The sequence below is a fragment of the Sardina pilchardus genome, chromosome 15 (genome assembly GCF_963854185.1).
Source record: "Sardina pilchardus chromosome 15, fSarPil1.1, whole genome shotgun sequence".
NCBI classification, from domain to species: Eukaryota; Metazoa; Chordata; class Actinopteri; order Clupeiformes; family Clupeidae; genus Sardina; species Sardina pilchardus.
Window position 1 is genome coordinate 17,270,921 of NC_085008.1, and position 143,150 is coordinate 17,414,070.

General features: G+C 43.7%; 7 protein-coding genes across 13 annotated transcripts in view; 1 reads left to right on the forward strand and 6 right to left on the reverse strand.

The window, feature by feature from the left end:
* The window catches only part of rnf220b (ring finger protein 220b), a 50,882-nt gene extending 41,146 nt beyond the window's left edge, over positions 1-9,736 (reverse strand). Inside the window, exon 1 of the mRNA XM_062556543.1 lies at positions 9,079-9,736. Coding sequence (XP_062412527.1) covers positions 9,079-9,736 — 658 coding nt within the window. The remainder of the gene's footprint in view (positions 1-9,078) is intronic.
* Positions 9,737-40,791: 31,055 nt separating this feature from the next.
* dmap1 (DNA methyltransferase 1 associated protein 1) lies at positions 40,792-46,073 on the reverse strand. Of its 2 annotated transcripts, none has more exons than XM_062555930.1 (11): positions 45,953-46,073; positions 45,251-45,361; positions 45,040-45,131; positions 44,531-44,726; positions 44,110-44,268; positions 43,738-43,905; positions 42,990-43,175; positions 42,607-42,678; positions 41,756-41,828; positions 41,222-41,505; positions 40,792-40,902 (listed from the first exon to the last, which is right to left on the reverse strand). In XM_062555930.1, exons 2-11 carry the CDS (start codon positions 45,341-45,343, stop codon positions 40,843-40,845), a joined length of 1,383 nt encoding a protein of 460 aa, XP_062411914.1. In that variant the 5' UTR covers positions 45,344-45,361; positions 45,953-46,073; the 3' UTR covers positions 40,792-40,842. The 2 variants fall into 2 exon arrangements, with proteins under 2 accessions (XP_062411914.1, XP_062411913.1); XM_062555929.1 differs by having other exon boundaries at positions 44,531-44,729.
* Positions 46,074-46,332: 259 nt separating this feature from the next.
* Positions 46,333-95,524, reverse strand: obscna (obscurin, cytoskeletal calmodulin and titin-interacting RhoGEF a). Its single transcript, XM_062556545.1, has 74 exons — positions 95,500-95,524; positions 93,075-93,341; positions 92,758-92,919; positions 92,393-92,497; positions 91,878-92,144; positions 91,259-91,528; positions 90,712-90,978; positions 90,028-90,291; positions 89,205-89,471; positions 88,763-89,032; positions 88,394-88,660; positions 87,772-88,038; positions 87,113-87,385; positions 86,684-86,947; positions 86,215-86,481; positions 85,713-85,979; positions 84,769-85,035; positions 84,333-84,599; positions 83,932-84,198; positions 83,143-83,409; positions 82,619-82,885; positions 82,219-82,485; positions 81,788-82,054; positions 81,427-81,693; positions 80,592-80,858; positions 79,905-80,174; positions 79,237-79,515; positions 78,793-79,050; positions 78,303-78,569; positions 76,488-76,754; positions 75,714-75,980; positions 74,485-74,751; positions 73,427-73,693; positions 72,903-73,169; positions 69,707-72,649; positions 69,194-69,275; positions 68,999-69,111; positions 68,417-68,523; positions 67,952-68,152; positions 67,560-67,645; positions 66,572-66,745; positions 65,790-65,949; positions 65,487-65,594; positions 64,956-65,120; positions 64,247-64,405; positions 63,724-63,901; positions 63,403-63,516; positions 62,749-62,916; positions 62,346-62,448; positions 61,961-62,090; positions 61,728-61,833; positions 59,456-59,570; positions 59,072-59,232; positions 58,866-58,978; positions 58,389-58,560; positions 58,040-58,130; positions 57,570-57,770; positions 57,369-57,429; positions 57,183-57,260; positions 56,858-57,030; positions 56,724-56,750; positions 56,425-56,577; positions 56,168-56,213; positions 56,008-56,085; positions 53,025-54,810; positions 52,677-52,850; positions 52,397-52,519; positions 51,652-51,825; positions 50,876-50,981; positions 50,200-50,439; positions 49,585-49,808; positions 48,890-48,965; positions 48,422-48,571; positions 46,333-47,278 (listed from the first exon to the last, which is right to left on the reverse strand). The coding sequence occupies exons 1-74, from the start codon at positions 95,522-95,524 to the stop codon at positions 47,095-47,097; spliced, it is 18,384 nt and encodes a 6,127-aa protein (XP_062412529.1). The 3' UTR covers positions 46,333-47,094.
* A 3,475-nt stretch (positions 95,525-98,999) lies between these two features.
* zgc:153738 (uncharacterized protein LOC558115 homolog) lies at positions 99,000-109,951 on the reverse strand. The gene is made up of 19 exons (XM_062555971.1): positions 109,817-109,951; positions 109,116-109,443; positions 108,846-108,965; positions 108,389-108,580; positions 108,025-108,096; positions 107,282-107,487; positions 106,939-107,023; positions 106,561-106,671; positions 106,339-106,414; positions 106,124-106,230; positions 105,816-105,902; positions 105,610-105,671; positions 105,384-105,466; positions 101,203-101,310; positions 100,711-100,910; positions 100,511-100,597; positions 100,244-100,421; positions 99,405-99,643; positions 99,000-99,212 (listed from the first exon to the last, which is right to left on the reverse strand). Exons 1-19 carry the CDS (start codon positions 109,825-109,827, stop codon positions 99,099-99,101), a joined length of 2,466 nt encoding a protein of 821 aa, XP_062411955.1. The 5' UTR covers positions 109,828-109,951; the 3' UTR covers positions 99,000-99,098.
* Positions 109,952-110,371: 420 nt separating this feature from the next.
* Positions 110,372-119,036, forward strand: alkal1 (ALK and LTK ligand 1). 3 transcript variants are annotated; one of them, XM_062556706.1, is made up of 6 exons: positions 110,372-110,466; positions 111,711-111,989; positions 114,414-114,467; positions 115,130-115,210; positions 117,214-117,287; positions 118,451-119,036. In XM_062556706.1, the coding sequence occupies exons 2-5, from the start codon at positions 111,722-111,724 to the stop codon at positions 117,276-117,278; spliced, it is 468 nt and encodes a 155-aa protein (XP_062412690.1). In that variant the 5' UTR covers positions 110,372-110,466; positions 111,711-111,721; the 3' UTR covers positions 117,279-117,287; positions 118,451-119,036. The 3 variants fall into 3 exon arrangements, with proteins under 3 accessions (XP_062412690.1, XP_062412689.1, XP_062412687.1); XM_062556705.1 differs by lacking the exon at positions 110,372-110,466 and adding an exon at positions 110,985-111,317; XM_062556703.1 differs by lacking the exon at positions 110,372-110,466 and having other exon boundaries at positions 111,562-111,989.
* Positions 119,037-129,349: 10,313 nt separating this feature from the next.
* On the reverse strand, positions 129,350-136,414 carry mindy4 (MINDY lysine 48 deubiquitinase 4). The gene is made up of 18 exons (XM_062556909.1): positions 136,156-136,414; positions 135,727-135,846; positions 135,379-135,578; positions 135,002-135,269; positions 134,637-134,899; positions 134,344-134,402; positions 133,914-134,026; positions 133,683-133,799; positions 133,317-133,405; positions 133,106-133,207; positions 132,921-132,984; positions 132,742-132,807; positions 132,523-132,590; positions 132,061-132,124; positions 131,717-131,878; positions 131,276-131,456; positions 130,486-130,570; positions 129,350-130,110 (listed from the first exon to the last, which is right to left on the reverse strand). Exons 1-18 carry the CDS (start codon positions 136,219-136,221, stop codon positions 130,062-130,064), a joined length of 2,136 nt encoding a protein of 711 aa, XP_062412893.1. The 5' UTR covers positions 136,222-136,414; the 3' UTR covers positions 129,350-130,061.
* A 1,062-nt stretch (positions 136,415-137,476) lies between these two features.
* nexn (nexilin (F actin binding protein)) overlaps positions 137,477-143,150 on the reverse strand; it is a 12,726-nt gene continuing 7,052 nt past the window's right edge. For 2 of the 4 annotated variants that reach the window (XM_062556841.1, XM_062556840.1), the window contains exons 8-15: positions 142,645-142,836; positions 142,025-142,216; positions 141,429-141,479; positions 139,956-140,153; positions 139,462-139,683; positions 139,038-139,226; positions 138,496-138,859; positions 137,477-138,250 (exon numbers count right to left, since the gene is read on the reverse strand). In XM_062556841.1, the coding sequence (XP_062412825.1) occupies positions 138,237-138,250; positions 138,496-138,859; positions 139,038-139,226; positions 139,462-139,683; positions 139,956-140,153; positions 141,429-141,479; positions 142,025-142,216; positions 142,645-142,836 (1,422 nt within the window). In that variant the 3' untranslated portion in view covers positions 137,477-138,236. The remainder of the gene's footprint in view (positions 138,251-138,495; positions 138,860-139,037; positions 139,227-139,461; positions 139,684-139,955; positions 140,154-141,428; positions 141,480-142,024; positions 142,217-142,644; positions 142,837-143,150) is intronic. The other 2 variants (XM_062556843.1, XM_062556842.1) reach the window with 1 other exon arrangement.

A 143,150-nucleotide genomic window follows, 5' to 3' on the forward strand; every position in this document is an offset into this window, starting at 1 on the left:
CGGGATTAGGGGTATTTTGTTTTCAAGCGTCAATTTACATCTAGAAGCTCAACCAAGTGCAGCCAAAGTTCCCTTTATAAAATTGTAGGGATCAATTGTATAAAAAACCTTTTGGAGAGGCCTGTTGCCTAATCTAACTGGATAAAGTAGGAAAAGCAGCTTCCAAGACCCCAAATCAGCTTTCTCTTGGCTGGCTGTGGAAGCCATTCTCCACTGTGAGAGCTTTGCTTAATGTTTCTGCTCCAACCCTAATCCTTATATGTACACACATAGAGACACACACTGTCTCACTTTTCTCTTTCTTATTCTGTCTTTCTGTTTCTCTCTATCTATCTACAGTATATCTCTATCTCTCTCTCTCTCTCTCTCACACACACACACACACACACACACACACACACAGTAGGCACATACACAACACACACATGCATTAATATGAACGCATGAATTTGCACACAAACACACAAGCTGGTGCACATTACCAGCACTGCCAGCTATATGGATTCTTATCCCCACTTGTTTTCTTCTACACCTGTCTCCTCACTCTGCCTCTCGGCTTGGTTTGTCAATCAGCCAGCGATGTGCCGGCGCCACAAACGCAAAACTGAGCCAAACAATCCAAACTTTTCCACAGAGAAGTTCACCCGCACGAGCCAGCCTTGATGTGTATAAAAACCTTCCACAAGAAGCATCCCTCCTCCACCCCCCTTTCCCCCCTGTCTGTCTCTCTATCCATCTCTCTCTCTTTCTCTCTCTCTCCCTCTCTCTCTCTGTCAGCTGAAACACTGTCAGTCATTATATTTTTTTTAGTGATGACTGGCCTCCTCTGATCCCCGCCGGCACACAGGCCTCTCTGTAGTGGCTTTCATGTCGCAGGCTCTCTCTCCTTTGTACCCGGGAGACGCTTTTTTGATGCCCCCCGCCACCGGCACCTCAAACACACCTGAACCGCTCCGCTCCGCGCACACACACGCACACACGCACGCACACACACACACACACACACCCACCCCACCTCATTCTAGGTGCGTCGGTTCCCTGTCCCGTCCCGCTCGCGTGCCGAGTGCCGGCCCCCGCACCATTGGCCAATTACACGGCGGCATAATGAGCCTCCCGCGCTGCGCTGCGCTCCTCCACAGCGCCTCTCTGCCTGCCTGCCTCTCTGCCTGCCTGCCGCTCTGGATGACACCTCCCCGCTCATTTGTCAACAAAGGCGACAGCTGGCATGGGGGCGATATTGAGCTGGAGGTGTCGTGCTCCCTCTCTCCCTCTCTCCCTCCCTCCCTCCCTCTCTCCATCCGCCTCATCAGGCGCCGTCTCTCTCTCTCTCTCTCTCTCTCTCTCTCCCTCCCTCTCTATGCTCTGCTCGTTATCACTGATGGCTTGTCTCTCAGGCTGAGAAAGTTTGGGGGGAGCGTCTCACTCCTGCCTCTTTGTCAGCTCGTCTTGCTCACCTGAACACTGGTCCCGCACACAGACACAGACACACAGACACTTGTCTGTAGGTTTTTTATGGCGTGTGCCATCGTTGGCATGTACTGAGATAAATTAAATGTGATTACTGTAAACGGACAGAGATGAGATGACGATAGGATTACAAGATGCTGCTCCTTTCATATCGTACCATATGATCAAAAGGACAAGCTGACAAATGGTACTTCACAAGGCGTCTTTGTACAGTGGGTACGGGTTGAGAATGCACCTTCTCCCGCGGGACTCCCGAAGAGATCCCGCAGTGCGTCAAGCCGATTTTTTTCGAGGCTAAGGCAATGTACCCAAACAACCACCAGGTGGCAGAAAGTTTCAACTGCATTTAATGATGAAGACCGCATATCCGTCAATAGTCGACTCCTTAATCTCACTGAATCATTAAAATGAAGGTGATGACTGGCGAAATTATTCAAACGACACTTCAATGAACCATTGTTGAAATGAATGAAAATGGTTATAGAAATCGCCTACAGCCAGTGTTATAAGAAATATATAAGTAATAGTTAAAGTCTTCTTCCGTATTAAACAGATAGCCTACGGGACGCTCTTTGTTCCGTAGGCTATTTTAAGGAACTACTCAATGCACACACACTGGGTAAACTGGCGCGCTACAAACATTAAAATGTCAAATCATATTTATTTCTCTTTGTCGCCATGATATTGGGGGAAACGCGGAGAGGCGAGATGGTCAGTCCTCGTATTTTTTCTTCGCGTTTCGTTATAAGAAATATATAAGTAATAGTTGAAGTCTTCTTCTGTATTAAACAGATAGCCTACGGGACGCTCTTTGTTCCGTATTTTAAGGAACTACTCAATGCACACACACTGGGTAAACTGGCGCGCTACAAACATTAAAATGTCAAATCATATGTATTTCTCTTTGTCGCCATGATATTGGGGGAAACGCGGAGAGGCGAGATGGTCAGTCCTCGTATTTTTTCTTCGCGTTTCGTTATAAGAAATATATAAGTAATAGTTAAAGTCTTCTTCTGTATTGAACAGATAGCCTACGGGACGCTCTTTGTTCCGTATTTTAAGGAACTACTCAATGCACACACACTGGGTAAACTGGCGCGCTACAAACATTAAAATGTCAAATCATATTTATTTCTTTGTCGCCATGGTAGGCCTATTGGGGGAAACGCGGAGAGGCGAGATGGTCAGTCCTCGTATTTTTTCTTCGCGTTTCGTCATAAGAATATATAAGTAATAGTTAAAGTCTTCTTCTGTATTCTCTGCCACATTCGACAACAGCATTCAAGTTCCTTCTCAGCACGATGACGTGACTTTGCTTGCTGTTGGCCCAGATTAGAACAACATGCTCGAATTCACCAACAGAGTCGCGGCAACGTTGGTAGATACCAGTGATGCGTGAAAAGTAGCCTAGTCTAACTTAGTCGTAGCGTCATTGAGCTATGCAAAATTGGTATCTCATATGCATGTAAAACAATAATATAGCCTATATTGCCTAATTATATATAGCCTATAATTGCTCAGAATTTGGGAAACATGCATTTAGTCTACCTTTTTTTTGTTCCGTGTCAGCATTCATCCAAAAATGTGGCTGTTTGACTCAACATTGAACATAATTAGCCTAGGATTTTCCTATACAAATTCTGTTTCAGCCGTTCCTCACATGAATGCCTTGAAGCTCTCCCAAGCATGAAATGCAGGCATAGAATATTATTAAGAAACTCTTTATTAACGTCTTCATCAATGGACCAAAAGTCCATTGCTCCGCGATTATAAATTGCAGCGAGATGAAACCTTTATTGCACGACGTGGGGAAGAGCAGACGTGGGGCTTTCCAACGAGCCACTAGGCCTATAAGTTGCGCAAGGACGCACATATTGCATGCTCATACCAATTGTAGGCTATATGCCTTGACAAGGGCGTAACTTTGGGTCTACCATTGGGGGGGTTAAACTTGCGGCATATTTATCAATGTATTTATTTATTTATTTAATAATTTTCTTGTGCAAAAGGTAACACGCTAATTTGCCGTTCCTTTATTAGAAATACATCATGATGATTTAGGCTAGGCTAAGCTGTTCACTTGACTGTTTGTGCCATAATGACACAGTAGTTAAATTCAGTGTGCTCACATGGACCGTCTTGTGTGTATAAAGTGCGCGCCTGCACTAGCCCTATGAGCCCTAAGCTGTTTTAAGGGCATTTTCAGTTAGAAGCATTTATCCTGGTCATTGTAAGTGCCATTCACACATGCTACATATTGGGGTTTTTTTTCAGCACAGTCTAGGCTACCCAGATCTATACATGTATTAATACTTGCATTGATTTGATTTAGATTTTTAAATAATACAAATTTAAAAAGCATACTATACACATTCTTACATTTTGACATGTATCTCACCACAGCAAGCTGACAGCTCGACATGACTTGCATGGTTGTGTAGGCCTGTCTTGCAATAAGAACCATATTGGGTATAGCCTACTTTGGGGCTGAGCAATTTACAGAAATACGTGGTGTGTGCCTTCCAGAAATAAATGGCAATTTTTATTTAGTGATGAGAAATTACTTTTTGACACTTTTTGTGCTGCATATTTGCTGATCTGAACAAATTTGGATGCAATATGAGTCTTGAATTGGATACCATACAGGAGTTTGTTAGGATCTCAAAACCGTATTATGAACGTGACTTGCCATAGAGAAACTGAAACACATGATAACATTGGATTATGAACATAGGCTATTATGCCACACAAAAACATGGGGTAAGTGGAGCTAAATGAAGTTATTATTTTGCTGTCACTTCGTCTGTTTTATGGCCTAGAAGGTTCTATTTGGTATCTGTGAATAGCTCTAGCTCTCCTCTTTCATCTGACATACGTGCCATATCTTTCCGATGGCGGGTTCACGTGTAATTCAAGCGAGAGTAGCCTACTGGATGCCTGGGTGAATGCAGAGCAAAGACTGTACATATGATATACTTTGATTTAACTTCATGATTTTATTTTAGTTTCATACTTGATCGTACAGACAAGTGTCTAGTCTCGTTGGAAAGCCCCGGTTCTGCTCTTTCGTGCAATATAGGTCTCATCTCGCTGTGACTAATTATCCCGGAGCAATGTAACAGAGAAGAATGGGTGTGTTTTTGACGCACTTTGCGTCCGTCGGGCTCATAGGGCTAGCCAGCCAACTCCAGTCAACAAATCATCAGCTAATTTAACAGCTAACTTAGCAATAGAATAGGGGTATACCTCCATTTGGTCAGGATTTTTCCTATTTTTGGTTGGTGTCAACCAACAATGAAAAAATGCTGTCTGGCTGCCTTTCAACGTCTTTTTAATCTTCCCACCTGAGTTGAGGGCTTTATCCAACCATTCATCCCAGCGACTGCGCAAAATAGCCTAGTAAACAAACTTTCGTTAGAGAACGCAGGTTGGGTAATACCAAGTAGTCGGTGGGCAGGGGGGTACATTTCAGAATATTTAAAAAAATGATACTATCTTGCTGGAAAATGAAATGAATAAAGAAAAGAAACGAAAGTTATTCATTCAGAATATTTTATAATTTGATAATAATTTTTTATTATTATTTTTTGATTTGATATTGGGGGGGTTATATTAGCTGGATCTGATTTTTGCGGGGGTCATAACCCCCCTAACCCCCCCGCAAATTACGCCTATGTGCCTTGATGACATTAAATTAAGAAATATTTCCTGATTTGGGAAACTTTTAGTTTATTTTTCTTTCCATAATACCATTCGATCTTGCTGGAAATTATCAGACTTGAGAAACACGCATTGCATCGGCAACTTCGCTGCTCAGTAGACGATTCTGCCACTTTCTGTAGAGGCCAGCAGTTCGAGATAAAAGCTGCAGATCATAGACAGAGAAAGCATATGCTCTGAGAACAGAACACAACTGCATGTCAAGTGTAGCCGAGGGTCTGTCTACGCAGAAACAACAAGTGCATTTCTACATGTTCGTGACAAAATGTGGGGGATAGAATCGCGTTTCAGTGGGAATGCTGCAACGTATGTCTTTTTCTTCTAAAGACAATTATGTACGATATAAATGACAATTTATTTTTTTTACCGACCCGACCAAACATGACCCGCATATCATTAAAAATATTTTTTCTTGACCCATAACCGCGGGTGACCGCGGGTGACCGCGGTCGCCCGCTCGATTTGGATCAGCCCGCGCATCACTGGTAGATACGGATGCCTGCTCTTCAGAGCCATCACCACAAAGGAGCACTAGAGCCTGGTGCAAAACCACCAACTGGGATGGATCGAAGGGCAAGCAAGCACTGCCACACAACGTCAAGACCTTTGTCAACACTAAGCAGAAAGTTTCCTACGATGGGGAGAAGTGGCCGCAAGGACTGCATCGATAAGATCAACGAATGCCTTCGCAAGCCCCGAAACCCTGGCGATACATTTTCTTTCCTTTAATTCAATAAAACATTGTTTATCTGAAGAACTTTTCCGAGGTTGTCTTGTCTACCAAATCCTAAACTTAAATAGAGTAAACATTTTATCTTATGAAAAAACTCTTAGGGGGAACAGTTAGGCAGCCCTTCCTCCATTATCGTAGTAGGACTATAGGCAATTTATTAGAGGGGTCAAAAAAAACTAATAAAGTAGGCTAGACTAAATGTGTCACTTTAGTGATTGGCTCTTTCAAATGCAAATTAGGTGGATGGGCTTTTGAATGGGCCTGCTGCAGGTGAGCGGACAAATCCTACGAATTTATTGTTTTTAGAAAGTGCCATTATCATTGCCATATTCTCTTAAAACATAGGCTATATATTTGAAAACGAGTTGATTAAAGGCTTCTAATGGTGTCTCTATAATATGATAAAAGCAGAGATTGAGATGTGTGTTTGGAACAGTTTTTCAAATCCCCCGGGGGTATTTAGACTCCAGGGTGTTAAGCACTCATTCACAACTGTCCCATCGCTAAATGCTCTCTTGTGTTGCGTGATCACACAAGTATACCTGTCGTAGTGTGCTTTTAATTTGATATGCCTAATTATTATCTCCGCCAAGGATATAGGATGAACAAAGTCTATGGATTTGCTATCCAGTAGCCTAATAATTAGGCTATGTGCCACGTCCGATTTCGCAAGTGGTGTAGGCTACATTTAAAAACAGACAGCCGCCTGTGAGATCCATTTCATGAAGAGCATTATTGTCTTGTGCGATCATTCCCCCTCCCCCACACTCGTCTAACCAGTTCACTACATTATAGCCTATAGCCTATGCGGCAATGAGGACGACACTTGAGCCCGACACTATGTCAATGTAAAAATGTGTGTGAGTGCGCGCTGAACCACGAATTAACATATTAACTTTTCTTTTCAGCAGACATCGCAAACATAAAAAGAATCTCAAAACAGGAAATCTTTCATTTCTTTTAATAAATCGATTCATTTTGTTTTGAGGGGTTCCGGATTGGTTCTTCGACTGGGTTTCGAACCCCGGTCGCTGGCGTACGATACCTATGCTTCAACCACATGCGCCACAACTAGATGTGAATTTCGAGAGGCTTTTTTCGGAATATGTAGGCCTACTTGAACGTCGCCGTAGCCTACTTGAACGTCGCCGGTTAAAATGAACAAGCCTCCGTTTTAAAATAGCTTAGGCCTACACATTTCTAAGTATTCCTAGCATGTAAATGTTGCCAAAATGTCCATCTTGTCCATCTCTTTCGTCTTCGCCTTGACGTTGACAATAATAGCCTATTCACGGAAATGCGGTCTTGTAACCGTAGCCTAATGAATTCATGAATTAATCTAAGGTTGCCTTTCGAGTAGCCTATTTCAGGTTGAATTGAAGGCTATTTCCTTCTGATAGGCCTATAGGTTTCTAAAACCATTTTCATTCATTTCAACAATGGTTTATTGAAACGTCATTTGATTAATTTCGCCAGTCATCACTTTCATTTTAAGGATATAGGATGAACAAAGTCTATGGATTTGCTATCCAGTAGCCTAGCCTAATAATTAGGCTATGTGCCACGTCCGATTTCGCAAGTGGTGTAGTAGGCTACATTTAAAAACAGACAGCCGCCTGTGAGATCCATTTCATGAAGAGCATTATTGTCTTGTGCGATCATTCCCCCTCCCCCACACTCGTCTAACCAGGTCACTACATTATAGCCTATATGCGGCACTGAGGACGACACGACACTTGAGCCCGACACTATGTCAATGTAAAAATGTGTGTGAGTGCGCGCTGAACCACGAATTAACATATTAACTTTTCTTTTCAGCAGACATCGCAAACATAAAAAGAATCTCAAAACAGGAAATCTTTCATTTCTTTTAATAAATCGATTCATTTTGTTTTGACGGGTTCCGGAAAGGTTCTTCGACTGGGTTTCGAACCCCGGTCGCTGGCGTACGATACCTATGCTTCAACCACATGCGCCACAACTGGATGTGAATTTCGAGAGGCTTTCTTCGGCATATGTACTTGAACGTCGCCGTAGCCTACTTGAACGTCGCCGGTTAAAATGAACAAGCCTCCGTTTTAAAATAGCTTAGGCCTACACATTTCTAAGTATTCCTAGCATGTAAATGTTGCCAAAATGTCCATCTTGTCCATCTCTTTCGTCTTCGCCTTGACGTTGACAATAATAGCCTATTCACGGAAATGCGGTCTTGTAACCGTAATGAATTCATGAATTAATCTAAGGTTGCCTTTCGAGTAGCCTATTTCAGGTTGAATTGAAGGAAATAGTCCTTCTGATAGGCCTATAGGTTTCTAAAACCATTTTCATTCATTTCAACAATGGTTTATTGAAACGTCGTTTGATTAATTTCGCCAATCACTTTCATTTTAATGATTAAATGAGACGGATATGCGGAGCATTTCTCTCCCTCTCCGTTGACCAAAACGTTGCTCTGGCATCTCTGCTGTACTGACTGAGTTATAGGCTACGTCGAGTGAGAGAGCTGTGAGGTAGGCTGTAAACATTCGAAAACTCGGGCGGTCTATGTTGCCCCCTTGCGGTTGCAGTTTTCCCGTTGCTTCGGGAGTCCCGATGTGCGGGAATGAAAGGAGCATTCTCAACCCGTACCATCTGTACTACTTACACACAGAGAGAGGACCCAACAACTATGAGAATGAACACACACACACTCCCAAACACACACACACACACACACACACACACACACACACACACACATGCAATATCTTGCCAATTGCACACGCTTGTCTCTCTCTTAGCCTTGGCCTATCAATTGTCAAAATATAACATATAAAACATCTGTGAATTAAAATATGGAAAGAGCCAGAAAGGGTCCCTCATTATAGATGATTATTGTAATGGCACTGTGGCTATATTCATACAATAGCTTATGAATGTCATGAAGTTTTTCAATGAAATAAAAAAACACTGTTTCACAACTCAAGAACCACTTTGGTAAATGTATGCTTATACTGTAATATGTAATATTTACTTTTGTAAATGTATGCTTATACTGTAATATGTAGTGTAAACTCTATGTTATATAACTCTAAGCTGCCACTCCCGATGAGATGTGAGCAGAGTCATGTAAGAGTGAATGGTGGTGAATGGCGTGCTTGAGTGGTGCAAGGGTGAACACTCACAGAGCTCTTTCCGCTCTTCTGGGCTGGACGAGGCCTCTCCGTCCGACAGCAGACCCGACATGGAGTACAGCTTCTTCCCAGCGTCCTCGGCAGGCTGCCGCGAGCCTGGTGAACACGAGGGCACGTGAGTGCCCACGGTGAAGTCGTACTCCTTACCCTCGACATCGGTGTAGCGCAGGTGGGGAGACGTCTCGGGCTCCAGGCAGGCCTTCAGCCTCTTGGCGGCGGGGGTAAAGGCAGAGTGGTAGGAGGCCCCGTCACGCTCCTCCGGCGGGGAAGAGAAGGGCCGGAAGGCGCCTACCCCACCGTGGTTGAGCATCCCCAGGGGGGAGCAGTCCAGGTTGGGAGGGGCGAACTGGGGGTGGAGGTGCAGAAGGGAGGCAGGGAAGTCTCGGCCGGGGAAGCCTCCCGGCATGGCCCCCTGCCGGTGGTGGTACATGGAGGTGAAGGTGTAGGCGCCTCCGCCGAAGGGCAGGTGCACGTCCTTCTCCATCGACACGGGCACTCCGAACGGCCGCGGAGGCTGGCATGGGATGGAGGCATCTCGGCCAGCCTCTGCCGTGGAGGCCAGGACCATAAGGGCAGGGGACGCCAGGGGGTTGGGCAGGTAAGAGGGGCTATCCATCTTGAAGGGGGCACGATGGAGGTCCATCTGGATGTGCTGGGCCCAGCTCTGTGAGCAGGGGAGAGAGGGAAATGGAGATGCCAGCGCCCGGCTCCAAGAATCAAGCTCAAACAAGCACATCCAGGGACACTGAGGTTATTTGGAGAACAAGAAGAAAAGGGGGAAAATTGTTAATTTATGTTGATTCTTAGTTTCAGGATTTGTGGTATAATGAATGTTAAAACTTAAACTGTTTTAGAAAATACGACTCAAATTGCTGATGTTTATGTATGCTTGAAAAGCACGGCCATGTGCAAAAACCTAATGTTTTCTTTCCAAAGTGTTGAAGATTTATGCAGATGTACTATGTCCACAGTGTTTTAAAAAATCACCAAATGGTGGGTTAATAGCCCAGTTTTAAAACCAACTATCTTTCATCTGAAAAAAAAAAAAAAACTAAATCCATATAATCATAAAAATATCTTTAAACGATTGAAAGGTGAAATAGTGGCAATCTCTTGTTCAAAACGGAAATTGGCCATGTGAAAGTCTTGCCCTCCGAAGGCATTTTATGTCAATTACGCGCACCAGTGGTCACCGATTCTGTAAGGGCTTTTGTAAGGGGTGTCGAGAGGTGAGAATCTATATTAGAGTACTTAACTGATTGCTAGTTGTTGTGAACAGACGTTTCTCGCATTATAATTCACAATTATGAATAGTTTATATGAAAATCTAAGAATTATATAATAAACTAGAAATAGACACAGGCAGCAAAAGACATGTTGTGAATTTGGCGCTTTCGTTTTCCAACCAACATAATATTCTATTAAATAAATGACGTATCTGCAATAAATTATTTAGGCAGGAAACAGAGTTCCAATATTTGCTATTTAATTTCAATCTAAACACACATAAAGACCCATACAAATTCACTCAGACCAAAACGAATTCAACAGAAAAGTGTTACTGTGGCTGAAAATTCAGTTTTCAAAAACATATCCAGTGATATTAAATTATAAGATATAATATGGAGCAATAAATTGTTATCATTGTTATATAATAGCAAATATATAGATCTCATCTTATTTGAAATGTGATTTTCTTATTTTTAGAGGAACTTCAATAGAGGTTTTAAGTGTCCTATGTCTTTTTTCTGCCATTCAGAAAATATATTCAGCATTGAGCTTTTCAGTTATCGCTACAAGTTTGTTGTCCCCAACATATTAGTTTGGCTATTAATAAACTAGTGTGCACGTTATCAGTTTCAGTCATGTAGTATTATCTATGATATTTCAGATATCAAACATATGTATATATATTTGTTTTTATTAAATGCTTGCTATGTAGAATGTAGTCATATTGTGTAGATAAATTGGAACAGAACAACTTCTAGAAATCACTGATAAACCATGCGCTCTCACAACATAAACTTCCATGGTAAAGAAACTAATTTATGTTCGTGCGTTTCAGCCACCTACAATGCAGTAGCTCGTTTGCCATAAATGTATCCACAACAACAAACAAATTATGCCAATTATGTCAAAATCTTACCCACGGGATGATGACAGGAGTCCCTCCAGATATTATAAACGTCTTCCGTCCCTTCTCAAAACGTACCAGTTGAGATTTGTTCGCGGGGGTCCGATACGTCGCGCGCAGAGTAAGTGATAGCGCTCACCTTTGATTTGAAATAAAAACGTATGAACCTTGCAAACATGAGGCTTCACTTGGGTCCTGCGCGAAGGAGCTGTGGCGAGGTGGGCTGACACGAGAAGTACTACCGCTCAACGTCGGTCCTCTCTGAGAATGACATTCTCTCTCGCTCTTCCTTCCTCCACCTTCGTCTTCGCTCTCTTTCCCATGGGAGCGTTCGAGCCGCCTTGTGAATAGTGAATTCATTATCTCCAACTGGGCTAGGCTAGCCTACATCTATACCAGAGTAAGATGTCGGAGATAATGGTATTGGTCATTTCATCTCCACACGTGCTAAATCTTCTTTCTTTCTTTTTCATGGAATTGACATGTGCCGGGGAGTCCCAGATTGGGAGAGATGAGAGATGACATTTTTTCTTTAGCTTGAAAATCCTAAATATGGTATCAAGAGTTTCACAAATATGTATTACTTTATGTATGGGAAAAGTATTGTCAAACTTGTGTCCCAGGGCTTTTGGTTCAAGTTAGGATAGCCTCCTCTAAACTTAGATCGTAAGGTTCCCATCCTGTTACGATGTGCAGTACCAGCGTCCACCTGCTGGATGAGACACACATTACACCTGTTGGTCCATTGGAACATCAGAGAATGACCAAAGGTAACAAAGGAGCATATTTTTTGCCCTCCAACAGCCATATATCTACAAGCGAGTATGTCTTACAGAAATGTAATCTCGTAAATGTCATCATTTTAAAATTATTGATATTAATATGAATATATTTTATATAGTCTATGTGTCATATTAAAATATTATGAAATATTTGTTACATTATTTAAGACCATACATGTTGCAGCGAGTCTTGCCTTTGTATGGAGGGTCTTTGACTTAGTTCTGTTGAGAACTGAGGAACATTTTATTTTACATATTCACATGATGTGTTCTACGCACTAAATGTATCATTTGACTGTTTGCCAGAAGGCTTTGGCCTTGCCGTAAGTTTTATACATTGTACAGTAATGATATTATGTACATCAGTGGAATAATGATAAATCCTAGACATCCCCATCATATGCCCCCCCCCCCCATAAAAGTAAAGAGCTCACTGTAAAACAACAGCCATTTTTTAATTATGCGTGTGCTGCCCTACATTTCAATATGACATTATCTGAATATTAAAAATATTCTTGATTTGTGGATATAATTATTTCTCCTCCCTAGAGCATTTTGAAATAATCTAATTGAAATAATTCCTTACTGCCTTGAACTAGTGAAGACACTGTTCATTGGTAATCTAATGTGACACTTCATTTCTGTTTAACTGACAAGCTTGAAGCATATGATGGCCATCTAAAGACAAGAATATTTGGGTATGCATGTATGTGAGTGAGTGTGTGTGTGTGTGAGAGAGAGAGAGAGAGAGAGAGAGAGAGAGAGAGAGAGAGAGAGAGGGAGGGGGGTTAAAAGCATGTGTTTTTCATTCTAATTGAGAAGGCAGTGATTCTCCTCTGAAATTGATCAGCAAATAAAAATCCACTTTACCGGACATCTTCTTTTCTGTAGAGTAGCCTAACACTGCTAATCTTTTCTGTATCCATGCAGAACCAGTTTGTGGGGAAGATTTTCTTCAAATCTATTTTCTGACTCAACAGATCAGCCATCTCAGTATACGTGAGTCGGCCAAACCAGTTCCTGTAAAAAAAACATTTGCATACTGTAACATTTAAAGTGCCTGATATTGCTTGCATTTCACCTCTTACCAAAATCTCACTGCACATACCAAGGTTAAGACGGGCCACTTCTGTGGTCTCTACTTACAGAATTATTTGACACCCCAAGGTACACGGACTGGTCAGCTTCCTAATTACAAGACTGCCAGTCCTTGTCTCTGCATGTGTGTATGTGTGTGTGTGTGTGTGTGTGTGTGTGTGTGTGCGCTTTTGTGTGATGCTGATTTGCTGTGATGTCCACGATATGTCAACCTCCATGCCCCACTCTGTCTGAATCATCTTCTGTTTGCATGACTTGACTTCATCACAGCCGTGGTATTTACGAATACACTTGTGCTCTTGTATGTGTTGCTATCTCAAAGTAAAGCTTAAAGGTTTCTGAACTTGGATACCTTGTGTATAGCGTGCTTTGGCTCTACAGTAAATTTAAGATCTACTCTCTTTATTCATAGTCAATGTAATGTATGCCCAGGACACCGCTAATTAAATAACAATTTAATATTAGCTAGCCAAGTGCTTACAAGGCTCATTATGATGCCAGACACTGTTAACTCACTCTTTTAACTTAGTGCCTGGATAATTGCGGGCTGGAGCTGAAACCTAAAGTAAGTAGTTGCAGGCTGGAAGGCACACTTTCAAATCAAAAGTTCCATTTCACACTAAGATTCATTTTCAAAGTGTAAAAACTTAATTACTTTGTATATAGTTGCAGAGTGATTAGACATAATTCAAGTTTAATTGCTGATCTTTTTGTTTTGGTAATGGAGTAATACGCAACAGTATATCCTCATGGTGAAACGGTTATTATCCTCATTTCACATTTCAGTTCAATAGCGTTAAATACCATAGATGATGTTATTATGTGATATTATGCTTGATTGGTGAAGTCTTAGTGCAAACAATAGTTTGTTTTTACTCTGTCAGGAAGAAGTTATATCCTCATTAACATTTGGGAGGGGGGGGGGGCGATTAACATGAGCCAGCCACTGAAGGTGAAAGAAGGTGATACAGTAGAGGAGAGGAGAAGATCTGTGAAACAGAGAGACTGAGAGGCAGACAGCTTAGCTCAGATTCTCTTTACCTTCCAAACACACACACACACACACACACATACACATGTGTGTCTGTGTCTGTGTAAGGGATTGTGTGAATGTGAGTGAGTCTGTGTGTATGTGTGTGTGTGTGTGTGTGTGTGTGTGTGTGTGTGTGTGTGTGTGTGTGTGTGTGTGTGTCATCTTACAGACCAGCCAGCTCGAATGTGACAAGTAATACAGAGAGGCGCATTAGGGTCTCCGTCATTGATCGCTTCCTCCCCGGAGTCCTGGCGCCTTCTCTGCGCATGCAAGGGGTTAAAGCCCCGCACAGCTGGGCCGCCCGACGTCCTGGTCCCCATCCCGGCCAGCCTCCCTGGTCCCTGCTGGTGTTTCACTTCAGCCCGGTCCTGTTTACACACTCACATCATTCACAAGCGCGCCAAGCCAGCCCCGCAAACCCAAACAGCCATTAAACTATCAACACCAAGCGTGCTGAGACCAAACCTGTGTGTGTGTGTCTACCCGCATGGTTAGCTAATGTTGTTTCAAAGCGACGTATGTAAACAAGGCGCTGCGTTTCTATGAGGCAAGGAGGGCAAGGATGCCAGGGGGGAGTATAGAAAACGGACGAATAAACAGCCGAAAGCAGAAGACATTCCCTTATATTTTCTCAACTCCTGTCCGCCTCCCTCCTCCCTCCCTCCCTCCGCAGACGGCAAAGTGGCTAACAGTGAGGAGTAATGACAGGCAGCACCCCCCTTCTCCTCCTCAGCCCACCCCTCTCCTCCAGTCTCCCCCTCCCTCCTTCCCTCTCTCCCTCCTTCACCCTGTCTCCCCAAGCCAGGAGGCTGACATTGACGTGACACTCTCAAAATAATTACCAACAAACGCACCGCTGACTGCAAACAGGCCTCTCCCCTCCATGCCGTGTCACCAGTGATTAGCCTGTACTCTGCCATGTCTATCATGGGGACAGGAAGGGGTGGGGGTGGGAAGGGGGTACTATGAAGGCCCTCAGGGCTGTGTGTGTTTTTGGTGGTGGGGGGTGGGGGTGGGGGGTGGAGAAAGGGTAATAGTGACAGTCTCCCTACAGTAAGGATATGCTCCTACAATAGCCAAACACACCGAGATGATCTTGGGACAACAACCTCGGATCTCTTTGACAATCATAACATGCTAGTCTAGCAGCCCTACAACTTAATTTACATACGTAGTCATTTACATGTAGACACTTTCATCCAAAGGACCTTGCCAGTGGGGTTCGCTGTAAGCATATGGCAGATGAAAAACATATACTGTACTGTATGCCAAGTGCCATGCTTCTAGAACTCTGCTTTCCTATATAACAGTATATTCGGATCCATGCAGTAAGATAATATTTTTAAGGAGGCTAGAACAAAAAACAGCTTTCCGATGTACAGTACAGTAGGGTGTGATTATAACATCAGAGTGAGTCCTTGCCTCTTGTCTATTCTTCCCTGTCCATCCTCTGGACGTCTTTCAAGTGTAGCTCTCTCCCCTTGACTTCTCTCTGGTCCCCTTCATATCCGCAGCTCCGTAAACGATCACCACTCTCCAGTTCTACTGGCCTGTTAACACATGTTGCCTTTGGGATAATGGTACGAGGGAGAAGATATTACCTCCCCTTACAATTACCGGCTAAGCGAATATTAAAATGTCTAGCTCCATCGTCCGCGTTACCTTGATTGGTATTTTAACCTTTGACTACAGCACAAAGCAGCCAGCTCTTGCAGCCAATATTGGAGGGCTGAAATCTAATTCTGGAATGATCCGGTGTAATGAGGAAGGTGGATAATATATGTATAAGAGATGTTCAGTTTGGGCAGAAAGCGGTCAGGGGAGCGCTCTCTCAGAGTGGAATAGTCACAGGGGGAAAGTGCGGCCAGTAGACTGCAATAGACTTCACTGACATAAAAATCTCAATCTATGCTATGGCTTCTCTTTGTACTCCCTCCAGGTCTAAATCTAATAACAGGAATCCTTATTATCTCTTTTTCTCTCTGTGTAAATGTGCCTTTGTGTAGTAGGCCATAACCATATGCCTCCAGTCAAAAGGCAAAGGTTGGAATAAGTAATGACCACAGCCAATAAAAAACATTCACAGTCCCCATCTTTTACAGGCAACTATCTCTTTGGCAAAATTACCTTACTCGCTGATACTCTCTCCTACTCCATTGGCCTCTTTTTTTCCCCTCATACACACACACACACACACACACATGCAGGGACGCATGCACGTGCACGCACACACACATACACACACACAAACACACACACACACACACACACACACACACACACACACACACACACACACACACACACACACACACACACACACACACACACACACACACACACACACACACACACACACACACACACACACACACACACACACACACACACACACACACACACACACACACACACACACTTGCGCGCTGAGGAGCCACGCCGTCCTGTCCTGTCCTGTCCACCACCTCCTCAGCCTCTTGTCAGGCTCCCTCTCGGCTCGCGCCAACTCATTTCCAGCCACTAATCAGTAGTGGAGTGCAGTGGAAGGCTCAGTTAGGTGTCAGCGCCCCTTCCCCGGGCCCTAATGGAAAGGCTCCCTCCATTTAGACAGGAACAGCATTACCGGGGGGGCTGTCACAGACCAGTGAGAATAGGAACAGCATTAGCCACCAACCACCGGCTTTCATACAACACTGCTCGCTAAACTAATGGGGCCCCTGTTTGAGTGTGTTGGAGGACATGGAGCACGAACGGGGGAGGGAGGGAGAGATAGAGGAGGAAGAGAGTGAGGAAGAAGAGCAGGAGGAGGAGGAAGAAGAGAATAATAAGTAAACGAGAGAAGAGAGATGGCGAGGAGAGAGAGAGAGAGAGGAAGAGTGGCCCATGACTGTGGGAGAATGGATAGAGAGCTGTTAAACGCTGCTTTTTGCTTGTGGTCTGTAGATGCCCATCACTAACAGACAGTGTAATCCGGCGGCAGCCAAGCAAGGCGCTAGACATATCTCCACGCGCAGAACAGATATGCCAATTCATTTAGAGGCCACAGATTTGACAAGCTAGGCTGCGTCGGCCCCGAGTTGGCCAACTCTCTCTCCCTCAACTCTCTGTCACTTCTCTGTACTTTCTGTTTCTCTCTGCTCCTGCCCCAACTTCAGCCCTCGGTTTCTCCCAGGAGAACTTTAAACCCACCCACATCAAATTGAAAAGACCAGCCAGCCACAAAGACTGAACTACAGAAGACCCCTCTAATATTTTATGTCTCGAGAGACACGGATTGAGGGGGGGAAAAGAGACAAAAACGAAAAAAAAATGTGGGTTTACTTGTAGGTACGAGGTGCACTGACTTCTAACAAGAGGAGAAGAAAGTGCGTTGGGGAAAAAAATAGATGTGGGGGTATTGGCGCCGTAACGCGCTGGCCGAGAAGCTTGACACTGTCTCTAATACAAGTGTTTAAATATTTGATGCGGTGGGATAAAGAGGACTCTCCTTTGAATGGAATTGAGTGTCTGGTGGAGAATCTATTACCGGGAGCCTGATGCGATTTGACGGCGGCAAAGCAGCCCCAATGTTATTCTTCAGTGGTTCCCCAATCCCCTTTCATTACTTCACTTAAATGTTTTTTTCGCCGTGCTTCAGTTCACGCTGATTACACCCTTTTTGGGGAGGCTCAGGGGAGGAGGAGGAGGAGGAGGAGGAGGAGGCGACGTGACAAGACATGGGGAGAGCCGAACAGAAGCCGCCGTCCAGGGGCCATCTCTGGCCAAGCCGATTGTGCCGGCTGATTCAATCACAGTCAGAGAAAAGGACGCATTGTGGTGTCCCAATAGTTTTATGTTCAGCGGTTCCTCTTTTGGTTGAGTGCAATGTTTGCACTCTCTCTCTCTCTCTCGCTGTTTCTTTCTCTCTCTGTGTGTTGTTGCCGCTGAAAGAATGTTTTTCGATCGCGGGGTCAAGGCGAGAGCAGCGCAGTTTGGAAGTTCGCCTTCACACCAGACTGGAGTCTCTGGGAGGGAGCGGCTGCCAAGGAGTCTGTTGTTTTAGCCTTTTCAGTCGCAAGAGTGGGCTCTGAATCATTCTCCCCGTGATGCTGGTCTCTGAGTGGCTAGAATGTCTGGTATCCCGCGGCTACTTGGCAAATATTTTTAGAGCTTGATGTGGTACTGCATGAAGTAGTATGGCGAGGGTAACCACGGTTTATTTCACCATACACATTTACCTCATAGATCATATACCATAGTTACATCACATGTTGTATATATGTCTGAAAGGGGTTGGCAGAGAGAGGTGAACTCTGAATATACAGTATACTTATTGTGAAGAGCCTGATGTGTTGTTTATACACATACAGCATATAATATACAATATTTACATCATGTTTACAATTGCATATACCCAAATGTGGTTTATCCAGAGTGAACATTATTGGCACTGAAATATGTAGTTGAAATAGAAATATGTTGTACATATGTCTGAGCTTCAACCATTAACACAATGATACTTGCACCAGATAACTATTCTCAGTGCCTATGTGTTGTATCTGTACTGTACACTATAAATAAATGTATTTATGGATACATGTATGTACAGTTTGTGCTAAGAGAGTATATGTGGATATGTATGCGCCAAGAAAGCTGAAAGTGATTGGTGCTGGATGTGTGCAGATTTACATACACCTGAACGTGTCCTGCCAGGAGAGGTGAACGTGATGGACGCTGGATGTGTGCTCCGGCATGCGCACACTGATGTGGCAGTTGTGTTGTTTGTTAGTGGTGACACCTTCCCTGTCACACTCCCATCCTCTCTCCGGCGTCTGTCCCAGCGCCAGGCGGAGGTCTCCCAGCCCTGGTTTGTGTGCTGCCGCGTCTCCAACAGATCAATAGGCTCTGCCACTTCCTTCCACAAACCAGGAAAAACAATTAAAAGCCATCGATCCTGCGCCTGGGCCTGCCATGAATATGCATGTCTCCTTGACCTTCAGATTGCATGTTCATGTGTGTCGGGGTGGCTCTTCAACATACCTATATCTATTAATGGCAAATATTTATTAATGGCCTATCTTTATGGACTACAAGCAATGACTTACAGATAGATTTGTCCTTCATCTCTCTAGTTCTGCAACTGCATTCTGGGCATCAGGAAAACTGCTTTCACATACAAATCTCATCTAAATATCCAGGAGAAACACACAATTTAACATAAAGTAATGGCACATTGGCATTAAATTTGCTTTTGTGTCATTGTGAAGACAATATAATCCTTGTGACAGCAAAGTGTGTGTGTATATATGTCAAAACTAAGCATAAATAGTGGCATACAGTACATATAACAGCCTGCTGTGCATTTATCGCCATGCAAGATGCAGGACACTGTCCGCAGAAAGCTTATGGTGGATGTGTGCATGTGCGTAGGTGTGTGTGTTTCCCTGCTGTCATTGTAAAGTGGCGTGTGAGGACTTTAGCTGGATGTCCTGCTTCATCGGACCACTGACCCAGATTTGCGGGCAGAAAATAAACTGTGCGAATTGTATCCAGTGCCCCCTACAACACGCGGCGTAATTGGCCCGGCCGCCCACGCACACACACTCCCACGGACACCTCCTCTGGTTATACATCCAGGGCCTCTCACACCTCTCCCGTCTGGATTGGTGTGTCTGGATTTAAATCTCACACCACTCGGAGGCATGGGGGGGGGGGGTGGTGTGTGTGTGTGTGTGTGTGTGTGTGTGTGTGTGTGTGTGTGTGTTGTGAGGGTGTGTGTGTTGTGAGGGGGTGGGTGGGTGGGTGGGTTGGATTGGGGCGGTGGGTCGCGGGTAGGAGGAGGGGAGGTAGACGGAACCTTTGGCATGTGCGTGGCTGCATCTCAGCTCTGATTTCCTCCCTAATGTGTCTCTCTTTACCGGGGACATCATTACGGAGCCCGGTGGCAGCAGGCAATCAGACAGCCCGAGCAGGGGACAGGCACGCCGCGCGGAGCAGAGCAGCCCAGAGCAGAGCGCTGGCAGAGGGGAGGGAGGTGAGGCAGGGAGATGAGTTGGGGGGGTAGGTGGGTGGGGATCGGAGGGTGGAGGTGGAGGTGGGGGCGCAGGCTGGAGGTGGACCTGATGGATGTGATGGAGTTAATCAGCACTGGCCTCCCGCAGCAGATCGCCCCGCTCATCCCACCCTAAACTGAGAGCTGCTCGAGTGCAGCCGTGGCACCCAGTGACACCCCTCCCTCCATCTTCCTCTCTCTCGCTCTCTCTCTCTCCCTCTTTCCCTCTTTCTCTCTTTCTGCCTGGAAGCATGTCTGTTAAACACATGACTTCTTTTTCTGTAGCCATTGTATGTGTCCATAGTTTTCCAGGAGCAAATAACATGCTCTTTGTCTTTTTTAGAAAAAAAAATAAAAATAACCGTGACTTTGGTGTGAATTAGATCAATCTGCGCCATTTTTTTTTTTTTTTTTTTTTAGTTTCCGAACTTGCCTCAGATGGGGCAGCATAGCTCAGGCTCTCCACGTCCTTCCCCTCCTCTCTCTCTCTCTCTCTCTCTCTCTCACCCGCGTGTCTCAAGGGAAATCTGCCTCCGGATGAAAGGGGGGGGGGGGGCTCGTTTTTAGCCGCGGACGAACGCTGCTCTTTTAAAGCCCCGCTCGGCTCCGCTCACAGGATGTTAAGTGGGAGCAGACGTCCCCCTGAGCTTCTTGGTCCTGCCTAATTACCGCCGCGGCGAGGACATCTACATGTGAGTGCCGCCGCACCGCACCGCGCCGCTGCCGCGCATTACCGCGCTTAGCCTGATGGACCCCGTGGCCACTGCCAGGCCCTGGCAAGGACGGCCATGTGCCACGTCACCCCGCATTAGCATACGCCGTGGTGCCCACAGGGCGTGCGTGCGCGTGTGTGTGTGTGTGTGTGTGTGTGTGTGTGTGTGTGTGCATTATGGAATGCCACACAGTGGGTCACAACGACAGCTGTCAGCCACCTTGTGCCTCTTGTCAAACTGACCTGCCGGGCTGCGCTCTTTAATGCATCAAGAACTCATTGGGAAACGAGTGCGAAAAAAAAAAAGTCTTTGTTTGTGATGTACAGTAGCGGCCACACAGAGACCCCTTAGTGACTGTGGGTCCTACAGGACTCAGATGAGGGAATGTGAGGACGGATGCATGTGGGGGTTGAATGTTGCTGTTTTTTTTTGCACCGGCATGTTCAAATATTTTCCTTTGCAAATGTTTGCCTTATTTTCTGTCTCCTGGGGAAAAGCTGGCCCTGGTACTGCTGTCAGGTGACCCTGATGGCTGCTTGGGGGAGATCCACAAAACAGCAATGCCTGAATATGCCAGACATATTCCTAGAAGACATCTCATCTCCTTCCCTCGCCCTCCTTCTCCTTCTCCCTCGCCCCGTCTCGTCTCACGTCTCCTCTCCTCTCTGTGTGTTTGTGTAAGCACATACAACACAACACGGTGTGGCATCCTTGACAAAAACAACAGTGACTTCTCCCTCCCTGGCAGCGTCGGCAGAGGTGCAAAGCAAGATGGACATCAAGGACATGGCAGGAAACTCTGGAGCCGGGGCCCTTCTCTGTCACATCCCAGCCTGGGTGAGTGAAGGCCGAGAGAAGCACGCAATGTGTGTGTGTGTGTGTGTGTGTGCGAGAGAGAGAGAGAGAGAAGAGGGGTTTGGAATGGGGGGGTTGAGAGGGCCGACATCTCCCCTGTCTAATTGGAAAGGAAATGAGCTGAGCGGGGGCAAGGATGAAGTCAGTCACACACACACACACACACACACACACACACACGCACACACGCACACACGCACACTCAGGCAGTGCATTATCCCTGCTTCCCAGGGACAGGGATGCCTGGCTGGCTTCACTTGTCCTCTCACTCTCTCCCGGCCGCTGATACGAATGTCAGGTCACCGCCAAGAGAGAAGCCACAACCATCACCCCACTACACACACACACACACAAAGTCACACACACACACACACGAAAACACACACACACACCTTCTCACTCTGGTTCAAACAGACGCTCCTTGCCACCACTGCCACCAAGCTGTCCATCTGATGCTGATTGGCTGCCGGAACCTTGTGGCAGGACGGCACGGCTGTCAGAGACTGGTCACAAGGCATTTACTTAGAGACTAGATTCCAATTAGCCTACGGAAAGGAAGGGTGTCACCGCCGAGAGAGAGAGAGAGAGAGAGAGAGAGGGAGAGGGAGAGAGAGAGAGCGAGTAGAGGACAGAGAGGACTTGGACAAGGTGAGAGGAGATGAGCACGTCTGAGCTTTGTCCAAACAGGCGGAGGGGTTTGGACAGTGAATTCTGATCCGAACACTTCCACCCCTCCGGTGAGCGTGCGCACATAGACACAGACAGACAGACAGACACACACACACAAGCAAACATAAACACATGTGCACACAAACTCAGAAAGACGGAGAATCGCCTTATTATCAGACCACAACAGCCAAATGACGGTGCAGATTTCCATGGAATGGAAGCCAGACAGATTTGCCTGAGGAGAAGGTGATGCCAATGAGATGCCAGTCTACAGCTACCGCCCATGGGAGAGATGAACAATTTATTGGCCCTTCAGTCTCCAGCTATTATCCCAGAATGTAATTACCGCTAGTGGTAGGTAGGTGGAAGATGTCATTTTTGGGTACATGATCAGCTCTCTCGTCTGCTCATCCACACTTCTATTTGGCCACCTCCACTTTCCCTGCCTTCTGCTCTCCTTGCTCTCCACCTCTCCCTCTCCTCCATGCTTCTCTCTATCCAACTCCCCTCTCCTCCATGCTCCTCACTATCCACCTCTCCTCTGTGCTTCTCTCTATCCACCTCTCTCTCTCCTCCATGCTCCTCTCTCTCCACCTCTCCCTCTCCTCCATGCTCCTCTCTATCCACCTCTCCCTCTCCTCCATGCTTCTCTCTATCCACCTCTCCCTCTCCTCCACTCTTCTATTTGACCATCTCTTCTATCCCTGCCTTCTCTTCTCCTTCCTATCCACCTCTCCCTCTCCTCCACGCTCCTCTCTATCCACTCCTCCTCCACCCTCCTCTCTCCCACCCTTCTTCCTCTCTCCATCCACTTCCCCTCTCCTCTGCTCATCTTTCTATCCCCCTCTTCTCTCCGTCCCTCTCCACCCTTTCCTCTCCCACTGCTCTGTGTCCACCTCCACAAATGTGCGTGCGCGGTGCCGGGGTGGAGCAGCTGGCGGCGTGTTTAACAGGTCGGAGAGATTGGCTGACAGCGGCGTGTCAGGGGACAGCGTCTGGCTGTGGCCCGGGTCACAACACATTTACTTAGTGACACACTTCTAATTAATAGCAACAACTGTGTCACCCCCATCACACAGATAGGGCCACGGCGGATGACCCCCTCCCGGAATTACAAACCCCCCACCCCACCCGACCCTCTGACCCCCCCCCCCACACACCTTTATCTTACAGCTCCCATCCCCCTCCCCTGTCTCTCCCCTCACCTTTTATGTGCTCACCCCTCACTCCTGTGGAGATGGCTGCGTCTGGCCCCTTGCAGATTGCCAAATACATCATGCTAGTCGACACCTGCTGAAGTACACGACACAGAGGAGCAGAGTTGGCCGTCCGTCTTTTGTGTACTGGATTCAGCGCATGAGGAAGAAAAAGAGAATTCTTCAGTGTTTACAATTTTCTGACATGTATCAATCTAATTATTATCTTCTTTTGAATAACTTATTTGAATTCAGACAGTGTAAGTAACAAAGCACAACAGCTGAATTATCAATTTTTTGATAAAGTCAATTTTTTTCTTTTCTTTTTATAAATATATGTCTTTTAGCTATGTTTTATTACATTCTAAATAATATAAGAAATAATGGATTGGAAACATGATAGAAAATAGGTTATAAAGAGTAACATATTTCACAAATACATTTTGCCACATTTCTCTTTCACATCACTGACCCAAAATGATATATAACATAAAGTAACAAAGACACAAGTAAAAAACTGAAACAATACATTTCAACAATTTCTACTCTACTTCACATAGTGGTAATTGGTCATGGATTACTATTTACACAGTGCTAAGAAGAGCGTATCTTAGCTTTTGAAACGCCTTCTGAATAAAATCTCTCTTTCTTCCTCTCTCGGGGTGAGTGAGGGGTTAATATGGTAGGTAGTTAACACAGGGGAGTAATACGGTGCCGAGCAATAAATACAAGGGCAGGGGGTCAAAGGTCATTCCAATTATGTCCTGTGCAGGAGCTGGTTAAGGTGATGTGATTCACCGCGTGTTGAGGAGGGGGGCTGCTCAGAGAGCTCTCTTAATGGACAGTAATTAAGACGTGCGTGGTTTGATATATTTAGCTTATTATATAGTCTATTATGGGAGGTCATCCTAGTGAATATTTGGGGATACCTGGACTGTAAAAAATCTGCATCACTGAAACAAGAGAAAGTGAATGCAGGTTTCATCAACACATTATAGATAGATTGTCTTTATTGTCCCAAAGGGACATTCATGTTTACACATGTAAGTTCCAGTATGTGTTCCACTGCAAAAACAGAAGGTAGGAAAAGGAAGTTAGACAAATTTCCCTCGTGTCAGAAAACGCGGGAATGTGGTGTGTCTGCGTGTCCATTTCCTGACACGACCACAGTGTTTGTTATCCTCGGTGGATTCCCTTTCAGCAAACTGCCCACTGTGACATGAGACTATCTTTCCACTCAGTTCACTCCACCCCACCCCCCACCACCACCACCACCAGCACCACCACCTTTGTAAAGAGCTCACAGAAGTGTCAGGGGAGCCTGTGGTTTCCAGTGTCTCACAATGGGACAGTGTCTCTCTGTTACTCCTCTCCTCTCTTCACTCCCTCTCCATCTCTGTCCCTGCGTCTCCCTCTCCACATGAAGTGGACCGTGACAGATACTCAGTCACAAACAAAGCGAAGGGAAGATTGCCCAACGTCTGGATCGATAGTGAATTAGCCAGTGCACTGGTTTCACAGTGCAGTGTTTTGGCAGATCGATCCCCTTGTAGCTCCAGGGTGGCAAGGGGTGTGTGTGTTTGTGTGTGTGTGTGTGTGTGTGTGTGTATGTGTGTGGGAGGGCAACATCAGCTGGGAAACGTAGGCAAGGGACAGGCGACTTCATGCCACCAGGAAATATACGCAGGATCAGAGCCATCCTGGTGGTGTGTGCCCTCCTCAAACTCTCACAACTCCCCACGCACACATGTACACTTACATGTACACTTACATGTACGTATACACACACACACACACACACACACACACACACACACACACACACACACACACACACACACACACACACACACACACACACACACACACACACACACACACACACACACACACACACACACACACACACACACACACACACACACACACACACACACCTGTGAGGAGAGTGTGATAGTGTGCTGTAGTTTATAGGCTTCCTTTCCCACTCTGGCGAGCCACAGGGGAGAGCCATACTCCCTCCATCTCCAGTGCCATAGGTGGGACTTGAGCTGAGCTGGGCGCCTCACTAAGCAATCCGCATTGTTCATCTCCACCTCTCATGATCCAGGGGGGCCCCCACAGGATTGGGAAGGGGAGCGATGCGTGTGTGTGAGAGAATGTGTGTGTGTGTGACGGTGGGTGTGATGATGGACGAGCGTGGAGGACTGATGGATTGGAGCGATCGCGGGCGGGACAACATGATGAACACCATGTTCGGACGGGCCCAGAGCCCAGGAGGCTCATCTCCTCTCAGGCATTTACCTTTCCCCAGTCCATTACACTGCACCGCACCGCGCCGCGCCACAACCATGGCTAGTTCCCCCCTCTCTCTCTACGCCGTCCCCATCACGCTCAGATACTTGGCTGCGCACATCACTAAACAAGTGACGAGGTGGTGGGGATATACTGTAAGGCGGGATAATGTTCCTCTCCGGGAGGGTCTCTGGAGTGACCCATACAGAGAGGATGAGTGCAAGCTGCATTATGCCATGGGTGACCACTCGGTCACTGTTTCCTGGTGACTGACAGCAGATGCATGTTGCAAAGTTGAGTCTGTTTCACTGAGTCATTGTTACTTCATTAAAAAAAAAAAAAAAGTTTGATAAAAGGCTTTAATTTCAACCGGAAATAAATAAAAGGTATTATTGTGTGGCTGAGCTGTGACAGATATGAATTTGGATCAGTGAAAGGCAGAAGACCTCTTCTATGAAGCATCACAGTGAAGTGATGAGACTCCAAAGTGAGTACATGCTTGTCATCTCATATTTCAGTCTTAGTTTGGTGTTACTTAATTATTTTTTTTTTCTTTCTGCCACATACTCTCTCTCACACACACACACTACATAGACACATACACACACACACACACACACACACACACACACACACACACACACACACACACACACACACACACACACACACACACACACACACACATGCATGGATGGGCACACATGCACATCGTTTCTTCAAAAGCATCTGTTCAATAGCCCCGGTGGTAAGATAAGCGGTGTTATCTGTGCAGGGGGGACTGCGTGATAATGGCTTTCACCAAATCCCCTGCGCTGTCACAGATTAAAATGCCCGACAGACACACATTAGGAATCTCCATTTTATCTTGCCTCTTTGTCTCCCTGCGCCATTAGATTTCTGAGCCAATCTATTGTCACACACCTGTCAGAGACACAAGGAGAAGTCAACTCCAATCTGATAGACCATTGTTTGCTCTCCCCTCCTTCAACCTCCGCTGCGATTTCACGTTCATGGTATTGATCGCCACTCGGTGCGCTTTTGCTTGTCACCTTGGCAAGAAATTAAATATATGTTTGTGTATTCCTCAGACGTCCTCCCCAACTAGCAGCCACCGGGATCGATCGCCAGCGTAGGATCGAAGTGCTAAAGAGGCCGCGAGTGCCATTGCTCGTTTTTTTTAAAGCATGCTTCCCACAGGAGGAGCATGACAGAACACCCTGGAGTGGCAGGTGCATGGAAACAAATCTTTGCTCTTTTTAATGTCTTTTTCTCTCAGGCAAACATAAAGGGGACCAGAGAGAGGGAGGTACAAGCTGGAGAACAGAGCAGCCGAAGAGGAAGACATGGGGATGATCCACATGCTTCTACACCTCAAGTGGGTTAATAACTATTATGTTTAAAAGCACTGCTGTGGCCTTTTTAAATAGAGTAATATTTTTTTCAATGTAAAAATATGGATACAATTGAAATTAGAATGTAATTAACTGAACAACGTTGACTGCAGTTTGTTGATATAACTCACTTATGATGTTTTGTATACCACGGAGGAGAGCTCTGATACCACTAAGGATATACAATCAGATCATTTAAAAAAAGGGCAATTTTATTCCTGACAGTCTTAAAGTGTACATGTATATGCCCTAAAATAGGGGGAAACAGACAATAACAAACAATTGTTCAATTTTGATGTGGTAGTTTTGAAAGTCTGAAACAACATAAACACTTTTTGTTGCAGTGAAACCGTTTCTCTTAATTCCCTAGTGGCATTCCTCGGCACAATCGTGTATCTTCTCATCATCCTCTCAACCATATTCCTTGACATATTGTCAATAGACAGCTGAGTGAATGAGTTTGTATTACACATAGCATTGCACAATAATTGATTCCACCCCCCCCCCCACAACCACCACCACCACCACCACCACACACACACACACACACACACACACACACACACACACACACACACACACACACACACACACACACACACACACACACACACACACACACACACACACACACACACACACACACACACACACACACACACACACACACACACACACGCACACCAAGCTAACAGACTCCGACTTGAGAGGGTCCGGGATTCCAATTTTTGCCCAGGTAATTGTGGCCGGGCCAGGAGCGGGCGAAGGCTGTGCGGCGCACGGCGATTCAGCTCTGCCGCCGCCTGACATCTGGCGTGAGTAAATTAGGAGGAAGATTGAATCTCCTCCAGCTGATTGGGGAGGTAAATGAGTCCTCATCTATGAGAGGGTCTGTCTATGGCGGACGCAGTAGGGTGGCAGCTGTGGCCTGCGGTTCTGACTCAGACACTCAGCTCCGCCAACTTTTTTTTTTTCGTGGTGGTGGTAGTGCTATGGGTATGTGTCTATCCATTATTGAGTCTCTAAGTATTAAGAACAGGCAAATTTGCATTTATTGTTTCATTTATTTATTTTCATTGATTGTTTATATTGTGTTGTATTATCCAACATACTCCGTCCCCACATATGAATGTTTTCTGTTAACATCCACCTACTACAACCGACTCTCAGCAGGGAAAACGCAACCACCACTCTGGTGAACAAATAAATTAACTTTACACTTCGAGGATGTGCTGGTAACAGACAAAACACACAGCCACTGAGCCTTAACCAGCACCATAGAGGACAAGAGGGATGATTTCAGGGCAGTGTGTGTGTGTGTGTGTGTGTGTGTGCGCGCGAGAGAGAGAGAGAGAGAGAGAGAGAGAGAGAAAGAGAGAGAGGGAGACAGAGAGAAAGAGATCTGTGGGGGAGGGGGACAGACGTGAGTGTCTCACCCATGCCTTACAGCCACGACTGTCATCTCGCCGTTATTATGAAGAGTGAACGTAACGCATTGCCGTATGAATAGGATTGTCGGCCTGATTGTGATGTATAGGTTTTCATTACTGTTCCCTGGCCTTTGCCATTCGCCATGTAGGAAATCCTATTTATCCCCTAATTTGAGAGCCCCTCAACCCTGTCTGATAGCAATCAAAGACTGTAATTGTGTCCTAGGCTGACAGAGGGAGAGGGGTAAGAAGAGAGCAAGGGAGAGTGAGAGCAAGAAAGAGAGAGGGGTAGAGAGAGAATAACATCTCCAACCAGACCATGCTCAAACCATTGTCCAACCACACAAAGAAAAATGGTATTGGGTGATAGTGTAGGTGTAGAGTGTAGGTGTTTAGATGGATAAATGTTTTTTGATAAATGTATTTTTTATTTTTTTTTTATTTTTTTAACTGTAAGCGATAGTATACATGTCTATTTCCTTAAGGGTCCAAGCAGAGATGTTGCTGAATCCCTACTGTTTTTGTGCTTGTTCTGATTCATGTTGACAAAAATGATTTGTCACAATGATTTTTGATTTGTCACTCTGTTTTAAAGATATGCATTAATCATATTTCAGGGTTTTGCCCATTATGGTTCTATTGACTATACCTTCTCATGTATAGGTCAAATCTTACCTAAACTTTTTTTGTTAAATTCCACATATCAGGGAGAGCTGCCACATATTAATATCTCAAGAACTGCTTGACATAGTGTGACATTTGGTACAGTTAGACCTGGCCTCATTCTATAACATTTCCAAGTGCAAATTGGCTCCCTCTTTAGAAATGGCCGTTAACTGGCAATAGAACTTCAGCTATCAATATACTGTATGCCAATGGCCATAACCACATGAAACTTAATAGATTAAGACATAATGACTTATACAGGCTACAGTATGTATCAAATATGACATAGATTGGCCATAAGGGGATTCTATGATATGCACATTTACATTTTGCCTCATAAAGAAACTACAGAAGGTGCACCAAAAATATGTTCTTGCTTCATTCCTTTTTGCATTACCACCCCAAATGTTCCCACCATTTTCCAAAAAACTAAAAAAAACTCTCTCCAAAGGTATCACTACCTCTTCATCCCCATCAGCAAAATTGGTTTACAACATCTAACACCATGTTATTAAAATGGCTTTCTCAAACTTTTGATTCATTACTTCTTTTCAAGATTACACGACAATAACATTTCAGGGTGGGGTCCATAATGATTCTACTGCCACTATTTTCTCAGATAAAGGTTCAATCATAAGCAAACTTGGTACACACAACCACCACTACACCCCATGGACATTGTGCTTGGACACCGATTATCACCACTAGTGGTTATATATTTTTTTCATTTAAAAAGCGTGATAACAGTCTTCTCTGTATCGTCCCTAATTCTGAGTGCTAATATCCACACCTAATTTTAAGTGGTGTTGACTCAATTATATTGATTTATGACACAATTTCAAACAAATTGCTTAATCATTTTCTTAATGACGGATATCTAGCCCTCAACCCCCGATATCACATTTCCTCCATGTCTAAATAGTTAACATGTTAACTCTTTTATTAGTTCCCTTGCAACAGTCTGTGATCAAGACAAACATGTTATGCATATTAAGCTCTATTGAATGCCCTGTGGTTCATATAGTGCCTTTCTAATTGACAATTTTATGAACAGCCTTCCAAAAGTAGACCTTTGCATTAAATGTTTGATTGCCCCAATATTAAACATCATTAACTCTGTTTGCCTTAATTAGAGGGTAATGAAGCTATCATAAAGCTTCTCAGCTTCTCAGTTCATGCTTGCCACTATATTTGTCCTCTGTTTAAATTGTAATAATGAGCAATGATGTCTGTGTTAAACCTGGAAAGGTCTTGAGAGGACAGTCTATATTATACCTCTTGAAACTGGAATTTGTCTCTTTTTTTGTGGGATACTGGCATGCATGCATCCTGAACAACTTTGACATATTTGTTTAGTTAATTATCACTTTAAAATCACATCACGAGGAAATCACAGACATGAAATGTTGGAGGAAAAATTACAGCCAATGTTATGAATGACTTAGAAATGACAAAGCACATTTCTCTTCTTGATTCGCTCTTGCTTTGAATAAAATGAATAATTAAAAAAAAAGCTATGAATTAAACATTTTCATCACACTTGGGAGCTGAATTGTAGAAATAACCCCCTCCCAAACTGCATCTGTGGCATCTTCAGCTAAGACTCAATCTTTCTTCGTCTCTCTCACTTACTCCCTCATCTGTAATTAACCCCACAGAGAAGCACTGCTGCTGTTAAGGCCATTGATTTTCCTGTGCTGGGAACCGGCCAGAATTACACCGGATGTCACCCTTAGTGTGGAATTAATACCCAGGCCTCAGGGGACATTTATCCACACCTGAAGGCTAGCTAAGGCAGTTAGCTAATTGTTAGTAGAATGATGCCTCAGCTGGCTTGGAAGTGGGCCCTTAGACTAGCCTGACGTTGTCATACTCAAAATTCTAGTGAGGTCTGATACTGATGATCTATTGGGCCGAGATTATGGGGCGTGTTTCAACCGAACCAGGAAAAAATGCCTTGACTCAATTGGATAGACCTACAACCAATCAGAGCATCATCTTTGTTGTAAACAAATTCAACCCAAGCTGTCTTTGGTGATGTGGTTGATTACGTTAATGTCATCATCAGTCCATCATCATATAAAGCCCGCCCTGACAATTTGATTGGTCCGAACAGCTCTGGTTCGAGCATAGTTGCGCCAACTATGCTCGTCAACGAAGCAATGCCAGACTGAACTTCCCAACCTCAAATGTTAAGGGCGGGTCTGAGTTCGGCTGGCACCCAGGCTACTATGTGTTGTTATTTACGTTTACAAAACCTCAAAAATAAATAACTTAATATGCCCGTATGTCCAAATTAGTCATCATATGAGGCAAATTGAACTAAAAGGACCCTGTGAAGCTATATCTCACAACCAATAATCCGAATGGCAACCTGGGACTCTCCAAAGATAAAGAGGAGTACAGCAATTAGCTCTGGACAATGGTATTCAATACCATCAAGGGTAGACTTTTTCAGGGTTCTACTTTGTCACTGTTCTACTTTATTCTTTTTCCCTGTGCTTCAATAGCAGGACACTATTCAGCACCGATCACATTTGGGAGAGCACCATTGCGCTCGGGTGGTTGGACACTTGAATGTGAATATCTGTTTCAAGTGAGCAAGGGCTGCATTGCATTGGGTCAAACCTGTTCATAGTGGCTTGCATGTCCGGGTGTGCACACACTACTATCTCTACCATGCCTTTTGGCCCCGGGGCGCACCCCTGTGATTTATTAGAGGCGATGTATAATTTTAATGCTGAGCTATGGCTCTCAGACAGGGAGGTTCTGCTTTTGTGCCCCATGCTATAAAACATGGAGACAGTTTAAATATGGATCTGCTGGGCTGAGACTGACCACACATTCATCTCCGCCTGCAGTCCCAGCCTGTTACCCCCACCACACTCCTCTCACTCTCTGCTGACCCATTGGACCGGATCATGCCGCTAATTAGCCAAACTCAACGGGTATCTGCCACGTACTTCACAGCCCAGCGTCCCAAAGTAAGTGTAAAACATGGTCATGGTCTAGACCACTCCGCTCGTTTGGGGTGGCTGCACGCCCTGATCGACACCTTGTTTGAGACAGCTTTATATGTGTCACAAAGTACAACATGAAGTGATTCATTCAGTTGTAAAAAAAAAACATGCTCCTTGAATTTGTATGGAAGTCCTTTCTCTAAAGTTTGGTGTGATCCATCCCAACTTTCCGGAGTTATGAATTATTCCATCCAGTTATGAGCCGCAGCTGCCTTTCTTAGACATTTCTCTCTCTCTCTCTCTTCTCTCTCTCTCTCTCTCTCTCTCTCTCTCTCTCTCTCTCTCTACAAGTTCTTCCTCTGTCCCTTAATCTCTCCAGTCTACAGTCGCTAGAATGACAGGAGGGAGAAAAAAACGCTGTCAACCGTGGCAGATATGGGACACGTCGGTCGTCAGGCTGAAGAATATCTCTAAGCTCTGTGCTTCGTCTGGGATTAGCCTGGCGGTCGAGCCCTGGATAACCCCGCAGTCGCCAGAGCCCACACACACTCACCGCTACCACACACTCTGCCGGCTAAACTTCTCCCTGCTCCCCGCTAATGGCACCCACTACCTCAGCTCAGGTGTGCTAACCACCTGTTTTAGGGATTACTTGCATGCCACCACTTTCCCCCAGAAGCTGCGGTTGTTTTCTCTCTCTCTCTCTCTCTCTCTGTATGTGTCTATATATGGGCCGAGGGGGTAAGGGGAGAGGCTGTGGATCTTGGAGAGGGGGGGGGGTCTTGGTGGGGGGGGGGTCAACTCAAGGCTCAGGGATCAGCTGCAGCATCTAATGAAATGTCAGTGACATCATTGGACGATTGTCAGTTCACATAACGTAGCAGTGAGGACAGGTGACTGTCCTCTACACAGAACCCTGCTGTTCGGATGTGGGTGGCTCCACAGCAATTTTGCAAGAGACAAAAACAACGAGAGTCTGACTCCTACTGAAGGACTTTGAGGGAGCAGGTTCACATTAATAATAAAATGGATTATTTCATATGGTGAGTATATAGTATACAGTGTGTTTATTTAAATGAATAAACACATTTGAATAGGCTGTGTGTCAGGAAAGGAGGAAAAATAAATGTTGATTGAGGGCAATGTTACCTTGCTACTTTTATGTGTTTTGCTTCATAGAATTATGACGCAAATGCTTCCTCTATCACCACTTCCTTTGGGCTAAAACACTTTTATATAAGAGGTTGGACACCACCCCACCAACTAAATCTGAGCAAGGTGTCCTCAGAAGTGAACAAAGAGCCTTCCCAGGAGAGCATCCCAATTTAATCACACTCAATCTCCTCTTTGCTGTCTTAAGGGCATGAATATGGACACTGCGCCTGAAGAGAGCACCACAGTGATGCCTATGATTGGGAACATAACCTCATCCACTGGCTGAAAGAAGTGTGGATGACGGCCTGCAGGCACCGTTGGATTGTGGGACAGGAGCGGAGACTCAAAGAACCTTCCTCACAGTTTCTAGATATCAAATAAGCTCTCAAGTCTGCAGAGAGGGGAATGTTTTATTTTTAACAATCTTGTCCAATATAGGAGATCTGATATGGAGGATTCTCACGAGACATCTTGTGACCTTTGTCAAATTTCCATTTTTCATCTCTCGAAACAAAACATAAACAAACACCGCACTTGACATAATATTCCAAAGCATGAAAACCCATCAAGACCATCATGCAAGATCAAAATAGTCCCCACTGCATGGTGTAAATATCATCGCTCTCTACACCATCCATTACTATTACCATCCTCTGCATTGTGCAGAAGAGCCTGATGGGGAAAGCAGCTTGTATCCACAGAACAGAGTGCTTAGCTCTGTCTACCAGGGCCCTGAGTTCTCAATCACAGGGCTCGGCTCAGTGCGCCTCGGCAGCTGATGCCCGCGCCCCCCGACAGTGACGTATAAGCACAATTAGCCCTGGGGAGAGTTCAATTATGATAAACACCCTTCACACCTCTTAGGCCGTGATGGAGAGGCCCTCTTCCCCTGGTCCAAGCACGCTTGATAGAGAGAGAGAGAGAGAGAGAGAGAGAAAGAGAGAAAGAGAGAGAGAGTCTGGATTCTACACCCCTCTACATCTCCACCCCCCTCTCTCTCCTACTGCCCTCCCCGCTGACTTCCGCCGCAGATAGATGTTTGGCCATTTTGATCATTTACACATGAGCAGCTAAGCAGTGCCTTCCGCAGCCACCCAGCAACCAAATCTCCATTTGGACGCTGTGGTCGTTAATACCTATGCTAACCCTTCCCCCCCCTCAACGACATATAGAGGTATTTCACCACATAGCCAGAGATGTAGGGGGAAACTAAAAGGCAAGTTAAAGAGTAAATAACTTGAACAAGGTCCAGGACTCCAAGACTGTCACCAAAACAGCTCAAGCAGATCTCAGAGATTTTCATCACATAAAAGTCACCCTTACAGTTACGGGTTTGATAAATGGTTACCCCATAATGAGATGGAGACATCAAAGGGGGATTGAGAGAGGGGGGGACGACAGAGGGGTGGGGGGGGGAGAGAGGGGCAGCAACCCAGCTGAAGTGAAGCTTCAGTAGATGGTGGGGGACAGAGGGTGGGAGAGGGAGGAAAAAGAAGGATCGCCTTTCGACTGTGTTCTGTCAAGGGAGAAATTACACACTTACCGAGGTTTTTTCTATAGACGACGGCATCCATAGATCAAACCACTGGATTTACGAGCCAATTTTCGACATGAAATATAGACGCCAGGAATCAATTTTACCAGTGTTTTCCTGCATTTTCCTCCTCAGTGGATCGCAGCTGGTAGCTCCTACAGAGATTATCCTTGGTCTACTCTATTATTCTTCACCTTTGATGGGTTAATTCACCAAACCACACATACAAAACTATACAAGAGTTAACATCAAGTTTAAAAAAACAGCCAAGACCAACTTCTTAAATTAAGATCTTCATATAACAATGAGTTAAACAGAAAAAAAGTTATATAGCTCAAAACCACATAATACTGTATATGGGATCTCTGACCGCATATTGTTGAGGAAACTTTGGATTTAGGTCATTGAGATCATTTTTGTTCAACCCAACCCATGAGATGACCTTGGAAAGATAAGGTTCTGGTTTCTGTGGTTTTGTTGTAATTGTTATTTATAGGCAGTATGCAAAGCCTAACACTAAAATATTAGCCCACTTCACTGTATATAGAGTAATTGAGGGGTTTGGGGCTTTTGGCATTTTCTCGACTCATCATTGATATTTGCACAACAGTTAGTGCATTTCTCAAAAGGATTACAGCAAACTGCAGCACAGTGGATTACTTGCAAAAGTGTGTATCTTGATCAGAATGCTTTGTTTATGTTTATACCAATGAAACTGTCAATGGAATCAAACAAGAAGTCCATTGTCAAACTGTTTGGTGTTGTCAATATGACAGTTTACTCTGTAAGTATTTTCTATAATGAACAAAGGGCAAGTCAACACACTATTTTCTATTTCAACTACAAAATTACACATTATTGTGTGTGGAGGGGGTTGATTGCAAGACTCAAAAACCTCCATATCATCTTATCATTTCTGCACATCATTAAAGCACTTTCTCCCCATCTTGAACAAATACATGTAGCAATTCTTTAGTGCATCCACGCAACTGATTTTGAACAAATGTCTGCTGTTTTTGAAATGTTCAATTGTTCAATTGTTCAAAACGCACTACTAATCCCCTGCTGAATACCTCATAAAATAAATTAACCTTTAATAATTCAATTGATTGTGTCATTATAAATGTGTTGAATCGCTGTCATAACTACAGCTTTGTCATAGCACTGTTGGAAAACCTTATCAGACTGCAATACAATGGTTAGTTTCTGCTATCTCAAAGTGTAAGCTATCCATTTGCTGTCTAACTGTGGTTTTGAGTCGGGTCCTCAACAGCTCTGCTCTCTAAATCAACATGAATTAATCACACCGAAGAATAAAAATGACATATCAATTATGAATGTTTCCTGTCAGATCCAATACTGTAATGGATTTACTGGAAACGGTCTTTATCGTCATCACATCATGAAGTGGTGATCTGTGATAGGCCTCGTGTTGTCATCTGTGCGTTCCCTGTTATTGATGCGTCTTCTTGACAGCCAATTTACAGCCAGTGAGCGGAGCGACTTCCTGCTGTGCTGAAAAACTAGTGAACACGATGGATGTGGCGGGGAGACTAAGCAGGATTCTATCTTTATCACTTTAACACGTAGCCTATTTATCTACTGTCCATTAATTTATCCATTATTTTGTGTATCAAGGTTTCACTATCAAGTCTTCAACCTACAGTATGTAAAACCAAATAAGCTTTGGAGTCACTCACTCCAACACCAGAAAAATGAGTTTCATATTATCAATGGCCTGACAAACGGAGGTGCAATTTTTCCAAGAGCCAAGTTTAATTCTGTCTCACCCTTTCATGTTCATTTTACGAGTCTATCAGCACTAAAATTAACCCACTTCCACACAGCCATTTGCATACAAATGACTTTCTAATTACACATAGGCCTTTAACTGACAGCCAAAAGAAATAGAAGCACTGGCCATCTCATTCAGGTTGAGAGCTCACCATGCTGACAGCCCATCGGGAGCACCATGACATTTCCTGGTGGCCTGAGGGTCATTTAGGTCGTGAACCAACTTGACAAGCGATAACATGGCAAGCAGGAATGAGGTAACAGACCTCTAAAAGCAGGTGTGACTCCTGCATTCACTGCCATGCCCAAAAAACAATACCAATTTTAGATAATTCAACCAAGAGAATGGTCAAAAAAAGAGGATGGGTGGAGTAAAGATGGAGAGTAAAAATAGAAAACAAAAAATCCTTGCAAACGCAAATTGACAGCATTACATATTACAAAATGTATTATTTTCCTCTGCTGTCACAACATTGACAATATCTGACAATATACTCCACTATTCTTAAGCCAATACCAGCAAAACAAGGGTTAAAGGAGAATTCCAGCGCATTCATAGATCATTCATAGACAATCAGTTCTACCTAGAGGTCGACCGATATGGGTTTTTCTATGGCCGATGCTGATATTTACAGCTTCAAGTGGAGGGCCTCATGTTTGTCACGTCATTGGGATGTGATCATGGGATCATGCGTTTCAACCCAGTGGTCGAAATTAAGGTATACAGTAAACATTTTCATGGCAACGGTGATCTCTACCAATCAAAGGCTCTGCTGTTACACGTTAGGATTCTAGGTAGCACAGATTCCCAATGAAATTGTGGTGTCTATGAGCATATCCAATCCCTAAGTCCTACAACAGCTGGTTTTAAGTCTACCATGGATGGTTACTAGACTAGGTAAACCCAGCTTGATCTGCCGGCAATTTGATTTTGCCCTGCAGCTCAGGCTGGAAAAACCTGCACATTTACTGTATCTCTCCTGCTTCCTGTCCACGTTTGCTGGAACCAATCACAAACTGCCTTCCTTCAGGCGCACCAAGATCGTTGGTCTGATGGGTAGAAGGACTATCCAAGCAGAGTCATTTGAATTATGTCCAATGATCATGTCTCTTGTGAAATACAGTGCAGACTCCCCAGACTAATGTTCATTCTCAAAGGCAGACTTAACCCACATCACTAGAGCTAGCCTCAGAGAATATTTGAAGTGTTGCCAGGTGTCTCCCACCAAAATGATGACATGATATAGGCAGGTGATGTGCACACTGCGAGGCATAACTCCACTTAAGAACTTCTTTGTAGACTTTCAAAGAGTATGATGCATTATCAGTCACCACTGCCAGAATGTCATTCAAGTTCAACTTACCAGTATGAATGAACTGCCAATGGAAATGTTGAGAAATTCCAGCTTTCCATGAAGATGACATCAGTCTGAAAGTATTTCCCCTCGGTACCTTTTGAATTAAACATAGAAAAAAATGAAGAAAATAAATGATCTATCTCAGCTCCAAAATTGATTAATGTAACTTAGGCCTACAGTAGTAAAATATTTGTAGTGTAGGTTAAAATTGAACTGTAACAAATGCAGAGTGGCTAAAATAATATATATTACCAAAAGCAAGCCAATTTTTCAGCTGCTTTTAGCTGGTCTTCCAACTCTTGCTGGTCTCTGCTGGTCTTCCAACTCTTGCTGGTCTCTGCTGGTCTTCCAACTCTTACTGGTCTTTGCTGGTGTAGCTGGTTGGGCCACCCAGTGGACATGCTGGCCTGGCGTGACCATCGGAGGAGGTCATGCTGGCGTGAGTCTGTCATGTGGGATAGGCCTACATCTGGTGTAAGATGGTCATGTTTGCCAGTATGACCAACTTAAGCAGTCAAGCCCAATTAAACCAGCAATTGTGGCGCAGCTGGTTACAGCACTTGTCCCACACGCGCAGGGACCTGGGTAACTTTTCAATCCCCATCACTCTCTCCCACTCGTGATTTTGTTCACGGACGTTTTAACTGTTATCGATCATAAATAGACTCCAAGTTGTTTTAACTCCTGTTAACTAAGCCTGAGATATCAAAATGATATCAACAGATTCATGTCTTCATGTCAAATTGACGTCAACGCATTTTTTTTTACCTATTTCTGACTGCTAAATATCAATATATTGACATCAAATGCGCACTGAGGTATCAAGTCGAATCCAGTTTTATGAAAATAGTGTTTTTAATCAGTAGCCAATGCTTGGCCTGCTAAATTAGTTCAGAAACTGACAGATTACCTTCACCCGACTGCTTGAAGTTGCAAATTCGTGGCACATGCATACTAGGCTACCCGCGATGCATCGGTTGTCAACACGAAGTTGAGGCCGTGTTTGTTGTTGTCTGTAAGCCTTACCATACTGTCTAAAGTGGGATAAATGATAGATAGGCCTACCATTATTGGTCTACCACCGATTTCTGCTCTTTTCGGTTTAGACAGAAACAAAAGTTCTCCACACATTCTACATATTTGTTAATGATAGGCTACCCCAAATCTTCAAGCTTGATCTGATGCAGCAAGTCCATCGGCCTCATGCTGGGTGATCATGGATAGTTTGTGATGACTATTCGGAAATCCTTTTCTGAAGAGCAGACTTATTTAGAATACTGCACTAGTGCAATTTAATGGGGATCAAAAGCATGAGCGAATGATAGGTTTAATATAAGAAAACATTTTGCACAAGACTATTTCTAACAAATTGTTATTTGCATGATGTAAATGTACCCTCTCACTCAGAGACGGACTATTTATCAAGAGCCAAATTAATTGGGTCAGAAATTCAGTGATGCAGTCCAGATGATGGCATGAACACCTTAATATTTGAGTCATACCTCGCACACCACCCCTACCTGGCTTAACAGAGTGCGGTCAGTGTCCGACTCCTCACCATGCAATGGTTAATACTTCAGTTCTACAGCTACATCAGGATCATCACAAACCATAAAATCAGATCCAATTCATCCAGTTTCCTTTGAGCCTCTAAAAATACAACGGAGTGAAATTGAGGGTACAGTAACTCTCCCATTCTCTTTCTTGTTCACACACGACACACACACACACACACACCTTATAGAAATAAACTATAAACCAAGTTGAGAAAAGAGCAAAATACAAAAGCACAACATTTATTATTTTTTTTAAGAGGGCACTCTAGAGCAGGGAGAATGAGGTTGCCTTGTTGAAGCAGGTGTCACTGCATCCACTACCTAACTGTTCGGTCACAATCAGAGCACTGCACACAAAGGGCAAAGAGTGAAACCATAAACAAGAGATGCCTTGCTTTGCCCCCCATGTCAATGCAGGACATTCACAACACAGTTCATTAGATTGAGGTCTGGACATACCAGTGACTAGAGAATGACGAAAAAAAAAAAAACACTATACCCACGATACCCTCAGAGTGGGAAAGCAGGATGAATCTGCCTTCCCATTCCCCCCTCAAAGCTTAATTTTGCACAGACAGGCCAGTACTGTTGCAGGTATCCATTAGCCCTGGCTGCCAATTTACAGTTCATCTGGCCTCAGCGTGGCCAGGCTGGCCCGTGGTGGGACAGAGGCGGGGGGAAGTGGTAATGGAATGGAATGTCAGCGGCGGTCTGTGTCACGGTGACGCTTGAGTCGAGTCCGGCGGATGCAGAAGAAGGGAGGCGGGGCGCAGTGGAGATGTAGCGCGAAAAGAGAAAGAATGGGATTTTTAGTTGGGGGGGTGGGTGGGCGGGGTGGGGGGTCTAGCGAGAGCGCCATCTGCGATTAGGAGGAGAGCTAGGGCTTTGCCTCTTTCTGGGGCGCTTGATGGATGACTAGCCCTATGAAATAATCCACCCCCCTCCTCCTCCATCCTGCTGTCTGTCCCTCCTCCCCCAACACGGCCCCCTCTGCTGCGGGCGAATCCTGGAAACATGCCCTCTGCCTGCCTGCCCCCCGCCCCCCCCCCCCCCCCTCAGTGCAATATGTCCATCTGATTAAACCACACTGTCCACATCAGGGCTTCTTCACCTTCTTGATGGACGAGGAACTGGAGGCTGATTCCCGTCGTTTCCGCTGCAAAACAGGACACGGACGTGTTAAAAGGACCACATAGATGACAAAGTAGAATAAATAAACATACTATTTGAGCTGTTATGCATCAATGCAAAACCTTTATTGTCCAGTGAACTCTGGAAAGTATTCATTGTACAGAGTTAGTTTCCTGAACCTATTCTACACAATCACATTCCTCTGTCAATCAAAAGGAAATATATATATATAGTGAAGTCTACTAGAGGCTTTGTCACCAACATAGAAATGGGAGAGTTATGTTTAAAATCAATCTTTTATGAAAAACAGAAAAAGAGCATCCTGTGTTTTTCCGTCTACTCACCGAGTTCGGAGTGAGTGGGGCCCCCACCACGTCGATGATCTGCTCCTTGGCCTCCGTCTTGATGTCATCCGCGGACGGCCAGTTCTGACTCTCGACCCCCAGGCCCTCGCCCTGCGGAGGGGCGGCCCCGCCCGCCTTGAGCAGCGCCTCGTAGCGGTGGCGCAGCATCTGCTGCTCGTACTCGCAGTTGCTGTGCGCCTGCTTGAGCTCGTACAGCAGCACCAGGTCGCTGCGCAGCTCGTTGAACATCTGCACTATCTCCTCCGTGGGCATCGGGTTCAGATCTGCGACGGAAGGAAGATGGGAATGTAACTTTTTTTAATTCAAGAGAAATTGCCTGCTCCTTGTTTAAAATTGCTCTATATATAAAAAAATATGCATAATTGTAATAAATAAATAATAAATAATTGTTCATGACAGGTGCTGGCAGAGTTTAACATTACATCAGCAGTGTGACGACTGAGTGGATGTGTATTTATGTATTCCTGCAGCATAGTTTGAAAATGTGTATCTGCATATATTTACAAAACTTACCAACGCCCTGTTCTGTGAGAATCTGCTCAATGGCTTTGATTTTCTTCTGACCAACAGAGCTAGGGAGCTTCATCTGAGACACACACACACACAAAAAAAAAGAAAACAATCAGCACAGCACAAATAAAGAGTTTACATCTACTAGGCAGACTTCATAACACTGCAAAAAGGAAATTTCATATTCTGACCAAGCGCAAACGGCATCAAGCAAATAAAGTAGAACACTTGGCAAATGCGGCCAAAAGTCTGCTTTAGTCTCTACTCTCAGGAAAACAGGAGGAGAGCCTCTGGTTATAGACTCCTTGGTGGTGGCGCTGCTCCATCTGGAGCGATCCCATCTCAAATCTCCAGTGGCTACCAACTGGAAAGCAGTGTGAGAGTGATGGCCAGAGAGGGGCCCCATCCCTCACGCACTTAATACCTATGATATGCACTTCGGAGGGGGGCCGATCAAAATGTGTTTATCCACTGGAGCCTGGCAAACAGATCACCCGGGAGATGTGAGTAATACACTTCTGCGGGCGCTATAATGTCTTTTGCATAGAGAGCTACCACCCCTCATCACTCTTAAAGATGAATCCCACAGTGGGCCACTATTACTTTGCAGCCGCGCACATACATCACACGGCTGCTAATTACAGAAAAGGGCTACACACACACACACACACACACACACACACACACACACATGTGCACACACACAAACACACACACACGCACACACACACACACAAGGCTGGTGAGGGTAGTGTAGACTAGGCTTGACTGGGGCCATATTGCAGGACAAAAGCAATGTGAGGGGTGATGGAGCAGTGATGGGTAATGTGTGTGCGTGTGTGTGTATGTCTTACCCTCTGGCTACGAAGCGTGACTCCAGCTGATTTGAAGTCTGGGAACTTGATGCCAGCTGTTTCAGGAACAGCCTGTCATATGAGAGAAAGAGACACAGAGAAAGACAGGGAGAGTGAGAGATGACATAAAATAATAATACAAAATAATAATAAAAAAAGTCAGCCTCCCACTACTAAATAAAACCAAATTATTTCAGACAAAGTTCTCACAACTCTTGCAAGAGGCAGACCATTATTGTCTCACCAGAGAAATTAAAAGGATGAATTATGATGCATTATTTAGACAAAATTGTAAAGAATTTGACTGAATTCCATGTAATAGAAAATGGGATGTTATGGTTTTCCAAAATGTTACGGCTTGTGCGTGGTGCTGGGTGAGGTACCGGTTTCTCTGTCTCGCGTTTCTGCGGTAGCTTCTTCTTGGTGGCTTTGCGCTCGGCACGGCGCATCTCTGTGTTGGTGTCGGCCGCGGTGATGAGCTTCTGCAAGTCCTGGGCCTTCTTCTCGCGCTCCTTCTTCCTCGTCTCGATCTTCCGCAGCTCCTGGACAAGATACTCTTCTTCTGCCACCTGCAGGACGGCAGTAGGGAAGCAACATGATATGGTTCCATCAGAACGTCTAAAAAAAATTCTGGTGGCAGTACATGAGCAATTTAAAGAGATGACTCAAATCGTGGCAAAGGGCATTTAATTTGTGTCACACAGAGCTCTTCTATAACCATGCCTACTATTCAAAATTCAAAATGTTAAAGATACTTAGTCAATTCAAACACCAGATACTTTTTAGATACTACTTACTTGTATTCTAAATATACAAAAAAGGTGTATGCTTTGGGGAATTTAAGTAAAGTAACACAAAGAAAAACAATAGACAAAAAATTTAAATAAAAATACCCCCACTCCTTATATACAGCTGTGTAGCTTATGAGTTGCTGCCACCTACAGGTGTACCAGCAGCAAAGCAGGACCACTTGCATCCATGCCATTCATAAAGACCTCCCATTCACACCGTAAATGTAATGTACTCTTACAACATATTTCATAATCTATCAAAAGCTTTGGGTAGTAATAGCGATGGCATATGTGTGCATGTGCATGTGTGTGTGTGTGTGTGTGTGTGTGTGTGTCTCACCTGCTCTGGGGTACGGTTAAAAAGTCTCTCCAGCTGCTCTTTCCTTCGCCGCTCATGTCCCGCATCGAAAATGTAGATCTTGGGCTCTGTCCCCGTTGCAGCGCGTACTTTAGTCAGCTTACCACAGATGGTATAGTAGCGCTCCTTCAGGTCCTCCACAGAGCGTTTCTGTTGGACGAGTCACAGCACAGATGAGGACAACACTAGATACTATTATATGTGATGTATGAAGTGGTTCCATGTGGTTTGGTTGCAAATGAATGAATCCATACGTGGTCTGAGACTTTTGAAGGTTCAAATCTTGACTTGAACAAAAGGAAAACAACAAACATTTACCTATGTTTTAGCTGGGAGCAATAGGTATAGTCTTACCCTGTACTGTTGATGGTCATAGCGGTCATGGATGACAATGAAGCGCAGGTCGAAGCGTTTACACAGGTCGAACAGGTGATCCGTCTCTGTCTTAGTCCAGCCGTCGTCATGGAGATACATCTGATATTCTTGCTCAGAGTACACGGGCACCTGTACTGCCTACAAACACAAAAAAGAGAAAGAAGTCAGGTGAGTATGGACTTCTGCTCCTGTCCAGCAAAATAAAGCAAGGTGAAGCCAAACTCCTTAATCTACATTCTGAGCTGGATCCAGATTATAATGTCAGAGGACCGAGATATAGTGACCCTCTGTCTTGTATGAGAATATGAAGAACATTGGTCCAGTTCTGTTTAGGCTATACGAGTGGGCACATGGATGACACCCACAATTCTCCCTGGCTCTGATGCATCTCGACTCTTACCTTGTTGAAGCGGGCAAAGGGATAGTCCTTGCCCTCTTCTGCCACTCGTCTCCAGTGGTGGAATATGGCTCCGTCCCGCCTGGCTGGGTTGGCGAAGGGCATCCATTTCCAGGGCCGTACCTTCTTGCATCCCAGCTTGGCTTTCACAGTGCGGTAGCCCTGTGTAGTGTCACTGGGCAGCAGCGGTGGAGCGTCCCTACTTGAATACAAACAAACCACAATCCTCCACATTTACTTTCATTCTGTTATTAGACACTGTTGTCCAATCACATACAGGATTGACAATTAGAACATTGGGATATGTGCTAGTTGATAAGTGATAACCCAACTGACACTGGTGTTCTTAGCACTTTGCACTTGCTTCACAAATTGATCTACTGCAGTTTTGCATTTTGCAATGCACTACTGTTCTGTTCTCAATTTATAGCCAATATGAGGAAAAAGTAACAAGTTGATTGGCGATAATGAACTCTGCATGAAAGCAATGATAGCAAACATTTAGTACTTACTTTTTGTCTGAATAGAGGAGAGCATAAACCTCTCTGTGCATGCCCTCTGGCCTTTTGAATGTTAGCGTCTCTGTCGCTTTCTTCGCTTTTTTCTGTATCAGGCAGAAGATGACACAAGTCAAGAACTGAAAATGCCCATAAGCACAATTTCAGAGATAGCAGGGCTGGTAACCAGATAGGAGTGTGCACAGCTCAGTTTCTCGCCTCTTACCTTGTCCGAATTGATGATGTCTTTTTTACTGATGGGTCCAGCATCGTCTCCTCCTGCCAGCTCCAAGATGTCTCTCACATCAGCACCGGCCATGATGTTACGTTACCGACACTAACAGACAAACAAGGTTTTATATTTGACACGCAGAATGACTTCACGTTATGGCATTGTGAAATAAAGCCGAACAGTACAGAGTAACCGCAACAGTCACTTTCTGCGCGCGTGCTCTAGGAAGATGAATGGTCCACAGCGCACCGGTTAACTCCATAACACAGTTTGCAACCTGAGGTCTATTAACTTGCTAAGGTAGAGCAAAGCGGACACTACGACGTCAAAATAATTAGCTAGCGATGGCTAGCTATGGACGTCTGTTAACGTAACGTTGTAGTTAACGGACATGTAAGCTAATGGGCTACGCCAGCAGGGTGGGATTTCTGGCATATAGATATCAGTCATAGTTCTGAATATTATAACAATACAGTTGTAACATGTGTCCCTTACGTCGTAACTAGGATATTAGACAGCCGAAAACAAGGTACAAAATAACGTTACAGCACAACAACTGGGTTAGCTAACTTGCAAAGCTAAGTTAGCTGACTCCTAACCGCGCGGGATTCATGGGGAAACACATGCACTGCACTTATCAGATGTACACGTCCATTTGCATGGTGAAATTACACTTCTTATGAAAATTCAGTTTACCGGTCTGCTTAATTCCTTCTTGCGCAGTTTATCTGTCCAGATTCGATTAGCTTAGCTAGTTTACCGCACTCTTCATTGATACAATGCGAGCCAGTATTTCTTTGGTTTTAATGGAACATTGAAATGAGCTTATCGCCATCTAGTGGTGTGGCGTATCATTAAGCGAGGATCTTGATGATGGGGTGGTAGGGTGGTAGTTAGCCTAGTGATGGGCCTTAGTGAGATTTTCCCAGTATATTAAAGGCTGACTGATTTTATTAGATAGCCTACCATCTCTTCATCCGTAATATGTAGATCATTGTATAGTTATGAAATGATGCAATCAACCACCTTCTGTAGTGCATAATAATAACATTATTCAATGGCTCCTAATTGTCAAACAAGTTTTAATGCACAGAACCAGTACAACCTACATTACATTCTGAACATTCCCAAAACCCACAAAGACAGAATCTTATACTGTAGGCAGCAGACTGAAAAAAAGTGAATGCAACAGCCAAAAATAATTTGCCTCCATGCACTGATGTCTTATTATTGTAAGCGTATCCCTGATATCACAAAGGAAATTTATAAATACACATGAGCCAGAATTAAGCTTATTTCAAATATTAACCTTTTGTTTGAAAAAACTGCAATACACTATTTTATTATAGTAAGATCAACTGAAATTCTAGGTTCAAACTAACCAACGAATTTACAAACCTATGCAAAAAGGTAAGCCAATCTATTAAAAGTATTCATTCAAAATAAATAAAACCCTGTTACTACAATGGCCTCTTTAAATCACACATTTTCAGTTACTCTCCATGTCACTTCAATGTAAACAAAAACAAAGTTGTTTACAAGCTATAAACATAGTTCATAAAGTGACAAGTATGCTTTTTGTTCATCATAAATTAGCTTTAGACTTTTTGCACACTATTCTTGACAAATGTGTCATAGGCTACTAAAATCCTTTTCATGTTAAACACAATTGTGCAGCACTTCTTCATAACATGCTAAGTCCATGTCAGAAGGACAGCAGCATTAAAAAAAGAAAATATCTCACAATATCATTCAAAGATCTCACAAATAGATTCACATTTTCACATTTTAAAGCAGTTCCCCTGTTGATAGTTCAGGGCCCCCCCTCCAGAAGTCCCCTACTGCAGAAGCGGAACCTTAGCCTTGGTTCGGATGTGGTCTCGCTTGACCTCACGCTCCTGGAGGAAGGCCTGCAGTTTGTCAGTGGAGAAGCAGACCATGGAGTCTCTGGGTCTGGCCGCGGCACGGGCGTCCCCACGGATCCAGGGGTTCTGGAGGCACTCCCCAGCCGAGGGTCTCCCCCTGCAGACAGGCAGGCAGCCGCCACAGCCATTTATTTATGTATGTATTTATTTAAGACACACTTTTTAGACACTTCCATCCTTGCCAACTTCCAATACAGTGATGATATACATTCTGGGTGGATGGTTGGATACAGACACACACACAGACAGACAGACAGATTTATCTCCTCATCAGTATGTGTGGGTACTGATCCCATGACCCCATGCAGCGTTGAGCAACAGGAACACAATGCTGAGGATACGAGACACATAAAAAGCCAGCAGCAGACACTCAGGGCCCTCCGCCTTCTGGCACCAAGATCAACAAAGCAACAGGGCCAAGCTATAGTGTGCAATGAACATGATATACAACCATGGCTGTGCCTGGTGAAATAAACTTTGGATAAGGTCTGACAATAAGCATGATACACTTTGGAAGGATTCAAACCACTTTCATCTTTGTGACAATTTTTTTTTTTTTTTTTATGTAGCCCATTATTTACACATGGCCATTATACGCCCAGACCTAGAAATGTATTGGCCTATAAATAATAGGTTATTTTCAAAATGAGTAAATCCTATATTATGCTCACAGGAATGTGCAACACCACTCTTTTTTAGGAAGACAGTAAGTCTGCCCTGATTAAAAAAGATTTCTCAGTATACCACTACATCAATGAAAACAATTCATAAAATCCAACTTTTAAATATTTCCCCCAAATCTCCCTTGGAGCTATCCCACAAAGAATGACATTTAATGTATTACATTTTAAATGGCTTAAAGTAGCAAACCCATAAGTCCAATATATTTTTTAAAAGGATTCATAAATTGTGCCACTATTTTACTAAAGAAACTGTTTGGTATAATAACACTCTCAGTATTTGGGTTTTGTATTCAACGTGTCTATTACTCCCATGATGGTAATATATGCTGATAGCTATTATAATTAATACCCCTTACTGTAGCAAGTTTGCACATCTGGAACTGGTAGTTGAGACATGCACACTCACCAAACACAGACACATGGAGCCTGCCCATGAATGTGTGTGAGAAAGACCGGGCCTGTGGAAGTAACATGATCTCAAGAGTGTGTGTGTGTGTGTGTGTGTGTGTGTGTGTGTGCGTGTGTGCATGTGGGCGTGTGTGTATGTGTTTGCTCACCAGGCTTTGTTGTTGAGCGTGCTCTTCATGAAATTGATGGCTCCTTCCGACAGGCCTGGGTAGCAGCGGCCAAACTGGATCTTGCCCTTCTTGATGTTGCGATCCCTTTCCCAGTTCAGGTCGGCATGAAACGGGCTGTCTGCGCTGAGCCTGAGCATGTTACATAGGGAACACCATAAGATGATGTGGTGCTTTTCGGACTAAGATGAAGTGTTGCGGCTATGCTGTCATGGCCACTGCGTGCCAGTGTGGAGCCATTGTGGAACACAGACAGAGTACTAGCTCCCATGACATCATTCCAGTGTTCTGTTTATGACATTTGTGTGTTTTATTACCCAATATGACAGCTTAAAATATTGCAATTCTCAAAAAAGTGCAATGATTGTCAACATGGCACTATGTTGACAGGAAAGGATTAACCTCTGAGAAGTACTTCAAGCGGTAAATTTAGATTCAAGACATACTCACATGATAAAAGCCAGTACGCCAATTGCCCAGATATCTGTTTCAGGTCCAACTCCTTGGCCTTCCAAGATTTCAGGAGCTTTGGGAAGGACAATGTACACTGACAAAAACATAACAGTTGGACAAAATGTATCCTTAAAAACTGATAATATTTTGTCATCCTCTGGATTCCACATTTTGTAGATCCATTTCTCAATGCAGTTCATGTGGAAATTGCATACACACATACTGTATAGACAGCCAGTATCTATACAGTGCATATAAGTCTGTACACATACACACATATGTACATACATACATACAGTACATACAACATGCAGACATTCAGTGGAACTACAAACATATCTGACTACATTGTCCCAGAGTCATGTAGAGACTTAGAGTCATTTTATAAGAATATTATACTAGTTAGTAATAGGTAGGTTAGTATTCATTAGACACTAAGACTAACTCTAAGGGTGCGGCTGGTGGGGTGGGGGTTATGGATGATTCTAAGGGCCCAGCACTGAAAGTAGGCCCCCAGAGAGCCCCTCCGATATATTACTGGGAAGGCCCAGAATTATTATCTGTCATGGGGCCTATATTTTCCAGCAGTACCCCTGGAGGATCTCTTAGGCCAGACCGGACATGTGTGAGTTTGTGTGTGTGTGTGTGTGTGTGTGTGTGTGTGTGTGTGCGTGTCACATGACCTCCCTCACCCTTGCTCTCCGTCAGCTCTTTGAGGTGCTCCACGGTGACGGCCTGGCCCAGCGTGTAGAGCTGCGCCGAGCCCAGGTCCACGATCTTCACCACGTTGCCGTCCGTCACCAGCATGTTGTCCGACTTGAGGTCCAGGTGCACCATGCGGCGGCTGTGCAGGTAGTCCACAGCACTCAGGATCTGCACCAGGAGCTCACTCACGTCCACCTCTGCATAGGCATCCCTGAAGCACAGCAGACATAATTACAATGTACCTTAAAGGAATAGAAAGACTCTCATATTTATAGGTCATTGACCCTTCAGTCTCAGTAAATGTCAATGGAGACTGCTGGCCTGGTCCCTCTAATGCAGGCAGGCCAGACAGTGTGACATCTGCACAACATGCTTTGACATTTGGATGAGTGTTAGTGACGCACAGCGCCCAAGATAGCCGACTCTAAAAAAAGATCTTTTTTTTTTTTTTAAATGGATCCATGCCAGACCTGGGTCAAATCTAGGCCAGACCTGGGCCAGATCTGAGACACATTTGAGCCGAATCTAATCCGGATCTATGCCAGGTATGCTCTGGAGCCGCCTGCTATCCTGTTCCATCGCAGATTTGCGGCGTCACTTGCCTCTCGGCCAGGTTGTAGAGGAGCTCCCGCCCGGCACACAGCTCCTCCAGGAGCACCAGGTACTCGGGGCTGATGATGGCCGAATGCAGCTGCACCAGGTGTGGGTGGTTGAGCCTCTTGAGGAGCTGGTACTCCCGTAGGACCAGCTGGCGCTGCTCGGCCCGGTAGGGCGTGATCTTGGCCGCCAGGTGCTGCTGGCTCTGCTCCTCGCGACACTGGGCAACCACACTGAAGCGACCCCTATTGGAGGACACACCAGCACACTTTAATACTTTACACTAATTAGCACACCAGGCCACCCCTTATGAACACTGGGCCAGCTCACTGACACAATCCCTTTCACAAAAATGGAACCGGACTTGTGTGTGACCTGACGAAGGAGACTGAACCACAGATCAATTGCCACCGTTCCAATGTTATGATTTTGATATGCTGTACATTGTTTTTGATATTGTGACAAGATGAAAAGAGATTCCTGAGAGGATAAAGGGACCAAAACAAAGACTGATACAGTCAGATAATACTGAAATACTATGCTGCTATCTCAATAAATATGAATATGAAATGAACACGAATGGCGTTACACTGAAATAGGCCACTAGGGATGTCAATAATGTGTGGAAATGTGATGTCCTGATATTCAAACGGATCACAAACAGACTAATGCGTTTGGCACCTGTTGATTTCCGAGAGGAAAGAGTAGATCTTGTGGGCCCCCTGGGCCCCTGACACGATGACCTTTGATCGGAGTGATTCCTTTTGAATGAGAGGAATGTGGGAGTCTGGAGAGAAGAAGGAGAATTAAGCACCTGTCATGCGGGATTCATTGTAGTCAAGCGTAATGCCACTTTAAAAGATTAGGGTTTTTTTTCTGCAGTTAGATGACTTTCACTTAAGGAGGATTTTCCTTACGTCAGCCTACTGGCAATTTTCTTCACTTCTTAATACCTCATCTTGTTAAGCTGGCTTGAAACGTCAACTAACCCCTTATTCTCAGTATTTGGGCTTGTTATTTTAGGCTTTCCTTAAATGTCTGATCAGTGTCTTCTCCCACAGATTTCTACAACTTTCAGACCTAGCACATTAGCTTCCATCTAGCATGTGACAAGTCTGGCAGCTTAGGCTGTTGCATTTATACTCTTACCTTTTAAAAAACATTTGTAAAACATACATCATGAGCATTCTGAGCAGGATGATGTAATGTTCTATTCGCTGAAAGTCTCAAACAGATCTTAGCCTTTGAACTCAACTATTGCCTTGAATTCTCTTCTTTAAATTCCTTACGTTCAAAGTCATTTTCAGTTAGCTGCAGTAATGTTTGGTAGTACAGACAACATACACTTCTAAAATGGTAAACTTTCAACTTAAACAAAATCCTCGTCTGATTTTTCTCAATGTCGCCATTAATTAATTTTCCGGGTCAGGTAGCTCTGTTTGAAGTCCAGGCCTTGCCTTCATGTTGGACCACCATGAAGGCCAGGATTGTGGGATCACTAAAGGGCCCGGCTCCTGTTTTAGTGACACAGCCGACTCTGAACACATAGCCCGGACCCTTGGGCAAGGTGGTGACGGTGTAGCAGCTGTCAGTCACATCCTCTACCAACATCTTCCACTCCACAACGCCACCTGTGATGGCATGACACAGGCCAAAAGAATATCAGTGAATTGTTTGTTTGCAACGACCTCCTCTGGACAGAAACAGATGTATATATGTTCATCTTATACCTTGTAGTACACGTAGTAACAGTGCATTTCTACAACCATCTTGGAATCTATGCATTTTTTGAGAACCTCTGACCAAATATTACTAATGTTTTTTTATAACCATCTTTGCTGGTTGCGCATTCTGGAAAAGAATGTCACTGCACTGTATGTTAACTGTGTGCTCCTGTGATGACTGATGCTACTGACTGTACCTGCTTTGTTGTCCTATAATACTAGCAGATCTTAGGTGTGTACCAGTTGTGCTGATCAATAAGTAGTACCAGCACGACTTTGCCAAAGACCTCAGATCTCAGTCCACCTGCCGTTCCATACTGAAAGCAGTTCGTGAAGGTGTGCTTACCTGCAATACTGCACTGAAGGCAGCAGGTGGAGATGTGCTTACTGTACCTGCTGTACTGTAGGCAGTAAGTGAGTGTGTGCTTACTTGCTGTGCTGTACTGCGCATGAGCAATGTAGGTGAGTGTGTGTTTACCTGCAGTGCTGTACTGTAGGCAGTAGGTGAAGGGCTCGCTGGACTTGACAGGTCTCCACACCAGCAACACGCCACCTCCTGCCAGCTGGTGCACATCTGGCCTTGCCGGGCGGACTGCCACCTCTGGGGGAACACGAAAGCATCATGGCGTGGAAACAGACAGTGAGGCTGCCTTCATACTGTACTTTATCTGGCCTCATATAATTTAGTGTTTTATATTTTCCACCTGTTAACTAAAGGATTAAACTTATTTCAATTCAAAGAGTGTATTTTTCATCACCTTTGCTTTTCTTGAAGGTGGGCACTTTAATGGACTTCAAGAGCTTGGCGGCTCTCTTCTGAGGGCTGCTCGGGACGGGGGCGGGGGCGGGGGCGGTCAGCGTAGGCGCAGAGCGAGTGTGGGCCTTGTGCTTCTTCTCTGGAGCCACTGGGGCAGGACCTTTATAAATGGGCCCTAAAAAGACCACAGCACTTAGGGTCACTTAACGTTGACATTTTCCACTAACAAATGCATTTTTCTCTAAAAGACCACTTATCCATACTAGAGATATTGCTATCATTGTTAAGAGACATTCTTATTGTTATGGTAATGGTTATTGTTATGGTTGGCATTAAGTTAATAGCTCACCGCCTTTCTTCTCCTCTTTGCTGGACTGGCGGGTGAAGAGCTTGGTGAGGCTGGAGGCCGAGGCCCTCATCTTCTTCTTCAGCGTGAGCATGGGGCTCTTGGGCACGGCCTGCTCCGCCTCCTTCTGCTTCCTGTCCACTCCCTCCGGCTGGGAGGACGAGTGGCCCGTCCAGGACTGCCGGCGGAACAGCTTCATGAGGCCGATCTTGGGGGACTTGCCGGGGGGCGGCTTGACCTCCAGGGCCGGGGCGGAGGCGTGCCTCTGGAGGACCTCGCCGCCGCCGTCGCCCGGGATGGTCGCGGGCACCTGGTCGGAGAGTCGCGACGGGCTGCGCTTCAGGGAGAGGTCGCCCCTCTCCACCTGCAGGCTGAGCCTCGACCCGTACCTCCGGCTCGGGGGTGTGGGGGGCTTGCGAGCTTCCTCCTGCTCCTCCTCCTCCTCCTCCTCGTCGGAGCCGTGCAGGAAAGACGAAGGCGAGGTCATCCCGGAGGAGGACAGCCGTCTCCTGGGAGCGGTCAGGCGGCTGGGGGAGAAGTCGTCCAAGGAGCCCGTTCGGCTGGACATTCCAGAGCCCAGCTCGTAAGACTCCGCGACAGACACCTGGGAACCGCTCAAGTTCTCCCCGCGGGCCAGAGGCCTGGACGCCTCTCGTGTCCTCACAGGGGCCTGGGACTGGCTGACCACAGCGCTGTCCTCCTCCGCGACCTCCTCCTCGTCCGCCCCTTGTGTTCTGGGCTTCACTTTCGCCACCACGCTCTGTCTCCTCCTCGCGTCGCTGACCGCCGCTGGCGATACGCTCTGCTGCGCCTCCTCGTCGGTGAAGTCGTCCTTGTGGCTGAACGTCGTGTCCTCCTCTTCCTCCTCCTCCTCCTCCTCCTCCTCTTCCTCGCCGGGCTCCCGCAGCTCGGCGGAGGCCCGCGACCTCCTCCGCGTGGACTCGTCCAGGGAGCGGCTCCTGCGCTGGTACGGCAGCGGGTGCGTGAGGCTGACGCCGCTGTCGAACGAGCACGACTTGAGCATGGCGGCGTGCACCGAGCCCCTCCTCTGGCCGCGGGCGCCCCCTTCGCCCAGGCCGCCCCCTGCCCCCGTGCCCGCCTCGGGCGCGTCCTCCACGTACTCGATGAGCGGCTCGTTGAGGCGGCCCGACAGGCTGGAGCGGAGCGGCTTGCGCCCGCGGTCCTGCTTGCGGGCGGCGTGCTGCTTGTCGCGCAGCAGCATGTGGCGCGCCGACATGGGCGAGAGCTGCTGCGAGCTGCTGTAGAAGGTGCTGCGGATGAGGCGCCCGCGCGGGATGATGGCGCGGCCCTCGCTGCCCGCCGAGCTCTCGTCGCCCTCCGACAGGTACAGCGACGGGCTGCTGCTGCGTTTGTTGCCGGCGGGGAACGTCAGCGCCCCCCGTGGGCCGCTCCCGCGCTCCGAAATCAGCTCCTCCTCCTCGTCCAGCCGGGCTCGGCCCAGCTCCGCCAGCGTCCGGCCCTTCTCCGAGACCTGCGCGCGGGGGTCGTACTCGCCTTCCTCCTCCGGCTCCTCCTCCTCCTCCTCCAGCTCCTCCTCGTCCTCCTCGTCTTCGTCCTCGTCCCAGTCCTCGTCCTCGGGGCTGAAGTGCTGGAAGCACTCCCAGGCGTCGGCCTCGTCGTACTCCGAGGAGGAGCCGCTGCTCTGGGAGGTGCTGCTGGGCTCCTGGGGCTCGCGCGGCGCCGTGACCGACACCTCCTCGGGGGGAGCGTCCAGCAGGTCCGCCATGGGCCTCAGGGTGAGGACGGAGCCCAGGCACGTGAGAGAACGCTGCAGCAACACAGTGGACACCAGCAGACTGCATTAGACACCACTACACAAACAACAACGGGGGACTGAGTTTGAAGAAGGACTAGTGCTGTTGCTGTACTATATATTGCGCATACAAATTGATGAATATGATTTTGACAATATAGTTAACTTCTATTGGACAATTATTTTAGAATTGATTGCATAGTTTTATCTCAGAAATATAAATTACACAGACAAAGCAACCAAAACAAGAACAACATTCCTTAAAGCAGGGCTGTAGTCAAGACCACCTTTGTCGAGTCCAAGACAAGTCCAAGACCAGGACCGGTCGAGACCAAGTCAAGACCGAGTCCAAAAAGGTTCAAGTCCAAGACAGACCGAGTCCAAAAGACTCAAGTCTGAGTCAAGACCGAGTCCAGGACAGAAAAAAACAACTTGCATGCATGACAGTATAAAGACAATAATTTTGGGTTATTATTAATTTTGCTGATCTAAATACCCACCCAGGATTTGTAAGTATAACCATTCCCCTTAATATCATATAATCTAATTTAAAGAAAATGATATAAGCTGATACCTTAGTTACAGTACAACTGATACAAACACCAATCCACTACTATTACCACTGCTAGGTACTAGTACTGAGCATTTGAGCAACTAAATTACAATAGCTTCACTCTAGACAAAGACAAGAATGACCAGTATTACAGAGTGTACTCCTACTTCCCTTGGATATTATAACATAAGAAAGATGCCTGGACTCGGTCAAGACCAAGAACCATATTTGGCAAGACCAGTGGCCGAGACCGAGACAAGTCCAAGTCAGATACCAGCGAGTCCGAGACAAGTCCGAGACCATAAAAAAACGGACTCGAGTCACTTTTGGGATGTAGATGAATATAGCATATAGTGATGAGACAGACGTACTGTAGCTCCCTGTGTGCTCCCCGGGTGCCGTATTAAGGGCTGCCCACTGCACCAGAAGTGTATGTGTGCTACTAGTGTAGCACACATACATAGTGTAGCACTGCTCCGACTCCGATTGTGTGTGTGTTTGTATGTGTGTACACTACGCACGGATGGGTAAAGTGTAAAGAACAAAATGTCCCTACAGGACTAATAAAGTATAACTTAACTTAACTTCACTTAACTTCACTTAACTCACAGAGGAAGTTTAGGTATTGGAGATCCGGAGTTATGGGGTCTCTGCCTTACCTGCCACTTCCTCCTGGAGATGAAAGATCTCAGGTTCTTTGTGTTTATGTCTCCAGGCTCCTCCTCAGCACTCTGACCCTGTAACCCAGTAACATACGTGTTCAGAGTAGCAGTGATGGGTTTGTCAAAAGAGCACACTATGGCCAAGGCAGTCACTTACCAGAAACCACTCGTGAGACAAGCATTCAAAGGCTGATGGTCGCATTCTGGGAAGAAAAAACGCATCTTATTTTGTCCATTGTAGATATTGTAGCTAAGAAAAGTTAGCATAGCTTTCAGAATTAATAAGACATAATGAACACAAACCAAACACGCTCCCCCCATACACGCACGCACGCACGCACGCACGCACGCACGCACGCACACACACACACACACACACACACACACATTGTCAACAAGGAGTCTTGGACTTACTCTGGAAGTGGATGGAGCACTTTGCGAAGGAAATCCTGGGCCTCCGGACTCCTGCATGTCACCTCAGGGGTGTCCCAAAACAGTGTTCCCTCGGCAACTTTCATGAGGGTGGCCCGATCGTTCTCTCCGAAGAACGGGCAATGGCACGTCAGACTGCATAGACATGACAAGACACAGCACACATCACACCACTACTACCAGAGACTGCTCCACCACTAACACCATGCTCCCGACCTCAATTGAGTCATTAGAGAAGAGCATGTGGGTGTATTCACATACTTCCATTGATTTGCACTCACCATAAGTAAGCCACAACACCCAGAGCCCTAGAAGAGAGAAATTCCATTTCATTATTTGTGGCATAAAGAATTGCTTGCTTGGCCTTATGCAATAACCTAGTTGTACTGTAACTCAGTAAAACAGATCATTTTACCAAATGTCGGTTCCTGTTGTCACAGGTTCCTGGTGGACAACTTCTGGAGCCACAAACTCAGGAGTTCCAAACTTGCTGTACTGATGCCTGGATGAGTCTATCTCCTGGCAGAATCCAAAGTCAATGATCTTCACCTCTTCTCTGGCTGGAGATATCATCAGGATGTTGTCAGTCTGGAATGGGAATGACAAAAGGGTGAATATGACTTGAGGGGGTATGAAATTGGCTGTTTTTCATATAGTGGTGTATGTTTACATCATGTTTATTTTCTGTTTTGAAACACAGTCATTTTGATAATGCAGTAATACAACACAATAAAACTCACTTTAATATCCAAATGCAGGATGTTTAGACTGTGAATATGAGCAATGCCCTCCAGAACTTGCTGAATAAACATCTGAACCTATTACACACAAGTAAATATGATCATCATGAATATAAACTCACCAAGCAAAATATATACTGTAGGCTACATTATAAAACAAAAAAAATGAATGGTGAATGACCATACCTCTGTTTCCTTTACAGACCCTTTCATCAATAAATGATCAAGAAGTGCCTGAGAAGAACACCTGTAAGTAAAAACAAATTAACTTAAATACACACACACACACACACACACACACATGAACTGTCATATTATTCACCATACCACTGTTCTGACATAGTCCTGAACTGCATATGTAAAAAAATAGCAATTTTTTTTATGTACATTTCTGTAACCAGAAGCAAAGTGCGTCGTGTAACGAAGAAGTCCAGGAGGCAGGCCACTCTGGGGTGGGCAATGCGAGACAGTAAGTCCCTCTCCTGAAAGGCCCTGGTTCTTGTGCTGCTCTTCAGAGGCAAGAACTTGGCAGCAAAGGGCTCTCCTGTCGCTCGGTGAGTCACTTTCTTTACCACCCCAAACGTGCCCCTGAACCAAAGACACAGAATATATAAGTACAGCTCTGAAGTAACCCCCATTAATCTGTGATTATTATAGAGTATTTAAGGAATACTATAGAATGTGCTTGTGATATAATGTAAAGTATGTTATTGTCCGCTGCTGGCCAGAACACTAGATGAGCTCCTACCCCTAACCCCAAATCCAAAATATGCTTTAATAATAAGAACACTGTACATTGATTGATAAGCAACGTGGGGCCAAAACACATTATATAGACGTGACGTTAATGCACTTGCCTTCCTATCTCATCATGGACTTCATAGACCGAGAGCAGCTTTCTTCTGCCCAATTCCACCTCTGTCGCCTCCAGTGTTGCCACCTCTGGGACTGAAGAGAGTTGGACAGTATTACAAGAATGTAATAGTATTTTTTATTGTCGTTTTACTTAATTTCAGGCACAATAAGTCTGCATAGCCCTTTGCAGTAACTTTAGAAAGTCTTTTCCCCTTCTTCGAACACAACATTTGCATGCAGGTGACCGAGTCTAGTTTTACAAGTTTACATTTATTGTTGGACAAATACAGACACTTTAAAGTAAATTGAGTGATCTCCAGTAACCGTCCAGTAAATAGACAATAGCCGTACCCTCTGACTCCAGCGTAAGCTGGGCATGGCAGTCCACCAGGCCCGTACTGTTCTCCGCCTCGCAGGTGTAAGTGCCACAGTCCTCCTGCGTCACACTAAACACGTTCAGAGAGCTCCGCGCCCCGAAGAACACCATCTCCACGTTCTCAGTGGGCAGCACCTCCATTCCATCCTTCAGAACCAAAGAGCATGATCAGTACACTGATATGACTTCTGACAGGCAAAAGACCATCAGAAGGGATAGAGAGAAAATATTTTATGCAGAATCAAGGCAGATCATTAGTTACTAACCCCATCATAAAAATGGTTATATTATATATCTATAGATCACGTGAACTTGTGCAGCAAAATTGTGCACATATGTATGGTCATATTGCTAAAGTGGTATGATTATGTATGGTCTAGATAATGCCATATTTTTTGCTAATATGTTGTGTATAGGAATGAAAATGGTTCTAAACGGTTCTAGTTCTGCACCTTAAGCCAGTAAATCTCCGGTTGAGGCTGTCCTGTAATGATGGTAGTGAAACTGACAGGCTGTCCGAGTTTCACACACTGATCCTCTATGGGAACCTGGATGGAGGGTGGATCTGAGAAGAAACAACAGCATCTCCATTAACCTAACAAAACACTAAGACCACGAAACCATATCCTGCGCAGAGAGACACACGTAAAGCACATACCTGTCTCTATTTCCTCTTCTTCTTCGGCGACAGCAACCGTCACAGCAGCTGTTGCAGGCTTTTTAGACACACTGTCAGCCTTTTTTAGCACTGCTTCAGGCTTCTTCGGAGCCATGTCCTTCTTCTGCTTGGGCCCAGCTCCCCCAGTGGTTGCAGTAGCTCTGCAAAGACAACGGAGAAGCAAACAGGTGCTGTTTCATAAGTCCTCTCAAGATCTAGCCACTAAGACACCTGACTTTACATACCAAGTTTCATGGTGAAGTCAATATCAAATTCACATTCAAAATCATTCGAGACTTCGAGGCACATTGTTTTCTAATGACGGTAAAAAGTGGTAAAAAGTGTAGAAAAAAAAACCCCTCCCTTCTCCGTCCACACACTCACGGTTCAGCGTAGCCGGGCTGGAAGAGCATTTTGCAGATGCCAGAGGGGGTCAAGTCCATCTGGAACCAGTTCTTCACCAGGGAGCCGGACCAGGTGTCGGATTCTGGCTCTGGTTCTACAGGATCAGACATGATGACTGACCACCTAATATTGGTGGCAGCTAAAGAAAGGACCACTTCATACTTTTAAGTGATTTTTAAGACTCCTGACCACTTTTTCCCCCCCTTATAGCAATTACGCAAATGTCATGAACGATCAATGGATTACAACATTGCAACTGTCACTCAAGAAATACAAAGTCACAACCTTCCCCAATACCCTACACACATTTCAAAATTGTATTTTAGCTTGACAGACAGCTACCCGTCATAAACACCATAACCTCCTGGTATAATCCTTTAGCAGAGTTAAAATAGGAAAGGGCAGACTTACCTTTGGTGATACAGGCTCAAGGCAAAGCATGAGTCACGAGGCACAAGTAACGTCAGCAAGAAGTCACACACATTAAACTGCCTTTTGCTTTAATCACTGTGAGAGGGGCCAGGCGCAAGACCTTTTTTTAGGGGAGGCCCAGTAGGGTCCAGCTCGAGTCCAAGCACATGGCCAGCTCATTTGGGTAGGGTGAGACAGAGAGGGTATGTGGACATATGGACATGTGGTGGTGGACATGCACCAGTTTGGGACAGGACGACACATACAGCATGCACCAGGTGTGTGTGTGACTGTGCGTGCGTGTGTGTGTGTGAGTGTGTGTGTGTAGGCCTACTGCGTGACAGGATGACACACTTACATGAGGATGACTTGGTTTGGCCCTTTAGTCTCCTGTTCTGGGACTAAAAGAGGAAGGAAGTAGGATGAAGAGGCATGATATTAGAGAGAGGGTGGGTGCATGTGAGAGGGTGTTCACATGATTGACAGGCGTCCAAAAGCTACTGATGAACCACTTATCAGGCATAAGTGTATCGCCTGGCTCTTGAGAGGAACCGATGAATGATGGCACAGTCATGGCATACTCTGATGTAATGGAGTATGGAGATTTTTTTGAAAACATGGTGATCCAGATAGCAGTTGATTCTAGTGCTGCTTCGGCCCAAAACTGACCTGGATCAGCTTCTGAGTCAACTCCTATCTGGAGCGTTATCTGAGACATGGGCACAATCTGTTTACATGCATGAATATGAACACAGTACAATGGACACAAGTACATACATTCTGAACTACACAGAAGTGACTTGGTTGTTTGGACTGAATGACATTCATGTCCTTGTGAAATACTAGAATGAGATGAGACTATTATGAGATTCAAAGAGAAACAGTTATGATGATGATAAAGATCTAATGAAGACCTTCCACTAAATGATTTACTATAAATGAGTGATGGACTGTTTGTGGAAAATATGAAAAGCTTTTGGAAATCCAACCATGGTCAGCCACGTTGAGGGAAAATGACTCGATAGAGTCCAATTCCTGATCCAGAAATTGGACGTTTGAGTGGGAAACAAAAGGAAAAGTAGCAAGGCAAAAACAACTTAAAAAATAAATGGAGGTTTCTTTCATTAATTAGTAATGAAATAAATGTTTTCAGTGTTCGGAAAGGCGGACACTGTTGTTTTCGGCGTTTATGGTTTTCACAAAACAGGGGTTAGAAAGGTGGGATGGGAAGGAAACTGAGTCATGACAGACAACCGCCAGGATCTCTTACGTATCTCACGCGATGGTGGAGGAGGCGGACAGGGTGGAAAGGACATGTGGGTAAAATATGGGTTTGAAGGGTGACGTGGCATGTGCTCAGTCGAGTCCTCTGAACGCTCCTTGCTTTCAGGCTGGCTTTCAGTGCGGCCTGCTTTTACTCTTCCTGGTGTTGCAAAAAAACTTGCCTGGGATAAAAAATGGGCTGAAGGGTGACATTGGCATGTGTTCAGTCGAGTCCGCTTGGAGGGTTTGGAAAACCATCTGAGTGTTCATTGCTCCACTCTGGCTTCAGTGCTGATATTTCTACTCTTTCTGGTGTTGCAATGAATGTGAACTATCTTAAATCTCTGACCTCTCTGCAGGTCATGTAGTTATTTGTGTAATGTCCTTAAGACTTCTGCTCATACTTAATCTAATGTAATTTAGTAGACTCTAGTCACTTAAGCACAAATACACATTCTCGCTAGAAGCCTTTGTGTGCTTACTGGGAATCTACCAGTTGTGCCAGTTGCACTTCAGGGACCACTGGTTGGACTGCGTCAGCATTAAATTTTACCTTGACTCTATGCTCCTCTCCTACCTTTGGCAGAGACTGGTTGGGCTTTCTCTGGGACAGGTTCCGTGGGAGTAGCGGGCGGACGGCAAAGTTCAGCTTTGCACTTGGCACTTCCGATCTTATTCCACAGCTTTGGCAGGCAAAAGGAAGGAGAACAATCACACAGCATAAGTCATACACGCAAAAAATATTTGTAACAAAAGTCACATTGACCAAATAAGTAAATGACAATGAAAAACAGATGTGTCCGTCCATACCTCACACTCGTAAAGACCCAGGTCTACCTTTCCAGCCCTCTTTATGGTCAGTGTGAGCACTCCAGTCTGGGCGTCACAGTCAATCTGGTACTTCTTCTGGTTCTCCAAGAGTTTACTGTTTTTGAACCACCTAATAAAACCAAACATTCATATAATCTTAACTATCTCAAAAGTTCTAAAATTGTATTCTGAAATCTGCAGTTCTGATCTGTAGCACATTATTAGTGAAGCAGAGGGAGGTTATTATTTTACTGCAAGAATAAAAGGCCACACACACAAAAAGCACTGGACAAAGTCTAGAAAATAATGACAGTTGTGATTTACTTCAAGAATATAAAAATCCTTGAGCTTAATATCCCTTCATTTTCTCAATGCAATTAAATACCTGATTCTGGGTAAAGGAGTGCATAGTGTAGAACACTGGAACTGGACATCCTTCCCAATGTCTAGCTGAACATTCTGAAGTTTAATCTTGAAGCTAGGAGGCACTGCAATACAAAACACACAGACATTCTGTATTCATTTCCAAAATGTTTGCTGCGTGCATTATGTGCATGCATGAGCAGTAACTGTGCCCACAGAAGATTACGGCAGAAGATTTCTCACAGATATCAAACGTTTTTAGCATTTTGTTTATACATGTAAAGTGTACATTTGGCATACAAAGAGACCATGTTTTGTTTTGATGGTGGTTAGTGAGGTTCCCCCTTCAGCGCTTTGGGTTCTATGATGGAGCGCTATGGAAATGTGAGTTGTTTTGTGTTGCTCTGTTTCGTGTTAAAGCTCACCATCCACCACGATCTTTGCCAGGGCGCTGGCATTGCCCATGCAGCTGGTGGCGTAGCACATGTACTGGCCCGAGTCCTCCATGCTCACCCCGGTCAGCACCAGACAGCAGGAGCCCGTGTTGCTCTCAGAGACCATGTGCTGCTCATCCACCTCCACGGCCTGACCATCTACGGACATGTCCACCACACAAAACACCACACAGATTAAACCCAAAGATCCTTAACTACTGACAAGATAGAGCAACATAATGCATCTCTATGGAAGAAAAATTAAAACAGTTCCTGTCTGCTTTAAGAGGCGTGTCGCAAAGACGTCATAGTGGGATATCGATCTCTGTCAGATTGGCAAGCAGTTCAGTTCGAATGTTAACAGGTCTGCTTAAAGGGGGATTTAGCCCCCCTCCCCTTTGCGAAGACAGAACGCGGAAATGATCAAACGTTTGCGCCTCTCGCTCCGCTTTAACCCTCTCTGATTAAACCCAAAGGTCAACGAGCTGCACTACTCTTTGTATGGGAAAAAAAAGCAAAACATATATATTCAATTCAAATTGAAAGGCCATACTGTAGATTAACTCAATACACTTTAAATGCCAAGAATATTGACATGTCTCAATTTGAGGGAGGATACGGGCAATGTTTGTGGCTCATAATTACCTTTGTACCAAGTGACCTCCGGTCTGGGAGATCCCGTGACCTTGCAGGACAATTTGACTGTCTGCCCGAGTTTGGTGGTGCAGTCGCCCAGTAGTAGGTCAAAGTGAGGTGCGCCTGATCAAACATATAGTCACAACTGATTATACAAGCTCTCAGAATGCCATGGCCCAAAGGAACATGACTGGTCTACTCTAAAACAGAATTAGTTTTATATTCCTGATGCAACTGCCATAACAAGATAATGCATTAAGACGGGACATCATTGCACATGGCATGTTTGGTACCGTGAGCCCGAGCTGAGCACAATGAGAAGTGACTCACAGCGCGAGGGGAGGCAGCTGCACTGGCGCAGCTCTCTGAGGTCCTTGAGCCAGGACAGTTTGAGGAGGACGGAGCGCGACTGCAGGGTGATCTTGCGCACGGTGCCGCGGTGCTCGTGCCATAAACCCCAGGCCCGCTCGTCTCCCTCCACAGACTCCTTCACTTCAATATCACCCAGCTAAGCACACGCACATACACACACACACACACACACACACACACACACACACACACACACACACACACACACACACACACACACACACACACCAATGGTCATACTCCAAAAACTCATACTGAGATACAACTAGAAAAAATCTTTGTCTACATTAATGCCTGTCATGTTTAATAGCTGCCAGGAAATGGCTCCTAAATCAGTCTGCTCTGCTGCTCAGAGCCTCTTTTAGCCTGAGGAATGTAAAGTTCAGACTGTAAACTTCATATTTTGTAAGCTAAGCATTTCAAATCAACATTGTACATGTAGATAGCTGTGTATATCCAGTGGGCTCTTATCCCCTTATACCTTCATCTTGTTTTTGAATATGTAGGTGTCGCCGTGTGTGTCAGGGTCTTTCTTGAGCTTGCAGAAGATGACGCAGTCTTTGAAGAGGAAGACGTGACGTTGTTGCCCGCGGAATGATAGCTTGGTTCCAGGTGACTCCTCCCACACTGTAAATGGACCCTGTTGTGATGAAAAAGAGACCGAATAAAACAAAGACTCTGAATCCAATTTTAAACAGCACTTGTTGAAAGGCGATTATGTGCATTTTCTTTGCTGTGCAAAATCCAGTTACATCCACAATAATAAAACCTTGATTAGCCTACACTGCAGTCACACAGTGTGTGGCTTTGGTAAAATATTCTTCTCAGTGGCATATAGCAAAATGCTAATTTTCTAGATACTATTTGAAAGACACTGTCAACAAAAATGTAAATGACTCTAAGAATACAAGAATGGCATGTATAACTGAGGCATGACTGTTGGCAACTGCTCTTCAGTATTCTGTGTGTGTTGAAATGTTCCAAAAACATTTAAAACATTAAAAAAAACATGAAAAGAGTTGAAATACAGAGCTGTATTTAGAATGACTTCCTAGTTCCTAGCGTCATCATTATACGTCTTCATTTTTCATTGACAAAAACTGTGGACAAAACTGTGTTGTGTGGAATCAAACCATCCATCCATCCATCCATCCATCCATTTATCAATTCATCCATCCACCCATCACTACCTGACGGATGGGTTCTCCGAGTCCACTGAGTGGGGCGGGGTAATTCTCTATCATGGCCACCTGTTCCATGTTCTCAGCACGCCAGGGCAGACTGGACACCACAGAGAACGCGTCCTCCAGCAGACAGCAGCTTCGCTTAAACTTGGCCTTGTTCCTTATGAGCTCCTATAAGTAATATAATAATTGTAGTATAATTGTGTGCTTATGATTCAACAATATAATTAGTGCAGCAGTTTAGGCAAGAATTCAGAAAGCACAAAATTTGACACAGCACAAGGATACTAATGCCCCAAGTGAATTAAAAACCAAAAGTGCAGTTAGTAGTAAACTTTGTGCCAAGTTTCACGCTCTCTGTGGAAACTGAAACGAATCTGATACTTAGCCGTTTAACTAAATTTGACACAATTAATGGAAATCTACCAAACAGCTGTGTCAAATGTGAGGTGCATGAGTTCAGGATGTATCATCTGAAATCTGGTCTTTGATGATGCTCAAAATGGTCAAAGTGCTCTCTCCCTAATGAAAGCAAACCTTCAGCAGGGACTTGTACATCTCTATCCTCTCCAGTGGCCTCTGCAAATAAGTGCTGACACTTAGCACCTCGGTATGTCGTCGTGCCAACTCAGTCTCTTGGTACTTCTGGAGTTTCACAAAAAAGAGAAACAGAAAACATCATAGGCCTAGGTTGACTTCTTCCGCAAATAATATGACCATTGCACAAAATGCTCATCAGTTTTAATCAGTTTTAATTGGCCAAGCATTGGTTTTTAAGACAATCATCTTACAGATTAATAAATGTACATTATAGAATAAATGGTGTTCTGTTCACGCTACCTGGAAGAAGTGCTGGGTGTTCTTTTCATTGAGGCAGGCCTCAGCTTGGGACTGGCCCACAATGTACTGAAGGTACTTCTCAAAGTCGGACGCTTGGCTCACAAAGCACATAGCCACATCATCGTCTGTGGAACATTCCATCAGCTTAGGAAGAACTGACCTATGGGGGACATCAGGCATACAGTACCCCATTAATCACAACAGGACAAATCAAGCAAATGCTATATTAATAAATGAATAAATTAGTATAGTCCTGTGTGTCTATCCACTGCTGAAGTGGTTGCATATGCATGTGACAGTGCAGGCGGACTACTCTCCATCTTAGCTGACGGTGGGCTTAATGTCCAGTGTGTGCTAGCAGTGTGCATAAGAATCCAAGCACCAAACACATGAGAGGAAGAGAGACTTAACTGAAGACATGTTTTAGCCTGAGCTCACAAAAATGCAGGGAGAAGCAAGCCAGAGAGGGGATTTGACAAATCTCTGTGGTACACGATTTTTTGAAGTTTCACAATAACAAATACCCCGTGGCACCACGTAGGAGATAGTTTTGTGCACATTACAAAGATCCTGAAGTAAGCACCAGTGTAATTCTTTGATTGGTTAGGCTAAGTTTCAGGTTATGCGGCCTTAAACCTTTCATCCATGAAGACACTGGGGAACATTCTGGCTCTTGATGGAACACTTTCCATCCATCATTCCAATCTTAACAACAATTCTCGTTGACACCAGGAACGACAACAAAGTGAAAACTGAAAATCACAATAAATAACATGCATTACCTTTCATGGAAGTTTGTGATCTCTTTGATATTGCGGAACATGTACTCCTTCTGGCTGAAAATGGTGAGAGGCACCTTGGAGCTGGTCTCTATGAAGCGCAGATGGTGGGACACGAAGAAACTCAGCTCCCTCACAAACTCTTCCTCTCCACTGAGAAGACCCTGGATCAGCTCACTACAGGGATCACATACACATCACACAGGGCTCACAGGATTTTCAACATCACACTGGAGATAACTAGATGTACCGCAGAGTGCAACAGAATCTGAGTTCTGCACATTCTCTCCGGAAAAGCAAATCACGCTGGTCAATTTGTCTTCATTTCCTACTCCATCAACCTCATTTGTGTATGTAAATGAGTGTGTGCATGGTATGTGTTTGTTTTTGTGTATATGTGTGCATCTGTGTGTGTGTGTGTGTGTGTGTGTGTGTGTGTGTGTGTGTGTGGGAGGAGCAGGGTGGGAGTATGTGCTTTCTTGTCACTAGAGAGCAGCCCAGTACAAGGTTTTCCATATCACACCAGTCACATACTTACTGTCATGTAAAATTACTTAGTGTTTGTTCGCAAAGTAACAGACCAGATCAAGGACTCCCAAAGCTATACAAAGTATGTTAGGCTACCATGGTCTCCTAACTACTGGCATGAGAATGCTATTGATCAGCAATTATAATGTTCTTAGCTTGTCCACCCAAAGCTATAACTCAGATAACAAATACAGACCTTGGCAGAGATCATGCATACCAAGACAAGGGAAGAGAAGCTTTAGTTTTGGGTGTAACGTAAATACTTTTAAAATCATTTAAGAAAATGTTCTGATGGTATGTAAATTTAGGTGTGAGGGATGACGAATGTGTTCGATATGCCAGATAAGAATCTTCTAAGCAAATACTAGGAAAGCAATTCAATCTGAGTTCCCACAACAAATCATACAGTGATATACTGTACGTATAGTTATACATGTGTTTCACATATTATTTTCACACTCACCTCACAGTGTTCTTAAATTCATCCTTGGTGGGTTCCTTTCCCGCTTTCTCATACATCTGTGGCTCTAATAACATTGAAAATGGCTCCTGTAGAAAAACAGTAGTTTTCCAGTAATTAAGTACTAGTAATTGCCATTTTGTACCAGTACCAGTCATTTTAATTTTTTACCACACATGATCAAAAACCATGACACGACTGTTTCTGAAAGCGTCCCTAATGATTTAGCAAATAATTCAAAGCGCTGACTTTTTTTAAAAGTCTTACAGTGTTCATACTGTGCTGTGTTCAATCAAAGTTAATCAACATAAATATACCAATTCAATCATTAAAGCATGAAAAATATACAATAAAGCAAATTCAAAAAAGTGAGTGTGAGTGAGTCTCCATCATACCCTTCCTCTCTTTTCCAGGTATGCTGGTGACACCCAGCCTTGGCGAGCTTGAGTGATTTTGGTCGGTTTGGTGCGCACCAACCAACGTGTAGGATGCACAGAGTCCAGCACCTCCACATACTGCCCCTCTTTCAGCACAAAGGTCTCCTTGTGACCCCCAGTGGGGTTGCAATCACATTTGGCCACATAGATATCAAATATCTGCACAACATTGATACAAATGATGAATCAGTATTACAGTATACAAATAGCAAAATGGACAGTATAACCACTTGATAATGTTTAATACTAATAAATAATGATGTACGTCAAGGAAAGCATAATGGGGGGATGAAGGGGATGGGGGTGCCCATACAACTAAAGGATCAATATTATTATTGGGAGGGCCAAATATTACATGATTTGAGGACCAAAAAAAAGAAAAAATGTTTAGCAGCGCCCCTGACTTGAGTTATTCAACTGTACCTCTCCTCTGTCTTCCTCTCCATCGGATTCTGAGAGGGACTCATTGGCAGATGGCTTATGGGAAGGTGAGTATTTTGGAGAGGGGGTCCTACTCACAGCGATACCACCTGATGAGAATACACCAACATGAAGGATTTACAGGCATGTAGGGAAGTGTAATGAATGATTCTTGTGGCATGGTGCAAGACAGGACATTTCTGACAATAACATCAATTTAACAAAATATTCTTCCAACATTTATGTCATAAGATCGAGATATGTAATCTCATTATTAAAAACAATCATATTCCACTTTTATTGTTGTCTTACCCTTCTACATATAGAACTAGTGATAGCTTGCTTTACATCGTTGGTGTGCTAACTGAGCTAGTACCACGGAAGGAAAGGTGTTTCATTTCAAATCAACCCCACATGAAAAAAAACATTTACAATACTGTGATCCTATTTCGGATAAAAGCCATGTTTCCATTATTGTTGTTTTTTAATGTGTGAACAGTTTTGCTTATTTTTGCAAAACAAAACAATTGAATATGCTCAGAAATTATTAGTTATACATTCAGAAGCCAAAGGGGGTTTACTAACCCTGGACTTGAAGCTGTGAGGAAGGCTTTAGGGGTTGAAGATCGATGCTTGGAAGCTCCTCAGTAGTTTCTGGCAGCTCACTGCCTGATGGTGCTTTCTTCAACTCTTTTTCTCTGTTAATATAAGTGTCAGTGTGACGTGTTAAGTAGTTTATATTAAAGTCAGGTACAACAGATTTGTTTATTGCTTTCTTACTTTGTTGGGAAGTCTCTGGACCCAAAGTCAGACAGAGATTCTGCCCCATCTGGTGCTGTGTCATAATCAGAGGCACAAGACACTAGGGAAAATAGAACAAATGAGTTCAGAGACAATTTGAACTTGCATCGACATACATACACATACTGTACATACATACACACATCCATTACACATTACAGTACTTTATATTAATTAGGCCTATTCAAGAAAGTTACAAGTTACAAAGTTACAAAAAAAGTTACATCTTCACACCGACACTGAATATCTTATTTGAATAACAATTTTAACACATGGATAAACCCTTCTTTATCACAACGTGCTGATTCACTAGGTACAACATCCAACCGATTCTGTGAAGACACTAATTACATTAACAATAGTGGCACACATGGCTCTACCGAAACAAACATGCCGGAAACAAACCTTTTGTGCACGTAGCCTATCGCCGTCACATCAGGCTGGGTTTACCCAGTCTAACTAGAAAATTGATATTGCTGAATGTGAACTTACCAGAGCTTGATGAAATAAGACTTCTGCGTTTCTCTTTGGCTCCAACATATTGCTCAACCTTTGGGAGATCATACACCTGCCGCAAGGATCCTCCTTCTAGTCTTAAAGGTTCCGATACAAGTTCTGGTTCCGATTCGGTTCCAATTTCAGGAACTAAAGCAGTAGGTGGTTTTACTGGAGCTTGTTGAATAGGCCTTGGAGAGGTCTCTACTGTTACATTTCCATTGTAGCTTACAGTTCCAAACTTGTTTATTGCTTCACATGTGTATACTCCTGTGTCCTTCTGAGTTACTTTGTCAACTATCAGTGAGCAGGAACCATCATCTTGCCTCTTGATATGGAAGCGTATGCTTGATCTGATCTCCTGACCATCTTTCAACCATTGCACTGTATTGGGCTTACCCTCTACAATACACTGAAGATGAATAGTGCCATTTAACGCCACATTTTGGTTCTTGAACACTTCTTTGAAGACAGGCCGCATATCCTTGCGAGTTTTGTAGCCTTTGAACGCTGCTTGGATCTTGATGGCTGCTTCCAGCATCTCTGGTTCCTCCTCTACACTTATGTCTATGCTTGACTCTTTTTGTTCTTCAAGCTCAATCAATTGCTCCTCAGAAATAATAGCTTCCTCTTTGTGTCCTGCTGAAATTAGAATGGGTTGTTTGTCTGTCTGAACAGAAGGTTTAGACTCCTCTGGAGTTTGCTGTGCGATTTTGATTGTTTCTTTGTTTTTCTGGATAGGACTAATGGATCCCTCTGCAGGTGATGCTGCAGCTTTGATTGCTTCATCGTTCTGCTGCACAGGTGTCTTGATGGGTTCACCATTCTTCTGTACAGAAACAATGGGTTCCTCTGGATGTCTTGCTCCTGTTTTGGTTGGTTCTTTGTTCTCCTGCATAGGAATAATGGAATCTTCTTTAGGCATTGTTTCAAGCTTGACGGGTTCTCCATTCTTCTGCAAAGAAACAATGGATTCCTCTGCATGTCTGGTTGCAATTTTACTGGGTTCTTTGTTTTTCTGTGCAGTAATGGCAGATTCATCCTTTGTTGCTGGAGCAAGTTTGACAGGTTCTCCATTCTTATGAACAGGAACAGTGGATTCCACTGTATCTTTTGTTGATATTTTGACGGGTTCTTTGTTTTTCTGGACAGTGGGTTCTACATCCACAGACTGTTTGGAAGTTATGGCTTTTTTGTCTGTCTCTACAAGAGCAGCAGGTTGTTCAGGGGGTGCTGCTGCTGCTTTAATCGATACTTTGTTCTTTCGAACAGGAACAGTTGGCACTTCTGACACTTCTGTAGCAGTTTTAACTGGTTCATTGTTCTTCTGAACAGCAGGTATTTGTCCTTCTGAAGGTCTTCTTAAAGTCTTATTAGATTCATCTTTCTTCTGTATAGCAGCATTGTATTCCTCTGAAGTTTTTGCTGCAGCTTTGTTAGGTTCCACATTTTTCTGGATGAGAGCAACATGAGTTTCTCCTGGGCCTTCTTGTGATATCTGTCCAGACATCTTTCTTCTCCGAACTGGGGCGGTGATTTCCTCTGTACCCTTTTTAGCAGCTTTGACTGATGCTTCATTGGTTTGGAGGGAAACGGCACTTTCTTTAGTGACAGTGATTTCTCTGGTGGGTTCCTCACTTTTCCTGGGTTCCTTGGTGACTTCAGTAGGGCTCTTGATGTGTGCCTTGCTTTCCTGAGGAGAGACAGTTATTTCATCTTTTTTGTCTGCAGATGAGCTTACCACTCCTTTGTTTTTCTGAATTGCAGCAGTGTCTGTAGTGACTTCAACAGGACTATGAATGCTTTCTTTGCTTTTTGTCGTCTCTTCATGTTTAACCTCTGTAGGTCTGAGACTTCTTCTCCTTTTTGGAGGAACAGGCAGCTGTTCTGCACCTTTGTCGGTCTCTTTGATGGTCTCTTTGATGGTCTCTTTGACGGTCTCTTTGACGGGCTCTTTGGCGGTCCCTTTGACGGTCTCTTTGACGGTCTCTTTGACGGTCCCTTTGACGGTCTCTTTGACGGTCTCTTTGACTGACTCTTTGGCGGTCCCTTTGACGGTCTCTTGGACGGGCTCTTTGGCGGTCCCTTTGACGGTCTCTTTGACGGGCTCTTTGGCGGGCTCTTTGGCGGGCTCTTTGGCGGTCTCTTGGACGGGCTCTTTGGCGGTCCCTTTGACGGTCTCTTTGGCGGGCTCTTTGGCGGGCTCTTTGGCGGTCTCTTTGACGGGCTCTTTGGCGGTCTCTTTGGCAGGCTCTTTGACGGTCTCTCTGATGGGCTCTTTGGCGGTCCCTTTGATGGGTTCTTTCATCGCTTCTTTTGGTAGGACGGCCTCCCGTGGGCCTTCATCTTGAATGCTGACAGAACCTTGCCTCTGCTGCCCAACAGATCTTGAGACCACTTTAGGGACTGGTTCTGTCGGTTCCTCTTTGGCATAGTTACTCTCTTCAATCTTGGACACGCTGTCATCTTCCACTTTTTGCCTTGTTAATGTTTTCTTCCTGAGATCTTTATCCACATTTTTCTCATCACTGACATCCCTATCAGGCTGCTTTACCACTGTCTCCTTTTCCAGGTCTGCTTTCCCTGCCTTAGTCACAGGTTTAGCAGGGGGTGCAACAGGCTTAACTGTATCTGGTTTAGGTTTTGGCTCATCTTTAGGAACAGGCCTGACATCTTTCACTGCTACAGACGCTGTGGTTTGAACAGTACCAGCAGAACATGCGTAGCACCCTTTATCCTGGGGGTTAATATTAATGATTCGTAGCTCTAGCTGACAGCCATTTTGTTTGATTTCATACTTCAAACCAGACCTCAGAGGAGCATTTTCCTTCTTCCACTGTGCAGTGACTCCAGGTTTAGAGAGTTCACAGTACAAAATGAGAGTGTCACCCTCCTCTGCCTCTTGATTTTGGAGCTCTTTGTGGAAGACCAGAGGCACCTCTGCAAAAACAGAGAACGCTACATCAACATGAAGCATTTACATTCCATAAGCTTGTAATCTCCGCTCTGAATAAATACACTGTTGTGTAGATATCGGATTAAGGATATAACCTAAATACTGTATATCACTTGAACCTATAAAAATATACACCCGAAAAGAAAGAAGAAAGAAAAAAAACCACAGCATTAACAATTATATACTTGGTTACAATATTTATTTTATACCATTGTGTGATGTTTTACATTACTGTACCTTTTACTGTCACAAAGGCTGTAGTCTGCTGATCCCCAGTAGAGCATGTGTATTCTCCCTTATCCTGGGTGCTGACATCATGGATACACAGCTGCAGCTCACAATCAGTGTGCTTCATCTCATACTTGCCACCAGGCCTTAGTAAAACTCGGCCCTTCCTCCACTGCACTGGCACTTCAGGCTTAGAGAGTTCACAGTTCAAGAAGATTGTTTCACCTTCCTTTGCCTCTAGGCTCTCCAGCTCTTTGTGGAAGAAGAGGGGGTACTCTTAAAAAAAAAGAAAACACACAGGAGATAAGCAACTACATGAAGTTTTCTGATTAGAGGACATCCATAGTTATATTACTGTGCCACCACTACTCACAGTTACCGCAAAGCCTATTGAGATTCAGGAAACTTTTGGTGAATTACCAAGGTCCCAAATTATTTTGACCAGAAACTAAACCAGTTCCAGTGAAATGTGCTGCCCATGTTCATACACACAGACACACACACACACAAATAAGTTGAGAAATTAGTTTTACCTTTAACTGTTACAGTGGCTTTGGTCTGCTGGTCTCCAGCGGAGCATGTGTAGTCTCCATTATCCTGAGCACTGACGTCCTGGATACGCAGCTGCAGCTCACATTCATCCTGTTTTATCTTGTACTTGCCACCAGACCTCAGCAGCACTCGACCCTTCCTCCATTCCACTGGCACGCCAGGCTTAGAGAGCTCACAGCACAGGAGGACCGTCTCGCCCTCATCTACTTCCTGGCTCTGCAGCTCTTCCTGGAAGAACAGGGGGTGCTCTGGGGAATCAATTCAGATCAGAGCAGATCAGATCAGTCAATATGCCGAAAATTTTAACAAAACATATTCATATAATACTTGGCAAGTGGTAACTTTATAGATGGGGAGGCTTTTGACCAGAGTCTTGCTGTGTCGGTCTGATTTACTGTAAGAGTCCAACATTAATCAAGTCAGACCTCAGACTTGGCTCTAAGTCGTTCTGAGTTGACTAGTGAATGGATGCGATTGGCTGCATACTTCAGGAGGGATAGAAAATTGGATAACCTCTCCTCTAGTTTTACTGTGTACAGATATTAATATGCTAACAATTTCAAACAAATTAGTACATTCTCTCATGTGTTTAGGTTGGCTGAACTTGCAGGCAGCTAATACATGGAAATTAGTGGTCTGTTATGTTAATGGAGAAGTGTGCGAGCTGATGTCCTCTCTGATTGCTGTGGTTATGGCAACATGACAGAAATTTGAATACAAGGAATTGTCATGAAGCAACATTGGGGGAAAGGGAAAATCTCTCAGAACAGAACATACTTTGCAGTACATGCAGAAGAATTGCAGACATATTTATTTACTTTAAGCAATCCATACAGAAGCCAATACTGCAACAGTAAAAGTCAACTGGTTCATGCAATATGGTGTGATATACTGTATGTCTTGGAATCTCACACGTGTACTCCAAACAAACAAACAGCCTCTTGTGGAGAATAAAGGTCCATTGGGTCTATGGAGAACTATCTGAAAAAGGAGTAAACCCACACCTAGATGTTAAGGTCTATTAAGAGCTACAGTATACCTTTCACCCTGATTGAAGCTGTGGTGTATTGGTCTCCAGCAGCACACTTGTAGTCTCCCTTATCCTGCGGGCTGACGTCATGGATACGCAGTTGCAGCGCACATCCGTCCTGCTTCATCTCGTACTTGCCACCAGCTCTGAGCAGCACCCGACCCTTCCTCCATTCCGCCGGCACATCAGGCTTAGAGAGCTCGCAGCAGAGGACCACTGTCTCGCCCTCCTCAACCTCCTGACTCTGCAGTTCTTTTTCAAAGAACAGGGGGTGCTCTGGGGAGAGAATTGAAATTTGGGAACAACGGGGTGAGCTGACTCACTTCACAAGCACGGGAAGAAAACACAGGTCATCCCTAGTGACCTTCACAGCTGGAGTGGTCCAACTCTCTTGGAGTTCTTCAGGCTCCTTAAAGAAAACTCCTCAAGGAATACTGGTGAGTGGTGACAATATAATACCCCACAATTACACCAAATGTGTTTTTGCTCTTTTCTCATATTCTAAAATATGTTCTGTACGGACTTGCATTTACATTTTCAATGGAGTTTCCAAGTGACAGGTCCTGAGAGAAACACTGGTCACATAACATGGCATGCACAGAAAGGGTAGAATAATAAAAAAGAGCAGCCCTGGAAATATTAAGGAGAAACTAAATGTGCCAACATTTTGTTACAGCTAGACAAAATCAATACTGTACAGGGAGGGGATGCTAATTTACCATTTAATGGCAGCGTAACATGCATGAAAGGGTAGTTGGTTTCACAATAATTGTATTTTTGCTTGGTCCTACCATCTAATTCTCATCATTAAAGACTTGCAAACAAGAGCCTTTGACTCACACAGACATATGTGGATCATTTTAAGCACTTATGCTAATTGTGAAACTATCCACATAAGGAACTGATGGGAAGCATCTTGGTGGCCCTGACAGGAGTAACGTCTACAGTAGATCTGCTGGACGCACGCCTGAGTTAAATGCTATCTGGGGTGGACAAATACCAGCCTCCGCTTCTAAAATGAGATAGCTTCGTCTGCCTATTCCTGTTAGATGATTAACTGTAGGTTGCGGGCCATTATCGTTGAGATTAATAGTTTGGCACATGAAAAACTATTAACTTGATTTCATCATGAGGTTGAGGGCGGGAGAGAGCAGCGTATACCAAAATGGATTCATACATGGTCTGTCCGAGCCAGCAGGGTACTTCAGCACACATGCATAAAGGAGCCATTAGCATACCTTTAACTCTGACTTGGGCTGTGGTCTGCTGGTCTCCGGCGGAGCATGTGTAGTCTCCATTATCCTGACCGCTGACGTCATGGACACGCAGCTGCAGCTCACAGCCATCCTGCTTCATCTCGTACTTCCCTCCAGGTCTCAGCAGCACCCGGCCCTTCCTCCATTCCACCCGCTCGCCAGGCTTAGAGAGCTCGCAGTTCAGGAGGACCGTCTCCCCCTCGTCGGCTTCTTGGCTCTGCAGCTCTTCCTGGAAGAATAAGGGCTTCTCTGGAGAACCCAAACACAAACACCGGGTCAGCATGCTCATGGTGCATAACTAAACAGACAAACACAAACATACAAAAAAAGAGCCCTCCTAAGTGTAGGAATTTAGATGCATTAACTGTTGTGCATTCTGAAATAAACATTTAGATGTACAGGATAAAGCTGACCGAGGCGCTGACAGAATAAGACTCACTGTAAGTTCGTATTTACATTCAGACATAAGATTGTCTTACATTGGACAAACACAGACAAAAATGCATACAGCTGGTCTAGGCAGCGTGCCATGTTTTTCCTTTCCAGTGTGTTTTTTTGTAATCACTTTGTTTAGTGAGGCGCCAAGCTGTAAATGTCTGAAACAATTTTTGTCTTTTCCCTGGCCGCGTCAAAGTCAGAATTGGCCATAAGTGTGGGTGTTCACCAATGCCTCGACCTGTCATTTTGGATTAGTATGGATAGGGCTGTGTAACGTAAGCTAAACCAGATCCCTTCAGGGCATTGGAATACTTCTACCTTTTACTCTCAGTGAGCCTGTGGTCTGCTGATCTCCAGCGGAGCATGTGTAGTCTCCCTTATCCAGCGGGCTGACGTCATGGATACGGAGCTGCAGCTCACAGCCATCCTGCCTCATCTCGTACTTGCCACCATGTTTCAGCAGCGCCCGACCCTTCCTCCATTCCGCCGGCACGCCAGGCTTAGAGAGCTCACAGCACAGGACCGCCGTCTTCCCCTCATCTACCCTCTGGCTCTGCAGCTCCTCCCGGAAGAGGAGAGGATACTCTGGGGGTAAAATGAGGGGAAACATGAGTATTGTGTCATTGTCCATATGATCTGATTTTCTTTTTTTATTTACAAACACATGACAATGACATGTAGTGGGTGAACAGAACAGGAGTAAAGAGTTGAGGTGTAACAAAAAAGCAAGTACTGTCAGTACATCTGTAGATCCTCTTGGATTAATGGAACTAATAAATCAGAAATTGGAAAATGACAACAAAATAATAAATCAGAATAAATTGTTGCCTTATTGTTATTTATTTATTTACCTATAGCTGAATCTACCTGCTTACCCAAAGTAACATAGCATACAGGAACATTGCTCTTAACAGCAGAGTTTTCAGTGGGTAACTAAGTGAAATAGATCAGCAGGATAACACCTTGTACTAAAATAACCCTGGATGATTTTTCCCCCCTCCTTCTACTGTCAACAGCTCCCTACATCAAACCGACACACCCCAAACCCTTTCTGTTCTCTGTGTTACATGCACCATGACAACAAGAACGCTGACAGCTTCAGTGAAACCTAGACCAAGAGCTGCAGGCAAAGTTGCATCAGAGTTCTATACTCATCTCAAACATATGTTCTTCATTCTCAATTCTGAGTCACATGAAAAGAAATATTGATACTATAATCTATCTTAGTCTAACAGCACTGCATATTTCTTCCAAGTGATTTCCAGATCAGGCCCACAACTTTAGCTGTCTTCTGTAAATGCCACATCAACTTGTCTTAAACGGTCTTTGATTTCTTCTCTTATATTCTCCTGGGTTCAGCGGTCATATTTATGGAATATTATTCCTTCATGTTTGTGCGTTCATTATTCCTTCAACAATTCTGAAATGTCAGGTTTAGGGAGTAAAAGACATTCCATGTTCTGTGATAAGCTGCCGCAGGCTTTTGAGCCGCTCTTCAGCAAACTAGGGGCGTACTCACACTGGGAATGGTTGACTTGTATACCCTGAGTACGGTTCTCTCCAGTTCTTGGTCCGCAACCATACTATCAAATTCAGGTACCCAGGCACTTTGAGCTGTTGAGCTGCTGTTCTCTAGAATCTTTGCATACAGGCACCATCATAATCCCAATCATATTGCGCCCCAGTCCACTTCTTCAAGCAAACCAGGGCATAGATAAGCGTACTATGCCCAGGTACGGTATGGAGCTATCACACTGGTCACCGGACTTTCGGGGGTCAAATGTACATGGGTACAGGACGTATGGCATAGTGTGAGTACGCCCTAGCTCTGGTTTTGATGACGAGCTTGATTAAATGGTTTCGGAAACCTCATCATCTTCACTACAGTAAGATCAGATGTACCAGTAGTAGGGTCACTCTTGACCTCAGTCCAATAAGCACACTCTTTTATGTGGTCTGTAAGACCTGCTAATGGCTAATGGGTATGTTTCGTGAAAAAAAACATTTACCTGGGATGTGTGTCTGTGTCAGTTTTGCTTGGAAAATGGTCGATAAAGCACTTCACAGAAGCTTATAAAAAAGGTGTGAAAGTCCACTTGTCTGTGATTTATTGTGTCACAGCTTTGGTCATACCTTTCACTTTGACGATGGCAGTAGTTTGCAAATCTCCGGCGGAGCATGTGTAGTCTCCCTTATCCTGACCGCTGACGTCATGGATACGCAGCTGCAGCTCACAGCCATCCTGCCTCATCTCGTACTTCTCACCAGGTCTCAGCAGCACCCGGCCCTTCCTCCATTCCACCCGCACGCCAGGCTTAGAGAGCTCGCAGCACAACAGAACTGTGTCGCCCTCTTCAACCTCTTTGCCTTGCAACTCTTCCTGGAAACGCAGGGGATGCTCTGAGGAAACCAAACAACACATACTGTAATAGATGTTAGCGCTCTTCCTCCATGCCATCTTGAGAATATACAGAATGGATTAGCTCACTGTAATATTTACATATAGTCCTACTAATATCTAATATCTAAGTGACAAGCAATGCCCTCTGTTGCATGGAGCTCAAGACTTCATGACCTTCGTCAGACCTAAAGAATACTCCTCTGGAATCCTCTGGAATGTTACCTTTGACAGTGAGAGTGGCACTGCACTGCATGTCACCAGTGTCACACGTGTATAATCCAGTGTCCTCTTTTTCTACACTGTGAATCAGCAGAAGGTTCAGCTTCCCTTCCTTGCGCAGCTCATACTTCTCTCCCGTTAAGAGAACCACGTTTTTACGCTTCCAGGCGACCGGGGTGCGCGTGTCAGAGGTCACGCAGGATAGGGTAGCCGTCCCTCCCTCGAAGACGGTGGTGTCTTTCAACTTCTGTTCGATTAAGACTGTGACCATAGAGACAGAATGGTTGTTACTTTCAGAACCAGAGCACAGTGGCATGATAGATGTACTGTAAAATAAGTTGTAAAAAGAAATGGCATCTTCAACTGATAAAGTCGTAAATCTTCTCATCCCTTGCATTGAATATGCCAAACCAACTGCTTATCCTACTTTCCTGTGGACATCCTCACCTTTGGGTTTGCTCAGCACGCGCAGGCGAGCTGAGGTTCTCTCGTTCCCCACGGCGAACGCCACGATGCCGGCCTCCTCTGCGGTGGCCTTGGTGAGCATCAGGTGATGCTCCCGGCCCCGGCAGCTCATCTGGTTCATCTCGTTCCTCTGCAGGACGGTGGAGCCCAGCCACCACATGCCATCCTCGTAGTCGTCATGGGACACCTCACACATGAAGTGGGCGTCCTCTCCAGCGGTGACACTCAGGTCCCGTAGCCCTGACACTATCTTCACATTTTCTGGAGGGAAAGGGGAAAAGATCCACACAGTTCTTTATGGTATCAACTCATAACTATGTATAAGCTGCATAGTGTATTTGCAAAATCAATGTATGAGCTGCAGCTAATAGTTAGGAAATTACGGTACATTTAGGGCCAGTCTCTCATACATGGATTAAGCTTAGTCCTACACTTAAAGAGAATCTCAATGGAAATCTCAACTGAAAAAAAACTTCTAATCTATGCTCAATCTAGGAAAACTGCCTCTTGATTATAGTTCTCTGTAGTACCATACCATGTGTGACATATGAACAGAGAAACTACATTTAGACACACAATAATGTTGGCTGCTCAAGGAAAGCTCAAACCTACCACACGCCACATTACAAAAGAAAAGCATGTTATCTTACCTTTGACCTTCAGTATCGCTTTGGTCACCTTGCCTCGCGTGTTACAGGTGTAAACTCCGGCATCCTCTGGCTTCAGTCGGCGGATTTCCAGTATGTGTGTGGTGCCCTCTTGCTGCAGGGAGACCCTGGCCCCTTGGTTGAGGGTTTCGGAGTCCTTCTTCCAGGTCACTGGGGCGTTGGGATTTGAGAGCTCACAGCTCAGGGTGACAGACTCTCCTTCAGTGGCCTCCAGGTCCTCCAGCTCCTTCTCAAAGTACACAGAGGCAGCCGCTACAGGGAAAAGGACAGTTGGAGATGAAGTACAGTTACAATGGGAAGTATTGTGATAAAACATTATGGCAATTTTGCGAATCACAGGAAGCTTCTGGAATTTGAGTAGCAAGTTAGGTAAGAATACTGTACATTGAATCTGTAATTAATGTTCATACTGAATACTCTTATTTAACAAATGAACCGATACAGTCCTAGTCCTAATACCAATCAGAACTGAACATAAATCCCTTGCTCTTCTGAATGAACATTTAATTACAAAATGGCCCTGTCCATGTTACACGTGCAATTGAGGTGTAAGAAAAAAAAAAATGATCCACTTGAGTATCACAGATTTAATTTTCAGATGAAGTGTTATTTTGTTATAAAATGAACAACACAATAGCCTTACACTGATATCCATATTGCACCACCTACCCCTGACATTCACTTCTGCGGTGGTCCTCATCTCTCCAATCACACAGCTGTACTCCCCAACATCCTTGGGTTTCACGTTGATGATTTGCAGCTCAGCGAATTGACCCTCGTGTTTAATCACGTACTTGGTGCTGGGCAGGATCTCGTCTTCGCCTTTCCACCACTCCACCGAGACGCCGGCCTTAGAAAGCTCACACCTCAGGATCACCAATCCTCCCTCCGAGGCCTCCTGGTTCTTCAGACTTTGCTTGAATGTCACAGGAATTTCTGAGGAAGAAAACAGGCGTGTAGTGGTAAAATAAGAGGTGGGTAAACTATGAATTCTGTGATCATAGTAAGTTGGACTGCGTCATGCGGTATCTGATTTTTTAAAAAGACATTCAGAACATTTCTGATGATGGTGGAGGTTATTGTCCAATATCTATTTATTATACGTATATATCTAACAATACCAGAGATATTAAATGGGTGATGTGTGTACATATTGCGGATGTGGATAATACAGTGTGATTTTTTAATGTTAAAAGTCGGAATTGGTGAATAAACTCTTTTGAGAGATGGATAAACTCTAATATGAGGTGGATAAACTCTACTTCTGAAGGTGTTAAACTTTTATTTACTTGTGTTTAGCCTCCACTAAAGTCTTTGCTGGGACATTTTATAGATTCACTTTAATATTCTCTAACTGCACTGCCAACCTTAAGAAGATGTGTTCCCTTCAGACTATGTTTTACCATACATATCACTTTCCACTTTATTATGCATAATGTATAACTGTACTAACTATAACAAAGGTTGTGTAACATAAAGTGTGAGAAAAAAAGCTTCCTCCTACCAAATATTTTAATGGTTGCCTTGGTTTTCTGGTCTCCGCACACACAGCTGTAGACGCCACTGTTTTCCTTTTGTGCCTTCTTGATGAAGAGTTCCATGGTTGCGTCTTTCTGTATGATTTGGAAGGTTTCTCCAGACTTGATGACCTCGTCTCCCCTTTTCCACTCTACTGGGATGCCTGGTTTCGACAGCATGCAGCTCAACGTGACATTGTTTCCTTCCTCAACCTCCTGATTAACCAGCTTCTTTTTGAAAGTGATGGGGGGAACTAGGAACAAACAAACAAAAACAACTGCTTAGATAATATGCTGGAGGCAAGTTAGACTCCTTGCATGCCCAGAGAGTGGCAAACCTTATCTTACCTTTAACAGTGAGCTCAGCACTCGACTCAGAGTCTTTGCTTTTGCATGTGTACTTCCCAGCATCACTCTCCTCTACGCAGGATATTACCAGCTTGGTGAATTTGCCTTCCTGTTTCATCTCATATCTGTCTCCGGGCATCAGGACTACTCGCCCCTTCCTCCACTCGATGGGAGCACCAGGCTTGGACAGCTCACACCTGAAGACCACGCTGTCGCCCTCCTTCGATGCCTGGTCCTGAAGTTCTCGCTTGAAGGTCACAGGCAGAGCTGTGCAACCGAGCCAAAACAAAATATCATTAAAAGAAGTTCTGGAGTTATCACCGAAGCCATCTTAACTTATTCTTTGATTTTGATGATATCTGCAGTAACTGCTTTTCCCACGCATTAATCAGTTAAGTTGTTTATACCTTAAAAGAGAAAACGAACCATACCTCTCACTTTCACTTCTGCCGTAGTCTTCAGGTCCCCTACAGAGCAGCTGTATACGCCACTGTCCTCCAGAGCCGCGTCGTTGATGAGCAACTCCACAATCTTCCCTTCCCTCTTCATCTCATACTTCACTCCTGCAGTCAGCAGCTCATCCTCCTTCCTCCACTTGACCATAACTCCAGGTTTAGACATCTCACACCTCAAGGTGAGAGTGTACCCTTCCACGGCCTCTTGATTCTTCAGGTTTTGCTTGAATGTCACAGGGGTTGCTGAAAGAGGGGGTGACAGTGTATGTTTCATCAGTGTGGGGGAACAAGATGAAAAAGTAATGTAGCATTCACTCATAGATGAGTTGATGACTTAGAGTAGCAGTATACTAGCTGGATAGCATGTTCAAGTTACCAGTTATGGACACAATGGCTGCTGTTTTCTGCTCTTTGCAGATGCAGGTGTAGATCCCACTGTCCTCTGGAAGAGCTTTCCTGATCAACAGCTCCACCACGCCCTCTCTCTGCCTCGTCTGATACTTCTCGCCAGTCCGTAGCAGCTCTGCTCCCTTACGCCACTCCACCGACACGCCGGGTTTGGAGAGCTCACCGCGTAACATCAAGCCATTGCCTTCTTCAGCCTCAAGGTTCTTCAGCTCCTTGATGAATGTAGGAGGAAGAGCTGGAGAAAGACACAGAACAAGAAAAAGGAATTTCGAAATACTATGGGTTTCAGTTTGTATCTTCTACACCCAACCGAGTGATAAACAGGACATTTGACCTAAAAGGTCAAATCTATAGAAATTCAGAAGAATATACTGTCAAAGAAATGAAATATCAATGTAAAAGATCAAGGGAAATCTACTGTAATGTGTCAGTGAAAAATAAGAAATAATAATCAATTTGTGGTTTCTGGAGCATTATACAGACTTGTCTTACCTTTCACATGGAGCTCTGCCCCGGCCTGGACATCTTTAGTCTTGCAGGTGTACCTCCCGGCGTCGCTCTCCTCCACCTTCCGCACCACCAGCTTATTGTACTTCCCATCCTGCCTGACCTCGTACTTCTCTCCCGACTTCAGAATCAGTCTGCCTCTCCTCCACTCCACCGGAGCTCCAGGTCTGGAGACCTCGCAGCTGAACACGGCACTGTCCCCCTCCTTCGCCGTCTGGTCCTGAGGCTCCCGCTTGAACGTTACCGGATGCGCTGAGGATATAACAGTGGTTATAAAAATTGGAATTAGACTTGACAGAGCCCTTTGAATGACCATTCTCCGAGTACATTTCAAGCCATCTCTTAAAAGAGCTGGCATTCACAGTTGTGCTGTTTTGGTTTCAATAGAAAACATGCTGTTCGATGCCATGTTGTGATTAAAAAAAATTCACTCAGAATGCCATTCAGAAATAGGAGAAACAGAAAGCGGCTGTGTATGAATGAAAAACATTTGGAACTGTGACTTAATGTGTTGCCAACACCATTTGTTTTAAAAGGCCAAACTGAATCCTGCCAACAACTTTATGCCTAATAAAATTGAGTGTATAAAGAAAATACTTTTGAAATTGTGATTTCATTGGTGCAATGTGTAACTAACAAGCCAGGCAGAAAGCTGACAACAATCGTACATCTTGTCAAATTAATATTTTACGGTAACAACACAGTGATATCAGCTTGCATTTACAGGGCTAGAAATATGAGCCTCTGTGGTCTCTGTAACGAAAATAGACCCACCGTTCACTTTGACTTCAGCTGTGGTCTTCTGTCCCCCTGTCACGCAGCTAAACGGCCCAGCGTCCTCAGGCTGCAGGTCCCTGATCTGGAGCTCGGCGAACCTCCCGTCATGCTTGAGCTGGTACTTGGGCCCGGCCTGGATCCCCATGTCCCCTTTGTACCACTCCACTGGGACTCCAGCTTTGGAGATTTCACAGCGGAACACCACGTCGCCTCCCTCCAACACCTCCTGTTGCTTCAGGGACTGGATGAAGGTGGCAGGTACACCTACAGTACAGAAGCAACAAGGACTTGTATATTACATTCAATTACATATAAAACGGTAGCATTCCACCTGACTTATAGACCAAAGATACACTGAATGTTGTTGCAAACGCTTAATGTTGCTCATTGCCCCGTACCAGTGACTTTGATGGTGGCCTTTGTCTTCTGTTCGGCATACACACAGCTGTAGACTCCACTGTCCTCAGGGACGGCCTCGAAGATGAAGAGCTCGGCCGTGGCTTGTCTGAGCCTCATCTGAAACCTCTCTCCGGGTTCGATGAGCTCTCCACCCTTCCTCCACTCTACTGGGACTCCGGCCTTAGAGAGCTCACAGCGCAGGGTCAGGTTGTTGCCTTCCTCAATCGTCTGATCCTTTAGCTTTTCCTTAAAGGTGACCTGAATGGCTAGAAAGAAATAAGCTCAAATTAAATGAGCGTAATGTAAATTGACCAATTTTATTCAAACACACATAAATATCAATTGATTGCCCAATCATAACAATAGAATAGAATAGAATAGAATTGGATTGGATTGAAAATGCATATATGAGCAACTGTCTCTCGTCACACTTACTATTCACTGTCACAGTGGCAGTGGTCTTCTGATAGCCACAGATGCAGCTGTAAAGTCCACTGTCGGCCAGCGTGGTGTCCAGGATCTTCATCTCCACCACGATGTCCCTCTGCTTCATCTGGTACTTGTCCCCGCTCCAGAGGAGCGCCTCTCCTCTCCTCCACTCCACCGCGGCGTTGGCCTTGGAGAGCTCACAGCGCAGACTCACCGTGCTGCCCTCCTCCACCGCCACGCTCCGCAGCTTCTGCCTGAAGGTCACCGGCTGGGCTGGAGACACCAAGGCACATCGCCATAGTCAAGGAAATGAATCACACAAGTCACAAATCTACCACATGGGTTAGTGAGAGGAATAATAGTGTCTGTTTACTGGACACTGTTATTCCTCCGCGTCTAGTAAACAGACGCTTATTGATACCAGAGTAGAAAGGCATTAATTACAAATTGCAGCCATAAAAATAAAGTCTGCACGCCAGACGTAGCTGCAATAACAATAAAGCCCTCCCTCAGACGGCTTGCCCCGAAACGTAAAGTCATTAAATATTTGCTTGGGAGCTACGCCTGGTGTGCAGTGTTTATTGTTATTGCTGTGACTTTTGCTGTTGTTCAGCACCAAAAACTTTGGTACACCTTTCATTAATACCAAATTGTTCAAGGCTATGCTTTGCAAACTATTTATAAAACACTATAACAACATAAGTCAAAGTAAAATTGTGAAAAACATTAAATGATCAAAACCTGAAATAGCGCAAAGATAAACATAGATACTGTACAGTATATACACCAAACTATGGATATGCTAAACTATAGTTAAGTATATAGACAAGACGTTTAAAATAACATGGACAAACCAGCATAGCATAGACAGGTATATAGTTGGTGAATACCAGCTTATCTAAGACAACCTTTAGGGTTACTCCTGTTTGTGAAAAAAAAAATCCTCTCACCCTTAACTTTGAGTGTGGCTGTGGTTATATGGTCTCCACACACACAGCTGTACATGCCACTGTGTTCCACCAGGGCTTTCTTAATGATCAGCTCCAGCATCAGATCCCTCTGCTTGATCTGGTACACTCCCTCGCTGGTCAGCGTCTCTGCCCCTCTCCTCCACTCAAACGCCGCCCCGGGCTTGGAGAGCTCACAGCGCAGGGTCACGCTCCGGCCCTCCTCCACCTCCTGGTTACGCAGCTCTCGTCGGAAAGATATCGGAATGGCTGGGAATGGCAGATTCGGTGAAAAGATTAGGACAATTGTGACTTGTTTCCAGTGTATCTGTCTGTCTGTGTGTGTGTGTGCAATGTGCATGGTGTGTGTGTGGTGTGTGTGTGTGTGTGTGTGTGTGTGTGTGTGTGTGTGTGTGTGTGTGTGTGTGTGTGTGTGTGTGTGTGTGTGTGTGTGTGTGTGTGATTGGGAGGGTGTACAGTATGCTGTAGTTCCAGTATAGTTTACCAGTTACTATCAGGCTAGCGGTAGTCTTTTGGTCCCGGCACACGCAACTGTAATCTCCGCTGTCGTGAACCTTAAGGTCATTGATTGTGAGCAGGATGGCGAACTTCTTCTGCTTCATCTGATATTTATCCCCTGCTCTCAGCGTCTCCGCTCCTCTTCTCCAGAAGTAGACCACACCAGGCATGGAAAACTCGCACGAGAGCGTGACACTCTGCCCCTCTTTGCCGTCCACATCCTCGAGCTTACGAGTAAATTCAGCAGCCACAGCTAAAATCAAAAGAAATATTTCACATAGAAGATCATTTGCCAACTGGCAACTTGGTCGCTACTGAAGATTTATAGTACCGGGTATAGTACATAAACTATTTGTGCCATTTTTGACTTCAGTGCTTCTAATTGTCCATCGTAAATCAATGCCATTGTGAATTTTGCAACAGTAAAATAGTGAGTTATGCAACCGTAACATTACCTTTCACTGTGACTGAGGCCTTAGTGCTCACTGCTCCAGCATCACACTCATAAACCCCAGCGTCAGTATCAATCACCTCCCGGATAGTGAGCCTGGCCTCGTTCCCTGACCGGCTGGTCCAGAACCTAGAGGAGTTCCACACCAGGAATCCGTCTTTATACCACAGGATGTGGCACGGCTTCGACGTCCTGCACGACAGAACCAGAGTTCCTCCCTCGATCGCCTCTGTGTCCTCCAAAGGCCGTAGGATCGTGGGCCTCCTCTCTGGTGATCAAATGGCAAACAGGAATAAAAAAAAAAAACAGACAGGTTTAAGTCAATATAATTACACTCCTTTGGGTATTCTGTGTAAACGTTTATCTTGGCTGATGCCAGAGGAGTCTTTAGCAAGGCCCATCTTCATCCCCCACCACATGTTATGCTCATTACCTCGGACGAGCAGCGAGGCATATGATCGCTTGTCTCCCGCCACGAAGGAGATGGTGCCTGAGTCTTTCCTGGCAAGCCGTTTGATGGCGAGAGAGTGATACCCTCCCGGATTCACCTGGATCTCATTAAGGTCGTTTGTGTACAGCTGCGTCTCATCGAGGTACCATTTCACCTCGATTAAGTCGCTCGGGCAGATGCGACACCTGAGCATGGCCGTATCCCCCTCCAAACACTCAATGTCCTCCAGTTCATCCAAAATTAGGACCTTCCGACCTAAGTGAGGGATCACAAGGTCAAAAGGATGAGCTTTATGCTAAGCATAACATAGGACAGATATAGGAAATAGAATCATGACACTTACTGTTGACAGTCCACCTACTGAGATTTTACAGATTGTTCTGTCTTTCTGCAGTAATTGTTAACTGAACATGACCTTAATTAAACTCACCCTTAACCATAAACAAATCATCAGCAGATTTCTATGTATAATCTGACCATCTGTAGACAGTTTACAGAAGACCATCCAAGCATGACCCAGGAAACACATGGCTGAGACATTTGGCTCACATCTGGCACATGCTTGCATACAGTATGATTGAATTGTTCCAAAAGCCAAACTCTCCCACGGTCCAATTTGCCCCTATCTCTCTCTGTCCTACCGTGCACCATCAGCTGGGCCTTGGACTGCATGGTTCCGACGTCACAGGTGTACACGTCTTCGTCGCCCCACTCCAGGTTGAAGATGGTGAGGGAGAGATAGACGCCCTTCTGCTTGGTCAGGTACTTGGAGCCCGTGCTGATCACCACCATGCCCTTGAACCAGGTGACCTTGGTGGCCGGCTGCTTGGTCTCACACTCCAGGATGACCATGGTCTTCTCCTCGGCGCGCGTGTCCCGCAGCTCCTTGGCAAACGTGTGCTGCAGGTCTGCGAGTGATCAGACGACACACAGGATTGTAAATGGGAAGAGGAAGAGGAAGAGGAAGAGAGGGAGGGAGAGAGAGGATGGTTGATTTTCCATCAGTTGCCAAAACACCACACATGCACCCACACTGACACACAAACACACACACACACACACACACTGACACACATAAAGAGAGAGAAAAGGACAGACATACAGACATTCACGCACACACGTACAGTACACACACACACTCACACTCACAAAATAATAGTGGGTCATCCCTTAATGGTCATTCAATAATGCGTACATCTATTTCTTTAATCAGCCGTCCCACTCCCAAATAAAGGTTAAACTGTGCATGAGGGAATCCCTTGCCTTTGACCACTAGCTTGGCCCTGGTAGCGATCCCTTCAGCTTCACAGCAGTACTCCCCAGAGTCCAACAGAGTGGCGTTACGTACGATCAGCTTCACCGTGTAATCCTTCAGCACGATCTCGTACTTGGGGCCCTCTCGGATGACGTGGCCATTTTTCAACCACCTGATGTACGACTCCGGTCTAGTGACCTCGCAGCTCAGCTCGGCGTCTTCCCCTGGAGTTACCCGCACGTTGAGCATGTCCCTGAACACCCTCACAGGCTTCTCTGTGGAGAGACAACGGAGAGCACACAGCTACATTTACAATGAATGGGATTTCAACATGGGAGCAATGGCCGGTCATCGTGAGGAGAGAGTGGATGGATCACCTTGGACAAACAACAACGTCTGGCAGCTGAGGTCTTTGATGGTGAAGATGAGATCACCAGCGTCCGAGATGGCGACTTCCTCGATGCTCATTTTGTGCCTCCGGCCGTTGCTGGCGAGTAGCATCCTGCCGTTGCTGACCACGAGCTGACCGTTCAGAAACCAGAGGGCTTCCTCCAGCAGCTCGTGCGACAACACACATTCAAAGCTGCAGTTGTCCCCTACGAGGACTGATGTTGTCTTCAGCCGTTTGGCAATGGTAATGTGAAGATCTGAGCAAGAGGTTTATTTTTTTAACCCAAAAGTTTCACACAGCTTGTATATGTAATAGTCAATGAATGGAGAATTACATACTGTATACATACTATGCTATAGCATAGTGTAGATTTGTATATAGAACTGTAGTCCTTTGAATGTTTTAAAAACCTATTGATTTGTGCCTACCATGAACAGTGACAGTGGCTTTAGTCTGGCTGGTGCCCAGATCACAGACGTACTCCCCTGCGTCATCCTTGCACAGATCGTGAATGATAATGGCCAGGGATCCTCCGGACTGAAGAATCTCGTACTTCTCACTGGCCTCTAGGACCACCTCGTCTTTCCTCCAGGTGGGCACCACATTGGGTTTGGAGGCCTCGCACGTCAGACAGATGTTGCTGCGCTCCTCCCCTGACATGTCCTCCAGGGACCTGAGAAAGACAGCTGGCCTCTCTTAGAGACCAACCAGGCAGCCAGCGCACGTTAGAGTTAGAACGTCTCCCTGCATGGACCACACTGCAGGAAAATGCAAATCTAATGTAATTTCAATAATTGGCCTTTACGGTTCATACAGCAAGATCAGCTAAACTTAGCTTTAATTGACAAAGCCAAAATGTTCCTCACTATTTAAAAAAAACAATTATTACACAACAGTTATATGCCTTAGAGTTTAGAACTTTATCCGTAGAAACTGGTTCCGCTATTCATTACTGTAATCATCCAAATTGTCAACCCTTATCATGAAATACACCATCAACTCATCTAAAGTAGGGTTCAGACCAAAGATTCCCAACTTCACGAGACGAGACGAGCCGCGACGTTCTAAAAACTTGCGACTGCGACTCAACGTGTTTAATGCTCTGCGACGGCTTGCGACGGCTTGCAACTACAGTACATGCAACTTCTAATTCACACCGCTGCAACTCAGTCTCGTCGCCTTGGGAATCTTTGGTGTGAATTGGGCTTAAGAAGCTCTTGCTGAACCTGATTATTGGTGTTTGGCTCTCACCTTTGACTTTCAGAATGGCTGCTTCACTGACCCCGGGGGCTTTAAAGGTCACCCGGCTCTGCTGCGGGGACAGCCGCCTGAGGGTGAGGCTGTGGATCTTCCCTGAGCTGTTTATCTTGTGGATGTTGTTTGTGTGGAGGATCCGGTCATTGAGGACCCATTGCACACTGGGCACCTCGTAGTTCAGCTCGCATGTGAATGTCGCGTTGGCATCCTCCTCCACCTCCACATGCTCCATGTGTTTTATGATCTTGAGTCTGCGCACTACCACAGGATAGAATGTGGCCCAAATAAGGTTAATGGTAAATATGGCATTTTAAATATTACAGAGGAACACTCGAGCCATGTTTCATTGTTCCGCACATTGAACATTGAAGTGCATTGAAAAAAAATGTGAACATGAATGTCTGAAGTGGGATTGAATGGCAAAAAGTGCAAACATTTACAAACGTTAAATAACCTAACCAGACGACAAAGTGAAGGCCATTCATAGGTGTGTCATACTAATCTTACTAATTTCTTGCGAGAAAGCATTACCCACCTTGGCTTCCAACTTTACAGTAAATAAGGAGAGAGAAAGCTACCAATCAAAGTTTTATAGCTATCTTCATACATATTTCCAAATCATTGGAATAATGTCTCCCATTATCTATATTCTCCATGAGACTCCTTTAGTAGACTCACCTTCTACAGTGAGGATGCCCTTGCTCTCTGACCCTCCAGCCAGGCAGCGATACTCTCCTGAGTCCGCTCCTCTAAGGTTCTGAATGGTAAGCTCAGCCCGGTTCTTCTCTCTTTTTATGCTGTATTTTCCCGAGTCCGACAGCAGGTTCTTCCCCTTGAACCAGCGGACCAGGCGGGGAGAGGGGCTGAAGCCGCAGCTCAGGGTGATTGAGCCGTGCTCTTTGGTGGTTGTGTCTTCAAGAGCCTCAACAACAGCCAATGGGCGCTCTGATGGATCAGCAACAGAAACAATGCAACTTAATGACTTAATGACACACACACACACACACACCCACACACACACACACACAATAGGTCCTTCATTGGTTTCTGACAACAAAAAGGTTCCAGAATCTAACCCTTCAAAATACACTACTGATTAAAACCATTAGTTCCATCATTATTGGGACAAGAATGATCAACTTTCTTTCTGACAGTCTGCTTTATCTTGAAGTTGTTGAAGACTTCCTGATCTTTGACGGTGAACTAAAGGGGATGACACCCTTACCTTTGACTGTTAGCTGTGCGGTGGATTTGCTCTTGCCAAAGGTGAACTGCACCGGGCCGGACATGGTGCTGTTGGTGGACGTGAAGATGAGCCAGTGCACAGTTCCCTCCTTCTCGATCCGCACCTCCTGGCTGTCCACCAGAACCTGCCCGTTCAGGGTCCACTTCGGGGGCCGCACTGACTTTATGCTGGTCTCCACCCGGAACTTGGCCTGTTTGGGTTCTATCACCACAACCGGGGTGAGCCCTCGCACTATGCTGATGGCCTGCTCTGCAAGAACGGACACCATTCCAACTGTATCAGCAGCCATGTCTCAGTTGACTGGTAAAAACCAGAGCGGTCTGTTTCATTTGCTCCTCTTGTTTGAGTCACACATCCATTCTTTCACTCATAATGTGAGTTTCTTTCATTATTCCTTCATTTTTTTCATTCATTACAAGTGTTAGTTGTAGCTATGTCTTTTCAGTTTTCTATGTCAGTTTGAGCTTCATTCATTCATTAATCCATCCATTCAATGACAGGGTAATAACGCCATGATTACAAAAAAAAACAGAACACAGAGACAATTAAAAATTACTTAAAGACTTAAAAGACTTTGATCAGAATCTGAGCATCTCACCCTCCACCAGTAGCTGACATGACGTCTTGTCATCGCCAGCATCGCAGGTGTAGGTGTCCTCATCGGAGGAGGCCACGTCCTCTATTATCAGTTGCCGGTACACGTCGTCGCTGTGGATCTGGAACTTCCGGCCAGCAGCGATCTCACGGTTGTTCTTGTACCACTTGACCTGGGCACTGGCGCGAGACACCTGGCACTCCAGGAGGCCTCTGTGCTTGTACATGGCGATCTTCACCTTCAGCGGCTTGAGGATCACAACTGGGAGTTCTGGGACAAGAGAGCCAGTGATTACTTCAACAAAAAAAATGTACTTATGTAAGTGAACTTAACTGCTGGGAACATGGGTTCTTCTGTTCTACTGATTCTAACGTTAAACCAGACCATAGCCCTACCCCCTATAACAGCCTATAACAACATTTCCTTGTTTTACAGAAAAAAAAAACTGCTGCATATTGAGGTAAAAGAAATGGAACTGAGTTATGGGAAGACACACAAAGATCTCAAGCCCTTTTTACCTTCAACGCTTAGTGTGGCAGTTGAAGATGCACTCTCTGCAGTGAACTTGATTTCGCCAGCATCTTCCGGTCTAACAGACTTAATGATGAGCGTATGCTTTTTACCTGTATCAAAACAATGGCATAACCTTGACTTTGCATTAAATTGAGGTGGTGATTGTTGAGGCTGAACTGCAACATTCAGAATAATACCATGCATAGGCTACAAGGCAGGGTTTGATCACTGAGACTGACAGAATGTCTGATGATCTATAAGGAATACCTTCTGTCGTGAAAAAGCATGAACCTTGCCAATTGGAAATTGCTTCCTAATATGCCAATGCTGATCATCTCAGCAGGGCCAACAACAACTGAAATCGACTTACCCTCGTGTTTAACTTTGACACTGTCTCTGGCTTTCAGTCTGCTGTTGTTGATGTACCACTGTCCAGCTACATTCTCCAGGTTGACCTCACAGACAAAAGATACACTCTCTTTCTCAGTCACATCTGCGTCCAATAGATCCCTCAGTATTCTGATATCTCTGGCTGGGAGGCAATGGAATAGTTACAGCGGAGGAGGTCAAGATTAAAATATTCACAGACATGTCCTGATAACAAAACGAGAACATGTGTTGTTTCTTTTTTCACCACAATTGCCAAGATTATTATCTTAGTATGCAGATAATCGTAACTGTTGATACCTCTGACCACAAGCCTAGCAGATGTTTGAATGTCCTCTGCTTGGAAAGAGAACACGCCTGTATCTCCCAGGGAGACCCGGTTGAGGGTTAGGATGTGTCTCTTTCCTTGGGCACTGATGCGGCAGCTGGGCTTGGACTTGAGCCGGGTGCCATCCTTGGTCCAGGTGCCGTCTACAAACGCATGGCTGAGAGTCACCTCGAATGAGCAGGACTCTGTCTCCAGCAGTTCTACATCCTCAAGACCCGTCACCACCTGAATCTTCTTCACTGATACCAACACATCAATGATTCACGATTTGTTCATTGTGATACAAGAATTCATTCATACTCATTACTCTCTATTAAACACACACAATTGCTACCACTGAAGTGCAGTCAGGTTCTTAATGCTTGACTAATTGATAATCAGTGTTACTGCATTTCATGATGGTGAAACTTGTGACTGCTATCTATGGCGGGAGCGTACCTATGTTCCCCAGGTCCTATGTTCCCCAGGTACTATGTTCCCCGGGTCCTATGTTCCCCACTGTGAATGGGACCAGGGAGCAGAGGACCCTTTTTTTCTTAAATTATAAAAAGGGTCCTATGTTCCCCGCTTTTCCCCAAAAGGGTCCTATGTTCCCCAGTAGTCTATGTATTGCAACCGGGGAACATAGGATCCTTTTGGGGAAAACCAGGGAACATAGGACCCGGGGAACATAGGGATGACCCCATCTATGGCTAGGATTTGGGGTTAGTGATGCATTTATTACTATCTTAAAGGATTTAGGCCTACTGACTTAACTTAAAGCCTATAGCTAAAAGGGAGCTACCAGTATATGCTAACTGGTCTACCCTACCAGAGCCCAGATTTATTAGACATTCTCTGACCCTACTTATGATTAATTATGCTAAGCTAGGCTAACAGTGTCAGACTGGGTTATTGTATGCTCAGAGAAAGGTAGGCTATGTACCATAACCTACTGTATAGCTCTGAGGTAGATGGCTAATGAGCTTATATTCCAAGAAGGTGTTCCTTTAAGTAAACTGTATGGCAGTTAAATATACAAAGCTGAACTCAAAATCTCTCAGCAAGTAGTGGACTAGACTGGGAGAATGTAGTTTCACAAACTCCCAGCGGTTCATGCAGTATACAAGCCCATGAAACAGCTGCTGTGCTGCTACATTCCTGATCTGAATTGAATCAACACCACACAGATTGCATCACGTGTCTGCTGAGGTGTAGTTTGTCAGCTAGACATATCACAAGCTATTAAGGGGAAAAACATTGAGGCAAATGTTGCATACCATTTCTATTTTCCTGAAAAATAACAATAATGAGAAAGTATTCTTACATGCCATGCTGAGCTTTGGGTTTGTCTTATCATTCATCTCTCCTTCAAGGTGGATGGGCCGCCTTTTACCATGAAGGGGTTCTCTTCAGATCAATCTCTGATTCACATGGATTGGCATTAGCATAATTAAACAGGCACTAAAGCAACAGAAATAAATGTTATCCAGTAAATTAGGCCTAAAGGCTACTAGCAAATATTAACACATTTTTTTGGACAGTAGTATAGGGTCTATTATACAGCCACATACAAAACAGCATGTGAACACGAGCACTGGCCTGCCATCTAGCAGGAACTACTGTAGCATTAGCCAGAACTATTTTCCCTTTGTCTTATGCACATTGTAAATTATGTCTTTCAGCAAGTTGACCTCTAGCTTGATTCAAGGACAAGGACTTGAGACTGGAGAAACTGAGACTTAAAAACAATTTACTCAAGGCTATGTCACTAGTTCCATGGACTCAAATAGTTATGGTGACAGTGAAATGTGATATGGAATACATGTCAAACTACACACCATTAACGACAACAACAACATTTGATTAACGACCTGCCAATGACACTAGGACCAGACATCGCAAGGCCACAAACTTCGGTTTGGTTCAGAACTCCCTCACAAAATCTGTGTACTTGCAGTAGGACACTTGAATACACACAGCACTCTGTATATGGGACACATGTGAACATCTCCAGGGACCTGATTTTCCCTATTAGCGCCTTGACAATCAGACACCTGACACTACCTCTTCCTATATCCAGCACTGGTCAGAGATATCAGTCACTGCAACAGGGACAGCTACCACATCCAAAGAACATTACATTAAAAAAAAAAACTTTTAAAGACCATGCACATTCTCTGTGTATAGTCCACAAAATATTTTTCTTAAAATATTATTATGTTACTGTATAATAGCCTATCTTGGAGTCAGTAAGATTGGAATTCACAATGCACATTTTAAGATTAAACATGTAGCCTATGACAAAGACTTTGACTAAAATTCTGCCAACCCATGAACGACATATACTGTATGTCAAGTTTCATAATATCTAAATCCACCTGAGGCTGAAATTAGGTCAGATTTGGATCCACTCACCTTCTGTGTTGGGCAGTTGGAACATGGGAGACAGCGCTCCTCTCTCTTTCAGGGTTGAAAGAAAGAAAAACTGTTACATTTCACTGAATATGGGTAAAATCTCAGGTGCCATAAACGTTTAGCCTTTTTTTTTTCTTCTCACACGTAAATCCCGCCCAAGATTAACAACAAAAGTGTGGTGAGGGAATTGTGTGCCCAGGTCAGTGTGCTACCCCCTGTTCCCCTCAGTGGATGCGCGTTGTGCCTTGTGTTTTTTTTTTCTCTTCCAGCTTTGGTAAAGCCTAATGCTGAACAGCTGACATATCTCCCCTCACACTCTCTTCTCTAAAATAGCTTGTGCCATTCTACACACAAAGATAGCTCCAGCTCTCTGTACCAGTACAGGGCTAGTCCTGTCTCCCGCCACCACGACCAGCATCATAGGAGCCTGCCATCACGTGCAGGTCGCACCCATGATAGACGATAGCTAGAACAATTCAGGGCCGGTTCGGGGCTCTGATGCAAGGGCTCTGCCTCAGACATACTGTCCTATGAATGTCAAAAACAATACTAGTAAAACAACTCCACCCCACGAAGAAAGTATTTGTATTTTATAGAACTGATCAGAGTCCTGATATTCTGACATCCAAACCACAGATGTCTAGAGTTATTTTTCACTGTACCCAGATTACATAAAGTAACTGAAAATTATTTTTTTGATGTGCTTCTTGGAATCATTTCCTATCTGGTACAGGCTCCACCAACAAAATCAAACGCAGTCAAAAGAGATTGAAAGGTCATGGGAGATTAAGTGATACAAGTTGTCATCTACCAAAGGCATCACTCACACATGCTCTCTTCTGTCACCATACGGCCACCATTTCCCTACGGACTTCCCCTGAAGTGAGACTGAAAGCATGTGATTGGAGCTGTCAGGGAAGATATGAGATTTGAGAAGAACTGGATCTTTCCTTAAAAATCCCACAAGTTGTGCATATGTCGAGTACATTGGAAGCTGTGATTGTGGTTTGACAGTAGAGTGTAGAATCAATCAAGGGCTTTTCTCATAATTCACTTTTGAGAAGAGCATTCTTCACATCATATGCTTACAGGTCCTACTGTAATCTCTAAGTCACTGGAACCATTCTAGTTTGCAGTGCAGTGCAGGCACATAAAATGATATGGGTACTTGCTTGCATGTGTGGGTTTGCACAGCACACACTGGCCAAAGTTAAGCTTCTCTTGTTTTGTTTATCCCTGTACGTTTGATGGACAAGGGCATGTGTCCAGCGGGGCTTGTGAAAGTGTGTTGTGATCTTGGACCTGGCCACTGACCACAGCCACGGCATGTCTGAGGTGGGTACTACTGTAGGTGATTCGGATGAGGGGACACGGCCCTCAGGTGGCGAGAGCAGCATTACTCAGCGTAACATCATTTTCACAAAGTCTCTCAGTTCGACAGTACTATCTCACTGTTTCAAATTTCTCACTTGAAACAGTGAGATAGTACATTCTGAGCAGTAAACTGTTGGTTTATTTAATGCATATTTTGACTTATATAATAAAATATATTTATTATACCTATATTTATTATGATACTTATTATAAAGTAACATATGAGTAGAAATGATGCAAGCATTTACAAGTAATTATAACTAATGTAATTTTGATAAAGTTGTGGACAATCAGCAAGTTGGACCATTAGGTTTCAATCAGTGCAAATTCATAGCATCTCTGAATACATATCAGCATTGAAGTTCATCTGATGTGTATAATTATCTGGGCCATATGAGATGATGTTTTGAGTGTTTCTCCCTTTCAGTAATGTGGCCACAGGGAGACACTATTGATGGGAGCAAATATGAGTTAAAAATAGCCCCACACCAAAGATGCCTGGGCAATGTGAGGATGTGTTGAATGAATTTAGAACTTGACAAAACAGCTGAGCAGCACCTAAGCTCCCAGAGTCCTTGTTTGGAACCTGTCCCTATGCGTTTCACGTTTCCTTTGGTCTTGGATTTTTTCCCCACTGCTGACAACAGACTTCACTGCCCTGATGCAAAGCCCAAAAAGCTATTGGTCAATGCCCTCGCTTTATTAACAAAGGAGGCAGGCTTTCTAATAAAGCTCAAGGCAATGACACCTACGTCATATGCCTGTGGATCCTGTCCTTTGTTTATGTGATAGAAAACTGCCCTACGACACTTTTTTCAGTGCTGAATTCTCATGACAGTGACATTGTTAAAGTAGCTCTCACCATGACATGCTTCGGGGACAGTGATACCACTGCCCTTGACCTGCTTCTGACCTCGCAAAACATAGGAAACAGCTGACATCCTGTATGATATCAGAGAGAAATCTACAAAACATGCTCAATAAGGACTCTTCTAGTTATGGGAAGCAGGGTTCGTCCACATCACGCAGTTGACAGTCCATAAAATACTCGTGTTTACCGTGGGCTTGCCGTGCTACGACCCAGGCGCTGCTGATCCAAGTTAATCTCCCAAAGCCCAGTCTGGGGGACGTCTCAGTTTCATCCCAGACCAATGACAGCAGCGAGGGGCATAACTGGGCCTGTGAAATCCCCCACTCCCATTAGTTGCCCTTGACAGAACTCAGTCTTCACACCTCTATGTATGGCCCGAGGCTCACAACTATGAACTGTTGGTGGGAAGACTGTGATTGTATCACCAATGAAGTTACACTAAGAGTCACAAACTTGGGATTTTGTTTTTTTTACTGCCCACATATTTTATTAATAACGATAGGAATGAATAAATAAAAAGGGTGGGAAAAGAAATTCCACACAATACAGAATGTTCTGATTTAAGGTGATGTGAATCCAGCACATCCTGTGTAGAGTCAACATGTTTATCTTTCTTTAAAAGAGGCAGATTTATTCATGCGAGCACATCAGCTCCCAAGTCGAACTGTTGTTACCAACAACAACCAAACATAAACTCTTCGCATCTTAAGGAATGGAATCTGAAGCTGCGAAAGACAAACAACTCCACCTAAAAGAAGGTCAGCAACCATACAGGATTTCAATACCTCCATCGCCACAGAATATTTCATATCAACATTTACGTATCATATCATACACAACAGATGCGTATTCCATACGTGCTTGTGTACGTCCCAGTTCAGAGGACACGCCAGCGATGATATACAGTCTTTTCGCCACAAACTTCTTTTCAGGAAGTCCGATGACTTCATGACGAGACAGTATGATGACACCACCAGGTGAGCCATGTGACCTTGCTCATTGGAGGAGAGTTTGCACCCTCTCATATATACAGCGCAGCGACTCTCTTTAGACGCAGATCACCGTGCAGACCCATTAATAGACTTCAATTACTGCAGTGGCTTTAGGCGGTCAGCAAAATAGGACTGCTCATTAACTCCATCTGGAAGTTCCCCACTCTGAACAATAACACGGCTTCACATTTTGGACAATGCTGTCGGCAGTGCTACCTGGACATCTAGATTTTTTAAAGTAAATTTACGCAGTCCTCCAAAGCTTCCGCAAAAAAAAAATATTACAAGTGTTTTTATTTTCTCTCACTCTCTCGTGGATATCCACAGCGCTCTGAGCTGGTGTTGTGAAGGTGTGGATTGAGTTATTTCTTCTTCTTGGCATCTTTGCCTCCCTTGGCTGGCGCCTCCTCCTCCCCCTCTTTTCCAGAGGCCGCCTTGGCTCGCTTCTTACCCAGGGGAGTCTTCGCATACCAAGCCTGTGAGGACACAATGAAATGCATGTTAAATGCTGAGACACACACACACACACACACATGCACACACACACACAAAAAACACCTCAGCCCAGTGACAGCCTTCTTCTTCATACGTCTAATAAAAATGGATAGTTCAGGTTAGGCTTAAAAAAAATAAAATAAAAAAAAACATATGCATGACTGGGCCTTTACTTTTAGAGCCTCCTCCTCATCCTGGAACACGGGGTCGATCTTGGCAAGCGGGGTGATGAACTCTGCGGCGGTCAGGGGCCTCTTGGCCTGCTGCTGGATGCGCCGCTCCGTCAGAATGCTACGCACCACCTGCATCATGTGACCTTGCGTGTACCCGTCAGAGATCTTCGCCAGCGAGCTGAAGTCCAGGGCACTGGTCACCTGGCCACCGTGGCTCTCAATGAGCTGTCGCCATATCACTAAGAAAATGGTCCGAGCTACAGTATTAGACTCTGATTTGATTACATATTGATAGAGAATGATCAGAACGTAAATGTTTATGACGTTGGTGGGAACACCTACAGTTATAGTATTCATTATAAAGTTATTTCAGTACATTGAATAGAATAGGCCATACCATCAAAACAGTCTGATATATTTTGATACTGTAATTACTACTGAAAATGAATAATGATGGCTACTTTTAATTCACAACTTCCATGTCACATTAATCTCAGCAGAAGCCAAAAAACGTATTTGACCATTTTAAAAGAAAATCAAATAATAAACAACATTTTGAATAAAATGTCCTATCATTTCGGCAAGTTACCATATACGGTAAATAGCAGGATAATATATAGTCATTCTTGAGCAATAAATCGCTTTAAGACCTCCCTGCTGCACAATGGGATCCAGTTTCCCCTGTCTTTATTTCTATCTACTGTAATTTCAAGAATGACTATACATAGACCAATATAATGGACTATAGCCCTAATAAGCGGTATTTCCTTCTTTTACATACTAGATCTTAATACAGCACAGTACATCAATATTGGATGCTGAAAACTTTAGCCTCTTACTATATCTGGATGCATAGTCTGGACGTGGAATGAGGATGATCTTGCTGTAGACCTTACTGAGGGCTTTTATATCTGCGTTGAATGGCTCTCGAGTTGTCCCAATGATGAGGACTCGATCTTCTCCTTTGATGGTTTTCAGGATCTTTGGCAAGTCCTTCTTCAAACGCTTAGGATCTAACTGAAAAAATAATGAATGAATGAATTAATTAATTAATATGTTACTGAGCTCAGTGAATAATTATGACCTGATAAAACTACATACATTACCTCTTTTTCCTCCTTAGGAACTTTCTTATAAAACATCTTTTCAGCGTCTCCTATCCATACAACTGAGGGCTGCAAGGCTCGTGCCACCTACAAAAAAAATAGATTTCATTACTAAACATGGAGCACATACTTAGACCCAATATTATAATACAACCAGGTTTACTCTAATTGTTGTAGTATGACACATTTCAGATGTTCACCTTAAACACCATGTGAAGCATCATCTGCAGGCCACTCTTGCCTGGGTATTTCCCCACCAGGTTAAAAGGTGAAAGGTCAAACAGGTTGGCACCAGTCTCTTGGCAAATTGCATGCACCAACATCTTCTTGCCCACACCTGGAGGTCCTGCAAGAAGCATGGCCTTGATCAGGGGGGCCTTCTCATGCACTATCTGAGAGCCTGTGAACGATAAAATAGATATAGAGATATCAGATAAGATATAAGCAATAAGATAAGATTTGTCTTGTATTATTTCAGGGGGAAATTGGAAGGAAAGTAGATCCACGAAATGCCCTGGACATTAAAAAACAATCCGGGCAAAAAACAACTTGACATTTACCCATTTTCTTTTCTTTTACCTATTATTTTTTCTTTTCTTCTCAAGGGAAATGTGGTGTGCTGCAGTTTTATGTTACACTAAAACGTCAGAAACAAGCACATAACTGTCAATCCACTGCTGCTGAAGACATACCCAGCGGTAGTATCCCATAGAGGGCCATAAGCTGACGCACATCTGACAAAGATGGCATGGGCTCGATGTCTGAGTGCCTTAGTGTTGTTCCCAAGTAACTATAGTCTCCTGTACACAGAAATAATACAATTAAAAGTGGTGCATGGTGCATGTATCAATGAAGATGAAAATTATTGTTGATTCCATTATTACAGTAGTAATAGCAGTCGTGGTATGAGCTGTGATAGTAGTACTAGTAATAGCAGTATATGTAAGGGATAACGGCCGACGAGGTGACCGGTTCGATGGAAATAATGGCTAGGTGGAGGTCTAGAACTCCGGCGACGTGCGAAGCACGGAGACGGAGTTACCTCCGCCGTGCCATTATTTCCATCGAACCGGTCGACCTCGAAGGCCGTTATCCCGCTTATCTCCCGTTTGTATTCATAACCTGTATATTTAGAACATAGTTTTATTCCACCGTTGCGTCCGTTAACATCGCTAAAACTGTCTTGACTGTGGGACTACTTTCCGCCACATATCAACTTTCTACTTGCAGGACAAAACTGCCGTTACTAGTTCTAAAATGGATGGTTGCTATGGCCAAAGGCCAGTCGTTAGTTCTAAATGGCTGGTTGCTACGGCCAAAAGCCAGTCGTTAGTTCTATCTCTCCCGTTGTCAAGCGGCCATATCCCAGGATTCTGAATAACTTTAACTTTGAAAGATCGCTACTTTTATAGCCTACATGGCATCCAACTAGCTACAATCCACCTCCGTCATATGCTACAATGTTCCTATGGTTCTGCACGTCTGTATTTCAGCTTGGATGCTACGTGACAGTTCATTTAAACTTCGCAACGAGTTTGGCGAATTAATATTCAAGTGTGTTACGGGAACTACTTCAAAGGTAGCAGGTTATGTAAGGGATAATGTATAGAACGCCGGTCATTATCGGAAAATAATTCCCGACAGGACGGACAGAACCCCGACGCGCAGCGGAGGGGTTTTGCTTCGTACTGAAGGGAATTATTTTCAGATAATGACCGGCGTTCTATACATTATCGCGCTTATTATATGGCTACTTGCCAAAACGAGAAAATAAACTTATCTCAATGTGTCTAGCAATGACTTGACTACCGTTTCGTGGCGGAGTGAACCCGTTGCCATTGGCAGCGGTCATTATACCTTCGGAGCGGTCAATATGTAGGCCTAAGGGATAACGGCCGACGAGGTGACCGGTTCGATGGAAATAATGGCTAGGTGGAGGTCTAGAACTCCGGCGACGTGCGAAGCACGGAGACGGAGTTACCTCCGCCGTGCCATTATTTCCATCGAACCGGTCGACCTCGAAGGCCGTTATCCCGCTTATCTCCCGTTTGTATTCATAACCTGTATATTTAGAACATAGTTTTATTCCACCGTTGCGTCCGTTAACATCGCTAAAACTGTCTTGACTGTGGGACTACTTTCCGCCACATATCAACTTTCTACTTGCAGGACAAAACTGCCGTTACTAGTTCTAAAATGGATGGTTGCTATGGCCAAAGGCCAGTCGTTAGTTCTAAATGGCTGGTTGCTACGGCCAAAAGCCAGTCGTTAGTTCTATCTCTCCCGTTGTCAAGCGGCCATATCCCAGGATTCTGAATAACTTTAACTTTGAAAGATCGCTACTTTTATAGCCTACATGGCATCCAACTAGCTACAATCCACCTCCGTCATATGCTACAATGTTCCTATGGTTCTGCACGTCTGTATTTCAGCTTGGATGCTACGTGACAGTTCATTTAAACTTCGCAACGAGTTTGGCGAATTAATATTCAAGTGTGTTACGGGAACTACTTCAAAGGTAGCAGGTTATGTAAGGGATAATGTATAGAACGCCGGTCATTATCGGAAAATAATTCCCGACAGGACGGACAGAACCCCGACGCGCAGCGGAGGGGTTTTGCTTCGTACTGAAGGGAATTATTTTCAGATAATGACCGGCGTTCTATACATTATCGCGCTTATTATATGGCTACTTGCCAAAACGAGAAAATAAACTTATCTCAATGTGTCTAGCAATGACTTGACTACCGTTTCGTGGCGGAGTGAACCCGTTGCCATTGGCAGCGGTCATTATACCTTCGGAGCGGTCAATATGTAGGCTAAGGGATAACGGCCGACGAGGTGACCGGTTCGATGGAAATAATGGCTAGGTGGAGGTCTAGAACTCCGGCGACGTGCGAAGCACGGAGACGGAGTTACCTCCGCCGTGCCATTATTTCCATCGAACCGGTCGACCTCGAAGGCCGTTATCCCGCTTATCTCCCGTTTGTATTCATAACCTGTATATTTAGAACATAGTTTTATTCCACCGTTGCGTCCGTTAACATCGCTAAAACTGTCTTGACTGTGGGACTACTTTCCGCCACATATCAACTTTCTACTTGCAGGACAAAACTGTCGTTACTAGTTCTAAAATGGATGGTTGCTATGGCCAAAGGCCAGTCGTTAGTTCTAAATGGCTGGTTGCTACGGCCAAAAGCCAGTCGTTAGTTCTATCTCTCCCGTTGTCAAGCGGCCATATCCCAGGATTCTGAATAACTTTAACTTTGAAAGATCGCTACTTTTATAGCCTACATGGCATCCAACTAGCTACAATCCACCTCCGTCATATGCTACAATGTTCCTATGGTTCTGCACGTCTGTATTTCAGCTTGGATGCTACGTGACAGTTCATTTAAACTTCGCAACGAGTTTGGCGAATTAATATTCAAGTGTGTTACGGGAACTACTTCAAAGGTAGCAGGTTATGTAAGGGATAATGTATAGAACGCCGGTCATTATCGGAAAATAATTCCCGACAGGACGGACAGAACCCCGACGCGCAGCGGAGGGGTTTTGCTTCGTAGGGGAGAGCAGGGTCAATTGAAACACTTTTCAGTTTAACGTCTTTTTCAAAACAGGTGAAAGGGATACAAATAATGTTGTCATATGATCAACAACTCACATGTGTCCTCTCTTAGTTACCAGTGTAATTTCATATACACCTTGAGTGATCGCGTTGTTTTTTAACTTTGAACGTAAGTTGTCATTTGTTTCAATTGACCCACCCAGTCGGGTCAATTGAAACACATGTGCGGGACGAATGAAACAGCATATTGTAAACAGAAACCATTCACTTTACTCTAGTTTTTATGAAACATACCTAACAACATACTTCTGTACTTGTCATGGCTAAAATTTCACCTGATTCTTCAAAATATAAGTAGGTCAAAAAATGTATTTTTCCATGTGTGTCAATGTCGAGATACGCGTTCCGATTAAACTCACATTTCTTCATTTTATACCATGCTGATGACTACATTTCCATCTAATTTACTTATTTCCCGTTGTAAGCCTTGTTGAGGGATTCACAATTGATCTTCCTCTTTTATTTTGAAACATTTTATTTTTTTTTGCATTGATAGTTCGGGTCGATTGAAACAACTGTTTCAATCGTCCCGACAGTGCTAACTAACACTTAAACATATTTTGCTTCTAAACCTCAAAATGCTGACATTTAACACTTTCAGACATGTTTAAGTAATGATTCATCTCTCGTATGGTCATGTGATCATTGCATGAAACAATAAACACGAGTTGTGATCACAAAAAAATTACCGCACATAAGATTTTACTTGCCGGTGTCAAAAACAGGTTTGCGGGGATAACGGTGGAATTCGATGACGTCATGGCACGAGATTTCCCGTGGTTGGCAAGTCTTGTGTGTTGAACAAACTGACGACATATGACATTTCAGATGTGCATGGTTTTCGAGGAAATCGCTGTGTTACTTTCGTCCCGCGTTTCAATCGACCCGGCTCTCCCCTACTGAAGGGAATTATTTTCAGATAATGACCGGCGTTCTATACATTATCGCGCTTATTATATGGCTACTTGCCAAAACGAGAAAATAAACTTATCTCAATGTGTCTAGCAATGACTTGACTACCGTTTCGTGGCGGAGTGAACCCGTTGCCATTGGCAGCGGTCATTATACCTTCGGAGCGGTCAATATGCAGATATAACGGACCGGTAGAACGTTGAGAGGCCCATTCAAAGTGAATGGGAGCTCCCTCAACATTCTAGAGAGCCATATAATAAACGAAGTTAATGGCCACCCCATCAGCCAATCAGAGAAGAGAATTCCATTGTTGAGGGAGATAATATGTTATACCTAAATAGTTCTTAAGTTTGACATCATCTGCCTTCTTCAGGAGCCCCTGCTGCACAAGCTCCTGAAACAAGGACTCCATAGTCCTAAAATATAAAAATATATTTATTCAGGAGCTCCAAAAAAAACAAACTTTCAATGACTGAAACACAATAAAATAATGTATGTGTTAAAATCATCTTTGGCGCACCAGTTAATACAATTTCACCACTAAAAAGACTGAACACACCTATCTGCTGTCAAGTCCTTGTCTTTCTTTTTCTTCTTGGCACTTTTGGCCCCTTTCTTTTTCTATGTGAAAAATATGCAGAGGCCTTTTGATGAGCGTACACATCACATAAACAAAAAACAAACACACACAAGGCGATGCAGTCCCTCCCTACAGAGGTAGTATTACCCAACACCTGAGGTCAGGCTCTTCACTGGCTCGTATACCTTGGCATTTCCCTTGGCCTTGCCACCCTTGTCTTTGTCCACAGCCAACTTCCAATTAGCCAGCTCCTGTCTCATCAGCTCATCCACCTGAGTGAGCAGCGGAGGGAGAGGGTCCGTTAGTACTCAGCGACTGGGCGAGAGGATAAGTAAGAGGCATTTGTTCTCATAAGCCGAGCCAAGCCAAGCTTGAGCCCTTCCTCTTGGCTTTATAACGCTATCTGCCTGGCGCTTTATCGGCCGGGCGTTATTGGTGGAGTGGTGATGCGCAGCAGGGAGGGGTGATGGAGACAAGGTCCTCCTGTCCTCACCTGGAGTCGAATCTCCGCCTCCACCTCCTTCCTCTTCTCCTCCTTGATGAGCTCCACCTCGTGCCTCTGGCTGAAATTTTTGGACTCGTCCCGATTCTGCCACACCTCTGCGAGCAGTGCAAGAAACACAACTTTGATTAAAAACACTCTTTTCTTTTTACCAACACGAAATGGGAAGGGTGCTTTAAGATGTATTTGCTTTGTCTTCAAAATACCATTATAAGTTTTCTGTCCAGCTTCAAGGTCTTCCAGAAAAGCCGACGGCAGCATCCTCAAACCCGGCTCTTCCTCCTATAATTGGATGCAGGCAGTTAAGAGCTACTCCCTGCCAGGGCCTGATCCTCAGGGACCCCTGTGTATGCTGGCTTTCAGCACTAACGTTAATCCCTACAGTCAACAATACGGTGCGAGCGCACAGCCTGCGAGCGTGTATCCACCTCTTCTGCGCCTTTTCCCTTGTCTTTCTTCCCTTTATCCTTCTTTTCCTCCTTTCCCTTGGGCTTCTTGTTGGCATCCTCTTCCTCCTTTGCCGCCAGCTCCTCCATTAACTTAAACAAGGGCAGATGATTTATTGTAAGCCAGGCAGGACAACAAGCACAAGCACCAATTTATGACAAGGCAACAGCGTGAGGGCAGTTAACATGATTCAGGTGTCCTGCTGGTCTCGGTCGGGGTCGAGCGAAACCGCCCAGAGTTGGTCAGCTGTATGTATTTATATCCTCCGCTTTGGAATACATTGGGCCTCAATTACAGTAAATCACCTGTGTATTAAGAGAGCACTATCCCACTGTAAAAATGACAAGACATATCAAAACCTGCTGTGGAGTTTTCTCAGCGAAAATAAGAGACGAGCCTCCATCTTCCTCGTCTGGGTAGTCAGGAAAGGAGCCTGTTGCATCACTGCGAGACATGAGGACAAGGTACTGTTATGCTTCTGAAAAGAGATCTTTGTATCGACGTGTATGTACTTAGCAAACAAACTTTAATCTATATTAAACATTTAATCTGCATTTGAGCATCCTGAGTTCAAGTCGGAGTTATTAGCATTTTGCCCCTACCAGTTGAACTAGGGGAATGGTATAACTGAATAAACATAGAATTCAAGTCCAGATTCAAGTCCATAAGTCTATAAACTCTAAACAGTCCTCGGTATCTCACTGGCATTCAATGAACCACTGGCGAATCTGGTCTTTCATGGTCTCCTTGATGTCGGGGCCCTCCAGGTCTCGGATCTTGTCTGTGATGGTGGTGATGGCTTTGAGGTAGTCCTCCTCATGCTCGCTCTTCTTCTGCCGCCTCCGAGCCTCGTTGCCGTGCACCGCAGCAGCGTAGCTACATGGATGGCTTGTCTCCGGGCTCATGACCTACAGAGAACATTTTCGGAGAGAATTCAATGGAATTCAGATGAATGCCATGGAATCCAGTGGCATGGGGACATCATTGTAATATTTCACAGCCCTAGGTTGTTTTGGCAGGGCTTTGTTATCAAAATAATACTTTTGCATTGGTTACTTGTCAAAAACTTAGTCTGGCCCTCAAGGATTTCACTCATGCATGCCTGAATTCCTCAAAAGGGAGTGCACAAATTGGGTTGTCAATCAATGGACAAAAATGGTAAACTTAAGTCAAACGAGATTCTGTCTTAAAGAAAGAGTAGAGCTCCATCTACTGGCAGCATTGAACACAAAACTGAGAGAAAGAGCCAGCAGCATGAGTGTTTTAAGTTTACATCTTTGACTGATGGTCAGTCTCTGCTTTTGGTTGATGATGAATGAGGATTAAGCTATAGTAACAAAATATGAACCTGTACCTCCTACTGTATGTCATTGCAATGAAATTTGATTTGAAATAGATAAAATGTACACTACATGTATTTAGATGTATATTCAAAAAAATCTCACCATGCCCAAAAATATCATCTCCTCTTCACGTTCCCTCTTGGTTTTCTTCCTTTGCACAAAACCTTTCCACACCTACAGTATGCAAAATGGATCTACATTAAATCCAGCTTGAATACCGTAATTTCCCGACTATTAGCCACGGCTTATACATTTGCAAATTTTCTTCAGCTATGAGGTCAATACAGGGGGGCAGTTAATATGGTGTTAATATGGTTTTCTTTCCTTTAGCTTGCATAAAACATTGCACTGCGGCTTATACACAATGCGCCTTATATGAGGGAAATTACTGTATGCTTTGACTATGAAAATCTCCCACATGTTGCAAATGTGTAAGTTATGTGAAGTAGCTGACAGGCTAACATGCCTTCTGAATTCGGATAACCGCCATGGCGATGGCGTCTGCGCCCAGGTTCCGGTCCTTGGCCCTCCTCTGCCGCTCCTCATCTCGCTGGATCTCCCTCATGAACTTGGCACGCAGTCGGCCCTGCCTGGCCCTCTCGGCAACCTGGACCACCCTAATAGCCTCCTCAAGGCTCAGTGTCTGGTCTCTAATGGGCTAGTAAGAAAAGCAGCATGACGTTTGGGATATACAGTAGGCTAGACAGTTTTGCATGGAGAGGCTACTTTACAAGTATGTATTAAAGAATCATGATTATGATTATGCTCCCAGAGTGTAGCACTGTTGTTGTCTGGCTGCTCTAGCTGTTGGCTGCAGCAACTTGAACTAAGTAGCACCGATTTGTTTTCATGTTTTTCTCCGAGGTGAACTCGAGAAACAGAGACCTACGTGAAAAAAGGCTGGAATTCTCCTCTAAACTCACTTTAGGGTTGTCCACCACTCCCATTAAGTCCAGGATGCCGGAGAGCATTTTAGCTCTGTCCTGCAGCACTTTTTTCTGTTCACCTATGAAATATTTTGGAATGGGAATCTCAATGGCTTCCTGAAAATAATGACAATTACATCAGTGTAGTATAAAAAAAAGCAAGTAGGCCTAAGTGTCAGATCAGACTGAGATTTAATACCACATCATTGGACATAATCAGTTTGAATGCTTTCTATGTTCACTTTACTATTAATATGGCCTACTCACAGGTGTCAGTTTTAAATCTTGAATGATATCATCCATGTAGTGATATTCAGAAAACTCTTTCTCCACCATCTCATTTTTGAGTTCCACCACCCGACCCATTACACCATCAAGGACTTGGCGTATCACCCGTTTTTTCTGAGGGTGTGTGATCTGGTCATAGGCCTCTTCAATGTGTCTAAAAATCTGAACATAACGCACATACAGAGTAGCCAGACGTTGGTAGAAGACCACTCTGTCCTTCTCCGGACGTGCTGGTTGGACAGGGAGCTCCTGAATTAGTAGGCTATTCAGCTCAAAGTGGGCATCAGCCCAGAGTTTATTGTACGTGCTGGAGGAATGTAAGATAAGAAGAAAGGGAGATTAACTGAGGGAAACTGACATTGCACAAGAATAGGTCAAGTTAACGTTTTAAATGTTTGGGGTAGCTATTCATGAAGAAGGTTCAACACAACTAGAGGCTAGAGAGTTGGCCAAACATTTGCACACATACTGTAGACTACTGTACGCACGCATCTGAAAAATGAATGCACTAGTGGACGAGTAAAGCAATACAATTTTTACAGATATCACAAATGCATTACAAACACTTATCAAATGTATGCTAATGCTAACGTTACTGGCAGCTAGCAAACATATCATAACATGTTGAGCTAAGAGTAAATAGCTTCTTTACCAGTCTGGTCTGTTTGCTAAATACTTACCTGTGAGACATGGAGGCCAGTCTCAACAGCTAATAAAACACCTTTGATAAAGCGCTGGTGGCCTCCTTTTGATTTAAAGCTGTTTTATGTAGCAACCTAGCCAAGAGAAACTCCTCACATCGAGTGAGTAAACTATGAACGTCGTCTCCTAGGAAACCAGACGCAAGGGAATGTGGATCAGGTGTCAATAATGCGCGTGCACTGCACCCATCCTGGTTGCAGCTTTTTATGGCGACTTGAGTGTTTGGCAGGTTATCTATAGGCTACAATCAGCAAACAATCATAACGTTGCCAAAGAATACTGTCAAAAAATGTTGTTGTCATGCATTAGTGGGCGCGTGGCTAAAAACAATGACTAACTTCAAGTAGTTTTAGAAAATTAAGAAAACATGAATGAAGGAAACATGAAGGAAACATGAATGCAACGATCGAATATTTTAGCAATGAACACGCCTAATTTAGTTCCATCGTTGTGACCTACCAGCAAAAATAAACTAGGCTATCTAAACATCGGGAATGGGTAAGTTTTCAATCATCTTTATAGCCTACCTGTGGAGCGCCATGTCGGCAGCCCATGCATGGCCTCCACGGTTTTCAAGTCCTGCACCTGTCCTGAGAGAGGTGTGCTATCATGGCTACATAAACTAAAGGTAGGCTACACTCAAAGATGAGGGTCTTAAAACAACTCACACGTATAATTTTCTAGTCCCCTCATAGTATTGTTAGGCTATCATTAAAAGACAAAAAAAAATATTGAAATGTGGTGCTCAATCATGCCAACACCCATAGACTTGGCATTCGCCTAATATAGCACAATGAAGTGTTTTATGCCTACGATATGGGGAAACCATGTGTTCCCATCAAGAAATAGAGTCTGTAGGAAAAAAGCGCATACCAGTGAAGCAATCGTAAATTTCCTCAGGCCAAGTGGAACCCACCCGAGCTCTCCAGGATAGCACATATTCCCGTACTTAGTGCAGTCACAAGACCCGAACATCCATGAACAAAAGCATGACACGATGGTAATAGGTCAGCTTGGCCATAAGCCGCTGTGCTTGTAGAGGTCCATGTTTTCCACCTGTCAGCTGGAGAGTTAATTTGGAACTATGGATAGGGCCTACCAATTGCAGCGTTTGCGCTGTAGTTGTTACTTTCCGTGATCTTTCAATTTAAATAAATGAAGAAAGAAGTGAAGTCACTTTTATGTGTAGTTTCGTGATGTCTTTGGACCAAAAGGAGGGGCGACTGACAGAGGGAGCGAGCTGGAAAAAACTCTAAACGAAAGATGTCTACTTTTGCCACCCACCTGAAATCGATAGTGTTGCATTCAAGAACCTCACACTGAACGTATAAAAACGGGACGCATGTGCCCAGGAAAGACACGACTTAAAGGAACCTATTGCCGACTTTCCGTTGGAATAGCATTTTTGAAGACTCAACAATATTCTGCTGCCATCAATTGCGTACTTGGAGCGCACAGTATTCGACGACAGTGAATCGTGTAAGTTGTGACTGTAAAGTTATTGTTATAACCTACAGACACTTTACCACTCTTGAAATCACATTTTCAATGTTTATTCATACAACAATAGAATAATTTAGTCTTTGACTAATATAATTAAGCTACTCCTTTTGGTTTTCTTGGATAACATATGCGCAATCGTCTTAGTTCTTGTAGGAAATTGTAAACACACAAGTATTGGGACCTTGCAGTTACTGGCTGGAAATATAAATGGTGGCAAAATGTACATGCTTTAATGCTCTAGTCAACAAAGATGGTCCTGATTTGAATACAATACTGAGTTACAAGTTCATCGTTGTCACTTGTAAGTTTGCACTGCAGCTTGTAAAAAAAAAAATTGTGAAATGTTCCGCAATTTCTTTTGTTTGTTAGGCTGGAAAGCCATGCAGGCTGAGAGGAAATGGCACATACTTTTGAGTATAATAATTATGCTCATTACTTCGAGCCAGTGCATGGACAGCAAGGAGGCGAAGCTGAAAGAAAGAAGGACACTGTTGGATTTAATCTTACAAGTGATTGGCGACAATCAACGGGACAAGCTCGCCTCCAGACGCATCACCAGTGGCCTATTCTCTGTACCTCAAGACTTGAAATTTTCCTCCCGTGAAAAATCCTCATACTTTCCCAAGCAAGACAGAAGCAGACCAATAGGTAAGCAAGCGATGTTATCGTTCATGGCATGTTCACAAATTCCTTTAAGGATTGTGTTAGACTTGCTAAGCTGCAGCCAATAGCCCAGAGGAAAGACACTGAGATATTGTTGGTTTTGACACATTTGAGTCTAAAATACAACTTAAGCTGCGCACTTTATGCACTAGTTTCTGTAAGATATTATATGCAGTGTGTGCATGCGTCTTACTCTTTGCCTGTGTGTGTGTGTGTGTGTGTGTGTGTGTGTGTGTGTGTGTGTGTGTTCTCAGCATTTACAGTCGTGCACCACATTTGATGTCATCGTTTGATTTTTAACTTATTGCATGAAAGTCAGTCACATCCTTTCTCAAATAGCAAAACAAAAATAGTATTTCATGCATACTGTATGTCATACCTGGACTCAGTTTCCTACACATTTGGCATACTCTTAATAACACATTCAAGAAAAGCTCTTTTGAGTTGGTTTTACAGAAAGCATCATATGACCTGATCTGTGAACAGCCTCCTTCGGAATTCTGGATAGAAATATGTACTGCATACCACAGCTGTGGGGACGTTTCATGCTTTTTACGGTGTATTGCACAATTTTATTCTTAGTCAACAGCATTAAAGAATTCTACCATGCACTACATTTAGGGAACACATTTCAAGGCACTATTGAAGTATCAGGGCATGTTTTGGAAACTGTCATCCAGGAATTGTATTTTTCTAAACCAGATTAGCCATATTGTTTGGAAACATAACAGCTTGGTCCAATGGGTCTACACAAGAGATACAGCAAAAATCAGTATCAGAAGACGCCAACAATGCATCTTAATGAGAGTGCAAACTGCAGTCACATTTACTCAACTTAACATGTAAAGTGTAGTGCAGCAAGGTGCAACTGTAGGTTCCATCCATCTGAACACTGATTTTGTCTGTGGCTCCAAAAGAACGCTTTGATTTGTTACATTGAGTCCATATATTCTTAAGGAAGTGAGTCATTTTGTGCACTGGGATATTCAACAGGTTGGACTTAAAGGGGAATAGACTATAGCATAATGTTAAATGTTTAGCATGTGAACTTCTATCAATGTGTCCAGCACTGCTTGTGTGAATATGATTCCAATACAGTTTGTTGATATACTATACAGCAATTATGGTGTTGTCACACCAAACCAAATCTCAACAGGCTGCTGTTATTGGCACTCCTGTCACAGGAGGTGTGAAAGCTTTGATGTCACATCCATGTGAGAATTAGAATGGACTCTAAGGCATTGTGTAATGATATATATGCTGAGTGGAATTTGGCCAGTTGGAAATATGTCAACATATAATTTGCCAGAAAACTGTTATCATGTTCTTAGTGCAGGATGTGTCTGTCAGTTTGGTCTTGTTTAAAAAGGAAGTTGGAAGTTGTTCTTCTCTATGCAGTGATTTGACCATCAGGTCTATGGACTGTTGAGCCAAATTTAAATTGTTCACACTGAAAATCCCAATAGCTTTTTAAGTATCACCTGGTCTTGTCCATGAATATATTTATTTGTTTGCTTTAGAAACAAAAGCACACATTCCCAGATATATAATTGTTTTCCTATAATCCTGTTTATTACATGTTTGTACAAACTGTACTGTACCTCTCCGGTTTCCATTCAAAATTAGGTTTACAGTACAACTAGTCATCCAGTCATCTACGTATTAGTCTTACATAAGTCTTACTGTGGGTACAGGGACAGGTTTTACGTATGATGCTGGCAAATGACATAAATGGCTCACTGTATCATAATCGGCTGGCTAACTATAAACTGATTTGTGTTCCTCAGACATGCCTCTGCAGTATACTTTGTGTGTAATGACACAGATTACCACAGATTCATACATCATATATAGAACCTGTTGGCTATCCCTCTGTCTAGGAGCTAAAATTAGCTGAGGCGTGGAATTATGTCTCTGACACTGATAAGCATTACATTATTGTAAGCAATAATCTCCTTACTGTGTTAGCTCAAACACATCTGACAACCATTTGCTCTGCCTGTGTGGACAGTGTATTGGGGTCATCTTGGCTGCAGATTGCAAGTAATCAGGGGAGACCTCATTCATACATATTTAGTATGTCTGACATGGAAGTGTACTTGTAGTTGTGAAGTGACAGATTTGACATGTACAGTGTGACTGGTGACACAGACAACTGTTGCCTTGCTCATTATGGCATTATAATGTTTGAAAATCAAACACATTATAATGTACAATATACACACCCCATGCTCAATATCTGTATTGCCAAAATTGGATAGTTGTGTGTTACTTAAAATAGTGTGTGACTTAATTGCAACTAATGAAACTTCTCAGCTACCATATGTTTTATTGTATAATGGTTTATTTGCTTATTTTCTCTCAGGATTATGGGAACAATGATAACAGTGTTGAACTTTTTTCTTCTAGAGGTTGTCCCAAGAGACACAAGCCTGAAAGACAGGTTCATAAATCATTTTACAGGTAAGCAAAGGTTTCCAAATCAATACAGTAGCATAGCTTCAATGTCCACATGGTAATCCCAGGATAAACATGGAACAGTTTAAATGCTGGGAACAAGCAACCTGAAAGCGAGCAGTTGTTAAGACATTTCCTCTGGAAACCTGCACATGGTCTATGTTCCAAAGCACCCTGGCAAGCACAGGCAAAGTTCTTTGGGGGCTCGTGTGGAGCTGAAATACTTTGCTTGTCCCAGCCACGTCTATGAAGGAAAAGTACGTCTAAGCCTCTTATTTGTCTCAGGATCTGTGTGTAAAACCAGACCAGGCAGCTGGAATTGGTGTGAAAATCCATTCTCCGGAAGCTCGCACAAAGAGGCAGCAAGTGCCTTGCAGAAATCATTAAGTCCCTTGCCCTCATGTGATGTCATGCCATGCATTTGCACCCTATTCTTTCTGGGTCGGAGGACATGCTTAATTAACATCTGAATAATTGCCAAACACAATCAGAGTCCCCAAAGAATATACACACTAAGATTCTCACTTTGTCCTTCATTAAAGCTGAGATCTGCAAATAAAAATACAAGTATAATCAGAACAAATTGTCCACCTGTCTGTGTGAAAGTAGAGGTAAATGTCTTAAGTTTAAAAGTTTAATCCTGATTAGAGTTTCTTTTTCTCAAGCAGGACCAGTGAAGTTCTCATCTGAATGCAGAACACACTTTCAGAGACTTTATTACAATACAAGGGATTGCTCAAGACCAGCATGTAAGTCCACCACAACTTAGACACATTCCCATTCAAGTCGTGTTATAAACACTCTTTGACCTCTCCCCCAAACAGACTCAAAATAAGAATATAATAATTCTGATTCTGCAGCAGTCATATCAGTCGAAATCAGTGTCAAAGTCTGCATGAAATTCCAGTTGTTTGATTCGGTATCATCATGGAAAGTTTATGAAGCAAAAGAAGACACAGTTTACCAAAAGCTGAATGCCAATATAATAAAGCTAACAAAAAACCTCAGTGAACTTGGAGCGCTGGAACAGGCCAGATGTCTGTAAGGAGAGCAGCTGCAAATTTCCTCATAGGTCTATAGGGATTCCCGCCATCACTAGATTGCCAATGTACTCAATCAGGTGTGATAGAGATTGTTTGCATGTAGAGAAAACATCTTGGATGTAACAATCTCTCTGCAAGAATATGATGCATATGTAAAGAAATGCTACAGTTTCTGCTGAAACCTTTACCACAGTGACCATATCAATCATATTTTTTAAGGAGATCAACAACCCCTGACACTGGTAAAGCCAAAGTGTAATAAGAACAATTACTCTTCATCCCTTGTAATTAAGATGTAATGTCATGACCCTCCGTGACCTCCTAAATCCACTTTCTGGATACTATGCACTATAAGCAACTATAGCCCAGACTCAGTTGCTAAATGTGTCAGGGTTGGCTGCTTTAAGCACCAACTGTATTGTGGATTATTTTCTTTAATAATCTGCCCAGTCTCAGTCACCACGAAGGGTTTTAAAGTACTGTTTGTGTGGACTTTTACATAACGTACTTCGGAAATGGCTCGCAAAATAGTACATGTTTGTTTATTCTCTCTTCTGAAAGAGTACTAAAGTATGCTTTTATTCCACTTATCCATTCACTGAGCATACAGAGGACAGTGTCATAAATGCGTTTTCACCCTTGCAACAAAATCTTAAATATTTCATCATTAGTCTAGACCAGTGGTTCCCAAACTTTTCTGGTTCACGGCACCCCTGAACATATCCCTCTAGACGGTGAGTCAGGTTTGACAAAACAGCCCCTTTCCGTCCATCAACTATGATTTTCTGACAGCAACTAACTCCGTAATTAGTCATGTCAGAGAGACCCACCCAACGAGCCTGGACCTCGCTGTCCACTGGCCTCAAGGGTGCTGTCCGACATTGCAGAACTTTGTTGATATGTATCTATTACAAACTGTTGGTCTTTTGTTTGAACGTAGCCCTCCTCTGTTAAGATATTTGCTCTCTTGGATCAAGTCCTCTGAGAATCTCTAAAGGAAACACAAGACCCTGTTGTTTGTACAATAATTGTGGGAAGTGTTTCTCCCAAGTTCTCCTTTTGTGTCATGGGAGTATTGTGACCGGTAGAGGTCTTGGATAAATATAGGAGGCACCTAGAACACCAATTAGGCTATATGTAGCCTATATTTAAAGTATAGCTCAAGAATACATTTTCAGCTTTTGACATTTCTGTTTGCTTAGCAGATTTAGATATCATGCCACTCTACCAAAGAGCCTCCAAAACACTCTTAGTTTCAGGACTTTCATTTACTGTTCTGGTGTTGGCTGAAAGCCATTGGCAACAGGTTTGGCATAGAGTGAAACGGGAACAGGAAATGACAGCATGTCTTGGATTACAAGACAGTAACAAAGAGAATGATGGGTGGGGCAGATTTGTTTAGAATCTGTGTCGCATTTTTCAATTTTCCTCCATCATGATGAAGCGTTATTAATTCCTGTATGCCAAGAATCTCACCTTATTGAGCAAATAAAGTATGGCACCGTTCCCTCCCTCCTCATACATGGAATACTGTACATTGTCTCGCCTCTCATCATGTCCCAACAGTCTCCTCCATAACGGGAAACTGGGAACAGACTTCATGATGTTATTGGTAGTTTGGTATGCCAGTTCAGAGCTGAGCCAATGCTGCAGAAAAAGTATGGAAATGGGTGAACTGTGGGAACTGACTCTTTTTTTGTCATTCACAGTCTACAAAAGATGTGCAAGATTGCTAACGCGGCTAGCATTGAGTCCGCTCTGTACACAGTCGTAAGTGTTGCATGTAAGTACCAAAACAAACATTTGATATTCTCTGCATGGTAATTGACATGTTAGATATGATTGTGTATCCGTGAAAACACTTAAAATGACACAAACAAAACATTCATTCATGGGACTTTTTGATGTTGGAAACATTGGGCATACAGTTTCAAAGCATCACATCAGATATGCTGATAACTCTGCACTTGGGGGGTCTTTCTTTTGCTAGATCTGTGAGTCATTATCACTAGCCTCTTCTCGAGGGCTCAATGAATTGCATGTAATATTGCTTTAATAAGAGCCATGTGTTAACTATGGTTCTGAGTTGCTTCTTCGGCTTAGGGCTTATCCTACATCAACAAAAATCAGAGCTATTATTAAGCACACAGACTGACACAGTGCCTTGTAAGAAGTAAGCCTCTCTCTTCAATCTGTTTTACATGGACATGTCTGTCTATTTATAACTGAAACCAACTCTTTGCCCTTTGCCAAAGAACTTAATAGCAGTTCAGAAAAGTGAGTGTTATAATTTTGCAAAGTAACATTGGATCCGTGTTTTAGATCAACCCCATTTGGAGACAGACAAAAAAAAAGTAGAGAGTGAGAGAGCAGAGAGTGCTGCTAACTAGAAGTGCTGTTCCCGGAATCAGCACTTCCACATTATCTCTAATAAGCTGTTCATTACTCATACTTTTAAACATAGGTATTTGATTCGCTGCTGAGGTGCCAGTGCATACCACCGATTTATATTATTACTTAAAGAGCGGCAGAGCTAGTGCTCCTCTTGGCCTTGCTCCGTGCTAAGAGCTGATTACTGTGGAGTTCTGTGGAGCAGTGGGTTGGGTAGTTATCAGTAAGTGATCTGATGGCATGCTATGCAGGCTCTCTAAGATAGCCAGTAGCCACTGGAAAGGTCACAGTAAGTCCATTTCTACTTTATGAACAAAGTCCAAAATTTGGCGTATTGTTTTTTATTATTATTATTAATGAATGATCTTCATAATAGCAATAGCCTGCATGTTTGATATATTTAGTATGACAGCATAGATTTCCACATCAAGTCTTCTTGCCATTTTTTATGGTCATAGAAACCTGAAAATACACCTTACCTCAAACCTATAAGAATACAACATGTAGTGTTGCAAGTTATATGAGAACTCATGTTTGTGTTTGTGCACTAACCAGGTTCAAGACTGATGGAAGAAGGGACTGGTTTTTCTCCAAGGAAGTGCCTTCAGATGCCAACATTTAACTGTTGTCATATCTGCATTCAAATTGTATTAGTTTTTTATTGTTGTTCCATTTTTTTGTTCCATATTTTTACTGTTATGATTGGTGTTAATATTCAGATGCTTTTAAAATATAGTTTTATTGAGCACTTTTGCTTTTTTTTATATCATGGATCTTTAAAAATATTAATTTAACATTCAGTCCATTATTTATTGAAATGTTATGTAAATAGTAGTTCATGATTATGACAGAAATATTCTATTTAATTAACTCATCAAACTTGTTTTCCTTAAATGTGCTGTACAATTTTTGTTTCCCAAGCACACTATGATTCCAAGGTTATTTGCTCTGTGAATATCTAATTCTGACAATGGCCAACCCTGGTCTTATATCTGTTTATGTTGCTGTCTTTGATTTTCTTTGGCACTTACAGAGCTGGTTTCAAAAAATTAAAACGTATAATGTGCGAATTGGTACGGTTGGAGATAATGCACTGAGATTTTTAAACAATAAAGGACATATTCGTGCACATTGCATTTGATACGGCCCTCTGCACTCATTATATTCACATTTTCGCAAAGGTAATATATTCTTTGTAAGCTCTGATGTCCAACATGCTCTGGATCGGGGCATGATTGTTGCAACAAAATTTGAGATGGTTTATTCTTCTTCTGATTCGTTGTACCATTTCTTGCATCAACATGCCGAGAGTAGAGTGTGGAATGGGACATTGTGTAATCACCCAAACAGTAAACAAAATGAAACCATTGGTGAATGTACACAGAGCGGTCTGGACAGAGGAAACTAATGTCAAGGCTTGGTTAAGCCCAATTTTTCCATAACAGCTTCTTTTTCTAGCATATCACTCGGCACATTAGCAGACATGTGTTTTTGTCCTGTTTTGGCTAGTTGTGGCTGAAAATCGGGAATTCTTTCAATACCCACCAACCTCATTTGGGAATGAGGAGAATTATACTCTCCATTATGAACCATAGTTGAAATCAGCTTTTCAGGGGGATTTCAAAACAGCAGGCAAACGAACATTCTCAGGGGGACCACAAACTCTCAAAGTTTCTCAACTTCCTCTCTCTCTCTCTCTCTCTCCCTCAAACACACATATACTGTACACACAACTTTTAAACTCTGACCCTATGTACTTCAGGGCTTTACTCATTCAAAGACAGTTACACGGTTTTAATTGCTTGATAAATAGTTTAATCAAGCAATATTTTCATACTTCTCTGTAAACAGAGTTTGTTGAAACAAATTTGAAACGGAACACTTCCTGATAATTTAATAATATTGTCCCTTCTCTGAACTGCCACACTGCATGCATTGAAGAAAAAACTGTCTTGCATGTTGCATAATTGTGTTCTCAGAACAACCCTTACTGGCTCTGGTTTTTAATATTGGGGAACATTAATTAGTGCTGTCAATCATCCCTGGTTCGTACAGACTTCATATTGAAGTCTTGATCTCTCACTATTGCATTATTGATTCTATTCTATTGCACGTGAGTCATCTGCTTCTGTCAAATCAAATGAACGATTGAGCTCTCTGACAGGAGCCAGTGAACTTCGCACGCAACTGTTTGCGTACACTGCAGTGGTCAAAGAATATCCTTGTCAAGTATTGTTATGTCTCGATTGTTTGGTGATTTAATATTCGCCGCTGATTCTGGGTACTGGACTGATGTTCATGGAGCTGAAACAAAAAGGGGGGCATCTTAAAATTACATTGTTGAGAAGAAGAGAATCACATCAGTGGATACTTGAGTCATGAAGAGAGTGTTAGTGTTCATTTTAGTGTGCTCACGTTGTTTCAGTCTGCCTTTCTGATTCTAGTCAGTTGAAAGAGACAGTTTATCACATTATATATAGTCAACAAAACGCAAAAAAAAAAGAGTTCTGCTACTCCTAACCTACATTATAATATCTTTTCTTGGATTTTCTTTTTTTATCCATGGAGATGACAACATGACTATGGGGAACATGACATAATTGTTGTTTGGGGACAGATATACACATCTCGAGCCCCTCGTCACAGCAGAATATGACTGGATTAGCTAACAATTAAACAAACAAGAGGCTCGCCAGAGCTCCGCATGTCAAGTGTTCTCACGCCAGCATGTCTCTGTGGTCTCCTCCGAATGATCTAGATCACCAGGAAGAAAGGATTCAGGGATGATCATTAATCTGCTCTGCTCCCTGGCCAGTACAAGGCTGCACAAGTCTGAAGTGCCGTGTTAAGGAGCATGCAGGTCTGAACGAATGAATGAGTGACTCATTCCACTAGCAAGCTTGCATCTCTGCAGGACATATTTGCTATAACATTCATTTTCTTTCGGAAGAAGTGCACTCCAAGCGTGAGTTTGACACGTTAGAGGCTGTTAGAGGTAGACGTGAATCTTATGGAGTACCTCGATTTCAATTATTAGTGTATAAAGAGCATGAATGTTGCCTTTACTGACATTTAGTGTTGTTTCATGACTAGATGTTACCTGGCACAAGGGGACCAGAGAGTCAGTGAGTAGTTGTGTCAGTGTGTGTGTGTGTGTGTGTGTGTGTGTGTGTGTGTGTGTGTCTATGTATCTATATACTGTATATTGTAGATTAGGCTTGTTAAACACATAAACGCATTTGTTGAACTGAAGGCCATTCATTAATGGGAAACATTTCTTGGAGTGAATTGAAAAACCAAAATCAGCATGTGGTCTAGAGTGGAAGTTCATCCTTCCTAATCCTAATATAAGGTTTATCGCGACCTGGAACCCACCATCAATCATTTATATGAAAGGCTGCTGTGTAACTGTATCCCATGAAGGCACTCTCACACCATGGGAACATGTCTTGGTCATAAACATAAGATGAATAGAGAGTGTGGTCAGGAACGAGGCCTCAGGCTGTCCAGTGGATATTTTCTTCAGCAAGTACTGTGTAATTACTTTGTCACTGTGATATAATGGAATAAGGCATAAGGTGACCAGGCATGATGTATGTCTCAGGGAAATAATGTTGCATGTTATCCCTTGTGTATTTGTCAAACATACCCAAAATAAGTTAGTGTTTTTGTTGTGTTACAGCTTCTGGTCAGTGTCTGTGGTGAAAGACCCACACTTTGTTGGGACTTCCCAAAAGTGTTTGCGGTTAAGATTTACAATACTTTTAGGGATTGGTTTTCTTTTTAGCACGTCATGTACATCTCTAGAGAGGTGGCTGGGACAGATGTTTACAGCATTGTAAAAAAGGAGGCAAACTTAACCTGTCCCAGAGGATAATAAAAGTCAGCCGCCTGAACCATTCACAAAACCCTTCCCCATTCTCAAAGACACAAGCAGCAGACACACCATGCATCAGAGGGAGCCATTCATTCACATCTTAGCTTTTATGGGCATTTATTGCCAAACTCCTACAAACAAATAAATTAGATACATCCTAAATGCTTAAAACCCTTTGAATGTAAAGCTGACGTAAATTACTTCCATAACCAGTATGCTGCAGTCATTGACAAAAGTTTAAGATCACCTTTGACAGAATGTGCTTTCATCTTCTTGGAACTGCTTGCATATGAAATTATTGATCACATGAGACTGTGTTTTGTGTTCTTTAAAAAACACAAACACACACACACACACACACACACACACACACACACACACACACACACACACATGGGTTAAAAGTGTTTTTGTCAATGAACGCAGAAATACTACTAATGATAATGAGGGTTGGAGGTGGTGGTGGTGGTGGTGAGGTCCCATCTAACGGGGGGTTATTATAGACTGAACGTCTGAACCCATTCTTCTGTGAAACAATTAAGAAGCTAAAATATGGAGGGCTGAGCCTGAGTGATGGCTCTAACAGGATTACCCAGCTATAAATAAAGGGGGGTCCGCAGAGGCGTGCCGGTGATGGTTTTTCTCGGGTGGGCAAGGACACTCGATCCTAATCGGAGCAGGATATCACTCACAGCAAAGACAAACAGTGGAGATTAAGAGAGGAGACAGAGGATGCACCAGGGACGCCATGTGGGAGGGCACTAACACAATTACACACAAGCAAGAGCAAAGCCTCCAGCTAGCAGAGAGATGCCCCGTGAATAAAGACAAGGAGAGCCGGGTCATCCCCCTTCACCCGGCCCGACTCTGAAGTGTGTGTGTCTCTGTGTGTGTGAGAGAGAATACAGTCAGAGAGAGATAGTGTGTGTGTGTGTGTGTGTGTGTGTGTGTGTGTGTGTGTGAGCGAGAGAGACAGAGAGAGAGAGATAGTGTGTTTGTGTGTGTGTGTGTGTGTGTGTGTGTGTGTGTGTGTGTGTGTGTGTTTGTGTGTGTGCGTGTGTGTGTGTATGTTTGTTTGAGTGAGAGTTTGTGTGTCCGTTCAGTTCTTCATCACTGAACCGAGGAGCCCTCGGCACGACGCAGCGGAAGGGAAAGACAAAGAGGCTGGTCTTCATCACCCGCTGCTCGGACGGGCGCTTATTGCTCTGATTACCCCGAGAGTGACTCATCCTCAGAATGGACAAGCCTGGGTTCGGCAAGTTTAGGGAATTTGCGACTCTGTCTGCAGTCTTTCTTGGCTTATTCTCTTTTTCATCCAAACGCCTCTAGGTGTTATTCTCATGCTTTCTGTGTAAGGGCAGCTTGATATCTCTGCCAAAATGCCCGATTAAATGTCAGTGTGTTTCTCGATGATCCATGGGCAACTTTTTGGGCCTTTTGCCTGTACGTACTGTGCGAGTGGGAGGGAGAGAGAGAGAGACGGGGTGGACTCGGTAAATGACCGCGTGTGGGTTTTGAACCTGGGTCCCCCATGGGCACTTGAACCCCAGAGTGGCACAGACACTGCAGCTGTTTGCACCATAGTGTCCTCATGGGAAGCTTTTAATACTCAACACAGAACCAATAAAGACAGCCAGTCAGGGGTTTGGAAATCGATGATACTGTATCTACACATTTATAGATTCCACCATTTAATTTGTGTAGTTTCAATCACAAATGAATCGACTAGGTTATATGCATTTTCCTTGGTCTCTCACAGAAGAGGGCTTCACTTATGCAGTTATGTACTGGCTTCTATCATTTAGCCTTGAGGCCAAACAGAGCAAGAATAAATATTTTAATCCAATTTAACAAACCTCCAGGGTGCATATGAGTAACAAATCTTATTTATAGCCAAAGTGTGTATCTTTAATGCCCACACATGGCATATTCTTTGAAAGACCCTTGATCCATTTTGTAACGTGTTATGTTTTATTCATCAGCATCAGTTTTTTGGAGGTGGAAAAATAGCAATGTGACTAAGAGATGACTTGCCTGGAACATGGGTACACTTGGTATTTCACCAAGTCAAACAGTTTTATTCTGATTCCAGTAAAAACTGCAAAAGCATGAATGAAATGAAACATATCTTAAAAACAGTTTGTACAAAGCTGGAGTGCTGGTCAGAAAGATCAAGACGTGCGGTGTGAATCGAGCCAAAATCAGTAATATCAAGGGAGACACTTCAATCTCCAGCATTTGCATTCCACATCAATGTTAAGTAAAGGGTTTGCAGATGTGACCAACTCAAACATTTCCTGCTGCATATATGACTAAGTGCTTACTTGTGCTACACTTGTTTCAGTGATAGTCTCGCATGAATGAGGTCAGGTAATGGTAGTGGTAAGGGGTATGTGGGGGCGGGGGCGGGGGGGGGGGTGGTCTTTGCATTAGTGGACCTTCAACCTATTTCACCGTCTAATAGAATTAATAATAAAGCAGATTATAGTGGTTGGCCGAGTCTTCAGGGATGATGGATGCTCATTTGTGAGGGCGCATTACAAAAGAAATGGCTGCAAAGTCACTTCCTCCGCGATGGATAAAGGCAAGCTTTTCATCTGACGTGGTGCCAGTTACTCCGTCTTTGATCCCTGGCATGCTGGCATTGGGAGGGAATCGCTCTCTCTCTCTCTCCACCTCTTCATGCCACCAGCACCCATGTGAGTGCATGGCATGAATTAAAGAAATCTGCCAACACGTTTCGTTCTCAAGACATGAATGGCACTGACACAGTCGTGCACCTACCCACTGTGTGAGTGTCCCCACACCACACTGTAAAACCATTTGAATTGACTTGCTGCAGAATCTGGAAAACTTGCAGAAGAACAGACTGGCCTGTGAGTGGAGCAGTAGTTGTTCCTCTAGCTCTGTGTTCTGTTCTGAAAATAAAAATAAAACTGACTTGAGGATGAAACTCTGATCTTTAAGTTTGTGTTGAAGAATATTACATTTCTTCAGGCAGGTGCCCTCTTTATACAAACTGTACTATGATACTGTCTAACTGAGTCTGTCTATTTCAATGCATACTCAGTAGCTATTTAGTGCTGAAAAGTCAAATTTTCCACTGAAGCAGGTGTGTACATTGGGACCCACAGGACATTCAAAACAGTATCAAATAGATAGATTTTCTCAGTGAGAAACACTTTTGTAACTCAACGTAAACCACGTTTGAAACTGTTACACGCGATATGGCATGAATGAATGCAAATAGTTTCAACACTGCCAGACACAGTGTGAAACTGATACGGTGTATCAATGAGAAGTCGGATCCTGGCACCTTGTGATAGTGTGATATTGGAGTGTGTGGGTGGATTGTGCTCTATTATCGAGGCTCCAAAAATACAACACCAGATGGTTCTTGACTGAGCACTGCTGTTCTGCTTGCTGTGTATTTGATCACATCAGGATCATACTGACCTCAAGATCTTCATGAGAAAGGATTTTTTTTTAGTGATTGCTTTGCTGCTTTTGTTTTTTTGTCATTGCTTACGACTTTACTACAGTGGTAAGAATATGTTTTCCATTCATAGCATGACTTTCAAAAGACCGTCATCTAGATAATATGAGATTTCTTGGTTTGTTTTCATAATCAAGTTCCTTTGACTGTAGCCTGTCTGACACCAAACCGATTTTCAAATCTCAACTGAGATTGAGAATGGGACTGAGAACACTTTTTCTCTTTTGATTCTCAAGGGGTGTAACCAACTGTGAACTGAATTCAAATTGGCACATTATCCTCTTACTGAGTCTATTCGGAAGTACAACAATCTTTGTTATAAACGGTTTGTAATGCAGTTGTTTACTCAATTCTAAGAAAGATCTGAGTCGTTTAATACTGACATCCTCAGCGCAGGCATTGGTTGTGTTGTGTTAAACAGCTCCTAACATAGGGGGCTGTTACTCCCCTGTCTGCATAAACTCAGCCCATGCTGGATGCATGGTTGTGATTGGCTCCTGGGTTTTTTGTGGTTTTGGAAGTTGCTGTGAATTGAAGAATTAGCAGATGTATCCACAGACCAAAGTCAAATATGATGTTAGGTTCAACCAGACCACTTTTACTGTGAATCACTCAATCCAAAAGTGAATAAGTAATCTTTACTTTAGAATGTAAGTGGGAAAAAATAGTCACAGAAGTAAGCTATTCTGAAGCTAGTACTGCTTTATTAAAGGGGTTTTCAACTGACTGAGACCACCACTACTAAGGAAGCAACCTGAGGTCCACTGCTAAATAGAAAATAGTGATTCCTACATTCAAACTACATTATCATAACCACTGCGCTAGCAAAGCAGTCATATAGATTTAGCCAGAGGTTTTTTTTTCTAGTGAATTCATGTTAACAACTCCCAAGACACTGAAAGACCGAAGAAGGAGTACGAGATGGAGACAAATTCACAAGCATGATTTATTTTTTCAGAGACGATGTGAAGGACTAAACAGTGATCATATTTTGTACCACTTTGTGGTACATCTTGTTGACTTTGTGGCCATATGACAATGCCTTCACATACCAACATAAATCAGTCAACATGAAGGCAATTCTCCAACAATTTACTGTTCCAAATTTCAGTGAGCATGACTGGTGTCAAATCCACAATCAAGGAGGAAGAGTCGCTAAAAGCAAAAAAGACATCAGTTCCTTAGCATGTTTATTTGGATGTCCACATTGGCTGACTGCCAGGCTTTGCAAGGAAATAACTGTGGATTAGGTGGGGTACAATAATTGACATAATTCCATTTGATGTATACGCTTCAATGGTGGGAAATGAAGCATAGAGTCAAGAATACTTGTACTAGTTAAGCTGGCATAAACATCATTAGACACTGTACAGAGATATTTCATTTTGAAATAGATTTGATAGATTCGATTTGAACATTGGAACAATAAAGGATTTTACTGTCATTGTGAATATGTTAGCAGTTGTATAATGTAATATATGAAAATGTATGCTAAATAGTGTTGCCACCGGGTTCACACATAATATATATTTACTGTATACACTGTAGATGTATTTATATAATACGTATATATCACACACATCATATATTGTAAGTCGCTTTAGACAAAAGTCTCTATAAACAGGAACTGCAAATCATTCTCATTCTATCCCTGTGTGTCTTCAATCACTCACACACACACACACACACACACACACACACACGTATTCTCTGGTAAGGATCAAACCAAGTTATTCATATGTTGTATTATTGCTAGATTGTTCTGAATCATGACTTACTATAACGTAACAAATGCTGTTATACTTGGAGGAAATAAACCTAGCAAGAATTCATCAGTCTTGCAATAGACGTCTTGGTGACATCAGAAGGTAATTCAATAATTTCTTTTTCATATATTAATTCACACATAAAAAAAACCCACACACAAGCACATCAGGTGACAGAACCTATTATTTTCCGTTTGAGATGTTGCGCTCTTTTTGATGACATGTCAGTGAAGTCTCTGAGTCATGTGCCAATCTGCCATGTGACTTGCCTGTAGAAACAGCACCACCTGCTCCAGAGAGTACACACAGGACTTGAGAAGGAAGAACGATGGCTATGAGAAGTGCTCCTATACCCCGACCATGGGTACTGTATTAGCACATGCTTAAGAGAGCCAATGTTTCTAATCTAGAGTGACCACTGAGCACAAGGAGATCTACGTGTAAAATACAGAGCATTCCTGTGACTGCATCAAGCACAGATTAGGCTACCAGACCAGTAAGCGCACACAGGGCCACAGGCTACATATCGTCATGTCAACACAGTTGAGCAGACAGGATAACATTTCTTTGCCATAACATTTCCTAAAACCACAAATGACCCAACTGTGTCGAAAGGAGAGTATCAGCACTCAAGCTCATATGTTATGATATGAAGTACACGGTCAAACCCTGATGAATGCTCAATAGCAGTACCTTGACTTATAGTGACCTTTGTGTCTTAAGTGGAGAAGAAAAGATTGAAAGCAGCAAATTTTCTATCCATGAGTAATTACGCCCCAAAATGTATTCCAGAAAAGCGGGGGATCGTAAAAAAACCAAAACCGCAAAAACAAGTTGTTACTTTGCAAAAAAAAACAAAAGAAAATCTCCTCCTGTTGAGTATTAAGGCATAGAGCCAGCTCACGCACCCAGAGTCCAGCAACATTCTATGGCTTGGCTCCAAGCACCACTCCAACGACCATTTCTTCTGCTAACATCTGTGTGGCTATGAAAACAGGCGCTTGCATACTGCGGCAGCAGCATGCTCATGCAGGCAAGGTGGTGGCTGGTGACATTCAGGTGACACTCAGTAATAATGGCCCAGGTTCAGGACCAGCATAGCCATGGCTTCTCAGACGCATTAGTGTATCAATGCATACTGCACTGGTATACTGTACCCTGAGTTCACATTCAGGGAGACAGACGCTATGAGTGGTACAGTTGCCCAACATGCCCCCTATCCCATGATTCCCAATGGCTTGCCTGGCTAAAAGGCCTGTGTAGGAGGCGGTTGTTACATTACATGTGAGGATCCCATATGAACTACAAGGACCAAACCAACATGATGTAAGAACTGAACCACAGTGGCACAAGAGTAGAAAATAGGAACAAAATGACTTCTACAACTCATTACAGTGAGTCCAGGCTAACATCTGACATTAACTGCAAATCCAACAATGAGGTTCACATTTGACATACTTAGATGACCGGTCCAGTGTTCTTACAAAAAAAAGGACACCTATTTCATTTTTCCACATAGATTCTACGTATTGTTATTCCATTTAGGCTACGCATTTCAGACACGTTCCCATGCCAACTCAGCAGAAGAACCATGGGTGTATTCAGGTGGAAAACGGGCTCAATAGACAGTGGACGCACTTCTTCCGATGTTCTGCAGGTCCTGAAAGCAGACATCTTCCTCTTGCACACATTCAGCTGACCAATGCGGTCAGTAGTTAGCATGAAAAGAATCAGTTAGGCCACGCAATCATCTTTCACCTCGGGAAGGACGGCTATTACTCACAAGATGGCTAATGGTTCTCACTAAAGCTTCGTCTGAGCTTGTTATACGGTTGCCCCACTGTGCGTCTAATGCAAAATTAAACCAAGAGGAGGGCAGTTTGAGAAAAATGTCCGACGCACATTTCAAGGTCTCAGCGCACTTTTGGCCAGACGAGATGTGAAGCATCCCCCACATTAAGAGATAGGAGGCGTGGGAGTGGGGAGGGTGGGGGTGGCGCAATGTGAACATAGAGGGATGACTCAGACATCATGTCTTCTTGGACTCATTTCCAGCAGCTGGCTTGAAGCACTTTTGCTTTAATATCTACGTGAATTCCTTACCCCCCAAAATATTGCTAACAATTTGCAACAGTACCAGACTGTGCACATCAAGATAAACATCTGCTCTTTTGTCATTTGCTGCAAGAGTGTTACTTATGTGGCACTACTTCACCTTACCCCGTGGCTTTACCCACTTTTAGGAGATACACTACGTGCATCTACAAACAGAGCACAAGAGAGAAATTATCAATAACACTGCCCTCATCCTGGACATCCCTAAAGGTCAGTAATTTCACCATCAGAATGGTGAATGGATTCATTCACCAGAATCATCCGTCCAACAACCCTGATAATGTACAGAACCTCAATAGACCACAATAGACCTTGTTTATGTTTACCGTTTTGAAAACAATTCCTTTGAAAGGCTTATGGTACTCCAATAAATAATGTCATACATACAGTACACTCATGTATAGGCACATCAAGGACAAACATTACCGAAGCATAATGAATGTTAACAATGTCATAAGACAATGGAGAAATCCATTAAAGAGGTATAACTGACCAGACAAATACAGAATTGCTATTCAAAAAAAAAAAAAAATACACGCTATGTTCCTTTAGGGATTAGTCACATACATAAAAGGCTTAGTTTTCCTGCACATTGTAATGTTAATGTTAAGGTGATCTGGTGAAATCATGTTAGGAAAAGGACATCTGAGAGAGGAGAAGGATAAGTTTATAAATATGGTCTCTGTATATATTTAAATATATATAGAAAGAATGACTTACCGAAAGATAGCTCTCTAAGGATTTGCTCCAATTCATAGAAATTACAAGTTACCGTAAGATGTTCATCACACATGCAGTTAGTCATACAGTGTGTACAGTAAGTACTGTGAGTTATGCATCATGTGGATGAGCTGTGGAACGCGTGGAAGGGACCATGTTAAATTGTCTGTTTGAATGTGTTCCAATATCACATCAAAGTATAGGCTCTGTATCATTCCAGTCGACCGCTGCATTCTTCCATCTACGGATTAAGAAAGAGGAGACATGATTAATGAAATGAAGAGCAAAATAAAATAAAATAAAATAAAATGATTTGCATGCTGTTACAGAACTGCTCATACAAGGGTCAGTGGACTGATGTTAATATGGGTACTATGCCTGATCTATAATCATTTTCCTATTAGTTATGAGCGTTAGGCAAAGCAATAAATCCGAGGGCAGAATGCTGCTTCGTTTCAAAGCACCCTGCTTAGCAGCTCTTTTGCTTCTAAACAACTTCTGTGGCTTTCCCGGAAAACTAATAATACAAACTCTTAAAAAATGCTTGTTTGTCTTAAAGCAGTTTTGGCAAGTGCTTGTAGTTTGGTGTGGTTTGGTCTTGCGTCCGTTTCCTCACCTGGTCCTTATGCAGTGCTCCAGAGGAGGAACGAGATCGCTGTCCACGCAGTCACCACCGGCGGTCATCTTTGAAGTGCCTGTTGCTGACGGCGGGAAGGATAAATGGAAATACGTAAATAGGTATGAATTTCAGCCATGATCACAAGCTAAGCACTAGGTGACGGAGTACCATGATAACTGAGTACCTATAGGGACAGAGCTCAGGTAATCAAGTACCATGCTAACTGAGTGTCATGCTATGTGACTGAGTTCCAGGTACACTCAGAAAGTTTGATGGAAGTAAGCCGTTAAGAACTTCAACATCTAAACATGTATCCCACCATTTCTTTCACCAACGCATTCACTTGTTATGTGAGAGGATTGGCAGGCAGGTAGTCTTTTGTTATGATTGGTGGGATTTTACTGTTCAAAAATTGACTTTTATTTATTTTTTTGTCCTGAATTAAGTCTGGCGCTGTCACATTCACATAATTTATTTTCTTGCATGCATACAGTGTCTGTCAGTGAAAGCTGCCAGAATGTGAGAAGGACTAGAGCCAAATGTTACAAAACAAAACAAAAAAACCTGACAAAAGTTGACAAAAGCACAATTGGAATTGCACAGCCTTCCTTTCAAAAACACAAACTTTCTTTGGTAATTCAACATGCTCAGGGAACTGTATACAGTGAATGAATACCGGTAATGTCAGCTGGAAGAACATGTAGCTACATTCCCTGTGACTAAAACTAAAAAATTAAGGACAATGGAAAACTGAACTGGAATGGACTGGTGAGCCAGACGGACTTACAGACGGTCAAGCATATTTGCTCTTGCTGGTTGGCCAGGCCATCATAGTAGTAGAGGTCAAAGGTCATCCTCTCCACCAGGTCAGAGGTCAGGTTCTTGTTCAAGGCGAAGAGCACACTGAAATGGCTCTCGCTGCATACAACCCAGATTGGATGTCTGGGATACTTCAGGTAATCCCCAACCTTTAAAATGCATTTTAAAATGTACTTTTGTTTATTATATACATCTACATACAGTATATCTAACGTGGTCTATCAACATTCATTGCTAATTACAATGCAGTAACTATTGGTGAGAGTTCACGTATACAACAGTGACAGATTCCTTACAAACCACAAGGTGGCGCTTTAGTATGAAGCCATGGATGCATTTACCCCATAGCTCAGAGATCATCCCTCTATATATCAGTAAGCACTGACATGAATTTCTTTAATGACCTTACCTTACAGATATTGTAATGTTCAAACAAGGAGAGCAATCCGATATCACTGCGGGCGGAGACTCCCTTCAGCAAGGTGAACATGCCATTCCCCGACTCCAGCGTCATCTCACCATTGAAGACGTTTGAGACAGCCCTGCCACACAGCAGGAGATTAACCAGCTCCTGGGGGGAAAAAAAGGAGCCTTTGTCATTAACTGTGTTAACTGTGATCACAGCTCACTCTCAGATCGTTAGTCCTCTCTGCACGGGATCATCAGACCCCGAGTCTGTCAGCATGCGTGTGTGTCAGCATTGGCAGCTCTCCACACGTTGCACTTCAGTGGAAACCTCAGCATGTCACAAACCTGTGTGCAGTAGCCATGGGCTCCTATCAGAGTGGTTGTGGGCACATCCATGTCACTGCGCAGTCTAAGAAGGAAGGCAGACAACAAGAACAAATAATTGTACATGGTGCAATTCCTGCTACTTGAATGCCTACTACTGGCACACTATGACAAACAAACTTGAACTCGAGTAGCACGCCAATACATCACTTTCTTAAAAAAATGCGGCTACTACCGCAACCTCTCTGGAAGTAGGACTGTGGAAGCAGCGTAGAAGAGCAGAGCTATGCCATTTGTCAAACGCTAATTCCCTTGCAGACATTCCTTTCCCAAACTACATTCCTTGAATTAACAGACTCCTTTAATGAAAACCAACAGAGAAGGGAATGCCGTGCTGAGTACTTTGGATCTTCAACTTTGTCTAGAAGTTTAGAACTATTTGTCTACCAAACTGCTCCGACCTTACTCACTTACAGTACTTACCCTTCAATCGATCTGGAGAGGATGGCAGAGACAGTGAGTAGAACACACCCAAAGGGACCCCACTCAAACTATAACAAACACATCACAAGAGCTGATCAGAGCAATGCTAGTATATACCGCAGAACACATTTAGAGAAGAAATTGAGACAGTTTGACAAAACCTGAGTGAGATGTCAAAGAGAGACAATCATGAAAATCAAGAGTCTTGATATGGTTTACCTGGAATATATGCTGCTCCACAAATGATCTGAGCTCTTCCAAACTGATAAATGTATTGCAGGTAATCTGCAACATTAGAGACACAATAGAGACACATTTACAATATCTGCATTGCCTCCATTTTCAATCAAATTATATTTGTAAATGTTTCCGAGGCTTGTTAGGTCCAAATGTCTCACCATCTCCAGAACCCCATCTGATTTGTAGTGTCTCACTGGAGTGAAATGACTTCTTTTTGAGTTTCTGCAATGATCAAGTGTATAGTCACGGAATGACATTGCTGGGGGACCAAATGTAATCCTACTCATAATTTAATTTCCTTCATGCTCACATGCAAACTGTTGTCTATTGCCAACAATCTTACATCGCCACAATAGCTTTCCTTCTGTCTCCAGCTCTCCAGAGGATGTCAGCGATAGCCAATGCAAGGCAGCGAGTCCTTTTTGATTGTGATGGCTGCAACTGCCTGCAGAGAATTTCAAATAAAGACAAAAACAAGTCATTATCTTTTTAGTGACACTTTCTTTCTGTCCTACTGTGCCTGTAGAGGAGGGTTCTGTGACGGCATGACTTACCCAAATGGTGAGTCACATTCTGTGTCCTCAAACAGAAGTTTCTGCAGAACGCAAGCTTGTACAGAGGCCAGCACTCCACAAGGACCTCCCTGCAGAACACACACAGGTATATACAAATTGTTGCTGTTGTTATTTTGTTCTTATGGAGAATAACAAACCGATGTCAGTACATTACTCAGTGAAATGCAAATGGTAACATTAGAACTTTTTGACACTTAGCTATCAAGACTGGCTGTCATACTGTATGAATTAAGCACTGTTTTAAACATTATGACTGACATTCAGACAACCGTCTTCGTTCTAATGAGTAATAAAGATGATGGAAGATTGCACACTGTAACATAATCTCCTGGATCCGAGCCGCACCTTTTTCTGTACAATCCCATATCTTAAACTGGGCTTATCCGAAAAACCGAAACTCTGACATTTCCATTCTTCGCCAAAGTAGCTGACAGGGGAACCAAGGAGGAGCTCTTTCAAGGCCTGCAAGAAATTATGAGTAATGAGCAAGTATAAAAAAAACAAGTAAATATATCACTCAAAAATGTGAAAAGCAACCAAAAACACCCTCTGAAGTTCCTGGCTGATAACTCTTACAGTGGCAGTGGGAAGATCTACTGGATGCGAGTCAAAAGTGTGTTGAGGCAGACGATGATTGAGAGTCGGTCTAGCGAGACCACACTGCTCCTCTTCATTATCATCTATATCATCTGAAGAGGAAAAGACACATCAGCCTCAGAAATAAAATTCAAAGGGAAACTTTATTTGCAATGGGGAAAAAAACCCATCCTGTCTTTCAAATAGAATAGTTAAAGTTGTGAATTCATGGTAAGAGGACATAATATAGATTTTTCAGATGTTCAAATTATTACAAAAAAACCTAAAGTAAATGATTATTATGATATTTGGTCTGTCCTCTCACACTTTGATTTAGTGTATACTCTTCATAGACTGGATTTGAATTCATAATTTACACAACAAAACATTACGGCTGCTGTAATCTGCTAATGATTTAACGGCAACTTACCAAGCGTCATTGTTGACATATGAACTTCAGTAGCCACTGAACTCACTTCCCGTCTGGGTCTTAAAAAAAAAAAAAAAAAAGAATTTCAGAATCAGTGCATGTATGCTCAAAGAATATGAATATGAATTCTCAGCACGGCAGCTAGGTAATCTTGGAAACAAGCGATGCAAGCGAAAAATGTGCCCTTTTAGATTTAGAGATTTAAAATACATATGCATTTAGCCCCTACAATAGGCTATCTTATCCATTGTATTTCCCTCAGAAAATGTTAGGAAAATACATATCAGGCCTACATGTCAGACTGAGGCTTGTCCCAGTGGACTTTCTCAAATTCACCGCAGGCCCTTGTTGGCGGATGGCTCTCGGACGGCATGTCCTCGACTCTTTCCCAGTAGGCAGGAGGTGCTGGGATACCCTTCTCTGGAAACTCGCTGGTAGATGTGGCACTATGAGTCACACTGCTTAACCAGGTGTTGTCCTCCTTCATTTCTCCGTCCTTCGCCGAGAGAGGAGAGAGAACTCCCGACTTGCGTGTTAAACGTTTTTTACTACCATCCTGATGGGAAACAGAGAGGGGGGCGGGGGGGGTCATTCTGACGCAGAGCTACAAAAAACACAAAGTAAAGTAAAAGTTTTGCCGACTGAGACAAATGCTTACCATAGTGGAGTTGGCTACTGGCCCTGCCATCATACCCCTCTGAATCCGTGTGCTTCTGCTCCTAAGGTTCTCATTGACCAAGCTCCGCTTTTCTGTAGACTTGTCCATCCCAACGGGGGAGCTAGAAGTTTCTGAAGAGCTAGACAAAGACAGTCTGTCTGGTGCACTCTCAGTGAGACTGGAATTAGTGTTGACTGGAGATTTTGCACCCTTTGAGTAAGATGTCAGTCCTCTGGGAGGTGAACTGATAGTTTCACTTTTAGACAACCTGTAAATGATATATGCTATATTGTTACTTGTGTGATGAATTTCCAGGTCAATTGAACTAATGTAAGCTACTGAAAGTAGAATTCTTAATTAAAAAGCCATGAGTATACCTTGACACATTTGATTTCTGCTGAATAAAGCCTGCTATGCTGTCATCTGTTCCACTGGCCTCCACAGGATTTGTCAGGTTCCTCTCAGCTCTAGGTGGCTGAGAGTCAATACTTTGCTGCTTTCTCTTGGTGCCTCCGCTCTCTTCAGTTCGGTACCACACGATGAGTTCCAAAAGTGTTTTAAATGGAAACTCCTGTAACTAAAGGTAAGATAAAAGTAAGAGTGATAAATATAGGGGCTGCATATGGAACAGACGTGTTTCTTTTCTCATGAATCGCTCTTGGTAAAAAAAAACGCCAAGTCTAGCGATTATTGCTTAAAGTTTGCAGAGTACTTCTTATTCTTACCTTATTCTTCTTGTAAAGATTATCGAGATAGAGAAGACGGCGCAGATCTTCTCTACTGTTTATGCTGGAACTTGACCGAGGGAATTCCTCGTCCATACAAGCAATAGTCTTTTTCAGTCCCTTTGAAATATTGAATGTTTGAACAGTATGTCAGAAAACAGTTCCGAAGAACATTGTTGCAATTAGATGAGGGCCAAGCTCCAGCAAATATACATCTATATCTCAATGCTAACAAACTAACTTCAGCCCTTTCCTCTTCTTCTTGGAAGAGCAGACCAGTCACTCGCTGGGCCTGTCCATACATACAGTACATGGCCCAGGTTTATTTGCCATATATTAGCTATATATTTGTCAGTAGTACCATTTCCAGAAACTTAGAATTAGCTGCTACGGCTTTCACCTCACGTTACCAGTTAGCTTTCGACTTACTTTTCGGCTGAGATATTCTCTGACGAGTGATGCAGATACTTCCTCCACCATTTTTCTTCTCCCCATAACGTTACTGGAAAAGCTGGGACCAACACGATTTACAATATAACGTCACCATAGATAGATCAGATTCGAAAACCTTTGTGTATTACTCCCATTTTGATAGCGCTGGCAAAGAAAATACAAATTACACAGCAGATATTAGGCTCAACACCAGACCCAGACGACAACAAACCCAGCCATCTAGCTAGCTATGTTGTTAGCCACAAGTTAGCAAGCCAGTATCGCGCTGTCTCTATGGTTACCTCTGTGTTCAGAACCACGTGTCAAAATGTACACGCCAGAGCTAGTGCAACAGAGCCACCTAGTGAAAAAGACACGAAGTAGGGGAGAGTAGCGGTCTACACCAATAAATCATTCTTTAACATTATTTAGCCATTTCTATATTTCATTTGTGGACTAATATAATCTATATGCAGTATAAATATCACTGTTAGCATGCCTGATCCCCTTGCAACCATTCCCATTCTCCCCTAATTCATGGCAAAGCCAAAACAATGTGTGGGTGCATTGGAGATGGGTTGCATACTATTCTGCCAAAGTTGACCTGAATAGGTCAAAACCAAAGGTCAGCTCCATATGCGGCCCTTCAGCCCTTCTCTGGTGGCTCCTGGCTTTTTGTCTAGATTTTATTTTACAATTTGATACCATTGTCCAGCTTTGAGCCGTTAGAAAATGTGTACCCTGTAGCCGGAGTAAAATGTATAGCCTAAACAAAACAAACAAGTCAGCTGAAATGTATCTGCTTAATAGGCTATGTTACTGGCGTTCCTTTACCAAACGTTGATGGTATTTTCATTATTTATGGGCTACAGTCTACTGATCCTAGGTCAGCAAATTATTTGGAGTAAAACAAATAAAATGTGTGTGATTGCCAGGGAAAACATTTTTGAACACTGAGCAGAAATGTTAAGGTTATTGCAACAGAACCAGCACCAAGGTGCTTAATTGTATTGTTACGATCATTATGATCATGATTCTGATTATTATAATGTGGAGGAACACTTTGGGCATGGTAAAAGGGAATTTGGGATGAGAGCCTGGGACCACCCCTCACTTAAGGTACTTCTGACCCCTGATCTAGGTGATGGTGTGAAGCTGATTCAGACCAATGCTGAGGCCTCCCTGGATTTCAAGGCACACATCATCCAACAAACCATCCATGTGATCAACTTGGTGATTCAATGTAACTCACGCTTAAACCAAATTATGTTAACATAACTATGAAAAAGACACCATGTCACAAGATTTCTATTTTAAGTTTTTTTTTTAATTATAATTTTCATTTATCACAAATATTCTGTCTAACCAAAGCCACATTTGTAACTATTGTTATAGGCTAGTGCTATTACAGTGCCTTAATGTCCATTCTGATAGAGTCAACATTCAGTACATGAAAAACTTTTGGAGATATGAAAACTTACATTCAGTCAAAATTAACATAAATCAGATACTTAAATCACAAAATGTAAAAGTAAAAGATTCTAAACAGAAATATAATTGGTATGCAAAGCAAAGCTACACTTTTGATACTCATTTTGAGCTTAAAAAAGAAACATCAAATCATAAGAAGGAATATCATTTTATGTAATTTTTATCTTATTTGTTACTGTTGGAAATCATCAGTGTAATGAGGGTCTCGGACCAAACCCTTTGAAAGTTTCATGACATTAATGTAAGAGTTTTAAAAACAGTATAATTTATGCACAGTTCATGATAGTAACCACATGTCGGGAGCAAAACTTGAGTTTTGGCACAGATTTCTTTCAGATTTGAACATGATTATTGTAAGTGAGTGCAGGTTTGTGTACAGTTATATGTAAACAACATTTTTGCACTGATAGCAGTTTATGTTCTCCTTTGGAGGAATGGCAAGAGAGAGAAAGAAATAAAATATGAAATAACAATGTAATGCTGCTGCCTCCTCCCTATTGTTTGGCCCTACCATGAGAAATGAAGATCAAGATTTACAAAAAAAAGAACAGAAAAAAACAAGGGGAAAGTTCCACAGAAGGGGTGAATCAGTAGTCCTCCGCTAAAAAAGAAAGAGAGAAGGCTGTTATCCAAAGTAGCTTGAGGATGATTAAGATGCTGACGACGACCATGCTGTTGACAATAATAATGAAGATAATCATAAACATAGATGAGGAAGAGGTGCATGCAGTCCACTCTGGGTTAGTCCGGACATGTTGAAGGGGAGATCATGCCTGCGTGCAGTGGAGTTAGTAGGGGGAGCACTCGAAAGCGAGAGTTTAGTGGGGGATGCACTCCGAGTCTTACTTTCCACTGTGAGGATGCATGTGCTGGCGGCTGTGCCTCGGCTGTTGACGGCTTTGCACATGTACTCTCCCTCGTCCTCAGGGAAGGTTTCCGGCAGGTAGAGGCAGTATGTCTCCCCGCGCTCAATGTACTGGTAGTCCTCGCTGTCTGGGAGCTGTTCTCCCTCGAACCACCAGGTGACCTCAGGCTTGGGCTCGCCTGTGATCTTCACCGTGAACCGGACGGGCTCGGCGTCCACCACTGACTGGTTTTTCAGGGGCTTTTTGAACCACGGAGCCCCAGACCTGGCGTGGTCCTCTTCATCATCGTAGGCTGCCGAGCCGTTGATGATGCTTCCCTCTTCCTCGTCCTCATCGTCCTTTGTCTGCCACAAAACACATCACAGATCTTACCACAAAAACACATTCTTTTTTTCTCTCTTTTTTTTTAATGGAAGTATCACGCCGCCAATGACCACTCATGCATGTGGCACTGTCCATGCAACAGGTCAAAACTCAGTGTCAGTTTTAGGTCTTGCACAGTTGCATCCTCTGGTGATTTACTTTTTGGAGAGCCGCGTCAATCTCCTGCTGTTCAAACTGCATCCTCTGCAACTTCTGCTCCTCAATCCTCCTCCTCTCCTCCTCCTCCCGGGCCTTGGCCATTTGCTCAAAGCGTGCGCGCATGTCCACCTTCTGCTTAAATGGCGCGTCCATCTCTTTTGCAGCATCATGTCTGTTTTCCTCTTCATCCTACGCAGACAAAACCCCTCAACTTAAATTCTGTTATGACAAATACTTCAAAGGATACAAGGGTCCAGTTTTCATTATGGCCATAGAGCAAGGCCTGTGATAATGAATATGGAGTTTATTTAGAAAGAAAACAGTCTCAGGCATGGACCAGGACAGCGGTCACTCATCTCATCTCTGAAAAAGACAGACGTTAATTCCTATTGGAGACGAGTGAGAAAGCATGCTCTTGCAGTACCTCCTGGAATCGTTCCGCTTCCCTCTCTTTGATTTCAAGATCAACGGCTTTCCTTCTCGCTCTCTCCTCCTCAATTTTCTTCTGAATCTCCTCGTCAGTCAGCTGTTTGATCTTCTCAAACTTGGACTTCAGGTTCTTGGCTTGAATGGAACCAGTTCGCTTCAGCTTTGTGAGCTCTGCGTACTCGGCACTCACCGTGTCCGTGCTTTCGTTCACCACATCCTTCAAGAAATCCAATAAGTCATTAAGAATGGTTAAAGTACTATAATCGACCCCATGTGTGTCATTCTATAAAATGTTTTCAACATACTGCTTTAATAACATAAAAAGACCATTAATTATTGTCAATTGGCATAATTTGATGCAACTCGCTGAGCATTGCATTAAGAATACTAAACTAAAAGTTTGGAAATAGTTGTTATATATGGTTGTTACGTAGTTACAATAGTAACAATAGTTGTTACGATGTTAGAGCATTGTCAGAGCTAACAGACCTCCTCCATCTCTTGTCGGAGCTGTTCAAACTCCAACTTCTCCATCTCCATTTTCTTCCGCCTCTCCTCCTCCTTGCGTTTCCTCTCGGCCTCCTCTTTCATCTTCAGCATCTCCTCGAAGTTGATCTCCAGCCTCCCAGGGTGCAGGGCTTCCTGAGATGTTGTCTTCATCAGACCCCCGTCATCATCGTCCTGTGCCTGTTGAGACAAACAGCCAGCCACTGCATAACCCCCTAGTCTTATTGGCACTACAGGTCTTATATCTATGTATTATGTATTAGTCTGAAAGTCTGGTGATTTCAGCATGTAATGAATATGGCTGGTGATAGCGTAGCAAGCTTTTGGCTCTAAGCACAACAAGACATACAGTACATATACAACATCTATACATTTGACAATATACAAATACATGCATGTAGCCTGGAAGCCAGCCTGAATATAACCCCGCCCCCGCCCCGAAATTCGGTCTGCCTGCATGAAAACTGGGTGACCAATCAAATCTGGGCGGGCGTTATACGATGATGAATAGATGAGCAACAGTGCCTTGTCATTAACGTCAGCTTCGATTGATTTTGTTTGCAACAAAAAGGCTGTCTCTGGAAAGAGTGTAAAGGTTCACATATTCATACCGAACCGTTTGGGTACCATTTGGGTACATTAGGTTCAATACAGATGTGTATTGAATGTACCTAATGCAGTCTTCAACAGGCTTTATTGCTTGCGGACCTTGTTTCTAATTTGAGTTCCCACACAAACAATAATTAGTGGACCATGTGTCAGTTTAGCCATTTCAGGTAAAAAAACCCCATCTTTTCAAAAGACGTTTTTTACATCCTTTTGTATGTAAAACACCTTTTCAAAAGACTATTCCAACTGTGCATAAAAAATATTTGAAGTGAATTTTAGGTTAGCAGTACCTACAGGCTTACTATACCGAAAAAAAACAAACTGATTTCAAAATCGAGATACACACTGAACCTTGATTTTTGTGTAACTTTACAGCCCTAGCTGCTTGAGAGCCTAGATGTTATGATGTTGCTATCTCGTCTGTTGTAGCCTACACAATATTGACAATCTGAAAACAGCGAATAAGGCATTTCTCGAGAGGAAGGATGTTTTGGCTGTTCTCCTTACAGGATTCACGGTAGGCTATTTCATTGCTAGCTCATTGCTCTGATTGGTTAGGTCTATCCAATTGTGTGCAGAGGCATTTTTTCCCCCAAGTTGAAACGCCTCATAATCACGTCCCATGGTGAAGTATCGGACTCAAATTCTAAACAGAATTGTTTCTGGCTATGTCAGGCTAACATGCATGCACTCTTTGGAGCTTTAGGTAACAAAGCAAAGGCCTCTCTTGAAGATGTCTTACAATTGGCCAAGGTTTTGTAAAAACATCCTAATTTGAGTTCAAGAAATGTGAGCCTTAAAATAGGAATAGCAGTCAATTCGAATGTGAAATGGAAAGTGTCTTACTTCTCCATCTCCATATGAAGTCATTGACCTTTCCTGATCCCCTCCTGGGCTCTTCAAAAACACAATTTGCACAACAATGAAGCGTTGAACGTATACCATTTGAGCACATTAGAGTTAAAATACAAAACACTTGTTGTGTTGATATTTGAAGTCAGACTTCATTAGAATTGCATTAGAAACTGTGGACCTGGGTGATCAAACTGTTAGCTCAGGGGGATTGATCTGTTTTTGATCTGTGCTCAGATGATATTAGAATAATAAGCAAGACTGCATGCAATGTTTTGCCAGACACTTGCCAGCTACATTGTTATTGAGTTAATTCAACTGTTAGTTTAATTAAGCATCACATAAAATGACACATGAAATGCTGACTCAACTGACATGGAAGCAAAATGAGGTGAGATGGAGACATGTGCTGGTACTGCAGGGTCTATTTTCCCATTTGTTAGAAATTAGTATTGGACATGTGGCAGGCCTGATTCATGCTGACATGTTGTGGGACACACGCCCATTTGTTTTTGTTTTTTGTTTTGTTTTTGTTTTTGGTTCTTCTTTGTTGCCTCCCCCCCACACACACATACACCCACACACCCTACCATGTTCTTGCGAGCCTCGGCAAAGAGCTTCTTCTCCTCCTCCAAGCGGCGCTTGGCCTCCTCCTCCTTCCTTTTCTGCTCCTCCTCCCTCCTCTGCCTCTCCAGCTCCTCAAAGCTGATGCCCAGCTTCCCTGGTTTGGCACCCTCAGCATTGATCATGGCCAGCAAGACATCATCATCCTCATCTAGGATCTATGAAAAAAAGACAGATGTACAGAGTCAGTCATCTTGTTATTTGCTGTCTGTCAATATAGTTAATTCAGCCTTATGCCAGAAATGTGCTGTAATACTCAAAAAACTTAACAGGCACTACATTGCATATTTTATTCTATAGGAAAGGCAATCAGAAAAGTTAAAGATACTGTAAGCTATTCTGGTTGACGTCACATTTGTTGATATCAGAGAGTAAGCTCACCCCTCCCCTTCCCCTCCCCAAAACTCCCCTTCCCCTCCCCAAAACTCGACGCCTTTAGGTGATTGACTGGAACAGCTTGTTACGTTGCTGTGGCTGTGTATGAAGACCTTTTTTTTGTACTCACAAATTGGACAGCTAGCAGATATTTGCTAAATGACACGAAAAGTGTTACGGGTCAGAAATTGCTTAGAAACATAACACTGACCATGCTCTTCCTAGCCTCGGCAAAAGCTCTCCTCTCCTCCTCCATCCGTCTCTTGGCCTCCTTCTCGGCCCGCTTGCGTTCCTCCTCCACTCTTTGCCTCTCCAGCTCCTCGAAGCTCAGTCTCAGCTTGCCTGGCCTGATCTCCTCCTTGTCCCCGTGGTCATCTTGCATGCTTTCCTCATCATCATCCCCCTGAACAAATCAACAATGCAACTATAACTATATAAAATACACGCTAGATATCATTTATCATATTCATTGTGACAAGTTAGAAGCACATTGCATTGAGTTCTTGTGCCAGTTCTTTTGGCTTGTCCGCTTGGCACGTCCAGCCATCTGTTCATTTCTAGGGCTGTGCAGTTAATCACAATTTGGACCATTTGAAATCAGAATTAGCAAAGGCAGCAATTAATCGTGCAGTTCATAATTCTGCCCCTATGATTGATCTTGACTCATCTACAATGTTAATATTCCTGTCGTCCTCTTTGTGTGACACACAGTGAAAC

What these genes read in the sequence shown, in the direction of transcription:
- alkal1 (XM_062556703.1), top strand. Translation starts at nt 111,683, where the DNA reads ATGTTCCGCAATTTCTTTTGTTTGTTAGGCTGGAAAGCCATGCAGGCT. An exon ending in AGACAGAAGCAGACCAATAG is followed by an intron (nt 111,990 to 114,413) that starts GTAAGCAAGCGA and finishes TTTTTCTTCTAG; the next exon opens with AGGTTGTCCCAAGAGACACA. An exon ending in GGATTGCTCAAGACCAGCAT is followed by an intron (nt 115,211 to 117,213) that starts GTAAGTCCACCA and finishes TGTCATTCACAG; the next exon opens with TCTACAAAAGATGTGCAAGA.
- dmap1 (XM_062555929.1), bottom strand. Translation starts at nt 45,343, where the DNA reads ATGGCCGGTGCTGATGTGAGAGACATCTTGGAGCTGGCAGGAGGAGAC. An exon ending in TCACGCTTCGTAGCCAGAGG is followed by an intron (nt 41,829 to 42,606) that starts GTAAGACATACA and finishes TGTGTGTCTCAG; the next exon opens with ATGAAGCTCCCTAGCTCTGT. An exon ending in TCTCACAGAACAGGGCGTTG is followed by an intron (nt 41,506 to 41,755) that starts GTAAGTTTTGTA and finishes CTTCCGTCGCAG; the next exon opens with ATCTGAACCCGATGCCCACG.
- mindy4 (XM_062556909.1), bottom strand. Translation starts at nt 136,221, where the DNA reads ATGGGGAGAAGAAAAATGGTGGAGGAAGTATCTGCATCACTCGTCAGA. An exon ending in GAGAATATCTCAGCCGAAAA is followed by an intron (nt 135,847 to 136,155) that starts GTAAGTCGAAAG and finishes AATATTTCAAAG; the next exon opens with GGACTGAAAAAGACTATTGC. An exon ending in AGGAAAGCTATTGTGGCGAT is followed by an intron (nt 132,985 to 133,105) that starts GTAAGATTGTTG and finishes TGATCATTGCAG; the next exon opens with AAACTCAAAAAGAAGTCATT.
- zgc:153738 (XM_062555971.1), bottom strand. An exon ending in AAGATTTAAAACTGACACCT is followed by an intron (nt 108,966 to 109,115) that starts GTGAGTAGGCCA and finishes CATTATTTTCAG; the next exon opens with GAAGCCATTGAGATTCCCAT. An exon ending in AGATGATATTTTTGGGCATG is followed by an intron (nt 107,488 to 108,024) that starts GTGAGATTTTTT and finishes TGTTCTCTGTAG; the next exon opens with GTCATGAGCCCGGAGACAAG.
- obscna (XM_062556545.1), bottom strand. Translation starts at nt 95,524, where the DNA reads ATGTTCCAACTGCCCAACACAGAAG. An exon ending in GGGCATCCTCACTGTAGAAG is followed by an intron (nt 90,292 to 90,711) that starts GTGAGTCTACTA and finishes ATCCTGTGGTAG; the next exon opens with TGCGCAGACTCAAGATCATA. An exon ending in GTGCTCCATCCACTTCCAGA is followed by an intron (nt 56,214 to 56,424) that starts GTAAGTCCAAGA and finishes TTTTCTTCCCAG; the next exon opens with AATGCGACCATCAGCCTTTG.